The sequence below is a fragment of the Capra hircus genome, chromosome 11 (genome assembly GCF_001704415.2).
Source record: "Capra hircus breed San Clemente chromosome 11, ASM170441v1, whole genome shotgun sequence".
In the NCBI taxonomy this organism is placed as follows: Eukaryota; Metazoa; Chordata; class Mammalia; order Artiodactyla; family Bovidae; genus Capra; species Capra hircus.
In genome coordinates this window covers 1-144,179 of record NC_030818.1, presented here as the reverse complement: position 1 = coordinate 144,179, position 144,179 = coordinate 1, and the positions used below count along the sequence as shown (strand labels likewise).

General features: G+C 41.2%; 3 protein-coding genes across 5 annotated transcripts in view; 2 read left to right on the top strand and 1 right to left on the bottom strand.

Annotated features, from left to right (window-relative positions):
• FBLN7 (fibulin 7) overlaps positions 1–19,499 on the top strand; it is a 57,069-nt gene extending 37,570 nt beyond the window's left edge. For both annotated transcript variants that reach the window (XM_018054800.1, XM_018054801.1), the window contains exons 4-8: positions 9,657–9,782; positions 13,226–13,363; positions 14,608–14,745; positions 16,459–16,597; positions 18,460–19,499. In XM_018054800.1, coding sequence (XP_017910289.1) covers positions 9,657–9,782; positions 13,226–13,363; positions 14,608–14,745; positions 16,459–16,597; positions 18,460–18,832 — 914 coding nt within the window. In that variant the 3' untranslated portion in view covers positions 18,833–19,499. The remainder of the gene's footprint in view (positions 1–9,656; positions 9,783–13,225; positions 13,364–14,607; positions 14,746–16,458; positions 16,598–18,459) is intronic.
• On the bottom strand, positions 34,159–62,824 carry ZC3H8 (zinc finger CCCH-type containing 8). 2 transcript variants are annotated; one of them, XM_005686228.2, is made up of 9 exons: positions 62,654–62,824; positions 58,821–58,917; positions 45,733–45,964; positions 44,402–44,532; positions 42,264–42,386; positions 41,647–41,758; positions 40,368–40,477; positions 38,045–38,094; positions 34,159–34,758 (listed from the first exon to the last, which is right to left on the bottom strand). In XM_005686228.2, the coding sequence occupies exons 1-8, from the start codon at positions 62,728–62,730 to the stop codon at positions 38,065–38,067; spliced, it is 912 nt and encodes a 303-aa protein (XP_005686285.1). In that variant the 5' UTR covers positions 62,731–62,824; the 3' UTR covers positions 34,159–34,758; positions 38,045–38,064. The 2 variants fall into 2 exon arrangements, with proteins under 2 accessions (XP_005686285.1, XP_005686286.1); XM_005686229.3 differs by lacking the exon at positions 58,821–58,917 and having other exon boundaries at positions 45,733–45,959.
• Positions 77,420–140,844, top strand: ZC3H6 (zinc finger CCCH-type containing 6). The gene is given in 13 exon segments (XM_018054798.1): positions 77,420–77,855; positions 106,677–106,857; positions 113,151–113,273; positions 121,145–121,397; positions 125,300–125,433; positions 133,478–133,594; positions 134,195–134,306; positions 137,629–137,663; positions 137,665–137,744; positions 139,100–139,351; positions 139,662–139,963; positions 139,966–140,151; positions 140,432–140,844. Coding segments are annotated over 13 exon segments (2,196 nt in total). The 5' UTR covers positions 77,420–77,823; the 3' UTR covers positions 140,821–140,844.

Below are 144,179 nucleotides of genomic sequence, written 5' to 3'. Positions count from 1 at the left end.
CTATCTATCTATCTATCTATCTATCTATCTATCTATCTATCTATCTGTCTATGTAATAGTAGTTGTTGTTGTTTAGTCTCTAGAGTCAGGTCCGACTCTTTGCGACCCCATGGACTGTGTAGCCTGCCAGGCTCCTCTGTCCATGGGATTTCCCAGACGAGAATTCCGGAGTGGGCTGCCACTCCCTTCTCCAGGGGATCTTCCTGACCCAGGGATCGAATCTGCGCCTCCTGCACTGGCAGATAGCTCTTTATCACTGAGCCACCGAGAACACCGGTGTTTAGTAGTATGTGTCTGCTAATTCCAAACTCATTCACCACCCCCTCACCTCTCCTCTTTGGGAACCACGATTTTGTTTTCGACGTCTGAGTCAGTTTCTGTTTTGTAGGTGAGTTGACTTGTATTATTAATATTTAGTTAGATTCCACATCTAAGTGTTATCATGTAGTATTTGTCTTTGTATGACTGACTTCAGTTAGTACGATCATCTGTAGGTGCATCCATGTTGCTGCAAATGGTGTTATTTCATTCTTTTTCCTGTTGGTGGGGTTGTAAATGGTGGGGATGTTTTTTTAAAGACACCTGAGTGTAGGTCATTGATCAGAATACCATTTTTGTTACCTTAATGTGTCTGTGTGACATTGCAGTGGAGATCCATTCATTAAGCCCACAGGGACCATCACACCCAGCACCATGCCCTGGTTACCAGTCCCAGGGAGGCTTAAGTACTCTGCCCACTGCATCTTAATATTGGAGTCACCAAGGAAAATACAAGGCGGTCGGGCCCTGGATGAAGCGGCACTGTCCTCACGCTTCTGGCCAGTGCAAGATCAGTTCCAGCCAAGGGCGTCCATCCCCCAGGGTGGGCAGGTCTCTCAGCAGCAATTGCCCAGGGCAGCTTGCTCGTGTGCAGTGGAAGGATTCCCCACTTCACCAAGGAATCTGAAACACTGGAGCTTCAGGTGAGCCTGAGAGCCATCAGCATACAACCTCAGCAGAACTGAACAGCACTTGTGGAGCAGGAAGAAGGGAAATATACGGCCACATGAGATGGCAAACCCAGCACGGGCCCTAGGAATGCCTCATCTCCTGTTGAGGGCAGGTGCCAGGCCCAGTGCGGGGCCAGATATTTCCTTTCCCAATAGACCCAAGTGAACAGTTGGATGTAAAATCTGGAGTCAAGGGCAAAGGAGGGTCGCAGAGACACAGTTCGGAGTAATTATATTAGCGTGATGGCGGTGCTTAAATGGGCTCCCCAGTGGCTCAGTGGTTAAGAATCCACCGGCCAGTGCAGGAGATGTGGGTTGGATCCCTGGTCCAGGAAGATCCACTGGAGAAGGAAATGGCAACCCGCTCCTGTATTCTTGCCTGGGAAATCCCACTGACTGGTAGCCTGGTGGATTACAGTCCTGTGGGGCCACACAAGAGTCAGAAACGACCTAGCCATTGAGCGCTCCCGCGTGGTGCTTAAATCCAGGACAGTGATCAGAGCACCCGGAGGAGAGGGCGCAGAGAGAAAAGTAGTAGCTCAGAACCAGACAAAGGAGGGTGGAAGAGGCAGGCAGAGTCTGCAGAGGCAAACCACAGGGAGACTGCAGAAATCACGGTGTTGCACCAGATTTGGTATCTGGAAGGTTATCTTGAAGTCAGAATAGAGCAAAGCTTTGGTTCTCTTACTTTTGGATCATGAGGCTTTCCTCAGAGACCTTTAAACAACATCTGAAAGAGCTGCCTCTGATAGAGTAGCCCCTTGATATTTGGTTACTGTGAAACCAACTGGCTGGCTGATTTATCAAATGTTTGAATGATTGAATGAATGAATGGGGGATTATATTTTAAAACAATTTCCTTCTGACTTTTATCTGAGTCAGATGTATATTTATATATATACACACATATACGCAAATTTGGAAAACTCAGCAGTGGCCATAGGACTTGAAAAGGTCAGTTTTCATTCCAATCCCTAAGAAAGGCAAAGAATGCTCAAACTACTGCACAATTGAACTCATCTCACGTGCTCAAAATTCTCCAAGCCCGGCTTCAGCAATATGTGAACCGTGAACTTCCAGATGTTCAAGCTGGTTTTAGAAAAGGCAGAGGAACCAGAGATCAAATTGCCAACATCCATTGGATCATCAAAAAAGCAAGAGAGTTTCAGAAAAACATCTGTTTCTGCTTTATTGACTATGCCAAAGCCTTTGACTGTGTGGATCACAATAAACTGTGGAAAATTCTGAAAGGGATGGGAATACCAGACCACCTGACCTGCCTCTTTAGAAATCTGTATGCAGATCAGGAAGCAACAGTTAGAAGTGGACATGGAACAACAGACTGGTTCCAAATAGGAAAAGGAGTACGGCAAGGCTGTATACTGTCACCCTGCTTATTTAACTTCTATGCAGAGTACATCATGAGAAACACTGGGCTGGAGGAAGCACAAGCTGTAATCAAGATTCTTGGGAGAAATATCAATAACCTTAGAGATGCAGATTATACCACCCTTATGGCAGAAAGTGAAGAAGAACTAAAGAGCCTCTTGATGAAAGTGAAAGAGGAGAGTGAAAAAGTTGGCTTAAAGCTCAGTATTCAGAAAACTAAGATCATGGCATCCAGTCCCATCAGTTCATGGCAAATAAATGGGGAAACAGTGGAAACAGTGGCTGACTTTATTTTTGGGGGCTCCAAAATCACTGCAGATGGTGACTGCAGCCATGAAATTAAAAGACTCCTCGGAAGGAAAGTTTTGACCAACGTAGACAGCATATTAAAAAGCAGAGATATTACTTTGCCAACAAAGGTCCGTCTAGACAAGGCTATGGTTTTTCCAGCAGTCATGTATGGATGTAAGAGTTGGACTATAAAGAAAGCTGAGCACCGCAGAATTGATGCTTTTGAAGTGTGGTGTTTGAGAAGACTCTTGAGAGTCCCTTGGACTGCAAGGAGATCCAACCAGTCCATCCTAAAGGAGATCAGCCCTGGATGTTCTTTGGAAGGACTGATGCTGAAGCTGAAACTCCAATACTTTGGCCACCTGATGTGAAGAGCTGACTCATTTGAAAAGACCCTGATGCTGGGAAAGATTGAGGGCAGGAGGAGAAGGGGATGACAGAGGATGAGATGGTTGGATGGCATCACTGACTCAGTGGTCATGAATTTGAGTAAACTCCGGGAGTCGGCAATGGACAGGGAGGCCTGGTGTGCTGCAGTTCATGGGGTTGCAAAGAGTTGGACATGACTGACCAACTAAGCTGAACTGAACACACACACAATATTCCATTGTATGTATACATATACACACTTTTCACTTACTTTTGGTATTCCATTGTATATGTGTGTATACATATATTCATATATCATATATATATATGGGCTTCCCAGGTGGCGCTAGTGGTAAAGAACCCACTTGCCAATGCAGGAGATGCAGGAAACTCAGGTTCGATCCCTGGGTCAGGAAGATCCCCTGGAGGAGGGCATGGCAATCCATTCCAGTATTCTTCCCTGGAGAATGCCATGGACAGGAGCCTGGTGGGCAACAGTCCATAGGGTCACCAAGAGTCGGACACAATTTGGAGCGGCTTAGCACAGTACAGCATATAAATATACCGTATACCATATCTTCTTTATCCATTCATTAAGACAAGCAATCTTAATGCATTTTCCATTATGGAAAAATTCAAATACACAAAAGTAGAATGAATGGTTTAATGGTCATCATGTACTCGTAGTCCAGTAATGATCAACACAGAAAATCCTTTAATATCTTAAAATTTCTAGTCAGGATAAGCATTTCTGCACTTGTCCCTCGTATTTCTAACACTTTGAGCCAGGGTGCAGATAAGTTCTGCACGTTACGGTTGGTTGCTGTGTCTCCTACACCTTTTAATCCATAGTCGTCTTGAAGAAGACTGCTCCTCCTCTCTGTCTGCCGTTCCTTTGAAGTTTATCTGTTGAAGAAAACGGCTTGTTTCCCACAACCTTGGATTTTTAAAACTTATTTATCTATTTTTTAGTTGCATTGGGTCTTCGTGGGTGCACTCAGACTTTCTCTAGTTGCAGCGAGCAGGGGTTACCCTCTAGCTGCAGTTTGAAGGCTTCTCATTGCGGCGGCCTCTCTCGTTGCAGAGTGTGGGCTCTAGGTGCACAGGCTTAGCTGCCTTGTGGCATGTAGGGTCTTCCTGGACTAGGATCAGTCCCGTGCGCCCTGCATTGACAGGTGGATTCTTAACCACTGGACCACCAGGGAAGCCTCCCACAACCTTGATTTTGCTCACTGCATCCCTGTGGGGTTATTTAACAGGATCTGCATTTCTCTTTTTGGGGGTCCAATTTCACTGAAATAAAATGACGTATAGCACTGTGTAAGTTTAAGTTGTACAGCATAATAACTTGATTTTCATATACTGTGAAAAGATGACCACAGTAAGTTCAGTTAATGTCCATCATCTCATACAAATTAAAAAAAAATAGTTTTTTTTTTCCCCTTGGGATTTAGTCCCTTAACAACTTTCAAATATACTAGATAGCAGTGTCAACCATAATCTTCATATTGTACATTACATGCCTAGTACTTATGACTGGAAGTTTGTAAGTTTTTGGCCTCTGTATTTCTTATAAACTCCAGAGGCTTGATCGGATGCCGGTGAGATGTTTCTATCATTTGGGCAGGACGGCAGTACATACTTCTACCAGGAAGCCCCTGTGGTCCATCTCTCTTTTTGTGATGCTGAGCCTTGGTGAGCATCACCACCCTCCTCACCCTGACCTCTGTCCAGAAGACTTCTCAAGAGGAACTCACAGGGCAGTTCCTGAGTTCTTACACTTTCAAAACATACACAGCATTACCAACAATGACTGTTCAGTTGGACATAAAACACCTGTCTCACATTTTCTTTTCCTGAATATCTTAAATATAGTCTTCCACATCTCCTGTTTTAACTGTTATTGCTATCATAAGGCTGCCCAAAAATGTTTTTTCTTTTTCTTGAAAACCCAATAATTGTATTGGGATATGGATCGGTACTGGCATTTCTGGGTCAGTTGTCTCGGATGTGGGGTTTATCTTTGCAACAGGAAGTTTCAATGGCTGGAACAGTCTGGCCCCAAGGATCTCTCAAACTTCCTAAGACCTTTAAAGGTCCATTTTCTAATGGATGGAGAATCCAATTAAGTCAAACAAGGAAAGTTGGTGCAAATGAAAGAGATGGTCCGGATAAAAGTGAGAGAGGAGAGGACAGAGTGGAGCGGAGAAGGCATGGGCTGCCTTAAAAAACGACTAAACGGAGAGGCTGTCAGGAAGTTGCTGTTGTTCAGTTGCTAAATCATATCCAGCTCTTTGCACCTCCATGGACCGCAGCACACCAGGCTTCCTTGTCCTTTACTATCTCCCTGAGTTTGCTCAAACTCATGTCCATTGAGTCAGTGATGCCATCCAACCACCTCATCCTCTGTCTTCCCCTTCTTCTCCTGCCTTCAATGTTTTCCAGCATCAGAGTCTTTCCCAATAAGTTGGTTCTTCACAGCAGGTGGCCAAAATATTGGAGCTTCAGCTTCAGCATCAGTCCTTCCAATGAATAGTCAGAAAGTTAGAAAAGCTATATGGGAAAACTTATTTCCCCTAAATAGGAGCAACAGAAAAGGACTCTTGTCAAATCCTGTCCAAATTATTATAAGAAAACAAGGTAAACTCTCTACAGTCAATGAAGAAATCCCAGAAAGACATGCCCATACAAAAGATGAAAACCATGACCTAGTACTTCCAGATAAATGGAAAGAAATTTAAAAAATATAAAAACAATGAAAGGACAACATAAATAAAAATCAGAAAGCCTTAGAAATGAGGTGATTAAAGAAATGGAAAATTTGAAGCAAGATGACAAAACACAGGAAACAAAAAGAAAGAAGAAAAAATCAGATCATGCATGTGGAACATTTAGCTCAGTTCTGGGAAAATAGCAAGTGCTCAGTAAACAGATTAAAAGAGAATCATAATCCATGCTTTTGGCTTGCCAGCCTCTCCACAGCCTCGGTTAGTGTCCTCCTTTTATAAATTCAAGGGTAGTTGGTTTATAATATTGTTTTAGTTTCGGGCGTGCAGCAAAGTAATTTGGAATCTGAAAGTTTTCAGATTCTTTTCTGTTATAGGTTATAATAAGATATTGAGTAGAAATAGGACCCTATTTTATATACACTAACTCAACTGCAGCCCTCCAGGCTCCTCTGTCCATGGGATTCTCCGGGCAAGAATGCTGGAGTGGGTTGCCATTTCATTCTCCAGGGAATCTTCCTGACCCAGGGATTGAACCCAGGTCTCCTGCACTGCAGGCGGATTCTTTACCGTCTGAGCCCCCAGGGAAGCCCTATATACTAACTAGTATCTGTCAATCCCATGCTCCTAATTTATCCCTCTTTTCCCTTTTAGTAACCATAATTTTGTTTTCTATGTCTGTGAGCCTGTGTCTGTTTTGTAAATGAGTCGATCTGTATTATTTTGTTAGATTCCACATGTAAGTGACATCTTGTGGTGTTTTTCTCTGTCTGACTTCATTTAGCATGAATCTCTAGGTCCATCCACATTGCTGTAATTGGTGGTAGTTCATCCTTCTTTATAGTTGAATAATATTCCACTGCATACATGTACCACATCTGTCTCCTTTTGTCTGCTGATGGATGCTATAGCGCCACTATGAGCGCTGGGGTGTATGTATCTTTTTGATTTAGAGTTTCCATCTTTTCTGGATATATGCCCAGGAGTGGGTTGGTTGGATCATATGGTAGTTCTATTTTCAGTTTTTTGAAGAGTCTCCATACTGTTCTCCATAGTGGCTGTACCAGGTTACATTCCTACCAACAGTGTAGGAGGGTTCCCTTTTCTCCACATCCTCTCCAGCATTTGCTATTTGCAGACTTCTTGATGATAGCCATTCTGACCTGTGTGAGGTGGTATCTCATTGTAGTTTTAATTTGTGTTTCTCTAATAACTAGTGATGTCAAGCATCTTTTCACTTTCCTGTAGGCCATCTGTATCTTCCTCAGAGAAATGTCTATTTAGGTCGGTCCTCTTTACAGTTCTGAAGTCATCATGCACTCAACTAAATGCCACAGCTTGGACAGACTTGAATGTGATGACAGCTGTACTTCAGTCAGGACACAGAGAGTGTGCCAGAACTGGGCACTGGGCCATGGAATGCCTGACAGTGTATCAAGATAAGAAATGAGAGTCTGAATGGAGCTTGTCTAAGAAATGAAAATCCTGGGTGGCAAGATCCAGACAGGTGCTAGCACACAGGGTCATGGGGCATCTCTTCATTCCTCTATCACGTGAACAACTCCATCCCACCCTACCCTATCCTCACCCACACCAGCCAAGTACAGCCAGGCTCAGTGCCTCCCACCGCAGGCCCTGCGGGGGACTCACACTGGTGCTGGTCCCCACCCCGCTGCAGAGCCAGACTGAAAGATTCTCAGGTTCTCAGCCTAGTGACCGGCCGGCCCACTTTCAGACTGTGCTGGGGAGCAAGATGGCAGGAACAGGAATTCCATGCGCTGGTGCATTTGTGTTGTTTCAGACACATTCCTGAAAACTGGTCATCGGCAGAGAGAACATATCGGTGGGGTGGGGGGCGGAGTGGGCGGGGGGCAGGAAGCTGAGGCTCCCTCCCCAGGCCGAGTTTACTGAGAAATTGGAATGGCTCCTTCCCCAGGGAGAAGCAGCATTTCAGATGGTCTGGGTCCTTTCGCAATGAACGGAATCCATGTAATTGTCTGCATAACTTCCCAATTACAAGGAGGCTGAGGGAAGCCAGAGTCTCTGCCAACCCACCCACAGGAAGGCTGCTGTTCTCATCAAGAGCAAAGCACCTTCCTCTGCCTCCTGATAGACACAGCAGGAAAGGATGCTCTGAGGCCAACAAGGAAGTGCTTCCAGTTTCTTTCCCAAGATGCTGTGGTCAGGTCAGTGAACTGACAAATCACTCCTCCTGGTGGAAATGGCCTGTGCCCTGAAACTGGGCCTAAGGAACTCATAGCGAGTGGATGTGGCCTGAGGGCTTAAAATCATTGTCTCCTCATTAGAAAATTTAGAAATGTTCACTGTGGAAAAATGGAAGATTGTTAACAAAATGCTTTTGAACTGTGGTGCTGGAGAAGACTCTTGAGAGTCCCTTGGACAGCAAAGAGCTCAAACCAGTCAATCCTAAGGAAATCAATCCTGAATATTCATTGGAAGGACTGATGCAGAAGCTCCAATGCTTTGGCAACCTGGTGGGAAGAGCCGACTCATTGGAAAAGACCTTGATGCTGGGAAAGGAGGAGAAGAGGGTGACAGAGAATGAGATGGTTGGATGGCATCACTGACTCAAAGGACATGAGTCTGAGCAAACTTTGGGAGACAGTGAATGACAGGAAAGCCTGGCATTCTGCAGTCTATCGGGTTGCAAAGAGTTGGACATGACTTATCGACTGAACAACAACAAATAAAAAATTGTCAATAAACAAAGAAAAATTACCCATAATCTACCACACAGAGAAAAATCTATTAAAGCCTAGTACATATTTATTTTATTTTATGACTGCTCCATGTGGCTTGCAGGATCTTAGTTTCCTAATCAGGAATTGAACCTGGACCCTCAGCAGTGAAAGCACAGAATCTTAACCACTGGACTGCCAGGGAATTCACTCAACCTATTAAATAGTTGAACATGTTTAATGTGTCTCTCCGATAGCTCAGTTGGTAAAGAATCTGCCTGCAGTGCAGGAGACCCTGGTTCTCTTCCTGGGTTGGGAAGATCTGCTGGAGAAGGGATAGGCTACCCATTCCAATATTCTTGGGCTTCCCTTGTGGCTCAGCTGGTAAACAATCCACCTGCAATGCAGGAGACCTGGGTTTGATCCCTGGGTTGGGAAGATTCCCTGGAGAAGGGAAAAGTTACCCACTCCAGTGTTCTGGGCTGGAGAATGTGATGGCCTATATAGTCCCTGGGGTAGCAAAGAGTTGGACATGACTGAGCGAGTTTCACTTTCACTTTAATACATTTTTCACAGGACTATTTTGTCTATAAACAAGGAACGTTTTCCTTTTCAGGAAAAGGAAAAATTAAGGGTTAAGGTTAACTCCTCCCTATTCCCACAGGGTGGGAATTTGGAAAGAGTTATTTTTCTCCATCTCTGACCATTCTTATGGGCCATCTCTCCCTCTTATAACCCCTTGAATTGAGTTCCTGTTCAAAGAGGGTTCTACCTGGGCACTGGCTGATAGGGGCGGAGTTGAGAGGCAGTAAACTCTACTTACAGGCAGTGCGGGCCCAGGACAACATCGGTTCCTTCTGTCCAGCTGCAGTATCTACACTGCAAATTAGAAAATGGCGCCTCTGGGTAGAACTGGGCTGAAAGATGGGCAACTCTCGCAGGCAGAGCTCCAGGTGGGCACAGTGTGTGCCAGGGTCAGTGGCTTGTGGCATGCATGGTGGGCTACATCTCAGCCCCACTGGCTCCCTCCCAGCTCTTGCTGTTGCTGGAAGAGGCCGAGGCAAGGACAGAGTGGGATGGGGAGTGGTCACAAGCTGGAGTCATCCTGTCATGAAAAGAAAGTGACCCCACCTTTGTGTTTTGTTTTAGAATGAGAACTCATGCCTATATTTGAAATTTATTTGTTTTCCTAGATATCAGTGAATGCTCCAGTCAGCCTTGTCAGAATGGTGGCACGTGTGTGGAAGGTGTCAACCAGTACAGATGCATTTGTCCTCCCGGAAGGACTGGGAGCCGCTGTCAGCATCAGGCCCAGACTGGTATGTAGCAGCTATAGGGCTGGGGAGGACAGTCCGTTATCGAGAAGGGAGGGCCCTAGTCATGGGACACCAAAGGCAGACCAGTGGGATGTTCTCTCTGGTTCACATCATAGATCCCTCTGAGATGGTTATTTGGGATGGCGCTTAGTTCTCTTGTGGAACCAGAGTTTTGGTCCCTCCCAGGTGGCTCAGTTAAAGAATCTACTTGCCGATGCAGGAGAAGTGGGTTCAGTCCCAGATTGGGAAGAGCCCCTGGAGTAGGAAATGACAACCCACTCCAGTGCTCTCGCCTGGAGAATTCCATGGACAGAAGAGCCTGGTGGGCCACAGTCCACGGGGTTGCAGCGAGTCAGACATGACTGAGCACATGTGCACACACACTCGGAAGAAGATGCAAGTGCAAGGACTGAGCCCCACCCTAAAACCCTCCAGATTTGGAACTTGGCCTGAGAAGCTTCCTTGCTGCCACCTTCACGTGGTTGACTTTCCTCTGCATATCAGCAGAACAGCTTCTCCTGCAAATGTTCCATGCAAAATCCATAGTTACTGATAGAGTATTTTCAGGGCTGGGTAAACTAGACGTTCAACTGGTGATGAGGTTATGATCCACATTTGAGTCCCAGCATTTCTGCAGCCAGAGGTCTAGGTGCCACATGGTGGCTATTTTTGCAGTGAAAGTCACTCAGTCGTGACTGTTTTTGCAGGTGCCAAGAAAATCTGATGATAAGGAGTCTATGGGAGATGGGGGCGGGGAGTGCCATGCTATGCTACAAGCATCTTTTTGTTTTTGGCTTCCCCCATATGTAGCTTGTAGGATCTTACTTCCCTGACCGAGGATTGAACTGAACCCATGCCCTCAGCAGTGAAAGTTGAGTCCTAACCACTGGATCACCAGGGGATTCCCTGAGCCACCCTTTCTCATCTAAGAAAGTCAAACCCTAAAGATGTCCTGTTCCGTTGCCAGAAAAGCCTGGGGTGTCTGTGTGGTTGTCTTCTGAGTAGAACCTCAGTATAGGGGAAGGAATTGGTGGTTAGCCGAGAACAAGCTTTGTCAGTACTTGGTATCTTTCCACTGGAGCCAGCTCAAGGTCCAGTTTAAGTTTTGTCCCCAGGGATTTGCTGCTTAACGTGTCTTGACTCCATTCAGCTGAGTCACCCTTCTGGGTGCTTTCTCAGGGAGAGCCTGAGGCCCCTTGACAGTGCCTGTCCCTGGAGTTGCCCTGTGTGGAAACAGCCCCACTCCTCCTCCTACTTAGTACCAGGAAGGAAAAAGAAATAGCTACATTTCAACCCAACTGTGCTGATCCTGGACACTGGATCTAAGCCCCACCTGTCTGGGCGTTCACTATTGGAAACTGCAGGCTCCAGGCCACAGATCCTCAGGCTCCTGGATCCTCAGGTCCGGGGCACAGTTAATATAGAAATTATTCCTATGACAGGAATCTCTGCGAGGAAGTGGAAGGAGGGAATGAGCAGGCGCATCTGAAGCTAGTTTATGTCCTTACAGGATCCCCGTGAACAATGTGAACAACAGCCCAGCACACCTCTGGCTTTTTGCTCACCTGGCCCCCCAGCCTACAGCCTTCCTTCTCATCAGCTCTGCCCCTGTCTTTCTGGCTCCCAAGGGGAGCCTCTCTTTAATTACTTAAAAAAAGACAAAACAAAACACATTCACCGTTTTTGTTCACATTGTAAAGTATACATAACAAAATTTACCATTTTAAGTGTGTGGTTCAGTGGCATTAACTACGTTCACCATCACCACCATCCACCTCTAGAACTTTTTTCACCTTGCAAAACTGAAACTCTGTGCCCATGAAACAACTTCTTCCCATCTCCCCAGCAATCATTCTGTTCTCTGTCTGGATGAATTTGATGACTCCAGCGGGATGACTAAGTGTCCTCTTGTGCATCAGATAACATTTACCACCAATCCCTTTAACCATGGAGAGTCTGAAATCCTTTGAAAGCTTTCAAAAATTAACACTTTTTTTTTTCACTGATTAGAACACTGATTTATATTCTTGGTTGAAACAAACAAAAACTTTCGACACTTTGGGAAAATATTTTAAAAATACAAAAAAAGAACCCAGAAAAAAAGGTAGTGTTTTAAGCTATGTAGATTTTTTTTTGAATTTTTACTTTTTAGCCATGCCATGCAGCGTGGTTTCGAACCTGCACCCTCTGCATGGGATGTAAGAGTCTTAACCACTGGACTTCCAGGGAAGTCTCTCCATAGATTTTTTTTTAAAGTGTTTTAAAATTAATTTTTATTGGGGTATAGTTGATTTAGTTTCTGCTATACAGCAAAGTGAATCAGTTATACATATACATATATCCACTCTTTTTTAGATTCTTTTCTAAAATATATATATTATATGCATTGATATGTTTGCTCAATGGTGTCTGACTCTTTGCAACCCCATGGACTGTAGTCTGCCAGGCTCCTCCTTCCATGGGATTTTCCGGGCGAAAATACTGGAGTGGGTTGCCATTTCCTTCTCCAGGGGATCTTCCCAACCCAGGGATTGAACTTGGGTCTCCTGCACTGCAGGCAGACTCTTTACCGTCTGAGCCACCAGGGAAGCCCAGTATACACACACACACACACACACACACATTGTTGCTCTTACTGCTTAGTCACTCAGTTGTGTCCAACTCTTTTGCGACCCCATGGACTGTAGCCCACCAGGCTCCTCTGTCTATGGAATTCTCCAGGTGAGAATACTGGAGTGGGTTACCGTTTCCTTCTCCAGGGGATTTTTCTGACCCTGGGATTGAACCCACATCTCTTGCATTGGCAGGTGGATTCTTTACCACTGAGCCACCAGGGAAACATATATATATATACATATATACTACTATATATAGTAATGTAGGGTGTATAGTCAATCCCAATCTCCCAACTTATCCCTCCCCTCGTTACCCCTTGGTAAGCATAAGTTTGTTTTCTACAGCTGTGACTCTATTCCTGTTTTGTAAATAGGTTCATTTGTACCATTGGTTTTAGATACCACAAATAAGTGATATCATATGCTATCTGTCTTTGATTTCACTCAGAATGACAATCTCTAGGTCCATCCATGTGGCCGCAAGTGGCATTATTTCGATAAGCTCCGTAGTTTTAACCTCCAGTGCTCACTGCTAGGGCCCTGGTGCTTTACGCCTTTGAAAGTGAAACGCGGCTCTCACCTCACTGTGGTCCTCTGGGTGCGGTTGTGTCGCCTGCTTTTCGTGCATCGTTCTTTTCGGGCGCGTCCCCTTGTCTTCCGCCCGTTTGGGGTGGGCGCTGGCTCACCGGCCGAGTTTCGGTTAATTCCGTGTCTTTCCTCTCCCTACTCCAGAGTAAGCTCTGAGGAGGGGCCGCGCCCCGATCTCGGGGCTCCCCCAAGGTCAGGCCCAGGTGCGCCAGGCCCGGCCCTGAGGATGTCTTCTCCCCGCAGCCGCCCCCGAGGGCAGCGAGGCAGGGGACGCCGCCTTCAGCCGCGCGCCGCGATGCGCGCAGGTGGAGCGGACGCAGCACTGCAGCTGCGAAGCCGGATTCCACCTGAGCGGCGCCGCCGCCGACAGCGTCTGCCAGGGTAGGCGCGGGCTCCATCGCGGGGAGGGGACGCGGGGGTCGTGGGGAGAGGGGCTCCTACCTGCCGCCCTCCCGGGGGGTGCGCCCGCGCCCAGATGTAGGTGCGAGTGGGCGGGTGGCTTCCTGGGCGTGCTCTCAGAAAGCCCCGCATCTTGCTGCTTAGGTAAGTAGGTGTGGACCTGATGGTTGCTAGGACACAGCTAGCGCGGAGACCTGGGAGGCGGTTCTAAGAAAGCATTCAGGGGTCCCCGGTCTACCCCTAGTCATGCGCACTCGTGCAGAAGTCCCTCTCCCTCCCTGCTAGGATTGCGGGGCAGGTGGCAGGGCGGAGCTAGAATGACAGCCCCTCGCCATACCCCATCCCTGTCCCCAGAGCTGTGCAGGGGCTTGGGCTCATTCTTTGGGCCCCTCTCTGCTTAGTCTTACTGACTGGCCCACTTTTGCAAACCTCTTCCTGGATTATCAGACTTCCATCTGAAAATCACTCAAACCAGCGGTTTCAACCTAAGAGTTGCCTGCAGCTACTAAGTCGCTTCAGTCGTGTCCGACTCTGTGCGACCTCAGAGACGGCAGCCCACCAGGCTCCCCCGTCCCTGGGATTCTCCAGGCAAGAACACTGGAGTGGGTGGTCATTTCCTTCTCCAATGCATGAAAGTGAAAAGTGAAAGTGAAGTCGCTCAGTCGTGTCCGACTCTTAGCGACCCCATGGACTGCAGCCTTCCAGGCTTCTCCGTCCATGGGATTTGCCAGGCAAGAGTACTGGAGTCGGACGCCAAGAGTTGCCCAGTTGTTGCTAACGGCCTCATTTTACAGCCACAGAAGCTGTCTTACACCCGTTCCCAAAGATGAGAAGGATTAAGGCGCGGCGGGGAACCAGGGCGGAAGTCTGGGTCCGCCGCCCCACGCTTTGCTCCCTGGGGAGCAAGGTACTTGCCAGGTTGGACTTGGCAGCCTCGCAGGATCTGCCCAGGTAGTCATCAGCCTTAGAGGAGCGGCCCAGGGTCCCTGCCCATATCAGCTCCCTCACCTCATCCCTTCGGCCCTCCAGGTCCTTGGCTTGGGAGAACGGGGAGCACTCCTGCGTCTCTTCTGAGTCCTCTGCAGGGGATCAGCCTTGGCGGCCACTGCAGACCCCGCCTGCTAGCCACAGCTGCCACCGATGGTGACACAGCAGCCATCCTGGGTCATAGCTGGTGGCTGCCCACTGGTGGCTCCTGGAGTTATACTGGGTACTTCTGTCCCTAGATGTGAACGAATGCGAGCTCTATGGACAGGAGGGGCGCCCCCAGCTCTGCATGCACGCCTGTGTGAACACCCCTGGCTCCTACCGCTGTGTCTGCCCCAGTGGATACCGGACTCTGGCTGACGGGAAGAGCTGTGAGGGTGAGTGAGGCTGCGGCAGAGGAAGGTGGTCCCAGACTGTGGCTCGGAACTACTAGGGGAGGAGGGGAGGGCAGAGGGCTCTTTCTACGGACTGACATGGAATCCAAGTGAACAGGGAGCTGCCCAGTGACGTCCTAGTGGGGCCCCATGGCTGGGCTCAGAGGAGTGGGTAACCTGGGACTAGAGGAAAAGGCATCCAGATAGCCATCATCCTTCCATCATCCACCCATCCATCATCCGTCCATCTCTCGATCATCTATCCACCTTTCCTTCTATCCTACGAGTATTCATAAAGGCCCCTATAGGATTGTGTGGGGTTTGAAAAGAAGCCTGGCCTCCAGGCCAGGAGCTCATTGAATATGTGAAGAACAGAGGACATATAAAGGGCATGATATTAGCCACAGAGGGCAGACTCTAGGTCTCGCTGACTGAGGGGGAGGCAAGTCGAGAGAAGTGTTGTGACCAGTGACACTCATTCGTGCCCTCCAGCGCCTCTGAAACCTGTCACGTCCGGAGGGGGAGGATGGGGTCCTGGGGAGGGGAGCTCCTCAGGGCTGCCATCAGACCTGGATTTCTAATAGTTAAGAGTGACAGGGCTTCCAGTTATCAGAATCAGCGTTGGACACTTTGAAAAGTTCACTGCGTGTACAGCACCTTTTGCAGTGTCTGCTGGTGCCATTCATGTGGGCCTATCAGTGATGGATGGGTGGCAGGAGATCTTCTTCCTCATTGGGTGCCCACTATTCTTTTTTTTTTTTTCCATCCATGGATTTTATTTTTAATTTTTATCGGAGTTTAGTTGCTTTACAATGTTGTGTTAATTTCTACTATACAGCAAAGTGATTTAGTTATACATATATGTATAAAAGCTGACTTAAAACTCAACATCCAAAAGACTAGGATCACAGCCTCCTGTCCCATCACTTCATGGCAAATAGAAGGAGAAAAAGGGGAAACAATGGCAGCTTTATTTTCTAGGGCTCCAAAATCACTGAGGATGGTGACCACAGCCAAGAAATTAACAGATGCTTGCTTCTTGGAAGAAAAGCTATGACAAACCTAGACACTATATTAAAAGGCAGAGACATCACTTTGTAGACAAAGGTTCGGATAGTCAAAGCTGTGGTTTTTCCAGTTGTCTTGTACAGATGTGAGAGTAGGACCATAAAGAAGGCTGAGTGCCAAAGAATTGATGCTTTTCAACTGTGGTGCTGGAGAAGACACTTGAGAGTCCCTTTGACTGCAAGGAGATCAAATCAGTCAATCCTAAAGGAAACCAATATTCATTGGAAGGACTAATGCTGAAGCTGAAGCTCCAATACTTTGACCACCTGATGTGAAGAACTGACTTGTTGGAAAAGACCCTGAAGCTGGGAAAGACTGAGGGCAGAAGAAGGGGGCGACAGAGGATGAGATGGTTGGATGGCATCACCAACTCAATGGACATGACTTTGGGCAAACTCAGGGAGATAGTGAAGAACAGGGAAGCCTGGGGTGCTGCAGTCCTTTGGGTCACAAAGAGAGATGGCTTGGTGATTGAAGAGCAGCTCTTTTTTAGATTCTTTTCCCATATGGATCATGACCGAGTATTGAGTAGAGCTCCCTGTGCTGCGCACAGTAGGCTCTTACTAGTTGTCTGCTGTATATAGAGTGTTGTGCATATATTCATCCCAAGCTCCATTTACCCGCACTCTGCCTCACCTGGTGTTTCAGATGTCGATGAATGTGTGAGCACACAGCCTGTGTGCCCCCGGGGGACCGTGTGCATCAACACCGGAGGAGGCTTCCAGTGCGTCAGCCCAGAGTGCCCCGAGGGCAGCAGCAACGTGAGCTACGTGAAGACATCTCCATTGTGAGTATGACTAGGGCCACCCTCAGCTGAGTGCGTTCACCCTTCACCCAGGCCTCCCCAGGGGTGGGCTGCATTCTCCCTAGATGTTCTCGGGAGAAGGCACAAGTATGTCTGATGAAAGGCACGGCGCTGTGTCTGGCTTCTCGGAGCTTCCCTCTCTCTCCTTTCAGGGTTTGCATTGAGTATGCTGCTGCCCTGGGTAGTAGGAATGATGTTCCTGAGCGCTCCCCTGAGGACAGGGAGGCCACTGGGGGGAAGAGGGCAGTGGTGAGGCTGCCAGGAGGTATGTATGGGACACAGATTCAGAAGAGGATCACTCCCTGTGTTCACAGGGCATCTGTACACTTTGCGTAATATCACTCTTCTTTGCTGCTGGTACTAGTTTTGATTTCCAGGAACCTCAGCCCCTCACAGACTGTTTTTTCTTCGAAAGATGAAGACAGGCTTTTAAGGAGAATAACTGCAACTATCACAAACAACGCGTATTTTCTCTGAGAGAGATCACAAGAGCCTCAGCATTGTCTTTAGAATGCACTGACCCAGCGAAGCAGCTCCTTGGACAGCTGTGGGGGCTACAGCAGGTTAGAAGCAGCCAGAAAGTTGGTGGCAGTTATTCGCCGAGAGTGAAGACACCAGGGTCTTTCTGCAGTGTCACGTCGTGAAGGGACGGAGGGGCCTGTATGTCGGGCCTTGGCAGACATCCCTGATGAACAGCCAGAAGTGCCGCTTGACCTCCTTAACGGGGATGATCTGAGTCACCAGAATCGCTAAACTGCATCTATCTCTTGTGTTGGATGGCGCTAGGGGTAAAGAACCCGCCTGCCAGTGCAGGAGACGTAAGAGACATGGGTTCGATCCCTGGGTCAGGAAAATCCCCTGGAGGAGGGCATGGCAACCCGCTCCAGTATTCTTGCCTGGAGAAGTCCATGGACAGAGGAGCCTAGCAGGCTATAGTCCCTGGGGTTGCAAAGAGTCAGACACAACTGAATCAACTTAGCACTCACGCTTGTGTTGAATGAGATGAAGAAAAAAAAAAACTATCAAAGCACTTTCACAGGACCTTGACTCCACATGCCTACGGAAGGCAGAGTGTCCTGCTCAAGAATGAACACTGGGGGTTCCCAGTGCTTTCCCCGCTGTGGCCCTGGTTGGGGAGCTAAGATCCCTTAAGCCGTGACACACTGACAAAAAGAAAGAAAGAACACTGGTTGGTTGGCAAGCTCACCACATGTGGAGAACCACACTCTAGGATGTCACCAGCTAACTGCTGGGGTCTCAGCACTCTAGAAGGGGCACCTGGTTCGAATGCTAGCACCATCATCATTGAATCTTTCCCGGCTTTATTTTTCTACACAAACAGTGAAAGAAAAAGGGCTTCCCTGGTGGTTCAGAGGGTAAAGAATCCTCCTGCAATGCAGGAGATCTGGGTTCGATCCCTGGGTTGGGAAGATCTCCTGGAGAAGGGAACGGCAACTCACTCCACTTCTGGCCTAGAGAATTCCATGGACAGAGGAGCCTGGCGGGCTACAGTCCAGAGGGTTGCAGAGAGTCGGAAACAGTAGTAATAGCATGCTATAGTAGTAATAGCATAGTATGTAAATGGTAGTAATAGCCTGTATAAGCATACACGCACACCCAGACATACATGCACAGATGGGTCAAGGAAGCACCTTTTCCTGCCCTGACCCCAGCCACGCTCCCTGGCCTGTGGTTTTGGAGTGCCTGTGTCAAAGAACACATGGCTGGAGGAGTCACTCCAGTGCCTCTTTAGGAAGGCAGGTGGGACAGACCGGCCTGGTCAGAGCAGCCCCCACTGACTTTCCCCAAGGCTGAGTGTTCCCCACGTTTTGCCTCTCTTCCAGCCAGTGTGAGCGGAACCCCTGCCCCATGGACAGCAGGCCCTGCCGCCACATGCCCAAGACAATCTCCTTCCACTACCTGTCTCTGCCCTCCAACCTGAAGACGCCCATCACACTCTTCCGCATGGCCACAGCCTCAGCCCCTGGTCGGCCGGGGCCCAACAGCCTGCGCTTCGGGATCGTGGGTGGGAACAGCCGCGGCCACTTCGTGATGCAGCGCTCCGACCGCCAGACTGGGGAGCTGATTCTGGTCCAGACCTTGGAGGGGCCTCAGACGCTGGAGGTGGACGTCGACATGTCCGAATACCTGGACCGCTCTTTCCAGGCCAGCCACGTGTCCAAGGTCACCATCTTTGTGTCCCCTTATGACTTCTGAGGGGGTCCTGAGGTCGCGGGGTGCAGCAGCCTGGGCTCGTTTCTCTTCCGCAGAGACGTAGCTGCGGGCGTGGGCCGCAGCAGACACCTCTCCCCGCCTGCCTGTCCCCGTGGCTCCCAGGACAGCACCGCACGCCATCCCACGATGCTGAAGTGCAAACCCACAGCCCAACCTATTGCTGTCATACGTTCTTCTGCTTTATGGTCTCCCGTTAGATGATGCACTTTCTCAAATCTTTGTTTTTGTTTTAACAGGGTAACAGGCAGCTTGTCAAAATGCTGCATGAGTGGCATTACGAGTTTGAAACAGCTGGGGAGGGAGGAGCTTATGGCCTGTGTCTGAGATGGTGGCCCAGCGTCTGTATCGCTAGAGTCAGGCCTCCAGGCACACTGAGGGTGAATCACGCCCCTGTGCTTGTGGCGTGGGGGGCGGGTTCCTGCCACGACTCGGCCCGTCCTTCTGTCTGCACTTCCCTTTGTGCCACGCGGCTGGCCTTCTCACCAGAGTGTCATGGCAGGGCTGGACCCCCACACAGATTCTTCCAGACCAAGGAGCCAGAGTTTTATGTGCAGATTCTGCCTGAATGAATTCCCTTTTGAGAAACCATGTCTCGAAACATAACCTGGTATTATAACTGAAAAAATAAAGTCTGTTGCTCATCCCTGTCCATCTGGCCTCTTCCTGACCGTGAGCTAGCCCAGTTCTTCCCAGGAGGGGATACCCAGCTCTCTCCTGTCTAGGCTGGAATAAACTGGGATAAACAAATGAGAAAGGGAACACAGAGATGATGTAGGATTGCTCTGTCAATAGGAATTTGGCTTGGCTATGTGGGAGCCTGGTAAGGCAACATCTGCCCATGGAGAGTTTAAGAAAACGCTCGAGTCACCGTTGGGTCCCGGTTTCCCCGGTTGCTCAGCTGGGAAAAAATCTGCCAGCCAGTGGAGGAGACAAAAGTGACACGGGTTTCATCCCTGGGTTGGGAAGGTCCCCTGGAAAAGGGAATGGCACCCCCCACCCCGGCCCTGCAGCCAGTATTCTTGCCTGGAGAATCTCCTGGACAGAGGAGACTGGTGGTCTACAGTCCATGGGGTCACAGAGTTCGACACAACTGGGCACATGTGCATTGCAAACCACTGATTCCAGGGCCTTCTACTCCTGATGGAGGAGCCCAGTGGGGACACCCTCCAGTGACTGAGTTTCGAACACTCTCTCTGGTGCTGTGAGTTGGTGGGGGTGTGGGTGTTCAAAAGACAACTTAGATGCTAGCTGAGTCATCGGGAAATCACGTTCATCCAGGTGAGATTTCATCCCAGATGTCCTACTGAACAGTTCTTTGTGTTGCCCTTGGCGTGAGGTGGCGCCCGAGGGAGTGTGTTGCCAGTTTAGTGATCAAGCCCTCCACCAAGATGGTGCCTAGGATGCCTCTCTTTGTATTATGTCAGAGTGAAACACGGTCAAGAGTTCCTTCTGACTCTTCTGGGATCAGCTGTGATTTCTCTAGCAACAGAACTTAGGCCTGCAGATCTGCTTCCCTGTGTTGTTACAGGTCACTATTAAAACTGTCATCCAGGTGGGAGGGGGCTTAGGGGAGAATGAATACATGTATACGTATGGCTGAGTCCCTTCGCTGATCACCTGAAACTATCACAACATTGTTAATTGGCTATAAAAGTTCAGAAGAAAAAAAGCCCTATCATTCCAGGAAAAATACAAGAGTACTCTGGTGGTCCAGCGGTTGAGGCTCCACACTTCCAATGCAGGGAGTACGGGTTCAGTCTCTGGTTGGGGGACTAAGATTCCATGTGTCACGTGGCCAAAAACTAAAAAGATTAAAAAAAAGAAGAAGAAAGAAAACTATCATCCATGGCTTTGTGTCTCCAAATAGTGCCTGATGGGTCAGAAGCCTGCCTGTCACCTGATCCCTAGGAGAATGCCAGGTGGGAGGGACCAAGGCGTGGCCATGCTCCTGAAAGTGCAATGTGACAGGAGTGTGGACCTTCCTCCTTGCTGGGGGGAGGACGAGTGGCGCCAAAGGACAAGCTTCTTACCTCCCAGCAGGTAAGGAGTGATTTGGGGGACTACAGAGCAGATGCCCTCCCTAATTTGTGTAGGATGATGACATAGGCCAAATCAAAACCCCAAATTTCCATCATCACAATCCACCATCATCAAGCCTGTTTCCCATTTATGCAATGCCATGCTGAGCCCCAGCGCCTACCTATTAATGCCTGCCTGAGCCCACTGTCTTGTGGATTATGCCTGGACCTTCCTCCCTGGGTGACATCCTGTTCTTCGCCTCTCTCAACTTTCCCCTATGGAAACCAATTTCTCCATTGCCCATTCATTGCTCCAGTCTGTTCTAGGTCAGAATAGCTAGGAGGCTTCCGTAGTGGCTCAGATGGCAAAGAATCTGCCTGCAATGTAGGAGACCTGGGTTCGATCCCTGGGTGGGGATGGTCCCCCCAGAGAAGGAAATGGCAATCCACTCCAGTATTCTTGCCTGGGAAATTCTATGGACAGAGGAGTGTGGTGGGCTACAGTCCATGGGGTCACAAAGAGTTGGACATGACTGAGTGACTAACCTAACAACAGGTATTAATTTGCAGCCCTTTTCACATAATATAGTTTCATATTATTTGGCAGAGGGCTTCTAAAACTTTTTATTAGACACCGTTGCAAACATAGACAAAAGTACAGATAATAAAATGAATTCCATGTCCAAATCAGCAGGTTCAACAATAGTCTCACAGACAGTCTTGTCTCATCTCTGCTCTCACCCCATGCCATGACAATTCTGAAGCAGATCCTGGACTTCACATTTCATCAGTAAATATTTCAGCATATATATCTAAATGTTCTTATGTATAACCATAGAACTTAAAAAAGAAAAAAAACAAACCATGACCTGGATAACAATCCAATCTAAAACATCAGCAATAATTCCATAACACCTTTAAATATTTAGTCATTGTTCATGTTTCTGAGTGGCTCATTGGTTTTTTTGTTTGTTTGTTTGAATTAGGTCCATTCTCTATAATTTGCTGGTTCACTTCTTAAATCTCTAATCCATAGCAGTGGTTCTCAAACTTGAGCATATACTGGAATAACCTGGAGGCTTGTTAAAAGACAGAGAGAGCCCTGGGGCTTCCCTGGTGGCTGAATGGCAAAGAATCCACCTGCCACTGTAGAAGACACAGGATTGATCCCTGGTCCAGGAAGACGCCACATGCCTCAGACCTACTAAGTCCATGAGTCACAACTACTGAGCCTGTGCTCTAGAGCCCAGGAACCACAGCTCCTGAGACTGGGGGCTGCAACTACTGAGGCCCGCTCACCCGGAGCCCGTGCTACACACAAGGGGCCACTTGGGGCGAGAAGCCTGCACACTGCAACGAAGAGCAGCTCCCACTCTTGGCGGCTAGAGAAAAGCCAGTGGAGCAGTGGAGACAGAGCACCGCCAAAAATCAACAAAACGGCTAAAAACCCATTTTATCAAATAAAACAAACCCCGAGTACTGGGTCATTTGTCCTGAGTACTCCTCGCGGTCCAGGTTTTCTCGAGTGCACCTCTGTAGCTTCTTTTAACATGGCCCTCTGTCCTCTCTTCCCTGGCGGCTCAGTGGTAAAGAATCTGCCTGCAATGAAGGGGACCCGGGTTCAATCTCTGAGTTGGGAAGGTCCCCTGGAGAAGGGAATGGCTACTGACTCCAGTATTCTTGCCTGGAGAATTCCATGGACAGACCAGCCTGGTTGGGGTACAGTTCATGGAGTTACAAAAGGTTAGACATGCCTGAGTGACTTACACGTTCACTTTTCTGTCCTATTTTTTATATGTCAGTAGTTATAGCTAGAAGTTAAATTAGAGTGCAGTTAGGTTAATTCTCACAGGACTGCTCTATTGATGACAGGTATTTCCAGTGGGAGCCATATTATCTCTGGTTGCCTCTCTTTTCTGATGTCAGCAGCTCCTGAAGATTGTTGTATAGACCCACTACTTCCTTAGGAGCTGCGAATAATATTCTGGTGCTGTTGTTCATTAGTGGCATACCTTCTAAGGAGAAACTTCCTTTCTTTGGTTATTTGGCTCCCCTGAGGCTTGGTTTGTACAGGAAATATTGGATAGAATTTTCTTAATGTTTTTTTCCCCTATTCTTTTTCTTCTTTTTTTATTTGGCTGCACCTCGAGGCATGCAGAACTTCCCCAACCAGGAATCGAACCTGCGTTCCCTGCAGTGGAAGCAGAGTCTTAAACACTGGCCCATTGGGGAGCCCAAGACGATGAATTTTGGGTTTTCCCCCCCTTGTCAGTTTCTAAAGAGGTTCCTTGGCATCTTTCTGAGCTTTCCAGTGAGTGTTGCTTTCTTATTGGATACATTATGAACTTGTGGCTTAGATATATTTGACATTTGCTTCAATCTATAGATGTTATTATCTTTACTGTCACTCAAATTGTCCCATTTGGCTTTTGGGGACTACTTCAAGTTGACTAATTCTTTTTGACATGACTCTACTGGTCTAATCCACTCCAGGATTCTTGCCTGGAGAATCCCATGGACAGAGGAGCCTAGTGGGCTACACTCTGTGGGATCACAGAGAGTCGGACACAACTGAGGGACCAACACACACACTGGTCTTTGGTAATTTTGTCGTTATCTTGCAAGACAAGATGTTTCAAACTTGTCTCATTTATTTTATGCTCCAGCCTGAAGTCATTCATTTTCCCCGCCCAGGGATCCATCCGTGTTCTTTCAGTGGGGCATGGTCATTAGATCAAAATCTGAGTGTAAGGAGAGCTCATTGGTAGTGGTTTAGTCATTGTTTCTTGGTTTTAGTGAGTAGAGCTGGGAAATAGGTACTATCCATTTTTTTTTTTAAAGAAGAAACTCTGCATTATTTATACTAATGAACTCAATTCAACTCAAGACTACAGAGTTTTTAATGTAACGTTGCTGATCTTACATCTACTCTTCTGTCATTCGGAAGGCCTCCTTCTCAAAAATGACCAAAATAATTATGTTGTTGTTCAGTCACTCAGTCCTGTCCGACTCTTTGCAACCCACGGACTGCAGCCCTCCAGGCATCCCAGTCCCTCACCATCTCGCGGAGTTTGCCCAAGTTTATGTCCATTGCATTGGTGGTGCCATCCAGCCATCTCATCCTCTGACACACTCTTCTCCTTCTACCCTGTCTTCCCCAGCATCAGGGACTTTTTAAACCCTCAGGATAACATGCCAAAATTATCACGAAAAAATTACTGAAAAAGTTAAGGTTTTTCTTTTGCAGTTTTTTTTTTTTTGTCCTTAGGGTTTATGATATTGAGGATGTACAATCAAATAATTTGGAATAGTTCCTTGCTCTGTGGTTATGGCCCAAGCGTGAATCAGGGTTAGGATTATTCACTTTGTTTTGCTTCCATTTTTAGATTTTTTTTTCATTTTAATTTTTAAAAGTTGTGTAAACTATTTACATGGTTATAAAGTCAAATCCACAAAATGAGCAGTGATCAAAGATGTCTCTATCCTAACATTGTCCCCTTCACCCTCTTTCCCCCTTCTATCATAATCAAGTTTTTTCCATTTTACCCTTTCATTTAAAAACATATAAACACATGATAAATGATAGCATACTAATTCATTTAACACTTGCCCTGATCTTCATTTCCCCCCCCTTAATGATATACTGAATATGAATCCACAGAACCAGATAGAATGTTCTTCTAGAAAATGCTGCTTTATGAAGACATATTATTATTTATTCCACCAGTCACCCTTGACTGACATTTGGCTTCTATCTAGCCCGTTGCTATTAAAATACTGCAGCAATACCTGCTTGTCTTTGTGCATTTTTGCCTTTGTATCTCTAGGGCTGGTTTCCCTGGTGGTGCAGTGGTAAAGAATCCACCTGCCAACGCAGGAGACGGGGGTTCGATCCCTGGGTCGGGAAGACCCTCTGGAGAAGGAAACGGCAACCCACTCCGATAGTCTTGCCTGGGAAATCCCATGAACAGAGGAGCCTGGCGGGCCGCAGCCCCTGGGGTCGCAGAGAACCGGACGCGACTGAGCGAGCTCACACCGGGCACAGGCAGGCGCCTGTTCTCCCACCTCTGTGCCCTTCTGCCCCCTTGTGGCTGGGTCGCAGTATTACAGAGTGCTTTCCCCTCCAAGCTGGCATCTCCACTCAGGTGGAGGCCCCCGTAACAGCGCAGGTGAACTGCTGGCACATAATGTGCGCGGCATGAGCAAAGCCACAGAGAGTTTATTTTAAATTTTGTTTATTTATTTTTGGTCGCAGTGGGTCTTCGTTGCTGTATGCGTTTTCTGGAGTTGCGGCGAGTGGTGGCTTCACCTGCTGCAGCTCACAGGCTCTAGGCATGCGAGCTCAGTAGTTGCTCCGCTGCATGTGGGATCTTCCCAGACCCGGAACCAAACCCGTGGCCCCTGAATTGGCAGGCAGTGGACCACTGTACCACCAGGGAAGTCCCACAGAGATTTTAGAGTTGTTACTCCAGCATACCTATCCTGACAATGCAAAGCGAGAGAAAAATGAGGAATCCCTCCATCACTGACAACGAGATCGTGCTATGGGTTGAAGGATGGCATGCACTGAACTCCTTATACCTGCTTTACACCAAACAGAAAAACCACATGCACAAGTGATATCTTACATTGCAAAACTGGGCTACAACGGTAGGTCTCAAAGTTTGGGGTAGGTTCCCTGGCAACATGGAGGAAACTGCAATGAGAAGTCTGCACATCGTAACAGATAGTAGCCCCCTGATTGCTGCAATTAGAGAAAGCCTGCATGTGGCAGTGAAGACCCACCACAGTCAAAAATAAAATAAATTTTAAAATCTTAAAAAAAAGAGAAAGCCCTCAGGTGTCTGGAGTCCAATGTACTGAGATGAAATTCCATTTTTTAAAAAAAGTGATAAAAACAATCACCTCCTTCATGAAATTCCTGCTAAACTGAGAGAAGACCATTTTGCAGTGAATGCAGAGTCATGCTGGGGACATTCAGGAGGCTAATTTTCAAACACTGTGGTCTGTTTTCTGTTTACAAAAGAGAAGTTGGTTGATTTTATAACTAGCAGTGACATAATTCTACTTATTTCAGCAGTCAGAGCTGAAACAAGCAGCCCAATCAGCATATTTCATAAATATTTCATAAATTCATTGACTCCAGGGATATGGAAGGAATTTGGACTCTTAATCCCAACCCTGGATTATTAGGCTAGAAGACTGGACACGGAATCAAAACCATTCTCCCCTCAGGGTCTGCAGAACCAAAAACTTCCTCTCCGAACCCTCATCCCCCCCTTCTCATCCAGCCCCTACCTGGCTGCCCCACCCCCACCATCTCTCCAGCAAGATTCCTACAGAAGGACCTCTCTGGTGACTCAGTGGTAACGAATCTGCCTGCCAATGCAGGAGACATGGGTTCAGTCCTTGATCTGGGGAGATCTGACGTCGCAGAGCAACAGCCTGCAGGTCACAATTACTGAGCTTGGGCTCTAGAGACCAGGAGCTGCAACTGCTGCCGCCCACATGCCCTAGAGCTCATGCTCAACAAGAGAAGCCCGCGCACCACAGCTAGTGAAAAGCCTGTGCAGCAGTGAAGACCCGGCACAGCTGTAAGCAGATAAATAAAGTTATTATTAAAAAAAAAAAGATTCCTACAGCAGGAGGCAAAGAAGCCCTTCCCCTTCCAGTGCAGCCTCGGAAACCCCTCCTCTGTGGTCTACAGTGAACGAAACTGCTGTCACTCACGTCAGGGGGCTTCGTGGAGCAAGTGAAGGACCAGATAAAGTTGGGTTCTGCCCTAAAAACGACTGCAAGGCCTGCATTTCCTTTTCCTCTGGTACACACAGAAGGGGAACACAATTCATAATCTTGATCAAAAGTGAGAGGAACTTCCCTAGTGGTCCAGTGGTTAAGACTCTGCAACTCCATGCTTCCAGTGTCGGGGAGAAAGGTTTGAGCCCTAGTTGGAGAACTAAGATCCCCCATAACGTGGGGCATGGCCAATATATACACGTATGTGTGAATCAAAAGACAAATGGACAGGAATTCTGCAGAGGGTTCCTGGAAAAGTCAGGGCCTTCCTCGAATCTGAGAAACAACCTTGCCAAGTCCATGGGCATCGCTGCACACACACCTACTGGCTACTTGACAGGCAGACAGGTCACTTCCTAGGATTGCTCCACCTCTCATTGGGCCAGTTTCTCCTTGGTAAAAGGGAAAAACTGCTCGGCTGTCAGCCAGCCTTGTGGGGAAACTGAGAATGGAAACAGATGCCAAAGCTTCTGTGGCTTTTCCAAACAGGCTGCTCCGGGACTTATACCACCCAGAAACTGCACCCATTCAGATGTGAGCGTCACAAATTGCCTAAGCATAAACTTCCAATACCTGCTCACTCCCAGAGACCAGACCACCAGCTTGTCCAGCAACTCTGTACTTAACAAAATCTGCCCCACCCCAGGACTGACTCAAAAACTCTTGTTGGGCTTCCCTGATGATCCAGTGGTTAAGAATCCACCTGCAAATGTGGGGGACACAGCTTCGATCCCTGGTGTGGGAGCATCCCACATGCCTTGGGGCAGCTAAGTCAATATGTGCCAATTTCAGAATATCAGGAAGGGCACTCCTGACACCAGAGAAAATTTGGGTGAGGCCTCAGAAGAGAGGGTCCTTCGTGCAGCTCAATCTTGTTACAGCCACGGTACCTTGTGAGATTTTTTTTAAAAAATTTATTCGTTTTTGGCTGTGCTGGGTCTCCACTGCTGCGTGTTTTTCTCTAGCTGCAGAGAGCGGGGGCTACGCCCTAGTTGTGGCATGCAGATTTTTCGTAGTGGTGGCTTCTCTCGTTGCAGAGGACAGGCTCTAGGGTACTTGGGCTTCAGTAGTCGGGGCTCCCAGGCTCTAGAGCACAGGCTCAGTAGCGGCGGCACACGGGCTTAGTTGTCCCAGGGCATGTGGGATCTTCCCGGATCAGGGATTGAACCCAAGTCTCCTGCATTGGCAAGCAGAGTCCTTACCACTGAGCCACCAGGGAAGCCCTCTTGCTGAGATCTGCCAGAACCAAGGCCATGGGGAGCAGCCACCTCGCCATCTGTCCCAGGATGCTCCCTTCCCCATCCTGCCCTCTAGTCTCCCACCTGGAGGGGCCTGTATATCCCGTCCAAAAGTCAGTCACTTTTTTTTTTTTTTGGTGCAGATTTAGCTGGAGGGCGCATCCCCAAGAATTCAGCCCAGCAGAGGTGATGGCAGTCTTGCAGGAGGCTGGGCAGCTTTCTGTTTCCTGAGGGGCAGCTCACATCACCTCTGCAGCTTGGGGAGAACATAGAACCCTTCACGGCCACACAAGGACAGCCATTCAGCACCCGAGACAATCAGGAATTCACTGGGACCAGGTTTTCCTTCTTTTCACACCGAAGTGACCGTTTTATATGTCTTTGGCTAAAAAAGGAGTGTTTCTGTTGAATCTGGATTCACCAAACTGAGCTCTGCGACATGAGGAAGTTGAAATTGGCTTACGGTCCTCGGGTACACAGAAAGGCTGGTGTGTCAGCAGATATGGGCTGAATCACGAATTTGTTCAGGAAGTCCAATATTAAGTCCAGTTTATATTATTATGTAACAAGCTTACCTGCCAAGCAACACATCCACGCAAATAAATTTAAAATATTTTTGTGCAGGATACAGCTGGGATTCAAAACTTGTATTTACTTAAGACTTGTATGAATGGTAAACAAGGCCACTTCTGTGGAACCCCTGAAAGAGGCAGTTTAAATATCTGGAGCAGGAGTGAAGGCCTTACCCACTCAGAAATGAGGAACATCAGGCTGGAAAGATGAGTTCCTGGACCGCCAGGCAGGGGGATTCTGAAATAAAAGACTAGAAGATGGGACACCTGCAGTCTTCATACCAGGCAAAGATAAGCATTTCTAAAGTACAGACATGGTAGAAAAACATGTCAAACAATACTTCAGAAGGGATGTTGTCATCCCTCCTGAAAGGACAGACAAAGGGTCTCTGAAATCTACTGCTTCATAAAAAGTATGAGAGGACAATGACCAAGACAGTGAAAATTAAATTTTTTTTTCAGAATTCTGGAAATTAAAGGCTTACAATTCAAAGAGAATTTTACTCAAGAAAACCAGCTGAAAGGACTTCCCTGGAAGTCCAGTGGTTGAGACTCTGCACTTCCAATGCAGGGGATATAGGTTCAATCACTGGTTGGGGAACTAAGATCCCACATGCCATGTGGCACAGCCAGAAAAAAAAAGAAAAAGAAAAAATAGCTGAATCTGGGTAAAATGTCTTGTGGCAATGACTTCCCTAATCTCACTCTTCTCTCCCCAGCAGCCTTGAAGATCGAGACCTCCCAAAGTAACACCTGAACTCTGGTCTGCAGTCCCAAGACCAGGCAGAGGCAGTGCACGCATGCTGCCGTGTTCAGCTCCTGGACCCATGGACTGCAGCCTGCCAGGCTCCTCTGTCCATGGGACTCTCCAGGCAAGAATACTGGAGTGGGCTGTCATGCCCTCCTCCAGGGGATCTTCCTGACCCAGGGATTGAATCACGCCTCTTGTCTCCTGTATTAACAGGCGGGTTCTTTTACCACTAGGGCCACCTGGGAATGCCCTAGTCTTTTTTAAGGATTCATCTGGTTAGTTACAGCCCACCTGTAATCATCTTCCTTTTGATGAACTCAGAACCAACTGATCAGAGATCTTAATGGAGACGGTTATGCAGGCTGTTTACACTGGGGTCAAAAATTTGGGCAGCCACCTTAGAATACTGCCTCCCCCATTTTCAAACTGAAATGTCGGTAACTTAATAAAAGCCACCATTTTTAATGTACCAGTAAGAAAAAATAATGCTCAATGAAAATGTGATATTCCCATCAGCTGTAAGTTCAGCTCAGTTCAGTCACTCAGTTGTGTCTGACTCTTTGCGACCCCATGAATCGCAGCACACCAGGCCTCCCTGTCCATCACCAACTCCCGGAGTTCACTCAAACTCACGTCCATCGAGTCGGTGATGCCATCCAGCCATCTCATCCTCTGTCATCCCCTTTTCCTCCTGCCCTCAATCCCTCCCAGCATCAGTCTTTTCCAATGAGTCAACTCTTCGCATGAGGTGGCCAAAGTACTGGAGTTTCAGCTGTAAAGTGTATCCCAATTTCAGAGATGCTGACTGTGAAAGAAAGCATGCTTGTTTCTTACTGTTTCTCACTGTGGCGCCTATAGGAGCTGACATGGTGAACAGAGTCTGGGTGAGGGCAGTGGTGGGTGAGGACTCGTGGCCTCTGGATCAACAAATAGTTTATTTTGGGTTCACGTGGATTAGCTTGTCTTTGACTGCAGGTAACATAAAGCCTACATCAAAATGGTCTAAACAGTAAAGAGAATATATGATTTCACATGGCATAACATGAAATCTGAATGTTGGCCATCTCCTCTTTTAAGAGTCGTGAGTTCCATGGCTCAGTTGTTCTCAAGGACCCAGGTTCTTCCCAAGTCTCTTCTCTGTCATCTTCCACTGACTAGCCAGCTCCCCTTGAGGTCTTAAGACAGCTGCATCCGTTCTGGGTGTCTGTTTAGACATGGCAACATCTAGTTCCTTAACAAGTATCTCAAGAAATGTTAGCTTTTCCGGGAGTGCAGCAGAGGACCTGAATTTGTATTTCAAGCTTAAGCCAACTAATGGCAAGAATGACTTTTCCATTACTTATTGAGACCAGTAGTATTCAACCTTGGTGTGCTCTTGAGTCACCTGAAAGCTACTGAAAAAACCCCAGGTTCACACATCCCAGGCTTCCCTCCAAAACTCCAAAATAAAAATTTCTGCCTGCGTGGGCCCCACGCATCAGTATTTTTTTTAACCCCTGAATGGTTATGTTTAATAAAACTACTCAGTGAACTGAGCTAACTGTGCTGGATGTCAGGAATCCTATTAAGACTGGGGGCAGGTAATCCAACACTTTTGCACCTGAAATTACTGAAGTTCTACAATTGGGTCAAGTTAACATACTGGAAGACTACATTGTCTTTCAGTTACTAAGTCACGTCCAACTCTTGTGACCCCATGGACTGCAGCACATCAGGTTTCCCTGTCCTTTACTATCTACCTGAGTTTGTTGAAACTCATGTCCATGGAGTCTGTGATGCCATCCAAACATCTCATCCTCTGTCGTCCCCTTCTCTTCCTGCCTTCAATCCTTCTCAGCATCAGGGTCTTTTCCAATGAGTCGGCTCTTCTCATCAGGTGGTCAGAGTATTGAAGCTTCAGCTTCAGTATCGGTCCTTCCAATGAATATTCATGGTTGATTTCCATTAGGATTGACTGATTTGATCTCCTTGCAGTCCCAGGGACTCTTAAGAGTCTTGGCCAGCACCACAGTTCAAAAGCATCAATTCTTCGGCGCTCAGCCTTCTTTACGGTCCAATTCTCATATCCGTACATGATTACAGGAAAAACCACAGCTTGGACTATATGGACCTTGGTCAGCAAAGGGATGTCACTGCATTTTCTCACGCTGTCTAGGTTTGTCATAGCTTTTCTTCCAAGGAGCACATGTCTTTTGATTCCATGGCTGGAAGGCTACATACTTGACTTATATTGTCTCACCAACTGACAAACACTGAGTTTTCCTGTCATGTGCCTTTTAGTAACTGACTGCAAAAAAGTTCTACGAAACGTCACAGGGAATCTTAGAAATGAGAAATCTGTTCACGTCCCACTCAGTGATTTCCATAATGAAGACCTATGTAAGAACTGTTTTTATGAAACTATTATTAGAACAGTTAGGTTTTATATCTTTTCTCCTTCCTGAAAATAAGAGGTAAACAGATAATCACTTCATCATTTTGGTCTGGGCTCTAAAAGAAGATCAGTGATAGGGTTGTCCTGGTGGTCTAGTGAGTAAGATTTCATGCCCCTACTGCAGGGGGCACCGGTTCGATTCCTGGTCAGGGAACTAAAATTCTGCATGCTGTGCAACATGGCCAAAAAAAAAAACCAACCAGAGATACATTTAATACAGTCGCAACCATGCAGACCAAACGATGTGTAAATCCATGTACAGTTTTCCCCATTACAACTTTTTTATTATTTCCCCTGGTTCAGATTTTTTTTTTTAAACTATGGTTTTATTATAAGCATTCCTAGTGGCTCAGATGGTAAAGAATCTGCCTGCAACACAGGAGACCTGGGTTCAATACCTGAGTCATGAAGATCTATGGCTACGGTTTTATAGTACATGTACTTGCTTGCAAGTGCCTCAAAGGTCAGTGAGATTCATCAATAATTTACAGGAGGAAACCAAGGGGAGCAGCAGAGGCTGCAGGCACTTCAGTCTGGTGATGCCCAGGCTTCAGAGTGCTTAAAACCGGGCAGATAAACAGACCCTGATTCAAGGCCCCGAGTAGAGGCCTGACTGAGGCAGTACCTTGGAAAGCCTGCTCTGAGGAAAAGAGAGTGAATTGCAGAGAAGCAAGTGGAAACTGGAGGCTGGAGAGCAGCTGAAAGCGGCTCTAACAGCCCTCACGCAAGCAGCCACGGCCTGAGGCTGCTTCAGGTGCAGAGGGCACCGCTGAGAACATGCCTCTCCTTCAGGTTGACTTAATACCACAAGTTAAGAGACTCCCCTGACACAGAGATGCTTGCCTCTTCAAAATAATAATAATAGCTGTAGCTATTCAAATTTCCGTGACTCTCAGTCCCTTCAACCTCTGCTTGGGCTTCTAACTTCAGAGGTGAGGTGGGTACTGCCTCTTCGAAAACATACTTTTTTCTTATACATAAACTTTGTATGTGTATTTAAACTAGACGTTACATGAGGAAAAAATTGTTAAAAACTGTCATAGAAGATTAAATACAAGTATTTCCAAGGCTCATGAAAAGAGAGAAAGTATAAGCTAAATATTTTTATTTCTTTTCTAAGCAATGGATCCCCTTATCCACCTCAAAAGGTTTTGAGGCTTAAATTATAAAAAGTCAAACAGTACTGAATAAAATAGCCCAGCGCTTGCACATGCTAAGTATGCGCTCATGTTAGCTTACTGCACAATAGCCAATGTTAGCTTACATACAGGTTGGCCATAAAATGTACCTTCTACCACCGCCCAAGACAAGATCTTGAATTCCTTTCAACTGTGTGTGATCTTTAAAGAAGATATAAAATATCAGTTCTACAGGGAACATAACCACTCCCTTGAACAATGTCATTAAATAATAGAAGGTTCTTACACTGAACCTTGTTAGAGCATCGACTCAGCGTCTCTCCCACGTGGCTTCGTATGGACGATTCTGGTGCATTCTCTCCCCCCCGCATCACCGCCATGGAGCAAATCTGGCAGACAGCAACGGTGCTGAGCGATGATTGCTCTCAGCTCAGACTCCTCACGCTAAGGGCCCAGGACCCATCCTTGTTTCTTCCTTTCCCAGGTCTTGTCTGATACACCTCTGTTGGAGTATATTCAATTTCCTTTCTGGCTTTTATGGGATTAGGTTACAACCAGAATAATTCTGACTCATATTTTCAAACAGGGCTTTGCTAACAAGTGTCACTAATGCTGGCCTCTACTGTACACAGCACGCTTGTGATCCTATTATATATAATGATGATCGTTTCAGTTTCATTGTATTTTTCGAATAATCATCAGTACTACTGAACAAAAGTACATGCTTAGAAGCTTATTATTTGTGCTTGGAAAACTCTGTATTTGAATATTATATTAAGATATCACCATACTCCCATTGGAAAAGACTTTGATGCTGGGAGGGATTGGGGGCAGGAGGAGAAGGGGACGACAGAGGATGAGATGGCTGGATGGCATCACTGACTCGATGGTCGTGAGTCTGAGTGAACTCCGGGAGATGGTGATGGGCAGGGAGGCCTGGCGTGCTGCGATTCATGGGGTCGCAGAGAGTCGGACACGACTGAGTGACTAAATTGAACACTCCTAAACTTTACATTCTACTGCAGTTTATGAACCAATGAGAAAGAAAACCATTCTTCTATCTTATCGACAAAAGATTTAGGAACTCCAGGCTTAAGAATGGTATAGCAGAAGCCCCGGCCGTCGCTCCACAGCGCACTCCCCGCGCCCTCCGCTCTCAACCGGCCGGCCGCCCAGGGGGGTGTCGGCGGCACCCTGCGGCCCGCCAAGCTCCGTCCTGCCCGGCCCGCGCGCGGGGCAGGCTTCCGTGGGGACACGCCGTGAGCCCTTGGGCCAGGGCAGCAGAGCGCGAGAGGCTGTGAGGCGGCCAGGGAACGAAACGTCATCACTGGAATTTCTATTAAAAAAGAAAAGAACGGTATAGCAAGAGACACTGTTCCATTTTATTTATAATAGTAGGAAACTGGAAACAACTTTTTTGTCCAACAACAGGAAATGGGTTTTAAAAAATATCATCAAACCATAATTTAAAACAAAACTATGAGCAACCATTAACAACATGTTGTGAATGTAGTTAATGACATGAAAAGAGCTAACTGTGTATTTACTGTCTACTATTCAGACGTCTTCTATGAGAAACCTGATGGTTTTCTCTTCAAACTCCTATACCTCTTCACCCATCCTTACTCAGTCTAACCTTGCTTCCTATTTTATTGAGAACATGCAATCACTCAGAAGAGACCTCTGCAACCTACTACCATAACATCTGTGCACCAGCTGGCATCTCTGCCATATACACTCCTCCTGTTTCAATGGCTGGAACCATCTTGGTGGAGACCAACCCTTCACATTAGACACCACATGCTGTCTGTCCCTCCGCACTGTCCACGGAAGTTGCACTTCACTATAATGACACAAGGGGGCGCTCTACACCAGGAATCTTGTAAACCACTCCAAATCAAGTCTTGAATTAGTCTTGAACAGGGATAAACAGACACAAGCACTCTTCATCCATACAAAGCTACAGAAGAAAAAACAAAAACACATTAGCTGGGGATTTCCCTGGTGGTCCAGTGGTTAAGACCCTAGGCTTCCAATGCAGGAGGCACGGGTTTGATCCCCGGTTGGGGAACTAAGATCCCATATGCCATGCAGTGTGGCCAAAAAGACCAAGACAAAAAAAAAGTTATCAGTTGGTAAAAATTATCAACTTAGCCACACACCCCACCTCTAAAGCTATTAAAAAAAAAAAAGAATGAACTCCGTGGACTGTAGCCCACCAGACTTCCCTGTAAATGGAAGTTTCCAGGCAAGAATACTGGAGCAGGTTGCCATTTCCTACTCCAGGGCATCCTCCCAACCAGCGATCAAGCCCACATCTTGTGTCTCCTGCACTGACAGCAGATTCTCTATCAAACTATATCAAAATCCAGTAAAGCTCCAGTAATTAAAGCAGTAGAGTATTAGAGAAACAGACAAAAGGAGCAGACAGAGATCCCAGAAACAGACCTTCATTTGAAGAAACTCAATATACAACACAGGGGCTATTACAAATCAGTGGGGGAAAGAAGTATTTTCAGTTGAATGGTACTGGGAACTGGTTTTCCATATGGGAAAAAAAAAAAGAAAATAAAGTCTTCATCACACCTTGTTAAAAAAAAATCAATTAGCCTTAATTCTTCCATTTTCCCTACACCTATAGCCACTCTCTTTTTCCTGAAATCAGTCCAATATACAAATACTGGCAAAAGAGATTAACAGCATTTCACTAAAGCTGAAGCTCAAAAGCTAGTAAGCATCGGAAAGATGTACAACTTTATGAAAATAAAGCTATGTGACACCATTTCTACATCCAGTAAATTGGTCAAAAATTTTAAATCCTGACAATTAAAGCATTGCTGAAGGTCAGTTCAGTTCAGTCGCTCAGTCATGTCTGACTGTTGGAGACCCCATGAACCGCAGCACGCCAGGCCTCCCTGTCCATCACCAACTCCCGGTGTCCACCCAAACTCATGTCCACTGAGTTGGTGATGCCATCCAACCATCTCATCCTCTGTCGTCCCTTCTCCTCCTGCTCTCAATCTTTCCCAGCATCAGGGTCTTTTCAAATTAGTCAGATCTATGCATCAGGTGGCCAAAGTATTGGAGTTTCAGCTTCAGTCCTTCCAATGAACACCCAGGACTGATCTCCTTTAGGATGGACTGGTTGGATCTCCTTGCAGTCCAAGGGACTCTCAAGAGTCTTCTCCAACACCACAGTTCAAAAGCATCAATTTTTCGGCACTCAGCTTTCTTTACAGTCCAACTCTCAAATCCATACATGACTACTGGAAAAACCATAGCCTTGACTAGATGGACCTTTGTTGGCAAAATAATGTCTCTGCTTTTCAATATGCTGTCTAGGTTGGTCATAACTTTCCTTCCAAGGAGTCAGCGTCTTTTAATTTCACGGTTGCAATCACCATCTGTGGTGATTTTGGAGCCCCAAAAGACAGAGTCTGCCACTGTTTCCCCATCTATTTCCCATGAAGTGATGGGACCAGATGCCATGATCTCAAGTTTTCTGAATGCTGAGCTTTAAGCCAACTTTTTCACTCTCCTCTTTCACTTTCATCAAGAGGCTCTTTAGTTCTTCACTTTCTGCCATAAGGGTGGTGTCATCTGCATATCTGAGGTTAGTGATATTTCTCCTGGCAGTCTTGATTCCAGCTTGTGCTTCTTCCAGCCCAGTGTTTCTCATGATGTACTCTGCATGTAAGTTAAATAAGCACAGTGACAATATACAGCCTTGATGTACTCCTTTTCCTATTTGGAACCAGTCTGTTGTTCCATGTCAAGTTCTAACTGTTGCTTCCTGACCTGCATACAGGTTTCTCAAGAGGCAGGTCAGGTGGTCTAGTATTCCCATCTCTTTCAGAATTTTACAGTTTATTGTGATCCACACAGTCAAAGGCTTTGGCATAGTCAATAAAGCAGAAATAGATGTTTTTCTGGAACTCTCTTGCTTTTTCCACGATCCAGCAGATGTTGGCAATTTGATCTCTGGTTCTTCTGCTTTTCTAAAACCAGCTTGAACATCTGGAAAGTCACGGTTCACGTATTGCTGAAGCCTGGCTTGGAGAATTTTGAGCATTACTTTACTAACGTGTGAGATGAGTGCAATTGTGTGGTAGTTTGAACATTCTTTTGCATTGCCCTTCTTTGGGATTGGAATGAAAACTGACCTTTTCCAGTCCTGTGGCCACTGCTGAGTTTTCCAAATTTGCTGGCATATTGAGTGCAGCACTTTCACAGCATCATCTTTTAGGATTTGAAATAGCTCAACTGGAATTCCATAACCTCCACTAGCTTTGTTCATAGTGATGCTTCCTAAGGCTCACTTAATTTCGCACTCCAGGATGTCTGGCTCTAGGTGAGTGATCACACCATCGTGATTATCTGGGTCGTGAAGATTTTTTTTATACAGTTCTTCTGTGTATTCTTGCCAGCTCTTCTGAATATCTTTTGCTTCTGTCAGGTCCATACCATTTCTGAAGGTGGAGTAATGGAATTTCTTTTACATAGTTGGTGGGAATAAAAACTGTAAGAACTACTTTAGAAAAGACTGGCATTATCCTAAGTTTATTATTTTTTTAATTGGAAAAAAATTGCTTTACAATGTTGTATTGGTTTCTGCTGTACCACAATATAAATCAGGCATAAGTATACAGATTATCTTAAGTTTTAAGATGATACAACAATTCTATTTCCTGATTCATACTCAGGACAACTCACACACATTTCCATCAGAAGACAGGTAAAACACTTTTTTATAATAAGAGTGTGTATTTTAAAAATTGAAAATAACCTCAATGTCCATCAACAGTAGAATGTCTAAATAAATTGTAATATATTCATAGAAAAAAATGTTATACAAGAGTACAAATGAATGACAGCTGCATGCATATACATGAATGAATCTTAGAAGCATAATGATGAGTAAAAATAGCAAGTCACTAATAAATATCAAATATGATACTGTTTAAAATAATATCCAAACCCAAGCATAATATTCAGTTAACCTTACCCGTTTGGTAAATCTACAAAGAATAAAACAAGAGAATAAAAATACAAAAAGACAGTGACAAATCCAGAGTGGGAAGTAGATCCACAGAGACCCACATATATATCTATTTATATCTATCAAATATTGTATAATTTTTTTAAGTGAGCAAGAAAAAGACTTCTATTTGAGAAAATATATGTTCCCATGCCAATTTCTAGGGACATTTCAGAGGGGGAAAAAAAATGTTAAATTTTAATTTTACCTTTTTCATCTATTTTATTTTCATGATGACTTCCTTTCAGGATCCAAAATCTAATATAGAGGGAAAAAAAATTCACAATCATTTTCATGTACTATCTAATTCAGGTACATCATCATACTCTTATAATTTTCCTTTTTTTTTTCTTCTTGTAATTTCCTAAAGATTCCTACACCATTAATCCTAGTAATCACCTAATAATATTTATTAAAAGGGGAACTAGAAAATGAATTCTATATGCATCATTTTTTCCATATATGCTTCATGGTAATAAACAACCAAATATTTGCTATAATTTCTAATTCCAGGATAACTCTTCCTATTTCAAAACTAAATACATAAGGACCTTTGACTTTTCAGAAATAAGGACCTTTGACTTTCCAATATTCGCATATGCTCAAGGGAGCTTTTGTTGCAAGATTGAACAGTCTGGTTTCAAAAGAATCTTTTCGGAGAGTGTTTTGCCTACGTTCTCCTCTAGGAGTTTTATAGTTTCAGGTCTTACATTTAGATCTTTAATCCATTTTGAGTTTATTTTTGTGTGTGGTGTTAGAAAGTAATCTAGTTTCATTCTTTTACAAGTGGTTGACCAGTTTTCCCAGCACCACTTGTTAAAGAGACTGCACATCCCAGAATACTGGAAACAAAAGCAAAAATAAACAAATGGGATCTAATTAAAATTAAAAGCTTCTGCACAACAAAGGAAACTATAAGCAAGGTGAAAAGACAGCCTTCTGAATGGGAGAAAATTATAGCAAATGAAACAACTGACAAACAACTAATCTCAAAAATATACAAGCAACTTATGTAGCTCAATTCCAGAAAAATAAACGACCCAATCAAAAAATGGGCCAAAGAACTAAATAGACATTTCTCCAAAGAAGACATATGGATGGCTAACAAACACATGAAAAGATGCTCAACATCACTCATTATCAGAGAAATGCAAATCAAGACCACAATGAGGTATCATTTCACACTAGTCAGAATGGCTGAGATCCAGAAGTCTGCAAGCAATAAATGCTGGAGAGGGTGTGGAGAAAAGGGAGCCCTCTTACACTGTAGGTGGGAATGCAAACTAGTACAGCCACTATGGAGAACAGTGTGGAGACTCCTTAAAAAATTGCAGACAGAACTGCCTTATGACCCAGCAATCCCACTGCTGGGCATACACACTGAGGAAACCAGAATTGAGACCCCAATGTTCATTGCAGCACTGTTTATAATAGCCAGGACATGGAAACAACCTAGACGTCCATCAGCAGATGAATGGATAAGAAAGCTGTGGTACATATACACAATGGAGTATTACTCAGCCATTAAAAAGAATACATTTGAATCAGTTCTCATGAGGTAGATGAAACTGAGCCGATCATACATAGTGAAGTAAGCCAGAAAGAAAAACACCAATACAGTATACTAACACATATATATGGAATTTAGAAAGATGGTAAGGATAACCCTGTATGCGAGACAGCAAAAAAGACACAGATGTATAGAACGGACTTTTGGACTCTGAGGGAGAGGGAGAGGGTGGGATGATTTGGGAGAATAGCACTGAAATATGTATACTATCATGTAAGAAATGAATCGCCCGTCTATGTTCGATACAGGATACGGGATGCTGGGGGCTGGTGCACGGGGATGATCCAGAGAGATGATATGAGGTGGGAGGTGGGAGGGGGGGTTCAGGACTGGGAACTCATGTACACCCGTGGCGGATTCATGTCAATGTATGGCAAAACCAATACAGTATTGTAAAGTAAAATAAAGTAAAAAAAAAAAAAAAAAAAAAAAGAATCTTTTCTTTTCACTCACATTTCAATTTAATTTTGAAGAAATCAGGTCCAACTTACACATGGAAATGAAAGGACATAAACAACTATTATTTTTCAACTATCTTTTCTTACAATCTGAAAGAGCTTTTGAAGAAAACTTTGAAATAATCATTTGCGTATGCTTTGACGTAACTCTAAAATATTTATCAACCAATGATCCTTAACTTTCCTTCTAAGAGTGTATCACGAGTACTATTTCTATCTGCTTTGTTTTCCATTGGCTGACATAGCTACTGAAGTCGCTAAATACACTGAAGTTTTTAAGAACATTTCAATTTATACCAGCAACAAGTATAAATTTTCCTTTAAGCTACAAGGGAAAACATACAAATGAATAATAATTTTCTATACTGAAGTAAGTTGTCGTAATATAACCCAGATGCTAACCCATGAAGCATTCTCCTTAAATAAGTGTCTTTTTAAATTCCCACCCTTAGGTTCAAACGTATTCTTTAAAAAAGAAAAACAAAAATTAAAATTGTACTTACTTTAGCCAACAGTTCTTGTGTTTCATCAGTCAATGGAGCATGTGAAAACTTGCAATATTCTCCCTGATAACATTTTGCTCCTGTATGGTAAAACTTGCAAGGATATTCATGTAACTCAAGTGTTAAGGAAGAAAAAAATTTTAATCCTGCTAAAATAACTTATTATTAATCTAATAACTTTATTTTTCCTTAATGAAGTTCTTTTCTACTAGTGGAAACATTAAATTCTCTATGTAAAATATGAGACGACAGGACTTCCCTGGTGGTCCACTGGCTGAGACTCAGCACTCCCGATGCAGGGGTCCAGGGTTCGATCCCTGGTCAGGGAACTAAAGCCCACATGCTAAAGATCCCACGTGCTGCAACTAAGATCCAGGACAGCCAAATAAATTAATGAATTAAAAATAAAAAGATCCATTCTTAACAAAATAAAGCACGAGACAATAAATTATTAACTGGGTTATAAGAAAATTAACTTTAGGATGATTATACACATGAAGTTTATTGGCTATCACAGGACAAATTTCTCCCTCATAATCATTCTTAAACCACAGGTATGTTTCACTGATAAGACAAAAGAGATGTGCATTTTAAATACTTTGAGAAATTTGACTATTTTTAAAGCATTCTTTTGGGGTGAGGGAATTAAAGTCAGTAATAATAATGTGTCTTGCAAATCTGGATCCTTGTTAGACTTGTTTAAAATGGGATCCATATACACAACTCCGATATTATTTTCCAGGAAAAATTTCTCAAGTTAGGGTTTGAGATTCCTTATATTGAATGATTTAAAGGAAAACAACTTTTGTGGTGACCAAATGTGCAGCTGTCCTAAACTGTTATGTTCCATGTTTTCATAGCATGTCTAGACCATTTATACTCAAGAGTTAGGGTTACTCTTCAATTAAGGGACAATTAATCTCTATACAGCACAGAGAATAACAGAAAAGAAGTACTCCCAAACTACGCAATTCCTGCCTCTTTTATGAAGTAGATTTCATGAATACAGATTCAATTCAGGGATGTCACAGCAGAAATTCTGAGAAAGTTTTCCTGGGACCTAAAATGTAAGGTCTCATGACCCTGTTACACTACCCAGTTAGCGAGGATGTACATTTGAGAGAATTTCTAATCTGTGAACAATTTAATCACTTCAATACCGAGTTGAGCTTAGATAATATAATTTTGCCACGGTTAAAATATTTGTTTCATTCAAAATTTTACATTCATGTAAACATTTATGAAAAGTAAATTTACTGTATCTTGTGATAAAGGATATTATGCAAATAAAGGCAGTTTTCCCCTCTGGTACAATATCCTTGTACATAAAACTTACACATTTCCTTTTTCTTCTCTATCTCTGCATCATGATCAAATTTACATTGGTCTCCCTGGGCCGAAGGAAGAAACAAGGGAAAGCTATTATTTCTCACAGTTAAGCCATTACAATTCCTACTTAATTCTGGATAAGCAAATGATTCCAGAAGAAAACAAAGTCTTAGTTAGAAGCAGTATAGTCTGCTTTTTAAAGAGCTATTATAACTGCATCGTATTACATATTTTGGCTTGCAATCTGTCAAGTCCTTAACATTTTTAACACAAAGCATTTAAAAAAAATTATCTGTTTTCAGAGACATAAAACAAGGTACAAAAATTTCATGGTCTAAAGTATTAAAATCATACAGACTCTCTTCTCTTATCACTGTGGAATTACATTACTACTTTTTAACTACAAAAGAATATTTCAGTAAAATTCTCTACTTGAAACCTTTCCAGAAAGAAAACAGTTCTAAAATTATACAGGTATGCTTTCGGAGTGTCTAACAGAAACAGAAGCTGGTTTTAGAGCATTTTTGCTATACCTTACATCTTAATGTATTTTTGCTTATACTATACCTTAATACACTTCCTTTCAAGAAAGTATTTACAAATTTGCTTTCCCTGGCGTTGCACCGTATGTTGGTTGATGAACCCCTGACTCATTCTCACAGGCTGCTGCTGCTCTTTAGATTTCCCATTCTATGAAGACAAAAACAAAAAACTCAACGTGAAAAATGAGATTAAACATTTGATTCCATTGTACAAAATTATCTTAAACCACCTTTTAAAACATTAAAAAGTAAGTCTTCTGAATTGCCCTTCAGGTAAGACTTGGATTTTTGTGTATCATTTGAAACAAATGAATGATCGTCAGTTTTGATATCATTCCACCACTGAACATTAGTGTTTGTGCAATCTGAATTCTTATTGTATCTTGACTGCATGCTAACTGTGTCCGGCTCTTTGCGACCCGATGGACTGAAGCCCGTGAGGCTCCTCTGTCCATGAAATTCTTCAGGCAAGAATCCTGGAGTGGGCTGCCATTTCTTCCTCCAGGGGACCTTCCCAACCCCAGGGATCGAACCCGCGTTTCCTGCAGCTCCTGAATTGGTAGGTGGATTCTTTACCTACCAATTCTTTCTTACCGCACCATCTGAGATTACACTGTACTTGCCCTCACTTAAAAAATTTAAAAATTTTTAAAAAGTTAAGTTCCACTCATTGTGATAAACAGTGAAGTCTAAGAACAAGGCTCTTTAGAACATTGGGGACAAACCTCAAAATCAAAAGGAAACCAACCACAAGTAGCGTAATCTTTCATTTCAATGACAGGCTCATTAGGTGTGAGCTGAGTATACTGATGAGCTCAAATTAGTAAACATAATTAGAAACAGACCCTCCAAGATGGTGATAAAGGTAAGAAAACAAAACGGGACTTTCACATAAAAATGAAAGGGGAATTTTATTACAGGTGTTTAGAAACATAAATCACTTTCAGCGTGTTAACTTGTGGTACAACTTACAGCATCTACATATGGTATTCCCACATACAGTCTTAGGAATTCCACAGGTACAAAGAAGGGAGCTGACTGCACACTTATGTGAGCTGCTCTGTAATAATGTCAAAATTCCACTCAGCACTCTCAAAATCATGTGCCTAACAAGTATGCCAGTTTTAACTCTCGGTTTTATTTGATCATGTGATTGAATTCTAACAAACATGTTTACAATTTGTTTCTCATGTAGAAGAGCTGTCAGTTATGGTGGAATAATCACTGTGTCAATCTAAACCAAAGGAAAGGGAACACTGCCTGAGTGCAGCCCTGCCTGGCCCTGGGTGACTACAGACCTAAACCCTATGGCTTCACAGTCGCCTTTTGTAAAACAAATTTTATATAAATACATTTCAGTCCATAATATATGGTGTTTCTAATATTTTACCAAGCCCTAACTCTTGTCTCCTGAACCAAGCTTAACAAATGGCTGCCATCCAGCTTAGAAGCCCTCAGAAAAGTAGAGTCCAGAAGAGTCACTTACTGCTCCACTGTGATTACATCTGCAGACCAAGGAAGAACAACTTCTAGAAAGCAAAATCAAAATACCAGAGGGAATGGGGGGGGGGTCTGGTATCTGGAAGGGGGTGTCTCAAAAATATTCACTTTTAATTTCCAGAGGGAGTCAAAAACCAATAGACCAATGGCCGTTAGAATGCCGTCACAGCTATCTAGGGACTTTCCTGGCAGTCCAGTGGTCTGGGCTTCCCAGGTGGCGTGGTGGTGAAGAATCCACCTGTCAGTGTAGGAGACACAGAGATGTGAGTTCAATCCCTGGGTCGGGAAGATCCCCTGGAGGAGGAAATGGCACCCACTCCAGTGTTTCTGCCTGGGAAATCCCATGGACAGAGGAGCCTGGCAGGCTACAGTCCACGGGGCTGCAAAGAGCTGGGCGTGACTTAGCATGCACGCACCTGTGGCTGTCTTCTCTTTTCCTTGCTTCCCACATCTGTTTTTTCACAGTCATCGACAGCACAGCACTCAGACATCAGGGGGCTTGTGCGTATGTATTCAGGGGCAGCAGGTACGACACTAAGGTTTGAGTGTGAGGAAGGGAGCCTAACAGGGAGAAGGAAGCATGTGGGGAGCCTGCTGGGGGTAAAGGAGGCCCCCCCTGAGGTGTAAGATGCAGTGCCTTCCAACACACGTGGATCCTCATACCTGGTCCTGTGAGCCACTGCTCCTCAGGGAAGCATTTCCTTTGTCTCCAGGGCCAGGACACTTTCGCTTCATTTTCTTCTTTTTACCATTCTTGTGAACAGCTTTAAGGTTTTTATTTTTTTGCTTAACAGCTAAAAACAACAACAACAACAAAAATTTAACTTAAAGACAATATAAAACAACAACAGCAGTTTACTCTTACGACGGATATTCTATAATAATGCAGGAAAAGTTCTCCACTATTCAAAAAGTAAAAAGTGGGATGATGTGGACCTGTCCTTCCAACAGCTCTGGGATTAATATACTCTGGATCCCAAATTCATTCCTTGTGAAAATATATAAGGCACTGCCAGGAAAAAAGCAAGATAATTAATGAAATCATTCTTGTGAGCCACCAGCCCAGATTCTTTCAAAGTGCAATGGATCTCATCAGGAATTGCTATAGCGCTGCAATAGTAAAAGCTTCAAAGGACCTCATATATGGCTGTCAGATTATTCACTGAAAACATTTTATATAGATTAAGTTGATCTATAGATCCATTTAAAATAGAAAAACATTTCAACAGGGAAAAAAATGAGAGGATTGAGAATTTTACTTACAATTGTCCCTTATTGTCATATCTATGGCTTAATTTTATTTTAGTAATCTCAAAGAATATATTCCTGGGAGACTTCTCTGGTGGTCCAATGGTTAAGAGTCTGCCTTGCAATGTGGGGAACATGGGTTTGACCCTTGGTCATGGACCTAAGTTCCCACATGCCATGAAGCAACTAACACTTGATGCAGCCAAACATAAATATTTATAAAAAGGAACATATTCCCAAGTTTAGTCTCATACACTATTATCCCAATCTATTCTTCTTCAAAGGAAAGCAACCAGAAAAGGTATTTCCTGTTCTTCACATACGCTGAAGCCAGGGATTTAGCATTCTCCCTTGCAAAGTTGTCATGTCCTTTAAAAAATTTTATTTAATATGGCCTTACTAGGTCTGAGTTGTGTACACGGGATTTTTAGGTGCCACATATAGGATCTAGTTCCCTGACCAGGGATCAAACCTGGGCACCCTGTATTGGGAGTTCAGAGTCTTAGCTACTGAACCACCAGGGGAGTCCCAAAGTGGTCATCCTTTGAAAACTCTGCTGCACCCTCCTCTCCTCTTGCAAACTGAGCATCTGTACACCAAGTGACCAGCTCACATCTGATGTCAAGATCCAAGAAAATCTGGTCTTAACATGAGATAAAATGCAGACCCCACCCCCACCTCCATCCATGGACAGTGGTGACGACTCCTCCAGGTAACTTTAAATGATCAAGCAGTTTGACTCTTACCTTTCGTGGTCCCCTTTGCTGTCTCTTTCTTCACAGATCCTTCAGGACACAGTAGGGACTCAGTAACACTTGCCATCTCTTTAGCTTGTATGTACTGCTGAAGCTCCTTAGCGAAATTATCTTCCGGCTCCTGATTGCAGACGTCATCGTCACTATATGCATCATAGTCCTTACTTCTTGATTTCCTATGTTGCAAATTCTTCAGAGATGTAGAGCTTCCAGAGTGCCTAAACTAAGTAAAAATTAAATTTTCAAATTTAAAAACCTAGCATGATTTGAAACAATCTGGTCATGAAGGAGAAATAAAGACTGGCTGTGAACTGATCATTGTTGAAGTTGACTGATGAGAACACAAGGATTTCATATGCTAGTCTTTCCACTTCGATGTATATGAAATCTTCCGGAATTAAAAAAAAAAAACACACACATGCATCCATACTTAAAAGATGCTTTGAGGGAAGACTCATTCAGTTCACTGTGTGTACTTTACTAGATTGAAAGACGAAAGCCCCACAACTTAATTATTTGCTATAAAAGAACTACAGTAATATAGTCCACATTTTATTTCTCCCTTTGCATCAACCATCTTTTTAGGTTTAATTCAGTAACCTGTCATCGAGAGTTGGAAACCCACCTCACCAGCTACCAGAGTCTGCTTCCTCCCTTAGCCCGGAGCATGGCTGGCAGGGGATGCAGCAGCAATGGCGACAGGAAACTGCCAAGCCGCCCAAGCAGCAGACGCCTTCCAGCATTTGGCGCAGAAACACTCCCAAGTACGGTTTACGGGTGTCTGTACTTTGAGATACCAGGGCTAATCGAGAGTTATTATTACAACCGGTATGGACAATACATTTCAATTAAACAGTTTATCTGTAAAAGGCCCAGTTGTCTAGTTCAGTCGCTCAGTCGTGTCTGACTCTTTGCAACACCAAGGACTGCAGCACGCCAGGCTTTCCTGTCCATCACCAACTCCCGGAGCTTGCTTAAACTCATGTCCATCAGATCGGTGATGTCATCCAAGCATCTCATCCTCTGTGGTCCCCTTCTCCTTCTGTCTTTAATCCTGCTCAGCATCACCATGTTTTTCAATGAGTCAGCTCTGCATCAAGTGGCCAAAGTACTGGACTTTCACCTTCAGGATCAGTCTTTTCAATGAATATTCAGGACTGATTTCCTTTAGGATGGACTGCTTGGATCTCCTTGCAGTCCAAGGGACTCTCAAGAGTCTTCTCCAACACCACAGTTTAAAAGCATCAATTCTTCAGTGTTCAGCTTTCTTTATGGTCTAACACTCACATCCATACATGACCACTGGAAAGACCACAGCTTTGACTAGACGGAACTTTGTTGGCAAAGTAACGACTCTGCTTTTTAATATGCTGTCTACGTTTGTCGTAACTTCTTAAAAGAGCAAGTGTCTTTTAGTTTCATGGCTGCAGTCACCATCTGCACTGATTTTAGAGCTCAAGAAAATAAAGTCTCTCACTGTTTCCATTGTTTCCCATTTATTTGCCATGAAGTGATGAGACTGGATGCCACATCTTTGTTTTGGGAATGCTGAGTTTTAAGCCAGTTTTTTCACTTTCACCAGGAGGCTCTTTAGTTCCTCTTCTCTTTCTGCCGTAAGGGTGGTGTCATCTGCATATCTGAGGTTATTGGTATTTCTCCCAGCAAATTTGATTCCAGCTTGTGTTTCACCAGCCCAGCATTTCACATGATGTACTCTGCATACAAGTTAAATAAGCAGGGTGACAATATACATCCTTGATGTACTCCTTTCCTGATTTGGAACCAGTGCACTGTTCCATGTTCGGTTCTGTTGGTTCTTGACCTGCACACAGATTTCTCAGGAGGCAGGTCAGGTGGTCTGGTATTCCCATCTCTTTACAGTTTATTGTGATCCACACAGTCAAAGGCTGTGGCATAGTAAATAAAGGAGAAATAGATGTTTTTCTGAAATTCTCCTGCATTTTCTATGCTCCAGTGGACGTTGGCAATTTGATCTCTGGTTCCTGTGCCTTTTCTCAAGCCAGCTCGAACATTTGGAAATTCACAGTTCACATATGGTTGAAGCCTGGCTTGGAGAATTTTGAGCATTACTTTGCTAGAGTGTGAGATGAGTACAATTGCTTGGTAGTTTGAATATTCTTTGGCATTGCCTTCCTTTGGGATTGGAATGAAAATTTACCTTTTCCAGTCCTGTGGCCACTGCTGAGTTTTCCAAATTTGCTGGCATACTGAGGGCAGCACTTTCACAGCATCATCTTTTTGGATTTGAAACAGTTCAACTGGAATGCCATCACCTCCACTAGCTTTGTTCATAGTGATGCTTCCTCAGGCCCACTTGACTTCACATTCCAAGATGTCTGGCTCTAGGTGAGTGATCACACCATCGTGATTATCTGGGTTTTGTACAGTTCTTCTGTGTATTCTTGCCACCTCTTCTTATTACCTTCTGCTTCTGTTAGGTCCATACCATTTCTGACCTTTATCGAGCCCATCTTTACATGAAATGTTCCCTCGACATCTCTAATTTTCTTGACGAGATCTCTAGTCTTTCCCATTCTATTGGCTTCCTCTATTTCTTTGCACTGATCACCGAGGAAGGCCTCCCTACCTCTCCTTGCTGCTCTTCGGAACTCTGCATTCAGATGGGTGTCTCTCTCCTTTTCTCCTTTGCCTTTTACTTTTCTTTTTTCTCAGCTATTTGTAAGGCCTCAGGCAACCATTTTGCTTTTTTTTGCATTTCTTCTACTTGGAGATGGTCTTGATCACAGCCTCCTATACTTGTCACCAATCTCCGTCCATAGTTCATCAGGCATTCTGTCTATCAGATCTAGTCCCTTAAATCTATTCCTCACTTCCACTGTGTAATCATAAGGGATTTGATTTAGGTCATACATGAATGGTCTAGTGGTTTTCCTTACTTTCTTCAATTAAAGTCTGAATTTGGCAATAAGGAGTTCATGATCTGAGCCACAGTCAGTTCCCAGTCTTGTTTTTGCTGACTGTACAGAGCTTCTCCATCTTTGGCTGCAAAGAATATAATCAATCTATAGTCAAAACACTCTCCGACATAAATCACAGCAGGATCCTCTACGATCCACCTCCCAGAATTCTGGAAATAAAAGCAAAAATAAATAAATGGGATCTAATTAAAATTAAAAGCTTCTGCACAACAAAGGAAACTATAAGCAAGGTGAAAAGACAGCCTTCTGAATGGGAGAAAATTACAGCAAATGAAGCAACTGACAAACAACTAATCTCAAAAATATACAAGCAACTCCTGCAGCTCAATTCCAGAAAAATAAATGACCCAATCAAAAAATGGGCCAAAGAACTAAATAGACATTTCTCCAAAGAAGACATACGGATGGCTAACAAACACATGAAAAGATGCTCAACATCACTCATTATTAGAGAAATGCAAATCAAAACCACAATGAGGTACCACTTCACACCAGTCAGAATGGCTGCGATCCAAAAATCTGCAAGCAATAAATGCTGGAGAGGGTGTGGAGAAAAGGGAACCCTCCTACACTGTTGGTGGGAATGCAAACTAGTACAGCCACTATGGAGAACAGTGTGGAGATTCCTTAAAAAATTGAAAATAGAACTACCTTATGACCCAGCAATCCCACTGCTGGGCATACACACTGAGGAAACCAGAATTGAAAGAGACACATGTACCCCAATGTTCATTGCAGCACTGTTTATAATAGCCAGGACATGGAAACAACCTAGATGTCCATCAGCAGATGAATGGATAAGCAAGCTGTGGTACATATACACAATGGAGTATTACTCAGCCATTAAAAAGAATACATTTGAATCAGTTCTGATGAGATGGATGAAACTGAAGCCGATTATACAGAGTGAAGTAAGCCGGAAAGAAAAACACCAATACAGTATACTAACACATATATATGGAATTTAGAAAGATGGCAATGACGACCCTGTATGCAAGACAGCAAAAAAGACACAGATGTGTATAACGGACTTTTGGACTCACAGGGAGAGGGAGAGGGTGGGATGATTTGGGAGAATGGCATTGAAACATGTATACTATCATGTAAGAATCAAATCGCCAGTCTATGTCTGACGCAGGATACAGCATGCTTGGGGCTGGTGCATGGGGATGACCCAGAGAGATGTTATGGGGAGGGAGGTGGGAGGGGGGTTCATGTTTGGGAACGCATGTACACTCGTGGTGGATTCATGTCAATGTATGGCAAAACCAATACAGTATTATAAAGTAAAATAAAGTAAAAAAAAAACAGAAACAAGAATAGAATCAATCTGATTTCAGCACTGACCATCTGGTGATGTCCATGTGTAGAGTTGTCTCCTGTGTTGTTGGAAGCGGGTATTTGCTATGACCAGTGCATTGTCTTGGCAAGTCTCTGTTAGCCTTTGCCCTGCTTTATTTTGTACTCCAAGGCCAAACTTGCCTGTTACTCCAGGTATCTCTTGACTTCTTACTTTTGCATTCCGGTCCTCTATGATGAAAGGACATCTTTTTGGGTGTTAGTTCTAGAAGGTCTTGTAGGTCTTCATAGAGCTATTCAACTTCAGCTTTTTGGCATTAGAGGTTGGGGCATAGACTTGGATTACTGTGATACTGAATGGTTTGCCTTGGAAACTAACAGATATCATTCTGTCGTTTTTGAGATTGCAAGTTTATCACAATGAACTGTGGAAAATTCTGAAAGACATGGGAATACCACATCACCTGACCTGCCTCTTGACAAATCTGTATGCAGGTCAGGCAGCAACAGTTAGAACTAGACATGAAACAACAGACTGGTTCTAAATAGGGAAAGGAATACATCAAGGCTGTATATTGTCACCCTGCTTATTTAACTTATATGCAGAATACATCATAAGAGACGCTGGGCTGGAGGAAGCACAAGCTGGAATCAAGATTGCCGGGAGAAATATCAATAACCTCAGATATGCAGATGACACCACCCTTACGGCAGAAAGTGAAGAAGAACTAAAGAGCCTCTTGATGAAAGTGAAAGAGGAGAGTGAAAACGTTGGCTTAAAGCTCAACATTCAGAAAACGAAGATCACGGCATCCAGTCCCATCATTTCACGGCAAAGAGATGGGCAAATAGTGGCTGACTATTTTGGGGGGCTCCAAAATCACTGCAGATGGTGCCTGCAGCCATGAAATTAAAAGACACTCCTTGAAAGAAAAGTTACGATAAACCTAGACAGCATATTAAAAAGCAGAGACATTACTCTGCCAACAAAGGTCCATCTAGTCAAAGCTTGGTTTTTCCAGTGGTCATGTATGGATGTGAGAGTTGGACTATAAAGAAAGCTGAGCACTCAAGAATTGACACTTTTGAACTGTGGTGCTGCAGAAGACTCTTTAGAGACTGCAAGGAGATCCAACCAGTCCATCCTAAGGAAATCAATCCTGAATATTCACTGGAAGGACTGAGGTTGAAGCTGAAACTCCAATACTTTGGCCACCTTATGGGAAGAGCTGACTCATTTGAACAGACCCTGATACTGGGAAAGATTGAAGGCGGGAGAAGGGGATGACAGAAGATGAGATGGTTGGATGGCATCACTGACTCAACGGGCATGAGTTTGAGTAAAGTCTGGGAGCTGGTGATGGACAGGGCAGCCTGGCATGCCGCAGCCCATGGGATCACACAGAGTTGGACGTGACTGAGCCACCATACTCAACTGCATTTTGGACTCTTCTGTCAACTATAAGGGCTACTCCATTTCTTCTAAGGGATTCTTGCCCACAGTACTAGTTATAATGGTCATCTGAAATAAATTTGCCAATTCCTAAAATTTTGATATTCACTCTTGCCATTTCCTGTGTGACCACTTCCTATTTACTTTGATTCATGGACCTAACATTCCAGGTTCCTATGCAGTATTGTTCTTTAAAGCATCAGACTTTACTTCCGTCACCAGTCACATCCACAACTGGGTGTTGTTTTTGCTTTGGGTCTGTCACCTCATTCTTTCTAGAGGTATTTCTCCACTGATCTCCAGTAGCATATTGGGCACCTACCAACCTGGGGAGTTCCTCTTTTGGTGTCTTTTTTGCCTTTTCATACTGTTCATGGGGTTCTCAAGGCAAGAATACTTAAGTGGCTTGCCAGTCCCTTCTCCAGTGGACCATGTTTTGTCAGAACTCTCCACCATGACCTATCTGTCTTGGGTGGCCCCACACGGCATGGCTCATAGTTTCACTGAGTTAGACAAGGCTGTGGTCCATGTGATCAGTTTGGTTAGTTTTCTGTGACTGTGGTTTTCATTTCTGTCTGCCCTCTGATGGAGAAGGACAAGAGGCTTGTGGGAGCTTCCTGATGGGAGAGACTGACTGTGGGGGAATCTGGGTCTTGTTCTGATGGGCGGGGCCATGCTCAGTACATCTTTAATCCAAATTTCTGCTGATGGGTGGGGCTGTGAGGATAACTACATTTACCTTGGTTTCAGCCTTTCACATTATTTAGCAGGCATAGGGAGAACCAAAAAAATCATTCAAGTGCAACAGTGCACATAAGTTTAGCACAACCATGGGATTCTATTCAGTGCATCTGAATCAAAACATCACAAGGATCCAGATGAATGATATCACATGCCCCCCACCACACCCCCACCCCACAAGACCCACAGGCCTGCAATCCTGAAGCCGACCCTTTTCACTACAAGCAGTAACAAAAGTGACTTACTTGTATTAAATGAAGAGATGAGACGACTTGGTAACGTTATAAAGCCAGGACGATCATCAGCTATACTGCTTTATTAGACATTAGAGAGAGTGAAAGTGTTGTCGCTCAGTCGTGTTTGACTCTTTGCCACCCCCTGGACTGTAGCCCAATGTACTCCTCTGCCCGTGGGATCCTCCAGGCAAGAACACTGGAGTGGGTTGCCAAGCCCTCCTCCACGGGGTCTTCTTGACCCATGGACTGAACCAACGTTTCTTATATATCTCTGGCATTCACAGGAAGCTTCTTTACCATCTGAGCCCCCAGGGAAGCCCATACATTATTATTTTTTTTTTTTTAAATTTTTTTATTTTTTTTTAAATTTTAAAATCTTTAATTCTTACATGCGTTCCCAAACATGAACCCCCCTCCCACCTCCCTCCCCACAACATCATTAGAGAAGCATTTCTAACTGACATTCTTTCCAGAGGGCACTGAGAAATACAATATATTAACACAATGATTGCTTAAATATGTCCTCATGCAGCTGCTATAAACTCATTGCTCTGATGTCTGTTGTTCTCTATATAACTTCGAAACTATAAGAACACAATATTACAACTTATCCCCCTTTCATAAGAAAGTCTGAAGTATTTGTCTCCTCTTTTAAGTGAAAGATTTTCTTGCACTTGATTCAGAATGGTTTATAGAACTAGTATGGTCTCCTGAAATTCCACAGAAATAAAAGTACAGAAATGTAGAAATTAATAGTCTCAAAAGAGTGTGTGCATAGGAAGTGGGGGAAATGAAGTACAGTTTGTCAGGAAGGAATTAAGAAGGGCTCAACAAATTCCTGGCAAATTTTTGACAAACATAAAGCAAGCTATAATTTGGAGCTTAGGTTGCAGTGTGAGAAATAGGGCTATAAAGGAGAATGAATTAAAATGCTACATAAAAAAGAAAAAAACAAAGTTATTGTAACAAATTATCTCTGACCACCCCCTCTCAATCCAGAATATAACCAAACAAAAATTTACCCCATGCCAAAAAGAGGGTTATTCTCTAAAGAAATTTATTAAAACGTCTGATAAAGGCCAAGTCTTCTTGTACGAGTCCTAAGACCCCAGAATGAAATCCTTCCCATTCTGACATGTGGGAATGACTTCCATCAGAAAAACACTCCATCCTGTATTCTATATCAGGAGTTCATAACCTGCTGTCCGGAGATGCATGCCCCTCTCCTGCCTGCCCCTGGCCAAGGCTCTATGGACAGAATGATAGAATTCAATGGACTTGGATGAGAATAAAAATCACACGTTAATTTTCATCAACCTCTAAAGTGACATTTAGCATTTTCTTCTGTTTTGAATGCTGGCTGCAACCACAGTAGTATCAGCAGTAGCTGCAACTGTCACTGACAGAAATCACAGGGACTTTTCATGTTACACTTACTGCAGACCTCAAAGTATGTTATGTTTTATGGTCATCACTTTGCCAACATAATATTTAGACCTACAACACAGTAATGAGACCTACAGCTGGATCTAATTATTTAGTGCATCAACAAAGAACATACTACTCTTACCTCATTTCTTACTATTTTGATAACTGTGTTTCAATAAAATCAACTTCCATTACAACCCAACATATTTCATTTTATTCACTTAAAAACATTATTCTGAGAAGGGGCCCAAGAGCTTTGCCAGACTGCCAAAGGGGATACATGGCACATAAGGAGTAGTTCTTAAACTACTATGCTGCTGGATGGAGAAGGCGATGGCACCCCACTCCAGTACTCTTGCCTGGAAAACCCCATGGACGGAGGAGCCTGGAAGGCTGCAGTCCATGGGGTCGTGAAGAGTCGGACATGACTGAGTGATTTCACTTTCCCTTTTCACTTGCAGGCATTGGAGAAGGAAATGGCAACCCACTCCAGTGTTCTTGACTGGAGAATCCCAGAGATGGGGGAGCCTGGTGGGCTGCCGTCTATGGGGTCGCACAGCGTTGGACACGACTGAAGCGACTTAGCAGCAGCAGCAGCATGCTGCTGGAAACCTACAGATGCACAGAGCCCACTCAGGTATCAAGCGCCCAATCAGGCTTCCCATTGAGAAGAAATGCCTATGGAGACCCACCAGCAGATCAGCAAAGGACTTTCATCAACTCCCCAGGCCTTTCTTAATTCAAAGGACATAAAGAAAAACAAAAGCAGGGCTTCCCTGGTCGCTCAGTGGTAAAGACAATGCAGGAGACACAGGGTGAGGCCCTGATCCGAGAAGATCCTACATGCTGAAGAGCAAGCAGGCCCACAGCCACAACTGCTGAGCCTGTGCTCTAGAACCCATGCCCTGCAACAGAAGCCACTGCAACGAGAACAAAACAAAACAGATCTAGAGAATAAAACAAAAAAGCAGGACAAAGAGAAAACCTGACCCAGAAGAAGAAATACAATTCAAGGGAAAGAAAAGAACACAAAAATTTTAAACAAATACACAAAGTTATCAACATGGTATATATATTCTTAATGCTAGAAAGTTATAACAAGACAGCAGAACAAGAAAGAACTCTTGAATCATTAAATTATGACTCATGAAATGTAGATAAACAGAAAGAGGAAGTTTTTTAGAATATAAAGATAAAAGACAAAGAATAAAAATAAAACACATTCCTTGTGCATGAAGGGTATGAATAGTTTCACCAAATACTTAAGGACAATGAATGAGAAGATTCATAGTCTCTAACAATACCGGGAATAAAGAGAAGACTGTAAAAGCTCCCAGAACAGGATGCTTACGAAGCGACTAGAACCAGACTGGCAAGACTCACACTGGTGACATGGTAGCAGAAGAGAACAGGGCAAATACCCTCAAGCCTAAGTCTATTTCAGCCAAAATACCTATCAGCGATGAGGATAAAGTCAGTATTTTCAGAAACGTTTACAGGAACTCAAAAGCTTTATCCCATGCATTCCTATATAATAGAACATGCCAGCTAAATGAAAATAAGTTAGAAATAGTGCTTAAAAAAAAAAAATGTAATTCACAAAAGCCTCATCAGACACCCAGCATTAAATCTAACAAAAGGTATGTAAGATATCTATAAAGAAAATTATAAAACACTGCTAAGACAATTAAAAGAGGACCTAAAGACTGGACAATCCAATATTCCAAAGAAGTCAATTCTCTCCCAAATGACCTACAGTTTCAATGTATTCCCAAGTGAGAGTCCCACAAGGGTTTTCTGTGAAACTTGACAAACTATTTCTAAAATTTATATGGAAATATGAAGGGCTAAGAATAGCCAAGACAGTTAAAGAAGAAAAACGTGAGATGACTTACTTGTTTGATATTCAAACTCCTTATCATTAAGCTGTACTAATTAATACAATGAGGTCTTAAGGGGAGGGGTAGACACATAAACCAGTGGATGAGAACAGAGACTCTAGAAATGGATCCATCAGAACACAAACACTTTCCAAACACCTGATTTTTGACAACAGTGACACTGAAGATTCATGGGAAAAGAACTGCCTTTTCCCCCAATGAATGGTGTTGAAACAACTGGGTAGGATAATGGAAAAAAAAGTAATCCAAAATTTGTCCCCTCTATCTCATAGTAAACACAAAAATCAACTGTGGGTGATTATAAACTTAAATGGAAAGGAAAAACAACAAAACTTTTAGATGACACTGTATGGAAATATTTTTATTATCTCAGGATATGTAAATAAAACACATAAAGCATTAACTATGAAAAAGCTACAAAATGAGCTGATACCTGCAACACATAAATCCACACGGGGGGAAAAAAATCCCCTATATCCGGAATAAAGAAAAAAGAAAAAAAGGTAAAAAGACTTAAACTGGCACACAAAAAAGGAAATCTAAATTGGACAAATATGAAAGATGCTCCATCTTAATAGTAATCAATAAAATGCAAACTAAATGACAATGAAGGTATCTCACCAGATGGCAAAATTTAAGAAAGTGTGGAGATATCTCTGTAGAAATACAGACTCTCATTACACTGCCTTTGGGAATAAAAATCAGCAGAACGACTCTGGAATACGGCTTGGCATCATGGTAAAGGGAAGGATGCTTATCCTCTAAGACCCAGCGGTTCTACTCCAAAGGAACTGCAGAGGAGACGTGCAGCAGGACACCACTGAGACGTAGCAGCACTGATCACAACCTCCAAAGCTGGAAGTGAGGCCAAATGCCTACCAATGCCAGCACCTAGTATACTCAATAAGGGAATGCTATGTGGTTAAGAAAATGAACAAATAAGGACACATCACTTGTGTGCACTATGCATATTCTGTAAGTATACATTATGCATACCATGAGTCTTAAAAATACAATGTTAAGAAAAAGGAGACAAAAGGACAACAACGACACTATTCTACCAAGTGCAAAAATAGCCACGAGAAAACGACACTCTTAAGGAGGACAGCTTTAGTAGGAAAACTGCGAACAAGCAAGTGATTCGTGCCCAAGTTGGGACAGCAGTCGTCTCTGGAAGGAAAAAAAGGAACAGGACCGAGAGAAAAGGAGAGCTGCACCGTGTTTACTTGAGTTCATGTTTTAATCAGCTGTGATACACTTATGTTTTATACACTTGTAAGGAAAGAGCCTGGCCTGAAGTAAGCCTACTTACAAGTAATCTAGGTGTCTACATTCTCACAGTGTTGTTTCTGAGAAACTCCTTAAGATAACCATAGAAGGTTGTATCTGCCTGTATCCTGTATGGGGTTATATATGTACTGGGGAACTTTAAGTGGGCACAAAGGACTGGGGCTCATGTGATTAATATTTAAAGTTGTTTAAAGCAGTGTTATTTACTTATTTCGGCTGTGCTGGGTCTTCATTGCTGCGTGCAGGCTTTCTCTAGTTGCAGCGGAGGGGGGGTCTCTGCAGCGCATGCGCTTCTCACGCTAGTGGCTTCTCTCGTCAGAGCACGGGCGCTAGATGCACGGGCTTCAGCAGCTGCGGCTTGTGGGCTCTAGGGCGCGGGTGCAGCAGCAGCGGTGCACAGGTCAGTGTTTGTCGTGCTGTGCTGTGCTGTGTCTTTGTTGCTATGCGGGCCTTTCTCTAGTTTCAGGCTTCACAGCGCAGTGGCTCCTGTTGCGGAGCAGGGGCTCCAGCAGCTGTGGCCCACCGGCTCAGTAGCTGCAGCGCCCAGCTCTATAGCACAGGCTCAACAGTTGTGGAGCACAACTTTAGTTGCTCTGCAGCACATGGAATCTTCCTTGAGGAGGGATCGAACCTGTGCCCCTGCCTTGGTGGGTGGATTCTTATCCACTGCACCACCAAGGAAGTTAAAAAAAAAATTTTTTTTTTTAAGTATTAAAAACGCCTGGGAAATTCACGCTATCATTTCTCAGTTTTAACCAGGGCTCTCGTCTACAGCAGCCATATATGCCCCAAAGGGCAAAAGAAGTTGTGTCCCTGGGTAGCTGAGAGGCCTTCTGAGACGAAGATGCTGTACTTTCCGCCCTGAATCCTTTTATAAAGCTGAGTATAACAGTATTATATTAAAGGCCATGTGTGTCTTGCAGATCTCACTGCCAATCTGAACTCATTCTTTTGTAGTGTGTTAAAGTTCACAATAACAAAGGTTCCAAAAGAGAAAAAGCAAGACAGAAGCAGATGTTGGCTTTGCTGTGGGTTGGCTGTGTCCTCCCCAAATTGAAGTCCTAACCACCCCCCATACCTTAGAACATGACCACATTTGGAAATAGGGTCATAATATGTACAATTAGTTAAGATGAAGTCATTAGGATAGGCTTTAATCCAATATGTCTAGTGTCCTTATAAAAGAGGGGAATTTAGACACAGACCTATTCACACAGGGAGAATGCCTTTTGGAGCATGAAGGTAAAAATGAAGATGATGCTTCTGGAAGCCAAGCCACGGGGGACCAAAGGCCAGCAGCAAGCCAACCAGGAGCTAGGGGAGAGGCATGGAGCCGACCCTTCCTCACGGCCTTATGAAGGAACCAACCCTCCTAACAGCTTGCTCTTGGACTGCCAGCCTCAAGAACCACAAGACAATAAACTTCGGTTGTTTAAGTCACCACTCAGTATGTGGTACTTTGTTACGGCAGTCCTAGCAAACTAATACAATCTTTAAGCTGTAAGTCACTAAGGCTAGCTAAGGTAGCAAATCAAAACTCTAATTTGAAAAGAAAGAAGTTTTTGAATTGTTTACAACCACTTCAGAGATAATCAGTTCATGTTAAATGACAACAAAGTTCTTAATTAATTTTTTAAAAAGCATAAACAGGTTTCCTTTGATATAAGTAACCTGGTCTCAAATGCTGACTAAAATGAGACAAACAGAATCTCTATTTAATTTCTCACACCCTTTCCTATCTGTTTTTTTCAAGACACCAACTTAATCTTACTTTTTTGGGAATTTGCTCACATTCCAGTTTTACTTTCCATTTTATTTTCTCTTCTTGTGTTTCTTCAACTTCTGTATCATCTATTTCACCACCGATTCTGTAGCAAAAATATCAAATAACACAAAAGGGTTTTCAACCTGAAAGGGGTTCATACCACAGCATTAATATCCACTGCTCTGGTTTACCTTCAACTTGCCCTCAAAGAAATTCCAAAATCATATTCTACTCCAAATATTTCAGAGAAATGTACAAAATTATGATAAACAGCAAATGTCAACATATGTTTATGAGTAAACTGCAAAGCTGAAACTTAAAATTACATAACCTTAATAGTCAACTATTAGCAGCTATATGAATCATCTATTCATTCAACAAATACTGAGAATCCACCATATACCAGGCTCTGGGTCTTAAATCCTGGGATATAACAATGAAAAAGACCTTGTTCCCACTTTCTGAGAACTTTCTATCTACTTGGGAGAAAGAAAGAAATTTCGGTATGGGGTGATAAGAACTGGTGTATATATGAGGAACATATTAAACCTAAGATATGGGGACCAAAGGTTTTCTGAACCTAAAAGATATGTAAGAATTGAAAACAAAGAGCAATATCAGGGAGAAAAATATTTCAGGTAGAATTCAGGGTGCCTTCTGAGGTCAGAAGGGAGCCAAACTTACATTCAAGTGGGAAGATCAAAAAGGAATGTTGTTGGGACTTCCCCAGCGGTCTGGTGGTTAAGACTCTGTTTCCAATGCAGTTTGATCCCTAGCTGGGGAACTATGATCCCATATGCCGCATGGCGCAGCTAAGCATATATTTTTTAAAAAAAGAAAGAAAAGTTGTTCTCAGGGTCACTAGAACTGAGAATTTGAACAAGCAGAGACCGTCTCAGATGACTACTAGAGGATATTCCAACAAAACTAAAAACGAACCTAAGAAAGACGAAAATGGGAACTATAAGAAACAAAGAGGCCAATAAAATATACAGCTAACCTTAATTAATGGTAGATGCTGTAGACACAGGGTGGAGAAGGAAATGGCAACCCACTCCAGTATTCTTGCCTGGAGAACTCCATGGACAGAGAAGACTAGTGGTTGCAAGGAATCAGACACGACTGAGCGACTCACACACACATAGACACAGGGGGCTGAAGACAAGGAGTGACTACGTGACAAAAGCTTAAGATCTGAGTCACACGCCAGACAAGGGCAAGGACTAGACAACTTCAGAAGGACAGGCTGCGAGTGGAAACTGCTGCCAGCACAGGACTGTGAATAGTGACTCCGCACTTCTTTCAGTTACAGGAGAAACTGGGACGTTAGTTTCATCCAATCCAACAGCTACTACACTCATCTGTCCTGCGTCAGAGCTTCCGTCACATCTATCAGAAGAGGGACCAAGGCCATTGTTATGAGAGCCAATAAACCAAATACTGTGGACTAGCACTGGTCTAGTTTCCAGTCATGAACTGTCTTATATAGGAAGCAAGCTCTCCTTAGACAGAGCAATAATGACGACAGCAACAGTAACAGTAGTATCTGACATCCTTTACGTCTACTCTGTGCCAGGCGCTGTTCCATGCACATTAGACACACCACAACAGCCCTCCACATACATGCTATTGTTAAAAAGCCCATTTTATAGATGAGAAAACTGAATACAGAATGTTTACAAAACATGTCAGAAATCTAGCAGAGCGGAACTGAGATTTGAGTTCGGGCAGGCAGAGCCAACTTCCCATTCAAAGTACCTACTAGGGCCTTCCTGGCAGTCCAGTGGTTAAGACTTCACACTGCCTCTGGGGGCGGGGCGGGGGGGTAGGGGGCAAGGGTTCCATCCCTGGTATGGCCGAGGAATTAAGATCTCGAATGTCACTTGGCCAAAAGAAAAAAAAAAGGCAATTAAAATATTTACTAGCAGTAGGAGTGTTATTCACTCAGTCAGGCCCGGCTCTTTGCGACCCCATAGTCTGTAGCTCGCCAGGCTCCTCTGTCTATGGGGTTCTCCAAGCAAAAATACCGGAGTGGGTAGCCATTCCAGCCATTCCCTTCTCCAGGGGATCTTCCCGACCCAAGGACTGAACACAGGTCTCCTGCACTGCAGGCAGATTTTTTACCATGTGAGCCACCAAGGAAGCTCCATATATCTACTAGACAAAATCTTATATCCAAAACTGAACTCTTGATCCAATCACCCTACAATCTTAAACAGCAACTCTAGCCTAATGATACAAACCAAAAACCTTGAAGTCGATCTTAACTCCTCTCTCATATTCCCCATCCAGTCTTCAAAATACATCCTTACCTGATCACTTTTTAAAAAAAATCTAGCCATGTGCTCTTTATTGAGCTTCGTCTCAACTGCTCAGTAGTCAAGAATTCATCTGACAATGCAGGAGACACCAGGTTCAATCCCTGGGTTAAGGAAGATCCTGGAAGAGGAAATGGCAACCCACTCCAGTATTCTTGCCTGGAAAATTCCATGCACAGTGGAGCCTGGCGGGCTACAGTCCACGGGGTTTCAAAGAGTTGGACACAACTGAGCGACTGAACACGCACTTTAAAAACATTTTATTTATTTTTAATTATTTTTGGCTTTGCTGGGTCTTCCTTGCTACACAGCATATACTTTCTCTAGTTTTGGAGCTCTGGGATCTCACTGCAGTGACTTCTCTTGCTGCAGGACACAAAGGCTTCAGTAATTGTGGTGCACAGATAGTTGCTTTGGGGCATGTGGGATCTTCCCTGACCAGGGATTGAACCAGTTTCCCAGACATTACAAGGCAGACTCCTAACCACTGGATCACCAGAGAAGCCCCAGACTTGACCACTTCTTGCTACTAACCCTAACTACTAGCGGCCACTACAGTCTACTCTCAACCACCAGATGGTCCTGCTAATGTGTAAGTCTCAGCTAAAAACCCTCCAATACTTACCTCTCACCTCACTCAAGGTAAAAGCCAAAGTCCTTATTATGGTAACTGCAAGTCCCTACACAATCTGCCCCTTCCCTTCCGGCCCCCATTCCAATACCTGTCAGGCTCTTCTCTTCCAGTCCCACCATTCTTCCTCTCCACTGCAACTGTCTTTCTGGCCACTACGCTCCCATCACAGCAAGTCTACTCCAGCTCAAGACCTTCACATGGAATATTCTTCCCACTAGATAATCAACCTCTCTCGCCTCCTTCGAGCCCCTACTCAAATATTCCTCATCAATGTTATTAGTAAACGTTCCTTAACTACCTTCTTTAAAAGATCTTCCCTACATCCCATCCTCCCTTACCCACTACCCAGCTTTCACTCTCTCCACGGCAATCTCAGTACCTCTTTAAACATAAGGGAAATAATACACCGCAATGTAGTTCGCTGCTTTATTACGGTCTTTAGGCATTTTCAATGTAAATCGGGAGACTAAAGGCAGATTACTGGCTGTTTATCCTTCACGATTCATCTTTTCTACCGACGAGCACCCAGCACGTGTAGTGAGAACAACAAACGATCTCTGTCCTCCAGGAGCTGACGGTCTGGAAGACAAATGCTACAGGGGCGGCAGGCGGGCTCCCTCCCAGCCAGAGCGACCTGGGCGCGGGGAAAAGGGAGCATACTGAACCTCCCCCGCCCCCACCCCGCTCGCCGCCCGAACCCCGCCGCTCCCCGGGCCTCTGGCCGCGGCCGTCTACGAACCGGGACCCAACCCCGGCTTCTACCTCCTGCCCCCGAACGACCTCTGGACGCCGGACCTCACGGCGCCACCCCCGCGGACTCCCTGAGCACCTAAGGCGGAACCCGGCTGCAGTCCCTGCGTTCAAAGCATGAAAAGACTAGCGGTCACCTTTGGTCAGAATCCGTGGCGGACTTCTTGCCAAGAGCCGGGTTTGGGGGTTTGGAGAAAAGGTTCTCAAAATCCATCTTTCTCTTCGGCGCCGGCGCCGCGGAGCTACCAAGAAACAAGCCCCGTGCAAGGAGTTCCCACGCGACGCTGCTCGCCGCCCGTAGGTCACACTGCGCACGCGCCGCTCAATCCTTGCGCTGCGCAAATCGGCACTCTCCCCGCCCCGCCGCTCTGCGCAGGCGCTGTGCTAATTCTATTCAGTAACATGTACCAACACTTTTGAATACGTTATCTCGAATCGTTACTAGAATTTTAAAAACTCAGTCCTGAGACTCTACTTTGGTGTAAACTGTTCGACCGAAGTCACAGTGTTTCTAAGGAATGATACCAATTATGCGTGCGCGCTCTTCAGTTCAGTCGCTCAGTTGTGTCCAACTCTTTGCGACTCCGTGGACTGCAGCGCTAGGCCTCCCTGTCCATCACCAACTCCCGGAGTTTACTCAAACTCATGTCCATTGAGTCGGTGAAGCCATCCAACCGTCTCATCCTCCGTAGTCCCCTTCTCCTCCCGCCTTCAGTCTTTCCCAGCCTCAGGGTCTTTTCAAACCAGTCAGTTCTTCCCGTCAGGTGGCCAAAGTATTGGAGTTTCAGCTTCAGCGTCAGTCCTTCCAATGAATATTCAGGATTGAGTTTCTTTAGGATGGACTGGTTGGATCTCCTTGCAGTCCGAGGGACTCTCAAGAGCCTTCTCCAACACCACAGTTCAAAACCATCAATTCTTTGGCACTCAGCTTTCTTCATAGTTAAACTCTCCCATCTGTACATGACCACTGGAAAAACCATAGCTTTGACTAGACAGACCTTTGTTGGCAAAGTAATGTCTCTGCTTTTTAATATGCTGTCTAGGTTGGTCATAACTTTTCTCCCAAGGAGCAAACGACTTTTAATTTCATGGCTGCAGTCACCATCTGCAGTGATTTTGGAACACTCACAAAATAAAGTATGTCACTATTTCCATTGTTTCCCCATCTGTTTACCATGAAGTGATGGGACCAGATGCCATGATCTTACTTTTCTGAATGTTGAGTTTTAAGCCAACTTTTTCACTCTCTTCTTCCACTTTCATCAAAGCTCTTCTTTAGTTCTTTGCTTTCTGCCAGCAGTGTGGTGTCATCTGCATATCTGAAGTTATTGATATTTCTCCTGGCAAGCTTGATTGCAGCTTGTGCTCCCTCCAGCCCAGCGTTTCTCATGATGTACTCTGCATATAAGATAAATAAGCAGGCCTTGATGTACAGCCTTGATGTACTCCTTTCCCAGTTAGGAACCAGTTGTTCCATGTCCAGTTCTAACTGTTGCTTCTTGACCCGCATACAGACTTCTCAGGGGGCAGGTCAGGTGGTCTGGTATTCCCAGCTGAAGCTGCGGCTGTGTGGCGCTGGAGGGACTTTAAGGAGTTACCCTGTGTTTAAGAGCAAAGGAGAAGCCCCAGCAAGATGGTAGGAGAGGCAAAATCGCTTGCGCGCTGCTAGCTGATGTTTATTTGAGCGCTCACTTTGTACCAAGCATCAGTTCACATTTTCACTCACTTCATCCTCAAAACAGCCCTCTAAAGTATATACTATCACCTTCCACACTTGAGTAAACAGAGCTGTGGACAGATTTTGTGACTGGTTGACTCTACAGCGGACTTCCTTGGTGGCTCAGACAGTAAAGAATCCCCCTGCAATGTAGGCCACCTGGGTTTGATCCTTGGCTCAGGAAGATCCTCTGGAGAAGGGAATGACAACCCATTCCAGTATTCTTGCCTGGAGAATCCCATGAACAGAGGAGCCTGGTGGATTACAGTCCATAGGGTCACAAAGAGTCAGTCAGACACGACTCAGCGACTAAGCATGCACTCAAGCACGTCCCATGCAATATTTAGGAACTACATATACTAAATACTTATTTATATTTTATCCTGGTGCCTCTTTTCTTGCTGCAGCAGACAGGGGTTGGGGCCCTGAGCTTTTCATTTGTAACTGCATATCTGTGGGGCTACCTTTGTTTTGAAGAATTTTTTGTTAATCATCATTGAGAAGGAAGCAGTTTCTGAATCTCTGATTTGAAAGGTGGGTCCTCTGTAGCCAGCCCAAGTCCATCAAAGGCTATAATGAATGGTTTCCTCTCTGTTCTGCTGGTCACTGATTCTCAACACGTGGAGAGTTGGCTTTTAAAATTAAAAAAATGAAAGAATGCCCCTTTATTTAATTTTCTTTCATCAGAGGTTGTAGCTTTCCTCATACAGATTCATGTACGTATTTTGTTAGATTTATACCTAAGGGGTTTTGTTTTTGGTCTTCATGTAACTTTTTTAATTTCAAATTTCAATTATTCATGACTAGTACGTATGGTGACTTAGCAGCAGCAGCAGTATGTATGAAAGCAATTGACTTTTGTATACTAACCTTGTATGCTGCAACTTTGCTTTAATTGCTTGTTAGTTCCAGGATTTTTGGTCAATTATTTGGAATCAGCAGTTGTCAAGGGTAGGGCTGCGGGTGGGGTAGGGAAGGAAGAATGACTAGGTAGAGCACAGCAAATTTTTAGGGTAGTGAAACTATTTTGTACACAGTGATGAGGGACACACGCTGTTGTATATTTGTCCCATAGAATACCACACAGAGTGAATCCAGTGTAAACTGTGGATGTTAATGTATTGGTATTGGTTCATCAGTTGTAACGAATGTATCACACTCACCTAAGATGTAAAGAATGGGGTAAACCGTGTTGGGGGGGGCAAGGGAAATTGTACTTCCCAGTTTTTGTGTACACCTAAAACTGCTCTAAAACAAAGTCTATTTTAAAAAGACTGTTGATAGTGGACTTTTGTGGCCTGAAGATGCCCAGGGTTAGTTGGAGGGAGAAAAGGGGTGGATATTAAGTGCTAAGCGGATACAGAAGAGAAAAAAGCACATTGGTTGCGAAGACTCCTGAAAAGGGGTATTATTTGAGGTTTGTCTTGAGGTAACTTCCATTGGAAGAGATGAAGTTAGAGGCAAATGAGCATCATATGCAGACAAATGTATCAGGTCAGGAAAATAAAGCACACATTTGAAAAACAGGGAATTGGGAATTTTTAAAATTGTGCTTAATATGATGCTAGTATAAGGTTAATCATGAAAAATAAATCTCAAAAGGTAGATTGGCCACCCTATGATAGCCTCACTTGCTTCTTCTTTTAGGGAAGGACTGTTTGACTCCTGGCCCAAATTAGGGGCTACTTCACAGACAAGCCAAGGGAAGTTCTCTGAAGCCAGACATTTTCCCCATGGAAGTTGTACCTTCCCCTGTTGTTCATACTGTTGGCAGTCACCTTCTTTTACACATGAAGCATTACTAAGGCGAAAATTAAATTAAGGTAGTGACCTTTCATTGAAGGAAAGGGCTGTTATTACAAAACTCAAAGTATTACCATGCATACTTTTTGACATAAAATGTCCATCGTATAGCAAAAGATAATCAGGCTGCAAAAGGAAATTAAAATGATAGATAAGGGACTTCTCTGGCAGTCCAGTGGTTAAGACTCCGAGCTTCCAGTGCAGGGGATGTGGGTTCGATCCCTGGTAGGGGAACTAAGATCCCATATGCCTCAGGGCATGGCCAAAAAGAAATTAGCAAAATCAGGAAGCAGGGAAAACTGACCTGAAAAGGCATCAGATACTAGGTTTTTCATATAAAGACTGTAAAAGTCTACATGTGTTTGTGATAGGTGGACTTCCTCCAGTGGCCCCCGTTCTCCACCTTTCCCTATATCTGCATCCTTTACCGTATGACTTTGACACTCCTCCCACCACAGATGGACTGTATTTCATTTTTTGTTTAATCCTCCTTAATCTGAGTCGGACTTAAAACTAACTAATAGTGTGCAGGGAAAATAGCATGCCACATTATGAAAAACATGATGGAGGTCCCTTAAAAACTAAAACTAGAGTTACCCTATGATCTAGAAATCCCACTCCTGGGAAGATACTTGGAAAAGATGAAAGCTCTAATTTGAAAAGATACACACACCCCAATGTTCATAGTGGCACTACTTACAATAGCCAAGACATGGAAGCAACCTAGATGCCCAATGACAGATGGATGGATAAAGAAGATGGGGTAAATATGCAACGGAATACTACTCAGTCATTAAAAAGAATGAAGAAATGTCATTTGCAGCAACATAGATGGGCCTAAAAGTATCACTAAATGAAGTGTTAGACAGAGAAAGACAAATACCATGTGGTTTTACTTATGTGTGGAATCTAGAAAAACAAGAGAAATGAACAAACATAAACAGAAATAGACTCATAGATAGAAAGAACAAAGAGGTGGTTGCCAGAGGGGAAGGAAGTGAAGTAAGGGAAGGAGATTAAGAGGTACAAACTTTCAGTGCAAAAATAGATAAGTCACAGGTTTATAATGTACCGTATAGGGAATTTTGCCCTGGGTAATAAATCCTTTGTTGTGAGGAACAGTCTAGGGCATAATAAGATGTTTAGCAACATCCCTGGCCTCTCCCCACTAGATGCCAGTAGCACTCCTCCCACAGTTGTGAAACCAAAAATGTGTCCAGGCATCGCCAATGTCCTCTGGAAGGCATATCATCCCCATATTGAGAACCACTGGTCTAGAGTGATTAATTCCCAAAGCAGGAACGCTTGGAACATGACAATAGTTTAATTAAACTTGCACAGCCATTTGGCCACTTAGAACTTCTTAGGCTAGTGAATCGACAGATAAAGAAAGAGCTTATTATACTGGCTGGGGTGATTAATTGTAATATCAAGTCATCCTGCTTGTACAATGAGGTTAAAGAAACTCAGGAGAATTCTTGAAGGTATTCTAATTAATTCTATGTCCTATTCTTACAGTCAGTAGAAAACAAAAACCCATAAGCAGTACTATTAATGGCCCAAACCCTTTAGGGATGAAGATCTGAGTTATTCACCAATAAGGAGCCAAGAACAGCTCAGGGCAAAGGGAATGTAACAAAAAGTAAAGGGAGGAGGTAGTTATTAAACAACACAACCGTGTGACCAGTAGCAAACATGATTGTAACAGTTATGAATATTTCATCCTCGACTTGATATAAATGTGTATAGTGTTAGTCGCTCAGTTGTGTGGGACTCTTTGTGACCCCATGGACTGTAGCTCACCAGGCTCCTCTGTCCATGGGATTCTCCAGGCAACAATACTGGAGTGGTTGCCAGTTCCTTCTCTAGGGATAAATGTGTATGTGTACACACAAATGTGTGCGAAATATAATTATGTATACATAAAAAAATATATGAAATCTTTCCCCTCCCATTTCCCTTCTAACACATAATGTATTAATAGTAGTTAACTTTATTTCTCTTTACTCAAGTTATTTCATATGAAAGGAGGAGTGTGACTGAGCTTAAAGAAAAATTAGAAGAATAAACATAACCCGAAGATGGAAAAGAGAATTTTTATCTTTTTTAGGGAAGAGGGTTAACATGTTTTTGGCTGAACACGGTGTAGTAGGACCATAATAGGCCAAAGTATGATTTTGCTATTGCCTTTTCTTTTTTCGGCCATCCTGGGTCTTTGCTGTGGCACCTGGGCATCTCTCTAGTTGTGATGTGAGGGCTCAGTGGTTGTGGCAGGCAGGCTTAGTTGCCTCATGGCATGGGGGAATCTTAGTTTCCCATCTATCCATTCATGTTCAGTTGCTCAGTTGTGTCAGACTTTATTCAACCCATGGACTGTAGCCCATCAGGCTCCTCTGTCCATGTTTTGGGCTGCCAACGAGTGAGCGGGTTGCCATTCCCTACCCCTAGTTCCCCGACCAAGGATCAAACCTGTGTTCGTTGAACTGGACGGCAGTGGATTCTTAATCACTGGACCACCAGGGAAGTCCCCGCTATTGTCTTTAATCTGGATAGAAGTTAAGTACCAGTGAAAGAGGTGCATATGTGTGCCTAGTTGAAAAGTGTGTATTGGTGATTCCGTAGTGTGTCGTCTTGGCTGGGCTGCTCTATGTTGTGCAGGATTCCTATTCTTGCATATTTCCAGTTGGAGTGGGCTATAAGAGAGATTTTGCACAAAATTCGGAAGGTGGAAGTGAAATAGCAGTCATATTGTTTCTATGTTCAGAAAGTCAGTGAAGGCGTGCAGCTGTTGGTACAATACATGCACATTATCTTTTATCTACTAGTTTACCTTCTTGCTATGGGGCAACAACCAGACCTTTAGCTGACCCGCCTTCCCACAGATCTTCCTTCAGCTTCTCCATCTTCTGGGCAAGGTATGTTTAACTTCAAGCTAAACGGCATAAGATTTTTCTTCAGAGCACCCACATCACAAAAGTTGGGTGTGGTGAGAGATGAAGATAGTCTCTGGTTTGTCTCCTAGGGATTCTAGCTCATTTCTCCTCTCCCTCTTTACATCCAACTCCCCTTCCTGAGTCCTTGCCTTGAAGATCCTAAATTCTAGATTCAGACAAAAGCTTTACACAGATTATTTTTAACAGTTCCTACAATTGCTTAAGGCCAATTGCCTGTAAATCTGTCTCTTAGTGATTCTGCTTCTCTGAGAGAAACTTGATCAATAAGATGGCCTTTTGTAGAAAACTAGGCAGGACTATAGGGGAAAGCAGGTGAACCGGAAGACAAGTCAGAAGAAATTATCCAGAGATACTCCCCCTTTAAGAAAGGAATCTACAAAAGCGACTATTAGAAATAACAATAATAAATCAAGATGTCTAAACATAATTAACTTTAACCACAAGGTGAGAAAGAGAAAAAGGTGGATGAAATATTTCAAGAAAAAAGGCTGAGATTTTTAAGAACTGATGAAACACATCAATCTACACATCAAGAAGTGTGTATACATCACTCAACAAATACCAAGCAAGATCACTAAATGAAATTCACACCTAGGCACATCTCAATAAAACTGCAGAAAAGCAGAGAAAAGTTTTAAAGTAGCCACAGAAAAAGAAGTAAATGTGTCCAAAACTTAGATGGCTTGATGTAATGTTACTCAAAAATTAACTAGGAAAACAAAACAACTTTAAACATCTATGTACCTAATAAAATATCATTATAATATATGAAGGAGAAGAACTGACAACCCCAACATCATAGTGAGGGATTTTAACATCCTTTACTTGATTGACTTATTAAGTGGACAGAGAAAAATTGGCAAGGATATAGCTAATAAACATTTTGAAGTTAATAGGATAGACCTAATGGACAGGTATTAAAAGTTCTGCATCCAACAATGAGAGAATTTTATTTTCTTAAGCACACAAGGAGTATTTGTAAAAATTAATCATGTGCATAAAGCATCAACAAATTTTAAAGATAGATATTATACAGACCATGGCCTAGGTCACACGACAGTTGAGCAAGAAGTGAATCGCAGACTGAATTCAGACTGAATCGCAGAGCAAGAAGCTAACCAGAGCCTGTGTTTAGTCTTGGACCGCTACCAACAGCTATCTCATTATCAAAGAAACTTAAAATCTGTGTTTAGTTAAGCCGTATAGTTGAGTTTTCATTACATGCAATCAAGTCCAATTTCAACTGAGTAGGTATCCTTGACCCCACTTAGCATTTTGATAAGTGCAGGCTTCACAAGTACAAATTACTAGACTCTAAGCTCCATGAGAATAGATATCCCAGGTAGTATATCTGTAACTTTGCTCAGAAGATAGCATGATATGCCAAGCATAACGATCTATAAATATTTCCTGAATAAACAAATGAGTGAATCAATGCTCCCAAGATTAAGATGCTGGGGGTGGGGATAGATAGAGTTCAGTACATACTTTCAATACTGGAAAAATAAACATCAAGTTTCTACTGCAGATGAATGTAAGTGATATCTTAAAATAAAGACTATTTTTGTTTTTGTTTTTTTGCATCAGAAAATGCTTTCACAACTGCTGAGAGCTGCCACTGAGTTCATTATCTTTGCAGAATAATAATAAAGAATTTGGAGGAAGGTATTTAATAAACAGGCTTTCCTGGTGGCTCAGTAGTGAAGAATCTGCCTGCCAGTGCATAATACGAGGGTTCCATCCCTGGGTCACAAATATCCCCTGCAGAAGGAAATGGCAACCCTTTCCAGTATTCTTGCCTGGGAAATCCATGGACAGAGGAGCCTGGTGGGCTACAGGCCATGGGGGTCACATGACTCAGTGACTAAACAACAAAAATAGTTAAGAAGCAGGTGTAAAGAAGATCTGATATTCTGAAATGACTTTTTTTTTTTTTTTTTTTTGGCCGCCCTGTGGGGCTTGGTGACCTCAGTGCCCTGACCAGGGGTTGAACCTTTGTTCTTTGCAGTGAAAGCACAGAGTCCTAGTCGCTGGGCCACCAGGGAACTCCTCTAATATGACTCAGTGACTTCTGTATTCTACCTTTGAGACATACACCTGAAGTGTACTATGGACTGATCCCAACCTTTACCATCTGAGGCTGTCAGAGAGCATGAACTAGAGATGATGGAGCCTGCCATATGTGTCAGTATCTTCGTCTCATTTGGAAGCAACATTTTGAAAGCACTTTCGCAAAACCAGGGCTGATATCCAGGTGCTTGGGGGGGGTTTGGGAAAATTTCCAAAGAATGTGAATAAAACAGGTATTTGTTTGTAACCTTAAAGTGTACTGTATAGGGAATCTCCCCACCCCCAAATTAACTCCAACCTGACGCCCCCATCTTGCAAGATATGTAAAAATCACAGTTGTAATGGGGTCCCCCCACCATTACTTTGAGCCCCACAAGCAGTTAGGAACTTTACAAGCTCACAGGAAGATTGAGGAAAAGGCCCCCTAATCCTCCACTTAGAATGATCACCTTGGAGATCGTTTTTGTCCAAGGTTGACCAGTCTCTCTCAGTCACGTCATTTTTGTTATGGAATCTAAGTCACGTCTGAATCTTTCGCAACCCCATGTACTGTAGCCTGCTGGGTTCCTCTATCCATGGGATTCTCAAGGCAAGAATACTGGAGTGGGTTGCCATTTCCTCCTCCAGGGACTCTTCCAAACATAGGGATCAAACCCAGGTCTCTTGTATTGGCAGGCAGATTCTTTACCACTGAGCACCTGGGAAGCCCAGGTCACATTAGACTACTGAAATTTTTGTCATAATTGGGAATATGGTTTACAGAGCTTGTTCTTACTGCCCTGGGGCAAAACAAAGACAAAGAAGTGAATTTTTCTTAAAGTTAAACATATTCTTGTTGTTAAAATGTCCTTTCTTTTACAAAATACCCATAATAAGGTTTGTTAAAGTCTTTATTTGGCAAAATACTGACCCCTTTACATCAATTACCATTTTTGCCGGGGTCCAGCCCCGGTGGATCCAGGGTGATTCGAAGGTGGGGACGGAATCAGCGTCCTAGGAAAAATCTTAATTACAGATACAGAGAGAGATTAGAAATGGATAGTGTAGTAGGAAAATTAGTGGAGAAAAAGAGGCTGAATAACTGGGTTTACGTGGAATAGCATCCATGCTCCAGATGGGAATTCAGCCAGAAAAACGGGGAGCAAGAAAGAAATGACATGGGGGAATCAGTCTTTCCAGGAACTGATCCGATTTCTTTATTTTTCAGGTTTGTTTCTATACCTTTTTGTTATACATAGGGATGAATACAGAGTCATGCGGGGGTCAGCAGACCTGACCCTTGTCACAACCAGGTGCTTCATATAAAATTATACAAAGGTCTTATGGGTTTGACATCATCTTCTGGCCATGAGACCTGCTGACATTTTATGGCCCTTTCTGATACCGGTCAGTTAACCAGAAAACTTATTTTTCCAGGGGTGATTTTATCTTAAATCAGGCGCCACCCTCCAAATAAAGTTGCATTCCTATAGGGTGAGGGTGTAGTGAGTTACAACTAGGAAAGGAATTTACTTAGCCTAAGGTTTAACATGATTAATCTTAAAGGTTAATACTTATTTTTCCTATATGCTAGTTATATTCATTATAAGGGCAAGGAATATGGGGATTTAGCAGCAAATATTGGCTCAACAAATGTAAATCCTTGACCAATGTTCCCCTTAAGGTCTATTTAGTCTTAAGATAGTGATAAAGTTACATTTTTACATAGCAAGGACACAGTGATTTATAACAAAGTACAGTGATCTATAACAAAAGAGAAAATTCATTAACTCAAAAAGTCTAATATTGCCAACATCAAAAACTACTATATTTCATTTTCTATATTCCAAATACATTGATTAATATATTCCCAGGTGCCTAAGGATATGGAGGCCTGGCAGCAATCACTAACTCAACAATGAGAAAAGCCCTATGCTAATACTCCAAACTCTCTGTGCTGTTTATGGTTGAGAGGTTGTCACACAAGCTAATCTGTCAGCAGAGAGGTTTGACCTGAGACACCCTTGTCACATCCAGGGCAGGGAATTAGCAGTAATTATTGGCAGGACAAATGAAAAAACCCTTCACCAATATAATTTCTAATCAACCCACTATACTATACTAATAATTTTCTAACTTCTCAAAAGAGTCTGTATTTAGAAAGTTTTAAAGCATCTCGTACCTCTCAAGGTTGGGAGGCTGTAAACAATCACATGTGGCCTGATGAACCTGATCAGGGAGGCTAGAGTACCTCCAGAGGAATTTCTAAGTTGAAACACTCTTGTCACGCCCAGGAATTTTTATTAACTGGAGCTGCAAGTTAACTCCTTCTCCGAGAGAAATGGTTATGCGGGAGAGCCCCCCGTAAAGTCAGAGGTGTAGGTGAGAGCATGAAACAGACTCTGGTTTTGGGGTTGGATGCTCGGGAACAGGGGGTTTCCTGAGGCTTGATCATGCCTTTACGTATGCCAAGCCTCCTTCCTCATGACCTTTGCCATGGGCAGAGTTCCTCACGCTGGCCCCTGGCACATTTTCATGTGTGTGTGTGTGCGTGTGCATTGGTGATGAGCATTACTGTAAAAAAATAAACAGAGCCAGATACTAGTTAAAGCAGTGAAAACATATTTTATTCGGTAACTACTGACCAGAGAGGAAAGAACTGAGCTCCATTTTGACTTGTGTAGAAGTGACTGGGCATGTTAAAGGAAGAATGTAGGATGAAGAAACATATATTGTATAATTCAATGTAGATCGAATGTTTAGAAAAAGCAAATCTATAGGCAGAAAGTAGAGTAGTGTTTGCCTGGGGTCAGGGGTGGCAAGGCAGGACATAGGCACTTGGGTTGATGGAATGTTCTAAAACTGAATGCTCGAAATGGCTGCACAACTTGGTAAATTTACTGAAAATCACTTAATTGTACACTTAAGAATGGGTGGATTTTATAGCATATACTTTACCCATAAAGCTTTAAAAAAAAAAAATAAGTGCAGCGGCAGGGGCAAGGCAAACATGTAAAATTACAAAGGGTTCAGCTCAGTTCAGTCGCTCAGTCGTGTCTGACTTTTTACGACCCCATGGACTGCAGCATGCCAGGCCTCCCTGCCATCACCAACTCCCAGAATCCACCCAAACCCATGTCCATTGAATTGATGATGCCATCTGACCATCTCATCCTCTATCGTCCCCTTCTCCTCCTGCCCTCAATCTTTCCGAGCATCAGGGTCTTTTCAAATAAGTCAGCTCTTCACATCAGGTGGCCAAAGTATTGGAGTTTCAGCTTCAGCATCAGTCCTTCCAATGAACACCCAGGACCTATGTCCTTTAGGATGGACTGGTTGGACCTCCTTGCAGTCCAAGGGACTCTCAAGAGTCTTCTCCAACACCATAGTTCAAAAGCATCAATTCTTCAGCGCTCAGCTTTCTTCACAGTCCAGCTCTAACATCCATACATGACCACTGGAAAAACCATAGCCTTGACTAGACAGACCTTTGTTGACAAAGTAATGCCTCTGCTTTTTAATTTGCTGTCTAGGTTGGTCATAACTTTCCTTCCAAGGAGTAAGCATCTTTTAATTTCATGGCTGCAGTCACCATCTGCAGTGATTGGGTTGGGCAATTCTTTTGATTAATTCTTTTAATTTTCAATTCTTTTAATCCAGCTGTATCTGCCTGTTGGCCATGATGGAAGTTAGACCCCTCTTCCTACAGAGGCTTGGCAGCAGAAGCTTATTTTCCTGATAATACATTTCAAATGAATGGCTTTAGGTCCCTGAGAAAGACACTCTTGTCCTGTGGGAGAATTAAAGAACAGGGGTCAGAAAGAAGCTCCCACTCACTGCAACTAGAGAAAAGCCTGCGCAGCAACGAAGAACCAGCACAGCCATAAATAATTAAAAAAAAAAAAAAGAAAGAAAAGAAAGAAAGCTGGGTCTGGTTTAGCCTTCACCTTAAATATTTTATCTGACATCTCTGAGCACGTCTAGATTCCAAACACATAGCTTAAAGGAGCATGCCTGCTGCCCTAACACCCACATGGTCACTCCCTTTAGCTACAGTAAGATCTAAGGTGGTAAAGAAGCTGCCTGCAGTGCAGGAGACCCGGGTCCCATCCCTGGGTCATGAAGAGCCCCCTCCAGTCTTCTTCCTGGAGGACCCCACGGACAGCGCAGCCTGGCGGGCTGCAGCTCCTGGGGCCACACAGACTGGGACACGACTGAGCGACTAAGCAGAGCGCTGCACAAGATCTCAGTAACAACGCTACAATAGAGGCAAAGCAGAGATTCTGAGGGATTCCCAGCCTGGCCAGTGGTAAAGAATTTGCCTGCCAATGCAGGAGATCCAAGAGACAAGGGGTTAATCCCTGGAAAAGATGAAGATCTTCTGGAGAAAGCATGGCAACCCACTCCAGTATTCTTGCCTGGAGGATTCCATGGACAGAGGAGCCTGGTGGGCTACAGTCCATGGGGTCACAATAGAGTCAGACACGACTGAGGGACTGAACACTCAAATTATAATGTAACTCCAAAATGCTAATTATTGTTACTCCAGACAAAACGTATCTGCTTTTGAAAGATTCCTAGAAATGTATCACATCCAAAGGTGGGCAGTGCCTGCAGAAAAATCCACCAGTGTACAACTCCTGTCCATGGCTTCACTTAACTTAGAAAAAAAGAAATGTGATTTTTCAATATGTACATACACATTTCAAATTTTAAAATCTAATTGCAATTGCTTCTAAATGCACTGTTGTAGCCACGTGTTCCAGGAAACAAACTCACTCAGGACAATGCAGATAGTGGAGTGCAGTTTATTACATCAGCGGGCCCAAAAGGCAGAGTCTCCTCTTAGCCAAGGACCCCTCAACCATTTTTTGTGAAAACGTTATATACCCAAGTGTACATGCCCATACCCACCTCCCCAAATTCCCTGAAACTAGTCTGAACAAAGTAAGAGAAAGATACAATCAAAGTTAACCTGTGATTCATATGCCTTAAGCCTAGGTAGTTAACAGTGGATAATTATCAATAGGCCTGTGGTCATACCCCAATAAGCATAATAGAATTTATGACTCTATTTGGTTACACAGATAATTAGGGTATTCTTTTAGGCAATGGAGAGTCTAGGTATGTATGTCATTTCCATACATATTGGGCATATAGGTCAAAGTCCACAGTCCGGCCCAAGATGGAGTCCTGCTTTCAAGATGGAGCCTGTTCTGTCTGTTTCCTCCAACAGCACCACAAAGCACATTTAACCCAAAGGAAGTCAGATATCTGAGAGGACCAATCAATCCATCATGTTAGTAAAAAAACAAGGACACCCTTTCAAAACCAAGTAGCACACTAACTAGGCCAAAATGTGGTCATTTAAAAATTCCTTTTCTAAAGACGGGGTCTCCCCTGATAGCTTAGTTGGTAAAGAATCTGCCTACAATTCAGAAGACCCCAGTTGGATTTATGGGTCGCGAAGATTCCCTGGAGAAGGGAAAGGCTGCGCACTCCAGTATTCTGGTCTAGAGAATTTCATGAACTGTCCGTTCAGAATAGCTGTTTTATTTATAAACTATTTGTGTTTTGCATATAAAATGGTAATGGTTTTGACTCTTTTAGAAAGTGTTCTGTCATTATTAACTAATAACCGGAGAGGTAAATTTAGGATTAAGTATCAGAAAAAGCTACATGCCAAACTATTTTTCTCAAAAAATGATGATTTTATGTTTTTTTAAATTCCGTCTTTCCTTTTGAGTCTGCATATTAAACGTTGTTGTGTTTGTGTTGTGGTCAGTCGCGCAGTCGTGTCAGACTCTTTTCCCGCCAGCCTCCTCTGCCCATGGGGTTCTCTAGGCAAGAACACTGGAGTGGCTGCCATGCCCTTCTCTAGGGGATCTTCCCGACCCAGGAATCGTTGTTGCTGTACGTGAAGAGATATTCATTACAACCTTGAAGGAGAAAGTACATTTTCCCATTACTTAAGCAAGGAAGGTTTTTGTTTTTCTTTTTCTAGTGACGACTCGGCAGCCGCGTGCGGATAATGGCTTTATGGGGCCCGCTCGGTAGGGCACGTCTGTAACTCCCCATCTTCTGGCGGCGAAGTCTCGCAGAGAAAACCGCGAATCGCCGCGGACCGGCCCGGGAGGCGCGGAAGGACAGCGGATCCCGGGGACGCCTCCCCTATGCTGACTACTCCAGGCGCCGCCCGGCCCCGCCATAAGAGACTGCCTCCTCCGCCACTTCGCAGGGGAAGCGGGAGAGTTCGCTCTCGAAGGTGATTGACGGACGGCGTCCTCCAATGGCCGGCGCGCTCGGCCCCGGCGGGCTGGGCAAGGGCCGCGGCACGCGGAGGAATCTCTCCTGCCCTTTAGTCCCGGGCTAGGTGTTGCGGCAGGCGCCATTTTATCGAGCCGCCTGTCTCGGGTGCCGCCATGTTGGTGAGGAGAAATCACCGTTACGGCCACTGTCCAAATCCCCGCGTCGCTGCGCGCCGCCCGCCCGCTCCCAAGCCTCAGCCACCGGCGGCGAATAGAGACTAAAGCGGCAGCGCCGGCAGCGCGGGGCCGTGGCCCAGTGTTTGCAGTTAGAGCCCCACCTCTCTGGCGTGGTTGTTAATAGACTGGAAAGTCTGTGTCTGTGTCGCTCACTAGTAACCGTGAGTTTTTACCACTTCGTCACCTCCCGGCGGCGGCCGGGAACAGGTACCCGCAGGCGGCGCAGGGATTCTCCCCGCGCCCCGCCGCCGCCGGCCTCGCAGACCTGCCCTCCAGCCCCGCCCCGTTCTTGACCAAACATGACAGACTCTGAACATGCAGGGCATGACAGGTCGGGAACCCTTCTTGTCTGTCTTTCTGTCGGCGGAGAGGAGGGGTCTGGGGAGGCGGGAGCGGGCCGGGGCCGCGCGCCTCCTGCATGACTTAGACGTCTCTGTGTGGCTCCATCCGTTCCCGTGACGTGCGCCCGGACGGAAAGCCCGGGCCCGCGGCCGCGGGGAGGCCGGCCCGGCCGCGCCCGCCTTCCCGCGCGGGGGCCTTCCCGGCCGGCCCCGCCCCCCGGTCGCACGTGCGAGCCCCCCGCCCTCGGGCGGGCTCGGCGGCGGCGCCGGGCGGCTGCTGCGCGCGGCTCCGGGCTGCGGTCCAGCCCGCGCTCGGAGGAGGCGGCACCCGGTGCGGGGTCCGGCCTCCCTGCGCAACGAGGACCCGCCAAGAATTGTCAGTAACTGGTGATTTCTTTTGACTTCGACCCTAGCTCCTGAAAATAAACATGTGTGTTTTTTTTGGGGGGGTCTCTTTTTAGGAAAAATTTTAAGCAATCGCAAAAGCCGTGTATCTGTTACAGGCTTACCTCTCCCAATTGGAAATGGCAAGTTTCAGATGTTGAATCCAAAATAGTTAAGATTTTGCAAGCTTGCTCAATGTAGCACAGTTTTCTCCTACTGTGCGAACTCCATGGATCGTCCAGTCTAGCCCGATTTTCTAAATACTATGTATCATTTAAACATTTATCTGAGATTTTGTTTTTTTTTTTTTTAGTTTTTACTATGACTTAAGAGGCCCATTCTTGGTTCCAAGGAACGGTTTCGGGGTGTTTACATATTTTAAATAGTGCACTTAACTTTTGGTTAGGTTTTTAATTTCTGTTGCTGTCCAACTTAATAAAAAAGAAAGGGTGTGCTTTCATTCATTAAAACTGCTGGAACAAAATCCATTGCATCTGATTCTTGTTTAGAATATTTAAAAGATCCAGAACCTGGCAAATTACCCCTTTGCGAATGAATTAAAAGCATACATTGTACTCTAGGTTGTATACAGATTGCTGAAATTTTATCTGTGGAGTAATGTGACCTGCTTTTGGTAAAGTATATCAAACACTTTTAAGTCTAAAAGCAGAAATCACAAACATTCCTGAAATTTGAAATATCAAAACATCTGACAACCTTGAGAGAAATAAAAATGTTATTTTAACAGTTTTGTTACTGTAATAACCAATGTAGGTCACCAGAAAGCAAGTAAACATGTAATTTTTAGAAAGTCAGAATACTCTTAGCAAAATTATGGGCAGGTAAGCTTGCACTTGACACAATTTTCGTAATTATTTTCCATTATCCTGTTACTAAAATGAGAAAATTCTTGGAAGGGGTTAATTAATACTTTGAGAAGTTTCGCACTCTGAGGATCTGTGGACAAACCAATGATGGGAGTTTTGCTAACGCAGCCTAAAATTCATTCTTTTGTGTGGAAGAAGGAACTCTGTTAGTTCACAGAGCAACTTCAGTATGTAGAATTATGTGTTGTACATAAGGAAGAAGCCATGTTGCCAAATTTACAGATCTTGATTTAATTTGCTAGAAAGGACCAAATAATTTGTTTTAAAATACGAATAAAAAAAATGACTGAATCAGAAGTTAAAAATCAAATTTTAAACAGTTCTTTGTAAGATATATATAACCAGATTAGTAGTAGGAACTAAAGATTAAGCAGTAATGTCTTTTTTTAAAAAAAATTGTTTTATATGAGGATTAAGAAAATTATTTTCTGGTGATTTCTGAAGCAGTAAGATGAGCTCAGTTTTAATTTATCCATTTGTTAAATGACAGTATTTTTCTGAGGCAAGAATATAGATTTTTCTTTTTCTCACCTGTTTTGGTCAACCTGTGTGAAAAATAACTATCTAAAAACAAAGTGAACTAGGAGTTGGGAGAAATGGTTTTAACTCCCAACTTTGCTATCTTTAGCTTTATGAACTTGAGCAAGCTTAGTTTCTTAATATGCAGAGGGGTTAGAGGTTCTCAGCCTTCTCTGGGGAGCTTTTTAAAAAGTATTGAAGTCATTTTCATTGGTCTGAGCTTGAAGATTTCTTAAAGCTCCTCAGGTAGGTCTGAAAGTGAAAAGTGAAGTCACTCAGTCGTGTCCAGGTCTTTGCGACCCCATGGACTGTAGCCTACCAGGCTCCTCCGTCCATGGAATTTTCCAGGCAAGAGTGCTGGAATGGGTTACCATTTCCTTCTCCAGAGGATCTTCCCCACCCAGGGATGGAACCCCGGTCTCCCACGTTGCAGGCAGACTCTTTACCATCTGAGCCACCGGGGAAGCCCTTAGGTAGGTCTGCTGCTGCTGCGAAGTTGCTTCAGTCGTGTCCGACTCTGTGCGACCCCATAGACGGCAGCCCACCAGGCTCCCCCATCCCTGGGATTCTCCAGGCAAGAACACTGGAGTGGGTTGCCATTTCCTTCTCCAGTGCAAGAAAGTGAAAAGTGAAAGTGAAGTCGCTCAGTAGGTCTAGTATGTACCAAGTTGAAAACCAGTCTAGGAGATCAATATTAAGCTTAGCTACCCATCAGAATCACTTTGAGGAATAAAGATTTTTGTCCTGCCCGGAGCAACTGAATCAGATTCTCTAGGGAAGGATTGTGGTAATCTGTAGTTTTTATAAGCTCCCTTGCTAGTACTTAAGAAATTTGTGGAAAAAAATGGACCAATCTATGGAATTCCCAAATATTCTCTGTTTCCATGTTATAGTTACTTTATACTGTAGTAAAAATTTCCGTGAATTAGGTGGAAAAGATATATGACTTCTGGAATTTGGAGCTTGGCATTTGTCTCAAGGATGTTCTTTTTCTGATATTTTGAAAATTAAGGTATATTGTGTGAGTGCAGGAAAAAAGTTAAATCTGTGATTTTTATTTTCAGTTGCTATAATTATGCAAATTAAAATATTACTATGATAGTTTACATGAGATTCTACATGTAAGTGGAAATTCGCAGAATGCACAATTATTTTCTTTTAAAAAATTGTTTTATATGGTGAACATTTTGCATAAAATTTGTTTGCCCAATGAGTTAACTTATTAAAGAATACCCATTTGTACTTTCCTTTAAATAGTTTCATTCTTGGAGTGAAAACATTGTATTTTTATAAAGTGTTATGAATATAAAAATACCTATAAATAAACTTGTGGCTCTGTAGACTGTTAGTAGAGGACTTCCACTTAGAATTAAATCATAGAGGTGGGGAAGGAGTTGGGCAAGACAAAGGGAGATAAAGTTCTTGTCTCTCTTTGCATTCAGGTCTTCCCTTTCATCCAGTTCTTTTAAGCACAACTCCAGGTGCCTATCTTTATATTTCAGCTGAATGTTGACCTAATAAAAACAACTCAGAAATAGCTCTTAAAGGCTTGATACTGTGAGTCCCTGCTGGACACATCTGTAGTAGAGAAGGAAAGATAAACACCCAAGGAACTGTTACATAATTTTTGGAAATATGCTAAAGGTAAAAAGTTTTACAGGCCCTACACTGAGAAAAAAAAGATAATTTTAACATGAATTGTATGAAAACTTGTGAGTCTCAGAGTCTTTAGTTGATAGGAGGTACGAGTAATACTTTCCTTTGTGCTCCTGCTGGGTTGTGTCTGTCTCTGCAACCCCATGAACTGTAGGCTGCCAGGCTCCTCTGTCCATGGGTTCTCCAGGCAAGAAGACTGGAGTGGGTTGCCGTTTCCTACTCCAGGGGATCTTCCTGACTCAGGGATCCAACTTGTGTCTCCTGCATTGCAGGCAGATTTCTTCACTGCTGAGCCACCATGGATTCCCAGTACCTTTCTTTGGAAGGAGGGTATTCTTTGCCCATTAGGAACAACCTTCCCACCTTCCCATTCTCTCCCTGCTTTCCTTCCTTCCTCATGTAAACCCAGAATAGCAAAACTCCAGCTAGTCAGAACTGTACTAGTTTATATTACCTGTTCCTATCCCTCCCTCACATAGTGATTGAAACCTGACACCAGAGAGTGTGAAGGGATGAGGATGGAGATGGTTACACTTTTCTTTTGTAACTGGGTTTTCCTTTGATTCTCACATTAATCCCATGAGGTAATACAGTACTGCAGTGCTCAGTGATTTGTCTGAGGTACCACAGATAGAGCCCTGGTGAGAATTCAGGACTACAAACTCCTACCAACAGTGTTAAACTCTTCATTAAGTTAAGCATGGGGAATTAATCCAATAAATTCTAGCCTTTAGTTCTTGAATTGTTTGGGATTGTAATGTGCTATATTTAAGACAACCCTGTATTCTGAATAAAACCTTGGTTCTGATCCTAGTTTTTCCTCTAGCTTGGTTGATGCTCTTTTCTTTTTCCATGATTATTTTTTCTTTGTGAAATAAGGTGGTTGAACTGAATTACTTCCAAACGCTCTTCTACTTTAAGAAGTCAGTAATTTTAATTAAAAAAAATTGCAGATGCCTTTTCTTACATTGGAATTCACTTTGATGCCCTATACATCATCTGGTTTGCAAATATGTTTACTGGAGTAAGTGTCTCCCCTCACTAGGCAATTAATTTATATATTCCTCCAGTTTTATTGAGTGTGATTGACATACAACACTATAAGGTTAAGCAGTACAGCATAATGATTTGATTGTATATACATGATGAAATTATTATGGTGGTAAATTCAGTGACTATCCATCATATAAGTACAAAATTAAAGAAATAGAAAACAATATTCTTTTCCTTCTGATGAGAACTGTTAGAGTTTACTCTTAACTTTCATATATAACATACAGCAGTGTTAATTACATTTGTCTTATTGTACATTACATCCCTGTGCATGTTCATGGATGCTCAGTCATTCAGTCCTATCTGACTCTATGACCCCGTGGACTGTGGCCTGTCAGGCCCCTCTGGGGTTTCCCAGGCAGAAATACTGTAGTGAGTTGCCATTTCCTACATAACAGCCTTAGTACTTATTTATCTTATACCTGCCTTCATCCAATTCCTCCTCCCTCTTCTGTGTATTTTTAATTGTGGTAAAAATACAATATAAAACTTACCGTCTTAACCATTTTTAAGTGTACTGTTCAGTAGTGTTAAGTATATTCACATTGTGGTGCAGTGAATCTCCAGAACTCTTCATCTTGCAAAACTGAAACACTATTATTATTTTGGATTCCTGAATCTACTAATTTACTATCAAAACTGTCAAAGTGAGTTTTTCTTTAGCAAAGGTAAAGCACTCAAGGTATACATCATGTTCAGGTTTGATGTTGGAAAGCACTTTGACTTTGATGAAGACGTTTTTCTTCTAGCCCCTCATGAATTGTTTAATTCACTTTTAAATTTTGTTCATTAAATTTTCATTGAAAAGACTTCTATGCCAAATATAGTGTTAAGCATTGGTGGGAAAAAAATCTGAATATAATATCACTGATCCTGCTCTCTAGGATCTTATGATCTAGTAGGAGAAACAGATTGATAAATATGTAGTTATTTTTAACACCAGAATGGAGGTAGAGACTGCGTGCGGTGGTGGCATAAATGGGGCTTCAGGGAGGTATGAAATAGCTGGGTCTGGAGGATGAGTAAAAGTTTGGCTAAGTGGAGGCAGAAATATAAGAGAAGCTTGAGGAAATGAAATGGCAAGATAGGGTTGGGGGTGATAAAAGTGTTAGTATGTGAAATGTGTACAACATACTTTGGGGAATGAGGAAAAGGATGCAACTAATTAGGAGTCAGATCAAGGATGTAAAGATGTCATCAAAGCTTTGTAAGCAGGAAAATGATCAGATGATAAACGATACCTGGGAGATAGAAGAAAGTATGGAAGGGGAGAGCAGTAGAAGAAGTTAGGTAGCTTTCACTCATTAAATACTAGGTACCCTGTATTTAATATGTATTATTCTGGACAGCAGCAGTAAAGAAAAAATTCTTTACCTAGTGGAGCTTACATTTTCTTTGGGGACAGAGAAAGACACAACATTAAAAACAAATGTGTTAGATAAGCAGAAAGGGAGGTGGTGCATCCTTTGCATTTAGGAAGGATATTTCTGTTTTAAATAGAGTATTTAGGGGAGCACTTAATGAAAAAGAAGCGTTTGAGCAAAGCCCTCAAATGAAAGCAATCCAAGTGTAGTACATCTGGGGGAGGAACACCCAGATAAAGAGGACAGAAATTGGAGCCAGAAATGAGCTTCATGTAATTAAGGAAAAATCAAGGGAGCAGTGTGGCTAGAGAAATTTTGAACAAGGGTTGTGCATGCGTGCTGAATTGGTCGTGTCCAGCTCTTTGCAACCCTTTGGACTGTAGCCCACCAGGCTCCTCTGTCCATGGGATTCTCTAGGCAAGAATATTGGAGTGAGTTGCCATGCCCTCCTCCAGGGGATCTTCCTGACCCAAGGATCGAACCTGGGTCCCCTGCCTTACAGGCAGATTCTTTACCACTGAGCCACCAGGGACGCCCTTGAGCATGGGCAATAAGAGACAAAGCCAGATGCGCCAAAAGGGCAGTTGTGTGGGGCCTTGTAAGCCATTGTAAGAAACTTAGACATCCCTCTAAATAGTTTGGGGACCTCTAGAGGATTTGAGGAGCCTGGTGGGCTGCAGTCCATGGGGTTGCGAAGAGTCGGACATGACTGAGAGACTTCACTTTCACTTTTCATCTTCATACGTTGGAGAAGGAAATGGCAACCTACTCCAGTGTTCTTGCCTGGAGAATCCCACGGACGGGGGAGCCTGGTGGGCTGCCGTCTATGGGGTCACACAGAGTCGGACACGACTGAAGCGACTTAGCAGCAGCAGCAGCAGAGGATTTGAGCAGAGAGGGGTAGGGTAATAGTGTGGTAAAAAAGTGGTTGGAAAAAAAAAAAAAGAAGGTGCTGCAGTGACGCCAGGGAGGTGAAAATGGTTGGATTTTGATACGGTTTGGAGGTAGAACCAACAGGATATGCTGATGGATGGATGTGTAGCAGGAAAGAAGATAGAAGGCAAAGCTACTGTAAAAATGTGGAAATTCAGGAATTGGGCAATGAAGATCTGATCAAAATAATTGGCAATGAGAAAGCAGACAAAAGGCAACATTCATGAGATTATTTCTTAGAATTGACGGAACTGGAAATAAATTCCATTAGGCTTGACTCTTGTTCTCCACCCTGCATAGTCCTGTCACTCATACTCGGCACACAAGGTGTGCTTTCCTCATTTGGGAAGCTGCCTGGCCACTTAAGAGGTTTGAGTTTGCAACCTCTTGTTATGCAGTGAAATGTTCACCAGAAAAGACTGGCAATCTAACTACCACAAAACTTAAGAGGTGGGTGCCTTTGAATTTGCCAGGTCAGTCCTTCAGTCTGGGGCTGCCAGAGTATTCTTTTGTGCATAGGTGGCCCTGGAGGTGTATGACACTGTGGCCCAGCTTTAGGTTTTCAGATTCAGAAATTGATCAGTCTCAGAGCAGATTAGACATGGGGATGTTAATTCATGCTCAAAAGTATTAACAGTGGCTAGCATTTATTTGGTGCTTACTGTGTGACAGATTCTGTTCTGTGTGCTTTTCATGAATTTAATCTTCACAACAACCTTGGGGAGTAGTGTTTTCTCTTTTTAGAAATGAGGAAACAGATAACAAGAGATTGGTAAATATCCAAAATAAGCAGAGTAAATCACTGGGAGCTCAAATAATCTGATTCCAGAGCCTGCACTTTTTGTGGTTGAGTAGACATCTTCATCACAAGAAAATATGTATATATATATAAAAGAACACCAGTTAGCTATTAGATAAAAGGAGTCCCAAGTTAATCATTAAAATTATAAAACTACTTAAAAATAACAATCTGTTTATGAAATTGTTACAAAAATAAAAAGCGAGATTTAGGACTGATGATACTCAATATTATACATATATTGCTGTTCATAATGAACATTCATTTGGACCGTATAGACAGAAGAGATACTAATGTCTTCATTTTATGATTTAGGAAACAGATTTAGAGGATGCAGAACTTGGCCATGGTGACTGAGCAGCTGCATGAGAGGCACAGCCTGTGTCTCACAGCTTTCAGTTCACGGCTCTGTGTTGCCTCCATTTTCTTGTAAAGATAGGAAATCTGATATCAGATGCTGGGTTGGGTTTGGGACAACTAAAAGGGTTTTTGTTTTGAAGTATTACTTGATCATGGATAATTTTCATCTGGGTTCATTATAAATTCATCTTACATGACTAAGGGTTTTTCTGTGTTTTAAAAATGAAATAAAGAATACTGTTTTTCCACATTATTTTTAAAGAGATTATGAAATGTGTTAAATGAACTAACTTAAACCTACACATTTTCAACTATAGAAAACATAAGTTTCAAACTGTTACGGGAATTCATTGAAGATTCAGGAATTAATTGAAGATTTGTAAGAGGTCAGAAGAACCAATACCTCTGCGTGGATACTGGCAGCTGACAGTAAAATGTCAGATTGCTGGTGCTTGTGTCTGGGGTTAAGTTCTTCATAACCTCTGTGGCCTGTAAAGGAGGTTGTGTGTTGATTTCTGTACTCTGGGAGTACTTGGGAGTCTGTTTTAAAATTGTTTTGTGCAAGCAAATGAAAAAGAAGTAAACTAATGCATGTAAGTTAGAAACACCTACATATTTGACAGTATAAATGCACATACACACATTTTTCGTGTTCTGTTGCTAAATGTCCAAGTGTGAAAACCAGTATTTGACTAAAGCTAGGGCTGAAGCCGTAGATTAAACTTTTGGAATATGTGGATAAATCTGAAATACTGTCCCTCAAATTATTATAATTTGTTATTAGAAATTTTGGTGATCTCTCTTAAAATAGGACATGAGAGTACAATAACAATCATTTTCAGCACTGCCTGTTGTTAGGTTGCTCCTGTGACTGGTATTGTAATGCACACGATAGTGAATAGAGGATCATTTTCAACTGAGATTTAGTGGAATACAATAGAGTTGAGGGAACTTTTTTTTTTCTCTAACATTTTCTTTTATATATATATATATATATATATATATATTTAACCATCTGAGGCAAACATGATTGATTATGCTGAATATAACGAGTTTTTTCTCCTCATGAAATTCAGTTCAGTTCAGTTGCTCAGTCATGTCTGACTCTTTGTGACCCCACAAATCATAGCATGCCGGGCCTCTGTGTCCATCACCAGCTCCCGGAGTTCATTCAAATTCATGTCCATCGAGTCGGTGATGCCATCGAGCCATCTCATCCTCTGTCATCCCCTTCTCCTCCCGCCTTCAATTTTTCCCAGCATCAGGGTCTTTTCAAATGAGTCACTTCTTCACATCAGGTGGCCAAAATATTGGAGTTTCAGATTCAGCATCAGTCCTTCCAAAGAATATTCAGGACTGATTTCCTTTAGGATGGACTGGTTGGATCTCCTTGCAGTCCAAGGGACTCTTGAGTCTTCTCCAACATCACAGTTTAAAAACATCAATTCTTTGGCATTCAGCTTTCTTTTTCCAACTCTCGCATCCATACATGACTACTGGAAAAACCATAGCTTTGACTAGATGGACCTTTGTTGGCAAAGTAATGCCTTTGCTTTTTAATAAGCTGTCTAGGTTGGTCATAACTTTTCTTCCAAGGAGCAAGCGTCTTTTAATTTCATGGCTGCAGTCACCATCTGCAGTGATTTTGGAGCCCCAAAAGGTAAAGTCTGTCACTATTACCGTTGTTTTCCCATCTGTTTGCCACAAAGTGATGGGACCAGATGCCATGATCTTAGTTTTCTGAATATTGAGTTTTAAGCCAGCTTTTTTTTTTTTTTTACTCTCCTCTTTCACTTTCATCAAGAGGCTCTTGTAGTTCTTCTTTGCTTTCTGCCATCAGGGTGGTGTCATCTGCATATTTGAGGTTATTGATATTTCTCCCAGCCATCTTGATTCCAGCTTGTGCTTCATCCAGCCCAATGTTTCTCATGATGTACTCTGCATATAAGTTAAATAAGCAGGGTGACAATATACAGCCTTGATGTACTCCTTTCCCAATTTGGAACCAGTCTGTTCCATGTCCAGTTCTAACTGTTGCTTCTTGACCTGCATGCAGATTTCTCAGAAGGTGGGTCACGTGGTCTGGTATTCCCATCTCTTTAAGTATTTTCCACAGTTTGTTGTGATCCACACAGTCAAAGGCTTTGGTATAGTCAATAAAGCAGAACTAGATGCTTTTCTGGAACTCTAGCTTTTTTGATGATCTAACGGATGTTGGCAGTTTGATCTCTGGTTTCTTTGCCTTTTCTAAATCCAGCTTGAGCATTTGGAGGTTCACGGTTCACGTACTGTTGAAGCCTGGCTTGGAGAATTTTGAGCATTACTTTGCTAGCGTATGAGATGAGAGCAATTGTGCGGTAGTTTGAGCCTTCTTTGGCATTGCCTTTCTTTGGGATTGGAATGAAAACTGACCTTTTTCAGTCCGGTGGCCACTGCTGAGTTTTCCAAATTTGCTGGCATATTGAGTGCAGCAGTTTCACAGCATCATCTTTTGGATTTGAAAAAGCTCAGCTGGAATTCCATCACCTCCACTCGCTTTGTTCGTTGTGATGCTTCCTAAGGCCCACTTGACTTCACACTCCAGGATGTCTGGCTCTAGGTGAGTGATCACAGCATCGTGATTATCTGGGTCATGAAGATCTTTTTTTGTATAATTCTTGTGTGTATTCTTGCCACCTCTTCTTAATATCTTCTTCTGTTAGGTCTGTACAATTTGTGTCCTTTATTGTGCCCATCTTTCCATGAAAATTTTCCTTGGTATTTGATTTTCTTGGAGAGATCTCTAGTCTTTCCCATTCTAGTGTTTTCTATTTCTTTGCATTGATCACTGAGGAAGGCTTTCCTCATTGAGCACTGGAAAAGGTCTATACAGTCAGCAAAAACAAGACTGGGAGTGGACTGTGCCTCAGATTATGAACTCCTTATTGCCAAATTCAGACTTAAATTGAAGAAAGTAGGGAAAACCACTAGACCGTTCAGGTATGACCTAAATCAAATCCCTTATGACTATGCAGTAGAAGTGACAAATAGATTCAAGGGATTAGATCTGATAGACAGAGTGCCTGAAGAACTATGGATTGAGGTTCGTGACACTGTACAGGAGGCAGGGATCAAGACCATGCCCAAGAAAAAGAAATGCAAAAAGGCAAAATGGTTGTCTGAGGAGGCCTTACAAACAGCTATGAAAAGAAGAGAAGCTAAAAGCAAAGGAGAAAAAGAAAGATATACCCATCTGAATGCAGAGTCCCAAAGAATAGCAAGGAGAGATAAGAAACAATACTTCAGGCAAAGCCTAATTTTGGATCTAAGTAAAGTCTGATCCCACCACACTCACCAAATCCCAGAGCCTTGGTACCTCATACTGTAGTTAATCTGGTTATCAATCAATTTGGGATATTGGACAATTACATACAAGTTACCCTTTTTGGATATTGTTGGGTCATAGGCAGTTTTACCTAGCTTGTCTTACAGATTCATCCAAAAAGATTTCTTCATTTTTTTTGTTTTGACATGATGCTGAGAAAATTGTTTTCTGGCTTTCAGATTCTAAGGGTATTTTATTTGCTGAGATTTGTTTCTGTTGAATCTCTAGCTTCTCCGATCTACATCAGAAAAAGGATAAACTGAAAGGGAATGAAAATAAGTGAATTTTAGCTTAGTGAAGTAGCCAAGATAGGAAATGAAATATAAAAAGAAATTTTAGGGAGAGGCCTAGTGGTTAGGATTCCCGGCTTTCTAGGTCAGGAACCCAGGCCCGTGGCCTGGGTTCAATCCCTGGTTGGGGAGCTGAGTTACTGGAAGTTGTGAGACAGGGCTAAACAAAAAAAAGGGGAATTTAAAAAGTGCAGTCTCAAAAAGAAATACGGCAAGCTAATTCAGTTTTAATGATGTAATAGTCTCTGCTCATGGCATAAAGGATGTTTGAGGAATGGTGTGTTTTTCTCTCAGGATGTTAGATGTACAAGTTTAAGAATGGGTTAAAAATTTTAATTTCATAAGTTAATACACTGCAGTACCTCTTCTAGCGGCCATTGGATGTGAGCAGGGAATTAAGGATTAACAAAGATTTTATAGGAAACCAAATTTGTGAATTTTTTTGACGGAAACTTTTTTTTTTTATGAAACCCTTAAAAAATACATGGCATGCCTTCCTATCTTACTCGATAGACTGTTACTGATTTAACCTTTTTTTGACTGCTTAGCATGAACACGTATTGTTCATTATCTCTTTGAATACTAGGTATTCTACTCCATCTTGTATCTTGTTGAATTCAGGAGACTTTGGAAATAGGGAAGCTTTCACACAGACTGTTGTTGCTACCTGTTGCTTAATGATAGGATAAATATTATAGAAATACCCTCAGGAACAGACTTCAAACTTGGTCTATCTTAGATTCCTTTTCCCTTTTACTTGTTTTGGATAGTGTTTCATTGTTATTCTCTGAAGGAAAATAAAAGAAATTTCCCTTTAGAATCCAGGGATTTATAACCCTTCCCAATTTGTGTGGAAGTACCTGTAGTCTTGTTGTAGCCACGTGTTCCGGGAGACAAACTCACTCAGAAGGACAATGCAGATGTGGAGTGCAGTCTGTTAGGCCAGCACGCTCAAGGCAGAGTCTCCTCTTAGCCAAGGACCCCGACCAGTTTTTGTGAAAACCTTATATACCCTAAGTGTACATACCCAAACCCACCTCCCCAAATTCCCTGAAATTAGTCTGAACAAAGGAGGAGAAAGATACAATCAAAGTCAACCCATGATTCATATGCCTTAAACCTGGGTAGTTAACAGTGGACAATTATCAATAGGTTTGTGGTCTTTCCCCAATAAACATAATAGAATGTATGATTCTATTTGGTCACACAGATAATTAGGGTATTCTTTTAGGTAATGGAGAGCCTTGGGGCTCTTTCTTGCAGGGGCCTAGTTTTCCAGTTGATTTGTCGTTTCCATAGATACTGGGCATATAGTGCAAAGTCCGCAGATCGGCCCAAGATGGAGTCCTGCTTTCAACATAGAACTTATTCTGTTTCCTCCTTCAGTCTAGCATACCCATTTTATTCACATGCCTGTATTTCAAGTAGATCACAGAAGAAATGGAACTTTTTTGAGGGCTCTCTAGTAGGTACAATGCTAAGTCATTCAGTTCAGTTCAGTTGCTCAGTCGTGTCTGACTGTTTGCAACCCCATGAATTGCAGCATGCCAGGCCTCCCTGTCCATCACCAACTCCCGGAGTCTACTGAAACTCATGTCCATCGAGTTGGTGATGCCATCCAGCCATCTCATCCTCTGTCATCCCCTTCTCCTCCTGCCCCCAATGGCTCCCAACATCAGGGTCTTTTCCAATGAGTCAACTCTTCGCATGAGGTGGCCAAAGTATTGGAGTTTCAGCTTCAGCATCAGTCCTTCCAATGAACACCCAGGACTGATCTCCTTTAGGATGGACTGGTTGGACCTCCTGGCAGTCCAAGAGACTCTCAGGAGTCTTCTCCAAAACCATAGTTTAAAAGCATCAATTCTTTGGCCCTCAGCTTTCTTCACAGTCCAGCTCTCACATCCATACATAGCCACTGGAAAAACCATAGCCTTGACTAGACGGACCTTTGTTGGCAAAGTAATGTCTCTGCTTTTGAATATGCTATCTAGGTTGGTCATAACTTTCCTTCCAAGGAGTAAGCGTCTTTTAATTTCATAGCTGCAATCACCATCTGCAGTGATTTTGGAGCCCCCCAAAATAAAGTCTGACACTGTTTCCATTGTTTCCCCATCTATTTCCCATGAAGTGATGGGACCAGATCCCATGATTTTCGTTTTCTGAATGTTGAGCTTTAAGCCAACTTTTTCACTCTCCTCTTTCACTTTCATCAAGAGGCTTTTTAGTTCTTCTTCACTCTTTTGCCATAAGGGTTGTGTGATCTGCGTATCTGAGTTTATTGATATTTCTCCCAGCAATCTTCATTCCAGCTTGTGCTTCTTCCAGCCCAGTGTTTCTCATGATGTCCTCTGCATATAAGTTAAATAAGCAGGGTGACAATATGCAGGCTTGACGTACTCCTTTTCCCATTTGGAACCAGTCTGTTGTTCCATGTCCAGTTGCAACTGTTGCTTCGTGACCTGCAGGCAGGTCAGGTGGTCTGGTATTCCAGTCTCTTTCAGAATTTTCCACAGTTTATTGTGATCCGCACAGTCAAAGGCTTTGGCATAGTCAGTAAAGCAGAAATAAATGTTTTTCTGGAACTCTCTTGCTTTTCTGATGATCCAACGGATGTTGGCAATTTGATCACTGGTTCTTCTGCCTTTTCTAAAACCAGCTTCACGGTTCACGTACTGCTAAAGTTTGGTTTGGAGAATTTTGAGCATTACTTTACTAGGGTGTGAGATGAGTGCAATTATGCGGTAGTTTGAGCATTGTTTGAGATTGCCTTTCTTTGGGGTTGGAATGAAAACTGACCTTTTCCAGTCCTGTGGCCACTGCTGAGTTTTCCAAATTTGCTGGCATATTGAGTGCAGCACTTCCACAGCATCATCTTTCAGGATTTGAAATAGCTCAGCTGGAATTCCATCACCTCCACTAGCTAACTTTTTCTCACTTAATCCTTAACTCTGGTGGTAAATTGATTGATCTCTTTTCATAGATGATGTTCAGTCACTCAGTGGTGTCTGATTCTTTGTGACCCCATGGATTGCAGCATGGTGGGCTTCCTTGTCCTTCACTATCTCTTGAAGTTTGCTCAAACTCAGGTAACAGTAAAAGAGCAAATTTATTGAAAAGCCTTTTTTAAAGAGGTAAAAAGACTTGATCAAATCATGAGCACTGAAAAATGGTCTCCCTATTTCATTTCAGGGTCCTTTGAGTCAATGATGAGGAAATGAACATTAGGGGTTGAGATAATTTGTTCAAATTCAAATGCCTAGTGTATAACTGAGAAGCAGAACTTGAACCCACATCCTTCTGGCTCTAGAGCTTTTCTTCTACACTACTATGATTTGTTTGTTTGTTTGTTTGTTTAAGTATTTGGTTGTAAAATGCCACAAATTTAAAACATTAAATTGTCCTTTTAAGAAGTCTGTTGTTGGTTATTCTTATTTAACACTCCTAATTTAATTTCCAGGTTCAGGTGATCTCACTTTGCCAGAGTACTGGGTCCTTGTTAAATAAGAAAGGTTTTTTTTTTTGATTTTGGTTTGGATCAAAGCCAACTATCTTAAGTATTTCATGTTCATTTCTGGATGTTGGTGCTGGGCCCCTTCTTCTTTTAACTGAATGTGGAACCTTGGTAATAACATAGCAATTTTCATTTTTTCCAGCATTCCTCTCTTTTCTTCCCCTCTTCTGAGTTTGATGTAGAGGATTTCACTTAGTAGGCTGTTACCTGAACTGCACCGCTTTTTTAACAACTTGCTGAGGACCCTGAAGTGAAATAGGGAGACCATTTTTCAGTGCTCATGATTTGATCAAGTCTTTTTACCTCTTTAAAAAAGGCTTTTCAATAAATTTTCTCTTTTACTGTTACCTTTAGAGCACTTAAAAACATAGTATTCAATGAAAAGAAAACCCTATAGCATCTCATAACTCCAAGCTCTGTTCTGTCACTCCAACTGGTATAGCATGGTGGCTCTGTTTCCTGACAACCGTTCAAATAACGCCTATGGAATTGAAGTAACTCATGTTTATTGGTTTTTAAGTTAATTTTTATTGGAATATAGCACATTTACTTTTACATCTCAGAAATGCAACTTCTCAATAGTTTCTCTGTATCATATCTTAAAACACCACCTAAATCAAGAAGTTTCTTTTTCCTAAAATTTAGTACGAAAAATTTCAAACCTACAAATATGTTGAAAGAATTTTACAGTAAACACCTTCATATGCTATGCACCATTTGTAGCTATTAGAGCAACAAAGTTAAGAAAGATATTAACTGAGATATTATCTGGGAATCAGATAGCTTAGACTGGATTTTAGCTGTGTCATCTGTTAGGCTGGCCAAAAAGCTCCTTTGGTTTTTAAGTAAAATAAAAGACACATTTTTCATTTTCACCAATAACTTTATTGTACAGCGTATTCACCGTTTTGTTCCACTGTGCTGTGCAGTTCTTAGTCACTCAGTCATGTCCAACTCTTTGCAACCCTGTGGACCATAGCCCACCAGGTTCTTCTGTCCATGGAATTTTCCAGGTAGTACTGAAGTGGGTTGTCACTTGCACCTCCAGAGAATCTTCCCAACCCAGGGATCAAACCTACGTCTCTTGCATCTAGTGGGTTGGCAGGCATATTCTTTACCACTGTGCCACTTGGGAGTCCTTGTCATTTTCCTGGCGACTTCATAATTCCATCTTCCCAAAAGTTTTTAATTTCTTGAGCAAAGAACTGTTCCAAGTGCCTTTTATAGTCAGGGTATTGAAATTTTTTCCATTAAGAGAATTTTGTAAAGACAAAAATAAATGGAAATTCGAAGGTGCAATATCTGGTAAATGTGGCTGATGAATCAGAACTTCCCAGCCAAGCTGTAACAGTTTTTGCCTGGTCATCAAAGAAACGTGGTCTTGCGGTGTCCTGATGGAAGATTATGCATTTTCTGTTGACTAATTCTGGATACTTCATGCCGAATGCTGCTTTCAGTTAGTCAAATTGGAAGCAGTACTTTTTGGAATGAATCATTTCGTTTTCTGGAAGGAGCTCATAATAGAGGGCTCCCAGTCCTACCATATATACACCATCATCATCTTTAAATGAAGGCTTGCCTTTGATGTGATGGGTAGTAGTTTATTTTGCTTGCCCCATGATCTCTTCTGTTCCATATTGTTGTACAGTATCCACTTGTCATTGCCCATCACAATTTGTTTTAAAAATGGAATGTTTTCATTATGTTTAAGTAGAGAATCACAAATAGAAGTATAGTCAAAAAGGTGTTTTTTGCTTAACTTATGTGAAACTCAAATATCAAAGTGATTAGCATAACTTAGCAGATACAAATGATTTTCAACACTTGATTTGGATATTTTCAGTATGTAAATTTATCTTCTGCGTGGTATAACGTTGATTGTTCTCAGTTAATATCTTGATTTGATCACCATCAGCTTCAACTGGTCTACTTGACCATGAAACATTGTCCAGCAAGAAATCTCTAGCATGAAACTTAGTAAACCACTTTTGGACATGTTCGCTCAGTCATAGCACCTTCTCCATCCACCGCACAAATCTTTTTTTGTGTGTTTCACTTGCATTTTTACTTTTCTTAAAATAATAAAGCATGGTATGCCAAAAATGCTGCTTTTTTCCTTCCATATTAAAATGGCTACACAAAAATTCACCGGTGTTGATATTTTTTTTTTATGCCTGCTGAAATGTCATCTGTCACAATGCAGTCTAAGGGAATTGTTTCTAATGAAGTTAATGACAACTCAGCATTACTAGAGCCATCATACCAAAAAAACCAAGCAAAACTTTTGGCCAACTTAATACTAACAGAGTTAGTTAAGTTCTTTGTCTCCCTTCTTCACCAGTTATATGGGGATAATAATAGTTATATTTGAACCTTGGACAAACCTGATTTGAACTGTGTGGGTACATTTTTACTTTTTTTTTTCAATAATAAAGACTACGTACTATGCAAACCTAGGTTGGTTGAATCTGCAGTTATGAACCTTGAGGTTTCGAGGAACCTCTGATATACAGGGCCAACTCTAAATTATGTGCAGAGGGTCACATCACACATTGTTAAGGGTCAACTTTATTTCATAGTTAACATGAAGGTGAAGTGAACTGATCCAGCATGCCTGGCAGCCTAGTAAATGCTCAATAATTGTTAACTATCATATTATATATGATGATATAAAATTTTTATTTTTTCCTACAAATTTGGATTGAGATGTTACTTTACTTCAGAACTAATACTAGTTTGTTATGAACACAGATGTAACTGAAGATAGGCAAATAGTGAAATAATTAGATGCTAGAAAGTGTAGACTAAAAATTGCTGAGAGATATTTTTATTTGTTAGAGTCATGTATCCATAATACTCTGATAGCCCCAAGCTTTTTAAAGGTTCTGGTTCCAAGCAATATTTTGGCCTTTATGGGGAAACAGAGTTAACTTATTACAGCTAAAATGGAATCATTTACATTTTCTGTTTGTTCATATCTAGATTTGAATGATTGCAGGACTAAGACAAACTGGTACTGTAGTAATGCTTCTTTAAAAGGTAGCCTTTTAAAGAAGGCTTTATTTGTATTTTCTGTTGTTTTTGTTCTCTTTTGATTTCTGTCCTCATATTTATTATTTTCACTCTTCTTATTTTCAGTTTTCCCCTTTTTTAGTTCTTTAGTTGAATGTAGAGTCCATTTGTTTATATATATATATTTAATTTATTATTATTATTTTACTTTACAATATTGTATTGGTTTTGCCACACATCAACATGAATCCGCCATGGGTGTACACGTGTTCCCAATCCCAAACCCCCCTCCCACCTCTGGGTCATCCATCCCTCCGGGTCATCCATTTGTTTTTAATCTTTATTATTTCCCAAAAATGTATTTAAATAAAAGCATAAGTCTCCCTCTGCTCCTGGTATTGCTGCTAAGTCGCTTCAGTCGTGTCCGACTCTGTGCGACTCCATAGACAGCAGCCCACCAGGCTCCGCAGCCCCTGGGATCCTCCAGGCAAGAATGCTGGAGTGGGTTGCCATTGTCTTCTCCGAAGTCTCCCTCTAAGGACTCCTTTTCTTTGTTCAGGTTTTTTAATTTAATGACTTGGTAGTATGCTCTGTAAAATGGCAGTATGCACAGTATAAATTTATACTGGGAAGTTCACTGGTAAGTTACATTGCTTGAATTTAGATGTTTCTTTATTATGTTACTGATATATTAGTTACTGCATTGGATAATTATGTCTTCTTTGAATACTTTAAGGCTTAACTGATTGGGATTATGTACTGCTGTGATAGAGAAGATTAGCATATTATTTATTTATATCCTTTACTATATTTAAGGGAAATCTTGATCCTGTTCAAAGGAATGGGCTCAGCAATAATGAGGTGACATTTTAAAGGTATAATTCATGGGAATGTTTGTAATATTCACAGAGGATTGCCCAAAGGATAATCTGTTCATTTCTCTATATGAGTAGTTTTCAGCAATTTTTTTTTTTTTTGCCTCAAGACTGTTGGAGGAAAAACATTCCCATTAGTAACAGTATACTCGAGTGGAGTGCGTCTAGTGTCAGAATTCTCATATACGTTCCATTCTTCTTTTGGACTCATGCTGGATTGTCACAGTGGCATCCTGCTTTTCCTGCCCCTGTTTTGTCTCTCTTCTAGACCTGTTTTTCACTCTGAAATGTATATTTCAGAATAGAAATCTAGTTGTGAAGTTGCTCAGTAGTGTCCGACTCTGCGACCCCATGGGCTGTAGGCTTCTCTGTCCATGGGATTTTTCCCGGCAAGTGTACTGGAGTGGGTTGCCATTTCCTTCTCCAGAAATCTAGTTACATCACCTCCTTTCCTAGAAATACTTGCGAGTGAGTTTTCATTTCTCTAGGATAAACTCCAAACGTGGTCGCAGCGCTGCATGACCTCGTGCTACCCCATCGCTCCAGTGTGATGAGCCAGCTTCTGCCCTTCCTCTGACCCAGGGACACTGGCCTTGTCTCCTTTCCTATCTCAGTTCTACGGGGAAATGTTGTTTATCCTGTTTTCTTTGTCTGCCAGAGACCCTTCCTTACCCCTTACCTCCTAGGCTGACTATTCCTCTCAATTCATTCATGGCTCCCTCAGGGAAAGCCTTCCAGACTTCCCTGAGAGATGATTTCCTCCTAGTGTGTCTACTGGTAGCACCTTTATCTCCTTCATGTTAATGTTAATATATGGTTATTATATTTATTTGTATGAGTCTTTGATTGATGTCTGGACTCCTCCATCACTAGATCGAAAACTTCATGAGAGAAGAAAACCGTATCTTTTTTGTTTACCACTGTATCCCCAATTAGCAGTGAATAAATATGTTGAATGAATGAATGGTGCTTTTTTTTTTTTTTGCTAGGAGGACAAAAGATTCTTATATAGTTTTTGAGAATTGTTGCTCTAGATGTTGTGGTTGTCATCCCTGGCTTAAATCAGAACGTCAGATGCTTGTGTGCTTGAACACTTGGACACTATTACTTTATTTCCTCATATAATTGCTTTTCCTCAGTTGAACTTTGGCAGTATGACCTTGGTTCAAATTGGGGTATACTGTAAATGATAAACTGTTGTATTGGTTGTATGGACACTATTGAGGATACTGTTTATTACATCAAGTACTGCCTATTGTATCCAATGATATTGTCTTTATAAGGGCTCAGAGGAGAATTTCTCTTTTTTCCCCAAGTGTTTAAAATTCTTTATTTTTTAAAATTTATGTTTTAATTAGAACTTTATTGAAAAAGAGAAATTAATCTGTTAATCTGCTTGCTGGGTAGGAAACAAGTTCAGTGTGTCTCTCCATGCTGAAAGTGGAAGGGATAAAGAGGGATATAAAATGTTTATTACATGTTGGGAGGAATTCTGGGTATTAAGTTCTAATTGGTTAATTTGGGAAATGGAAGTTCTTTTGATTTTTTTTCTGCTTATGTCACAAAAGCACAGGCATTACTTTATGAAGATGTCTTAGCAGGGTTATGAAAGTGTCTGTTAGGCTCAGGGGCATACAGTTTAGCTCTTCTGTATATACATGCTGGGAGCTTGGCCGAGTTTTTAACAAAAATCTCCCCTTACTCCTACTCAGATAAAGAGCAAGTTACATGTTTACTGCTGTGTAGGTTACGGTCTTTGTGGGAACTCTGCCTTGGTTTAACTGAATTCCTTTGTTTCCTTCTGTTATAAAAATTGATTTTTGTACCATCTGATGAAATAACAGCTGTGCAGTGGCACATCTGTCTCTGGAGACAAGGCGCTGAAGGAAAAGTAAGAGTAGCCATGAGTGCCATAAGGAGAAACTGGAAGGCACTTTAGAATGACAGCCAGAGACGCCTTTCCAGACCAGTGGGTCAGATGATAAAACTCCCCTCTGAGTCCACTTTTGACAGCCAAGTTGTCTTTTAGTTTGGGTATGGATTGATCAACTTTCCCTCTGGAATTATTCCATGAGAAGCAGGAAGTGCTAGCTATATATTATATATTTTTCTTGGCTTGCCAGGAAGAAACCCAGGGCCATGCAGTTATCTACAACCACTTGAATCAGTGACTTTAGTTTGTTGTTCTTTTAGGACTTTACAATATTATCTTCTCAGTCAATGTTAATAACACACTTTTTATTAATTTTTCTAATTATATGACCCCCTTAGTTGAAGACAGAGCCCTAGTGATTCTAAGTTTAAGGGAGTAACTTTTTATTTTTCCTCTAGGGTGGTTAGTACCCCTTCAGATCAATGCCCATTTGTCTCAGAGAAGAATGGTCTCCTGAAGGAGATGGGAAGAAAATATCAAATTATTTCCTTGCTCTCTCTCTCTCTCTCTCTCTCTCTCTCTCTCTCTCTCTCTATATATATATATATATATATATATATATATATATATATATATATATTTACCTATATATGCAAGTTAGGTTATTATTATTATTTTTTTGGCCCCTCTGGCATGCAAGATCTTAGTTCCCCAACCAGGGATCTATCTGGTGCTCCATGCAGGAAGTGCAGTGTAACCACCGGACCACCAGGGAAGTCCTGCAAGTGAGGTTTTGATGAAGTAAATGTGATAAAGTGTGTTGTTGATACAGGAAATAAAGATTAGAAGGACCACATATAGTTTTAAAAACAAAAGAGCGGTTACTTATAACAAAAGTAGGAAAGGAATTCTCAGTTATCTCTGGAGTACAGATAACATATATAGAATTAAAATTTGCAAAGGTTATCATATGACTATGAATGATATTAGGCTAATTAAAATATGTAATTTTGCCCATGTTTGTATGAAGTCCCATTCCTGAAGGAATTTGTATTTTGGTTGAGACTGACTAAGTGCTAAGACTGACTTGGAGAAAAAAACAAACCAAGTGAAAATTGTCATGGCTGTAGATAGTCTTTTAAAGGAATAAGCTAGTTTCTGTAAGCCAAATACATTCTAGAGGTTGTAAGAATGTATTGGGTAAAGGATAAACATAGAAGTGATTTGAAGGCTTGTAGATATCCAGATTTTACCACTGGTAATTTGTAAGGAGAAACCTTTTTCTGGAACACATAAGATAAACCATCTAGTTTTTTTAATGTTTAAAACATTTTTTAAATGTTCAAGGTCCAGCTTGGGACCTTAACCGTTTATAAACAAACAAACAAATCACAAAAACTCAGGTCAGGGAGCTCTTCCATGACACCAGTATAGCCAACCAGTATTTTCTCTAAGGGAAAATACCTAGTTTTGGAGGTTAAGGTAGGGATTTAGGCTAAAGCTTAATCATTAGAGGATCATACGTAAGCTATACAGGTTGAAGGAAACAGAGTAAGCACAGGCAAATCCCAGACTCAAGCAAGCTTTTCGTGACACTTGCTACAGCTTCAGCAAGTAAGATTCAGGCAGCTTATTTATACGCAGACAACACATGCCCGATCAGCACGGCATCAGCTCCTCACCTCCCTTGTCTGACAGGGTAACACTGAGACCAAAGGGGACAGAGACGCGTGGGCACGGTGGGTGACAGCACTGTGTCACTGAGGAGCAGTTTCTGTAGTGCACCTTTGCAATTTCTTAGTCTACAGCTATATGGTAGGAGGTGGGCAAGGTGGAAAGTCTAAGCCCTCACTGAAACCAGGGAAGGTGGGTGAGAAATTGCCTTACAGCAGCCTCCCTCCAAATAAGGAAGCAGGTGAGAAATAGCCTTGCAGCAGCACTTTCCTTTTCATAATTGGGAGGATCACCGGGCGTCTGCTCAGGCTTACATCAGCCTGTGATTAAGCCTTGCCTGTGTGGCCTGTGTGGAGACATGTATGGTGGTCAGGGGGGTGCTGGTGCAGAGCAGTTTCCCAGCATTATCATCCATGCCGAGGGAGGAAGTGACAGAATGAATCAGAACAAAGCAGGAAAAGTGCTACAGGTGATCGTTTTCAAGCATCTAGAATTGTGTTCTCTTGGTTCTAGGATAAGCAGTCTACTTCTGTCAGGTTGTCTACCCTGAAAAATGTCTTTTTTGTTGTGAACAGTTTATCCCAAGAAACTGTGTTCATGAGTAATATCTTTGTAATATCATCCCTCCAGAGTACTTGTATACTCTTTTATTGAGGCTTTTGTGTTTCTTCCAGAAGACTCAGTTTCTAATCTGTAGCTTGTAGCAGGATCCTTTGTGTCTGTCTGCTTAGTCGCAGGAGCCTTTCAGTTCAGTTCAGTTCAGTTCAGTTGCTCAGGCGTGTCTGACTCTTCGTGACCTCGTGGACTGTAGCACACCAGGCCTCCCTGTCCATCACCAGCTCCCGGAGCTTATTCAAACTCATGTCCATTGAGTCAGTGATGCCATCCAGCCATCTCATCCTCTGTCGTCCCCTTCTTCTCCTGCCCCCAATCCCTCCCAGCATCAGGGTCTTTTCCAATGAGTCAACTCTTTGCATGGGTGGCCAAAGTATTGGAGTTTAAGCTTTAGCATCATTCCTTCCAAAGAAACCCCAGGGCTGATCTCCTTCAGAATGGCCTGGCTGGATCTCCTTGCAGTCCAAGGGACTCTCAAGAGTCTTCTCCAACACCACAGTTCAAAAGCATCAATTCTTCGGCGCTCAGCTTTCTTCACAGTCCAACTCTCACATCCATACGTGACCACTGGAAAAACCGTAGCCTTAACTAGACAGACCTTTGTTGGCAAAGTAATGTCTCTGCTTTTGAATATGCTATCTAGGTTGGTCATAACTGTCGTTTCAAGGAGTAAGCGTCTTTTAATTTCATGGCTGCAATCACCATCTACAGTGCTTTTGGAGCCCCAAAAAATAAAGTCTGACACTGTTTCCACTGTTTGCCCATCTATTTCCCATGAAGTGATGGGACCAGATGCCATGATCTTCATTTTCTGAATGTTGAGCTTTAAGCCAACTTTTTCACTCTCCTCTTTCACTTTCATCAAGAGGCTTTTTAGTTCCTCTTCACTTTCTGCCATAAGGGTGGTGTCATCTGCATATCTGAGGTTACTGATATTTCTCCTGGCAATCTTGATTCCAGCTTGTGCTTCATCCAGTCCAGCATTTCTCTTGATGTACTCTGCATATAAGTTAAATATGACAAGGTGACAATATATAACCTTGACATACTCCTTTCCCAATTTGGAACCAGTCTGTTCCATGTCCAGTTTTAACTGTTGCTTCCTGACCTGCCTACAGGTTTCTCAGGAGGCGGGTCAGGTGGTCTGGCATTCCCATCTCTTTAAGAATTTTCCACAGTTTGTTGTGATCCACACAGTCAAAGGCTTTGGCATAGTCAATAAAGCAGAAGTAGATGTTTTTCTGGAACTCTAGCTTTTTCGATGATTCAACGGATGTTGGCAATTTGATCTCTGGTTCCTTTGCCTTTTCTACATCCAGCTTGAACATCTGGAAGTTCATGGTTCATGTACTGTTGAAGCCTGGCTTGGAGAATTTTGAGCATTTCTTTGCTAACGTATAAAATGAGTGTAATTGTGCAGTAGTCTGAACATTTTTGGCATTGCCCTTCTTTGGGATTGGAATGAAAACTGACCTTTCCAGTCCTGTGGCCACTGCTGAGTTTTCCAAATTTGCTGGCATATTGAGTGCAGCACTTCCACAGCAGCATCTTTTAGGATTTGAAATAGCTCCACTGGAATTCCATCACCTCCACTAGCTTTGTTCATAGTGATGCTTCCTAAGGCCCACTTAATTTCGCACTCCAGGATGTCTGGCTCTAGGTGAGTGATCACACCATCATGGTTATCTGGGTCATGAAGATCTTTTTTGTGTAGTTCTTCTGTGTATTCTTGTCACCTCTTCTTAATATCTTATGTTTCTGTTAGGTCCATACCATTTCTCACCTTTATTGTGCTCATCTTTGCATGAAATGTTCCCTTGGTATCTCTAATTTTCTTGAAGAGATCTCTAGTCTTTCCCATTCTATTATTTTCCTCTATTTCTTGGCATTGGTCACTGAGGAAGGCCTCCCTATCTCTCCTTGCTATTCTTTGGAATTCTGCATTCAGATGGGTGTATCTCTCCTTTTCTCCTTTGCCTTTAGCTTCTCTTCTTTTCTCAGGTATTTGTAAGACCTCCTCAGACAGCCATTTTGCTTTTTTGCATTTCTTTTTCTTGGGGATGGTCTTGATCACTGCCTCCTGTACAATGTCACGAATCTCCATCCATAGTTCTTCAGGCACTCTGTCTATCAGATCTAATTCCTTGAAACTATTTTTCACTTCCACTGTATAATCATAAGGGATTTGATTTAGGTCATACCTGAACGGTCTAGTGGTTTCCCCTACTTTCTTCCCTGCTTTCTTCAATATTTTCAGTATCTCTAGTCAGAATTCTTAATATGAATTCTAAATATGAAGATATAAAAGGTTTTACACTAAGGAGCTTAAGCCAGTTGAGACTGCTGGTAAAAGAAAGGATGCACACCTCTAGGTTTTATTATTTGCATTTAGAATTTTACATACAGACAGTAAAACACACAGTTCTTAATTGAATTTTTCAGACTTGATGAATTTTTACACGTGTGTATGAAGTAATCATTGTAACCATCTATAGAGAATATTTTAATGTACTATAGTCTTTTTTTGTTAGTTATAAACCTCCAAGAGGTAATTGCTATTCTAACTTAGGTCACCATCGATTAGTTTTGCCTATTCTTGAAGTGCATATAGATGAAATCACACAATAGTCTCTTATGTCTAGCTTCTTTTGCTTATGTCTGCAGATTCATCATATTGTGTTTAGTGGTACAATATTTAATTTTTTCTTTGCTTTATGGATTCCATTATATAAATAAAGCACTATTTACCCATTCACTTGTTGATGGAGATTTGGGTTTACAATTTTCTACCATTATGACTAAAGCTGTTAAAAACTTTCTTATAGTTGTCCTTTGGTGAATATATGCACTCATTTTTCTTAGGCTGTAAGATATTATAGTATTATAAAAGCTGAAAACTTTTAAAATTAAAATAGCCAGTATCCTGAACCTGTCTCACATGAAATTTTCACATCAACCTAAATTAGACATATACCTCTGATTTTATGATAGAAATTGGGGAAGAATAACACTGACTTCACAATCATCTTAGGGTGATATTGTGTGCCTGTTCTAAAATGGCAAGGGTTATGGATATTTTCCATTCAGTCATTCAGTAAACAGCAAGGCACTGTGGCAGAGCCTAGAGATACAGCTATGAAAGACACAGTCGCATACTCTGCTTTCACCAAACAATAAGCGAGTCATTCATATATAATATCTACAGAGTGCAGCTATAAACAACTGAGAATTGTTAGGGGAGTACTTAAGATGGAGGACTTCCCGGTGTCTCAGCGGTAAAGAATCTGCATGCAAGCAGGAGCCACAGAGAGGTGAATTCGATTCCTAGGTTAGGAAGATCCCCTGGAGAAGGAAATGGCAATCTCCAGGATTCTTGCCTGGAGAATTCCGTGGACAGAGGAGCCTGGCAGGCTACGGTCCCTGGGGTTGCAAAGAGTCAGACATGACTGAGCGAGTTACACACACGCATCTTCCATGTAGATCAGTTGATTAATTTGCATTTTAAAATGTTATTGAACATTTGGGCTTCTATAACTATAAAAATGTCATAATATAAAAATTTGTAGATTTTTGCTTTTGCTGTGAATATTTTTTACAGATTCAAGTTAAGGTATTTATTCTGCTTTTGTGGTTCAGGTTTTATTACTTATCTACTATTAAAATTTATTTTCTTATTAAAGTTTACTCTTACGATGAGAACTAATATACATAGCTGTCTGTGGGCCAAAAAAATTCCTTCCAGTAGTTAGAATGTTTGCTTCCTAAAGTATTTTAATTTCTCCCTTCTGTCCTTCCTTCTTTTCTTTTTTATGGTAGCTTAGTAGATGGTATTTGGTTGGTGCAAATGTAATTGCAGTTTCGGATCGTGAATTTTAAATCATTATAAGTAGACTCAATACATCGTTATTAAAAAGGGAACCATTACAGTCAACACGTTTTTGCCAGTGAGAAATGAGTTTGTTTATTCTTTTAGAAATCCATGCTTTAGCATTTGATGAACTCTGAGAAAGCATTTTCTGCATCCTGCTGTTTGGGGGTGTTTTCCCTACAAAAAGTTGTTTAGGTGCTTCAAGAAGTGGTAGTCAGTTGGTGAGAGGTGAGTTGAATATGGCAGATGAGGCAGAACTTCATAGCCCAGTTCATTTAACTTCAGAAGTGCTGGTTGTGTGACATGAGTCAGGTTGGGCACTGTCACTGAGAAGAACTGGGCCCATTCTGTTGACCAAGGCTGTCTGCAGGTGTGGCAGTTTTCAGTGCATCTCATTGATTTGCTGAGCATACTTCTCAGATATAATGGTTTCGCCCTAATTCTTAGTGGACCACAAAACAGTGACCATCACATTTTTTTGGATGCAAGTTTGGCTTTGGGAAATGCTTTGGAGTTTCTTCTCAATCCAGCCATGAAACTGGTTGCCGATTGTAATATAAAATACACTTAAATGGTTTGTTGTTGCATACAATAAGAGAAGATGATACTTCAAAACGGTAACTTTTTTTTATTTGAGTCACCCACTTATTAAGCTTTTTCACTTTTCCAACTTACTTCAAATGCCAAATGACCATACAATGGTCTATGTTGAGTTCTTCGGCAACTTCTTGATTAGTTGTAAGAGAATCAGTCTCGATGATTGCTCTCAGTTGTTCATTGTCAACTTCCAATGGCCATGCTGTTCATCTTTGAGGGTCTCGTCTTTGCAAAACTTTTTGAACCACCACTTCATGTACGTTCATTAGTAGTTCATGGTCCAAGTGCATTGTTGATGTTGTGAGTTTTCTCTACTGCTTTATGACCCATTTTGAACTAAAATAAGAAAATCACTCACATTTGCTTTTTGTCTAACATCATTTCCATAGTCTGAAATAAATATAAAATAAGCAGCAATAAGTCATTACCAAAGAAACATAAAGTGAGAAATGCACATTAAAATTATGTATAACATAGCCACATTTACTTAAGAATGTATTCCAATATCAAATGGCAAATTTCAACAATGCAAAACCGCAACTGCTTTTGCAGCAACCTAATAATTATTGCAGTGTTACTTTTGGACAGTATTACATTATGCATTCATTCATTTGTTTGGTGAGAGTCAATGCTTTTAATCTAAATCAAAGTTTGGCAAACTATAGCTGCTGAAATTGTTGCTTACATTCTTGAAGGGTGTTTTTAAAAAAGGAGGATTTGCAACGGAAACTATATGTGGCCTGGAAATTTAAAATATTTACTGTCTAACCCTTTATAGCCCACTCCAGTACTCTTGCCAGGAAAATACCATAAACGGAGAAGCCTGGTGGGCTGCAGTCCATGGGGTTGTGAAGAGTTGGACACGACTAAGTGACTTCACTTTCACTTTTCACTTTCATGCATTGGAAAAGGAAATGGCAACCCACTCCAGTGTTGTTGCCTGGAGAATCCCAGGGATGGGGGAGCCTGGTGGGTTGCTGTCTATGGGGTCACACAGAGTCGGACACGACTGAAGTGACTTAGCAGTAGCAACCCTTTATAGAAAATTGGCCAATCCCTAATCTTACTGAGTATAACTTAAAATCTTGACTCATTTTTCTTTTCTTTTGGAAATGTTTCTATAATATTCCCTTTAGAGTTGACATTTGAAAACTGACATTTTCATTGCCTTTTACAGAGAAGATGGTGAATTAGAAGATGGTGAAATAGATGATGCAGGATTTGAAGAAACACAGGAACAGGAAGCAAAAGAGGATGAAAAGCAGAAAAATCAGAAAGCCTACCGAAAATCAAGGAAAAAACACAAGAAAGAAAAAGAGAAGAAAAAGTCCAAAAGGAGAAAACGTGAGAAGCATAAGGTTAGTTAGAATCTATTTTTTGTTTCTTTGGTAAATTTTTATGAAATGTAAACATTACACTGAAAATTAGAGAGTATAAATCATTGCCTATTTTCTTATAAAATATATGGATTAGATCTTTTGATTTATGTGCTTAATAGACTTTAAAGATTATACGAGATATCTTAAAGATTTAAAAATGATCAAGGTAAATTTTAATACAAATTAGAATAAACCTTTTAAATTGATAGAAGATTGTGTGCAAGCATACTGAAAGCTTAAGGAAAGAAAATTTCATTCTCCACAGACGTAGATTGTCAGCACTGGCCTTGTTTGCTCATTTATTTATTTATTCATCCATAAGTATTACTACATGCTTGCTGTGGAAATCTCTGTGCTGTATGCTGGGGGTTACAGTAGTGAATGAAACAGTCTCTGCTCCTACAGAGATTACACTGAAACGAGAAGGAGAGAGGCATGAAACAACTGAAAGCCAAATGCTATCAAGAGAATAGTTGAGTGCTAGATACAGAATGATGTGGATTAGGGTTGAGCAGAGAGAACTTATATTGACAGAGAACTAAAGCTGGCAGTAGTAGTGGGGTAATTTTTTTTAACTCCCCGAATTTCCCCCATAAAAACAGAGCAGTTAGGATGGCAAAACCAAAAATGCATTGGCAACATCTACCGAAAAATGAAGTAACAAGTTACCTCCACAAACCTCAAAAATACAAAAGGATAAGGCTAAACCACAGACTCAGGACTAAAGTAGGATCAGCAGCTGTGTGAAATGAAGCAGAGAAAAGGTAAAGAAATTTCCAGAAAATAGATACCAACAGGTATTCATCTCAAATGAGAGTCCCCAGTGAATGTGGAGAGCCTGTTGGCCAAACTGAGAAACCTCAGTGGAGACCGAGAGGGGACTGTACTAGTTTCCAGTTCCTGTGTGAGTATAAGGTGACCAGCTAAAACTGGATGGTGCTGGAATGGTCTGGGTCTGATGAACTCGTAATGCTGGTCAACTAAATTTCTTCTAGAACAGAGTCCCACCCTGAAGAGACAGCTGCTGGGAGTAGAATCTAGATGGAGAAGACAAGAGTAATAGGGCTAAGGAAAGAAAAATGGGTTAGAGAGCAGGGGTGGCTTATCTCAGAACATATGCAGCCATATTTTTTCATGCTTCGTGTTAACAACATGAGAGTGAAGCTGGGGCAGTTTTCCTGGTCCATTCTTCCTGTGATAATGAGCAACAAGATTAGACCATGATCACATTTCCATATAAGTTACTGTTATTAAAAAAAAAAAGGAAAATGGAGAGAATAACATTCTTCCAGAAAAGAAAGACTGCCCACAAAGCACAAAAAACTTAATATTTCAAAATGATTTTTAAAAATTACGAAAATAATACAAACTATGATCAGACAGCATCAGTAGAATTTGCAGGGGGATCCTTTGATCATTTAGGCAAAAAGACCAAGTCACTTATTAAGAAAGGGAAATCAGATTAAAAAAATTTTTTTTTTGATGTCACTATTTTGTTCCAGAAGATCATGGAGTAACATATTTGAATAAAATGTGAGCCAAGCGTTTTATATCTAGGTACATACCAAATTTCAAATATAATGTCCTCAGAAAAACTGTTTAGGAAACAGTGTCATAAGCCTTCTCATAAAATCTGCTAGAGAACAAGTTCAGATATCCAAAATGACTGAGTGATAAAGCAAGAGTGATCTATATACACTGCATATTTGTCTATAAAACTGAAAATAAACAATGAACATAAGCAGGGCAGAATATTATGTATTGAAACATTATGGCTATAGAGGTATCAGGAAAAGCAGAAGAATATATGGTAAGCAAGATAACTTTATTGGTAGCTTTATAGTTATTAACTGAGAATTTTAAAATATACCTCAAATTATTATCCTGAGAATGAAAGAGAGAAAAGAAAAGAAGAGGTTACTACCTAATTTCAACATTAGTTCTTCTAGGAAACAAATAATATGCAAAGAAGGGGCAGGGATTCAGGTTATTGGAAAAAGGCAGTCTGAAAGAAGTAATTGAAACAAAAATACCAATACCTAATACCAAATACCTTCCTAATACCAAAAGATACATTCCCCAGCAATGCAAAATCTAATTCTAAGCTATGTAAAAGAGAAAGATTTTTAAAAATGGATAAAGAAATACCAGGCAAATGCAAAGAAAGAGAAGGCAGAAGTCATAGTGTTGATATATGAAAAAGTCAAGGACCTTCCCTGGCAGTCCAGTGGTTAAGACTCCATGCTTCCAATACAGGGAGCATGGGTTCCATCCCTGGTCTGAAAACTAAGATCCTGCCTGCCGTAGGGGTATGGCAGAAGAGTCAAATTTAGGTCAAAAAGGTATTGAACAAAGTGCCATGTCGAGGTGGGTAGGGGAGAGGATTCAAGAGGGAGGAGACATATGTATACTTACGGTTGATTCACATTGTATGGCAGAAGAGAACACAATGTTGTAAAGCAGTTATTCTCCAACTAAAAACAAATTTTTTTGAAAAGGCATTGAAAGAAGCAAAGAAGGGCATTTTATAATGTTAAGGATTATAATTCACAATGAAGCTATGTTGTTAATATTTTATATTCCCTTAAATATCAATTTTAATAAAGTAGGAACTATAGGAACTATGAGAAGAAATAGGAATAGTAATAAAAGGAGATACGCTGGCAACCTCTTTTATCCCAAAGACCTCAATCAAATGGATAAAGAGTTGATAAGGATATTAAAGAAATATTATAAATATATAGTAAGCTCTGAATCCTGAGAATATATCTTCCTCTCAAGTATACTTGGAATACTCACAAAAACAGACCATGTCATAGGCAACAAACTCCAGTTAATTCAGTAGAGTAGAAATAATATAAAGAGCAATCTCAAACCACAATGCAATAAAATAAGACATTAATAACAAAGTCAGAAACCAGAAATGTCTTTGAACACAGATTAAAACTGCAGAATTTCAGGAATACAATGATAAAACTTTGACATATGGAGGATAACTAAAAAATTATCAGAAGAAAAAGTATTATGGTATTAAAATCTAGAAAACAGAAAAGAGAAACAAAAAGGAAGAACTTAAAGTTACAAGCATAATTTAACAAATTAAAATATAAAGTCAGTTTTATAAAAAATCAGCAAGATATATAAGTTATTGGCCAAACTAGTCAAGAAAAAGGAGATGCAAAAACAAAGTTAGACATTTTAGAACTTTTAAAACCATCATGCCCTGGTTCCTTTTTAACAGTTCTTCCTTTAAGTTATCTATCTTCCCTCATAGAGAGGTACTTTCAACATTTTGCTTGAAAATCTTAACTAGTTCATTAGGCTTATTTCCTACTTTCCGTTTTACTGAATGTAACAGTGTTGCCAGGTTTCTGCACTATAGAACGGAGATCTCCCTGTTGCCACTCCTTTATTTACTTTTGACTGTGCTGGGTTTGTGGCTGCATGGGCTCTCTGTAGTTCCCGCAAGTGGCGGCTGGGGCTGCAGTGCACGGGCTTCTCATTGCAGTGCCTTCTCTTGCAGAGCACAGACTCCAGAGTGCATGGTCTCAATAGGCATGGCCCCCGGGCTCTAGAACACAGGCTTAGTACTTGTAGCACTCCGGTTTCATTGCCCTATAGCATACGGAATCTTCCCAGACCAGGGATCAAACCACTGTGCCACCAGGGAAACCCCTTCACTTTTAATAAGATCTCTCTCTCTCTTTCCTTTAAGTTACCCCAAAGTTCAAAATTTTACTAATGATTTTCATTAAGGATGATCTAGGCTTTCACTATGCTCCTTTAAGGTCATTCCAGTATCTATTCCCTCCCTGATTCCAAAACCAGTCCTGCCTTTTAGTGTTTGTACTGGCAGCACCGCATTTCCAGAATCTGTATTAGCTAACTATTGCTGCACAGACTGCTACTCCAAACTTAGAAGCTTAAAACAAAGAAAGTTTGCCTCTCTGTTTCTGTGGGTCAGAAATGTGGGTATGGCTTAACTGTGATTCTGGCTCAGCACTTCTTGTGAGGTTGCAGTCATTTCCTCTTCCAAGTTCAGTCATGAGGCTCTTGGCAGCCTCAGCTCCTCACCATGTGAGCCTCTTTACATGTCACAGCAGCGTCCTCATGGTTTGGCTCACTTCCTCCGAAGCAAGCGAGCCAACAGTGAGAGAGCAAGCGAGAGCACCCACGATGACAGCTACAGTCTTCTTAACCTAAGCACTTTGGACAAGATGTATTTACTAGAAACAAGCTTCTAAGTTTAGGCCTCACTCAGGGGAGAAGAATTAATCTTTACCTCTTGAGGACAGGAGTAATAATTTGTGGACTTTACCTTTAAAACTACCATCCAAGAATAGATAGGAAAACCCCCAAAGGAGGTGACCCTAACATATTAAAGCACATTAATGCTTCTGTCATTAAAGCAGTGTGATACTGGTACATGGAAAAATAGACAGTGGAACAGAAAACTATTTTCTTTATTTGTGGTAGATTTTTGAAGGACAGGTAGGAATTAGTCGGTTGACCAAAGAGACACAAAGAATACAGAAGCAAAAAGGCATGAAAAGGCTGCCATGTTCACGGAAGTCACTGAAGTCTCTAATTTCTTTCTGGCACTGAATATTTGAAGGGTGCACTAAGTGGCCATCCTGTTAATTAGCTCTTGACTATCCGTCTTTTGCCCTCTTTACTCACCACGATGTGGTGTCATGCTGTTAAAGAGTCCCACAGAAAACAATCATTTAGACTTGAACTTTAGTACTTAGCAACCAAGTGGATTGAAAGAAATAATCTACCAGTGTATTATAAGTAAAATAACAAAATTAAAGGAACACTTTCAAATGCTAAACAGATACTAAACAATACCCCAAAAAAGAAACACAAAAATTCTGAAATAAAAAGTGTACTATCCTTTTCACTTAAAAATGTAATAATTTTAATTACTCTCTTCTATTTCTAGCTATTTTTAATGTAGTCCAGTTGTTAATTTCAGGTTAATAATTACTCTTAGTTATTACTATATATGAACCACATAGTATATTTTTTAAATAATAGCCTACCTAATGGCTTCTTAAATCTGTATTCTAGACTCATTTTGGGGGGATAGCCTGAAGACTCTTCTTCTTTCAGCAGAATCTTCTCTTCTCTGATGGCTCTTCCTGAAGCAAGGCCCTTGTTTGAACTTCTTCTTAGGCAAGTCTTCTTAGTGTTCTTCAAATGAGAAGTGTTCTCTCAGAACCAGAGCTGGCTTCTGCTAATAACACAGCAAATTTGGCTTTTAAATTGATAATATTTATTTCAAATCCTAACCAAAAAGATTAGATACTTAAGCTTGAAGTGTTTCATAGCGGAATTATAAAAAGATCTTCATATCACCTATCAAATCAACAGAAACAGAGCAGCACCACAAAACTAAACCCATAACATTTAAGAACAATGTAGAGGAAAACAGTCATCTTAAGTGAGCATGTAAGAATGGAATAGAGGAAAACAGATCCTTCTGTCAAAGTATCAAGAGCTCAGTTTAGTTTGGCACATTTTTACTGAGTTTGTTCTAGACCTTCATGCTGGAAATGTAAGGACGATAAAATACAGAGCCAGTGTCTTTGTTGATAAGAACTTTAAAAAATATTTTTAAAGAGGATGCTCAAACTGGGAAGGTAATTATTTTGACCAGATGGAGGAGATTTGGTGATCTGAATGAGTGAAATTGCATTCATACTTGAAAAAACTTATTCATGATATTTGTCAATCAGTATCAATTACTTATGGTTTGCATTTCATCTTTGTTCAATTTTGTGGATTGTATTTGTTTTATATTTATAATTTGGAATGTTTTGGTATCTTTTAGATTTAGGGTACTTATACAGTAGATCAAGAACTCTAAAGCCGTTTTAGGTAAAAACAAATAATAATTCATACTCAATTCATGTTCTAGGACCTTTTTGGTGATGAGGAACCAATTTTATTTTCTTTAAGATTAACTTAAATTTAAATACCTTGAGAGCATATTTTCTGTTTGAAGTCCTTGGGCCAAAGGGATGATGGAGAAAATGCTGCCATAAAATCTCTGAGAAAAGAGGAATATGTACTTTCCTTCAGAAAATTTTAGAGGAGCTGGGGTGGAGGTGACCTTTGGAGCAAGAATTTTTCAGTTAATACTTCAGAACCTACTAGGATGATATAATCTATTGGTTGGCCCCTCTGGTTGAAACAAGCTTATTCAGTTACTAGTTAAATTTTCTTCCTTTTGTAAACGTAACAGTTTTGGTTTTTCCTTCTTTTAGCATAATTCTCCATCCAGTGATGATAGCTCAGACTATAGCCTTGATTCAGAGGTCGAACATACAGAAACTTCCCACAGAAAAAGATCTGGTTTCTACAGAGATTATGACATTCCATTTTCTCAGGTATTTCTTTATTTTTATTGTCATAAAATATACATAGCAAAAATTTACAGTTTTAACTATTTTTCTTTCTCTAAAAATTGAAGTGGAATTGACCTACAACACTATGTTAGTTCCAGGTACACAATGTATTATAATAATAGCATTCATTATTTCTGTACATTACAAAATGATACCATCACAAGTCTAGTTACCAGACTTTCACTTATTTCACTTAAAACATGGTGCCCTCTAGGTCCATTCATGTTGTTGCACATGGCAAGGTTTCATTCTTTTTTATGGCCAAGTGATATTCCGTTGTATATGTGCTACATATCTTTATCCATTCATCTCTGCTGTCACCTGCAGAGACACTACATCACTGTGTTTTCCCTATGCTGTACGTTTCATCCCTGTGATTCACTTATTTTACAGCTGGAAGGCTCTACCTCTTAATCTCCCTGACCTATTTCTTTTACCCACATTCCCCTCTGGCAACCACCTGTTCATTCTCTGTGAATCTGTTTCTCTTCTGCTGTTGGCTCATTTGTTTGGTTTTTATATTCCACATATAAGAGAAATAACATGGCATTTATCTTTCTTTGTCTGAGTCATTTCACCTAGCATGATGCCCTGTAGGTCCATCCATGTTGTTGCACATGGCAAGGTTTCATTCTTTTTTATGGTCGAGTAATATTCCATTGTATATGTGCTACATGTCTTTATCCAGTCATCCATTAATGAACACTTAGGTCGTTTTCATATCTTGGCCACTGTAAATAATGCAGCAGGGAACATAGGGGTGCATATATCTTTTCAAATTAATGTTTTTATTTTCCCTGGGAAAATATCCAGAAGTGGAATGCTGGATCATATGATAGTTCTATTTTTTAATATTTTGAGAAACCTTCGTACTGTTTTCTGTAGTGGCTGCACCAATTTACATTCGCACCAACAGTGTACAAGTGTTCCCTTTCCTCCACATTTTCACCAATACGTGTTATTTCTTATCTTTTTGATGATGGCCATTCTGCCAGGTGTGAGGTAATACATCCTTGTGGTTTTGATTTTCACTTCCCTGATGATTAGTGATAGTGATATTGAGCATCTTTTCATGTGCCTATTGACCACTCATATATCTTCTTTGGAAAAACTCACTATTTTCACCATTTTAAAGTAACAATTTCTCAGTGACATTAAGTGTATTTACCGTGTTTTGCAACGATCACTTCTATCCATTTCCAGAACGTTTTCATCATCCTAAAGAGAAGCAGTATCTGCCAAACAGTAATACCTCATTTCTCCCTTCCCCACTCCTGGTAACCACTATTCTTTCCATCTCTGTGAATTTGTCTGCTCTGGGCACTTCACACACTGTCCTTTTGTGTCTGACTTTTTTTACTTAGCATAATTTTTTCATCTTTGTTGAAAAAATTTTTTCCATCTATGTTATATAGTATGTATCAGAATTTCCTTCCGTTTTAAAGCTGGATAATATTCTATTGTAGGTATATACTAGATTTTGTTTATTTATTCCTTTATTAATAGTTATTTGGATTGCTTCCACCTTTTGCCTATTGTTAATGCTTCTATGAATGTGAGTGTATAGACATCTCTTCAAGACTTTGCTGTCATTTCTTTGGGGGTGTAGACCTAGGGGTGAAATTGCTTGATTATATGTTATTTCTGCATTTAACTTTCTGAGGAATTACCAACTGTTGCCCACAAAGGCTGCACCGGTTTACATTTCTGCCAACAATGCTTGCGACTTTTCTAATTGCTCCACATCCTTGTCAAACTTGCTATTTTCTGTTTTTTGTTTGTTTTGTTTTGGATAAGAGCCTTCTTATGCGTATGTGTGCAGTTGCTAAGTTGTGTCTGACTCTTTACAACCCCATGAACTATAGTCCACCAGGCTCCTCTGTCTGTGGGATTTTTCTGGCTGGAATACTGGAGCAGGTTGCCATTTCCTCCTCCAGGGGACCTTCTCGACCCAGAGACTGAATCCACATCTCCTTCATTGCAGGTGGATTCTTTACCACCGAGCTGCCTGGAAAGCCCAAGAGCCTTCCTAATGGGTGTGAAATGATATCTTTTGAATTACTGCCTTTTAAAAAGAAGAATTAAGCTTTCAATTTCATTCTTTGCTTTCTGATATTTAAAAAAATATTCTATAAAACATGCTACAAATTTCAAATCTTTGAACATAAAGAATACATCATGTATTTGTTTGCTAGGGCTGCCATAACAACATACCACAGACTGGTGGCTTAAACAGCAGAAATTTACTTTTCTCACAGTCCAGAGGCTAGATCTGAGTCCAAGATTGAGGTGCTGGCAGGATTGGTTTTCTCTGAGGGCAGCAAAGGAAGGATCTGTTTGGCTTTTCTCCTTGGCTTGTAGACTTGTAGGCTTGTAGACCTACTTGCTGCTTTGTCCTTGTACGATCATCCCTCTGTGCATGTGAACCCTTGGTTCCTCTGTGTGTTCAAATTTCCTCTTAGACAGAGAGCAGTCAAATTGGATCAGGACTCACCCTAACATCTTCATTGTGGCTTAATCACCACTTTAAAGTCCCTTTCTCCAAACATTCTCACATGTTGAGGTATTGAGGGTTAGGGCTTCAATATATGACTTTTGTGCCATCTACCTTTTCAAGTGCAAACGTTATTTGCTGTATTTTAAACAGAAAAAGAAAGTAAAACATGATATACTTTACATCTTCCTTAAGTATATTGGATTGTATGAGCAGGCTTCAATATAAATAATTACTTTGTGCTGGAAAAATCCTGGTGCTCTCAGGAGTACTGAGGAGTATTCAGGTCAGTGTGTGTATACCTTAAAAACCCCAGACTTTCTGAGTTTTTGCAGCTGGGGATTACTAAGGTTTCCACTCTTTCCAGACTCTGGACTTCTCCTTTTGTTCCCAAAGGTTAGAAGGATAGTCAAAAGTATTGTTGAACCTGTCAGATGTTTTTTCATGATGGGCTAATGCTTTCAGAGCAAAAACAGCTCCAAGTACTGCTCATTACTGGGGATTTTCAGCTACTCCATGAATAATGGTCCAGAAATCCTTCACTAATTTATTACCTCTCTGATGTCTACAGTAGTTTGAAAAAAAAAATTTTGTCTACCTTTTCTGCATTTTTTTTAGGAGAACGGCTGATCTGAATTAAATTACCTAATCTGGCATTAGAAAAGAAAGTTCAGGGTCATTTCCTTCACATAAGCTTTAGGGTTGACTCACTGAGATTAGAAAGTATATCCTAAAAAGCTCATTTAATGAGATTATAAGTAGGTACTATATGAAACTTTTACTCTAAAAGGCAATAATAGAATATAGTATTAGCATCTAACTATGAAATTGAAGTACTTAATATGTTTTCCTTTTTCCTCATCCTTGTTCAGGGTCTCCTGTACTATTATTTCATGTTCATAATGATAGACTGTATTACGGAAACCAAATCTGCCCCCACAGACATTCTAGCAGGTATATAGCCTAATAATCAATAAGCAAAGTGATTGGAGAAAATCTTTTGGTAGAATTTATCGTCTTTTTTGTTTCTTTTATCTTTAGGAGGGCTTTTAAAAATACTTGGTAGATCCTTGCTGGTGAGTACATTTTGGTCATTCCAGATGATGAGCTTGTGAAGCATGAGGAGCTCTTCTTCTAGAGAACTGGGGCTGCTCTGTACCCCCTCAGTCCATTTAGCACTTCCAGGAGAGCTTGGGTGGTGCCCTGATGTAAACACTAAGCACTGCAGCAGGCGCATTAGAGTCTGTCACTGCAGAAGGAGCCCTGAGATGGGAGATTTGCATCATTAGAGGGATAGGATTATTTGCAGTTGGGAAATCAAGGGAGGGATGAATTGAAAGTTTAGAGGTAATTCTGCTTGAAAAAGTAGGAGTTATGAACATTATTTTTGTAAAGGCTGTGAAAAATCAAGAGAACTGGATTAATATTAATGCTTAAAAGTTTTTGTGGAAAGCATCTAATTTCTAGAGGAAAATTCATAGTTGCCCATTAACAGTAATCTTTAGTAATTAAGCATTGAAATATATCATTGAAAAATTAATACAGTCACATTTTTAATAAAAGGAAATGTAAGTACCATTCAGTGAATGAATCTTCAGCTTAATCAAAACAATTATTTTTTGTTTTAATAGTGGCTTTTAAAAAATGTAAGAAACTGCCTTTTGGCTATAATCCTAAATCCACTTCTGAATTTCTGAAGTGCTAGACTGAGAACAGTTGATAAACTTTAAAAACGTTGCTTTAAGAATGTTGGAAGTCATGGGAGGCCGGGAAGCCAGCCCCTGGCACCACGTGTACTAGGGGCCTGCCGGAAGGTGAAGGCCCTTTCAGCGCTGACTTGGTGGGAGTGTGCGGTGCGGGGCCAGCTGGGGCTTCATTGCCATGGAGTGGGAGGGGGATCAGCTGTCTGCGCGGCGCACCCTTGAGACCGAGGGGCTGCGTTTCCTTCACGTCAGAGAAATTAAGGAAACAATTCCGTTCACCATTGCAATGAAAAGAATAAAATACTTAGGAATATATCTACCTAAAGAAACAAAAGCCCTATATATACAAAAGTATAAAACACTGGTGAAAGAAATCAAAGAGGATGCTAATAGATGGAGAAATATATTGTGTTCATGGATCGGAAGAATCAATATAGTGAAAATGAGTTCTACTACCTAAAGCAATCTATAGATTCAATGCAATCCCTATCAAGCTACCAACTGTATTTTTTCACAGAGCTAGAACAAATAATTTCACAATTTGTATGTATGGAGATACAAAAAACCTCGAATAGCCAAAGCAATCTTGAGAAAGAAGAATGGAACTGGAGGAATCAACCTGCCTGACCTCAGGCTCTACTACAAGGCCACAGTAAAGACAGTATGGTACTGGCACAAAGACAGAAATATAGATCAATGGAACAAAATAGAAAGCCCAGAGATAAATCCACGCACCTATGGACACCTTATCGTTGACAAAGGAGGCAAGAGTATACAATGGAGAAAGTGAAGTGAAGTCGCTCAGTCGTGTCTGACTCTTTGTGACCCCATGGACTCCATGGAAGCCCTATCAGGCTTCTCTGTCCATGGGATTTTCCAGGCAAGAGTACCGGAGTGGGTTGCCATTTCCTTATCCAAAGGATCTTCCCGACCCAGGGATCGAACCCAGGTCTCCCGCACTGCAGGCAGCTGCTTTACCCTTTGAGCCACCAGGGAAGCCCAATGGAGAAAGGACAATCTCTTTAACAAGTGGTGCTGGGAAAACTGGTCAACCACTTGTAAAAGAATGAAACTAGAACACTTTCTAACACCATACACAAAAATAAACACAAAATGGATTAAAGATCTAAACGTAAGACAGAAACTATAAAACTCCTAGAGGAGAACATAGGCAAAACACTCTCTGACATAAATCACAGCAGGATCCTCTATGACCCACCTCCCAGAATATTGGAAATAAAAGCAAAAATAAACAAATGGGACCTAATTAAAATTAAAAGCTTCTGCACAACAAAGGAAACTATAAGCAAGGTGAAAAGACAGCCTTCTGAATGGGAGAAAATTATGGCAAATGAAGCAACTGACAATCTCAAAAATATACAAGCAACTCCTGCAGCTCAATTCCAGAAAAATAAATGACCCAGTCAAAAAATGGGCCAAAGAACTAAACAGACATTTCTCCAAAGAAGACATACAGATGGCTAACAAACACATGAAAAGATGCTCAACATCACTCATTATCAGAGAAATGCAAATCAAAACCACAATGAGGTACCATTTCACGCCACTCAGAATGGCTGAGATCCAAAAGTCTACAAGCAGTAAATGCTGGAGAGGGTGTGGAGAAAAGGGAACCCTCTTACACTGTTGGTGGGAATGCAAACTAGTACAGCCACTATGGAGAACAGTGTGGAGATTCCTTAAAAAATTGCAAATAGAACTGCCTTATGACCCAGCAATCCCACTGCTGAGCATACACACCGAGGAAACCAGAACTGAAAGAGACACGCATACCCCAATGTTCATTGCAGCACTGTTTATAATAGCCAAGGACATGGAAGCAACCTAGATGTCCATCAACAGAGCAATGGATAAAAAAGCTGTGGTACATATGCACAATGGAGTATTACTCAGCCATTAAAAAGAATACATTTGAATCCATTCTAATGAGGTGGATGAAACTGGAGCCAATTATACAGAGTGAAGTAAGCCGGAAAGAAAAACACCAATACAGTATACTAAGGCATATATATGGAATTTAGAAAGATGGTAACGATAACCCTGTATGCAAGACAGCAAAAGAGACACAGATATATAGAACAGTCTTATGGACTCTGTGGGAGAGGGTGAGGGTGGGATGATTTGGGAGAATGGCATTGAAACATGTATGATATCACATATGAAATGAATCGCCAGTCCAGGTTCGATGCATGATACAGGATGCTCGGGGCTGGTGCACTGGGATGACCCAGAGGGATGGGATGGAGAGGGAGGTGGGAGGGGGGTTCAGGATGGGGAACATGTGTACACCTGTGGCAGATTCATGTTGATGTATGGCAAAACCAATACAGTATTGTAAAGTAATTAGCCTCCAATTAAAATAAATAAATAAAAAATAAATTTATATTAAAAAAAGAAGAGTGCTGGAAGTCTAATATAGTGTCTTCAAAATTCAAAATCGATGTTAATTGATTTTCTTGATTGCTTCAGTTATATAATTTTTCTCTATTTTATAATTGCTGCTGCTGCTGCTAAGTTGCTTCAGTCATGTCTGACTCTGTGCGACCCCATAGACGGCAGCCCACTAGGCTCCCCCATCCCTGGGATTCTCCAGGCAAGAATACTGGAGTGGGTTGCCATTTCCTTCTCCAGTGCATGAAAGTGAAAAGTGAAAGTGAAGTCGCTCAGTCGTGCCCGACTCTTATAGAAAGGACTTAATATTTCTCTGTATTTTATAAAAAACAGTCTCATGTTGGTATTCTGCCAGGGTAGTATTTTATATCACATTTAAAATGTACTAAACTGAAAATGAGTCATCGTCTTACTTTTTGTAGATCCTCAAGTTGTAATTATGTGCAATTCTTTTTCTTGCTTTCTAATAAAAAATTGACAAGATATGATAGAAGTAATGAAAATATTTCAGTGAATAGAGAAGTACTTGAATACTATCACTAAATAAACTTCTAGGACTACAATGTATTTTTTATTTTTACATGCTTTAGTAAAAAGCAATAAAATTCATAATGGATAAATGCAATAAATAGTTTCAATGAGCAATTTATTCATTAGATGTTTTTCATTATTAGGGGCATCTCTATTTTTTCCTATTAAATCTCATATGCAACATTTTCTTTTTACAAATTTGACCTTACATATTTTTTATTAAATATAATATGCTTAAACATATCATTTGGGAATTTTTCAATCTTAAGGAGACTGTATATTTTCTACCCTTTCTCCAAGCTATTTTACTATTTTTTTTTTCTATTTTCACAAAGACCTCTTTGGGTTTTTGGAGAAGGAATTCGTGTACGTTGATAAGGATTTTAAAGTATTCTTGTGGATACAAATATTGAGGTATGGAGCATGAGAAATGTAAGACATGGGCATGGGAAACAAAGTGAACAAGACACACTCACCAGCAAGGTTTTATGAACATTACAGTGTTTAATAACATCAGAGCAGCATTTAGCTTTTTAAACTTAGTTTAAAATAGTTCCATAGATAAATTCTAACCACAAGACAGAACAACTCTTTTCCCCTTCTTCTCCCAGCTTTCTAGGGGTGGAGGGGTGGGGGGAAGATGTCCTATGTTACTATCAACTCCTCTATATGTAACTGAAAAATCCTGACAATGATTATTCATTTTCACTTAGCATGGACATATATCAGGAAACTACATGGCATCAAAGAAGAGTCAACATAACAGAAAATTTAAAAGTAAAGAATATGATGAGTACAGTACCTACAGTGATGACAACTTTGGTAGCTACAGTCAGGAAACAGAGGAAGATTTTGCCAGTCAGCTGAAACAATACAGGCAAGCTAAAGAAACCTCGAATACTTCTTTAGGATCATCTTTTTCTAAAGAACCAGGGAAAAAACAAAGATTGAAAGGAATTCAGCAAGGTAAGTTTGAAATTGTCTGGTTTTGACTATGAAAACTTTATTAAGATAAACAGGTAGCTATGAAGTAAAAACTTAAATTTCTTAGCCCTTTGTTATCGTCAGTTTATTCCTGTGATTCCTAAATTTGTTTTTCTTTATTTTGTAGACCTTGAGTACAGAAATCTATAGATATTTCAATCTGCATGATATCTTAAAATTTGCATTTAATAGATTTCCTAATATTTTTAAAGTATATAAAATGTAGAAAAACTTTCCTGTTACAAGTTTTCCCCTCTCTTCTATATGGTATCAGTATACTGAAAAAAAAAATTACCTATCCTTTTCAACTGTTACCTTGTGTTACTTTATATTTTAGACCCTATAAAGACAGAATCCTGGAAAGCTATTCTTTTATTAGAGTTTAAAATGTAGTGATCATCTTTGATGTTTAAATATACTCAAGACTATATACTTTTTAAAAAATATATGTATTTTATTGAAGTATAGTTAACTTAAAATGTTGCAGGTACACAGCAAGATAATTCAGTTATACAGTTACACAAATACTAGTTTTGAAATTATTTTTCATCATAGGTTATTACAAGATACTGATTATAGTTCCCTATGCTATACAGTAAACCTAAATAAATGCTAGAAATCTAGCATTCTATTCATACTAAGCCAAACAAGTGAAATCAAAATGTCATATTTTTTTGTTACGTAAAAATTCATAATTTTTCTAAAATATATGTATTATACATGTTTATACATATGTATACAAAAGCTTTTCTACTATACTTGATAAAGGCTTGAGAAAGAACATCAAAAAATAAAAATAAAAGAGAGATCAAGAAATTGGAAAACATAAACTAAATGAAATGAGGCACTGAATATGAAATAGAAAAAGTGAAACAAACTAGATAAAAATAAAAGATCATCATATAGTCCAGTTTAGTCAGTTCAGTCACTCAGTTGTGTCCGACTCTTTGTGACCCCAAAGAGGAGGACTGCAGCATGCCAGGCCTCCCTGTCCATCACCAACTCCCAGAGCCTACTCAAACTCATGTCTATTGCATGGGTGATGCCATCCAACCATCTCATCTTCTGTCGTCCCCTTTTCCTCCCTCCTTCAATCTTTCCGAGCATCGGGGTCTTTTCCAATGAGTTGGTTCTTCGCATCAGGTGGCCAAAATATTGGAGTTTCAGCTTCACCATCAGTCCTTCCAATGAGTATTCAGGACTGACTTCCTTCAGGATTGACTGGTTGGATCTCCTTGCAGTCCAAGGGACTCTCAAGAGTCTTCTCCAATACCACAGTTCAAAAGCATCATTTTTAAACATGACTGCTCATTGGAAACTTATCTGGAGCTCTGGAGAAAAAATCAATAACTGATCATTTTTATTTTTCAGAAAGTTTCAAGATAACTCTGATGTGCCTCTGGAGTTTAAAAAGTGATTACAGGCTTTTTTGTTAGATCCTAGTTTGGGTGATATGGAGTTCTATTATTTTTCTGTTGACCAGTCATGATACAGTGGTATTAAGTGAGTAATAGTTACATAATCACAAGAGTAAAAGATGTTATCAGTTTTCACAATCAATAGCTGTACAAAAAATAAAAGAATTACAATTGCAAGCCATAATGGAAACAGTGGGTACATAATGGATTAACTTAACAATATAAAATAACTACAATTTGGGAGGGGGAGTCAAGCAGAGTGATGTGGTAAACGGAAGTGCATACATGCACATGTTTTCATCCACCCAACCAAGGACTATACACATTTTTCTGAATCAGAAATAACAACAAAACCTAAAGAAATTTCTGGAATGGTAACCTATTCATCTGTTATATTGAGGTACATCATCCTTGGGAAAACCAGGACAAGTCTCCATAGAAATTATGGATCACATAAGGGTCAAATTAGCCTTAAAAATTGTCTAGTTAGCATGTCTGCTTCAAGAAAACTGGAGCAAGATGAGGCTGAGGTGAAGTGATGAAACCCAAACCCTACGTAACTATCTTTTCTTTTTTTAATTTTAAAATGTAAATTTAAAAATTTATTTATTTATTTTTATTTATTGTATTTTATTTTTTAAATATAAATTTATTTATTTTAATTGGAGGCTAATTATTTTACAGTATTGTATTGGATTTGCCATACATCAACATGAATCCGTCATGGGTGCACATGTGTTCACCATCCTGAACCCCCCTCCCACCTCCCTCCCCATCCCATCCCTCTGGGTCATCCCAGTGCACCAGCCCTGAGCATCCTGTATCATGCATCAAACCTGGACTGGCAATTCGTTTCACATCTTTTACTTAGCACTGAAAAAAAGAGTCCATTATGAGTAAATTTGGTTATTTTTATGGCTTTATTTTTTCTTGATTTCCTAGCAAAATTCCTTTGAAAAATGTGAACCGAGGCTTTGTTGAACTAAAGAGGAGGAATTTGTCTATACATGTGCTATTGTAACTGGCACGTTTGTTCCTGGAGTCAGACATAGTGGTGTCAGGGATCATTTCACTTGGGGAATAAAGGGAATGTGAAGTTCTTGTTCATCCCTTCCTACCTGGGGTTTTTCCTTTCAGACTCCTTCTTTTTGTTCTGTTAATGAATTGAGTATTGCATTTTATTCTGAATTTCATTTTTTCCCCAGAATTATGAAAGTAATATATAGTCAAATGCAGAAAACTTTTTCTATGTGTAAAAAATGATAACGCAGCAAAGATCAAAGATAAAAACAATTTGCATCTCTACACCCAGGGACAATTACTATTAATATTTTTGGCAAACATTCTCTAGAATTTTTGAGAATTATTTTTAACAAAAAACTATACACTGTTAAAACTCCTTTTTTTTCCCCTTTAACTGTGAATTGTATTTCTGTCATTCTTACGTTAATGAGTAGATTCTAATGCCTACATTCTAATAGATACACCATAATTTATCTATTAAATTGCTAAATTTGTTTGCTAGTAATTATTTGAGATTTAAGTTGTACCCATTTTTTGAAAATTCTGTGATTAACCCTGCATATTTATACATATCTCATCTTGGTAAACATTTTTTTCCTGATAATAAATGCTGAAATGTAGAATTAAGTCAAAAGGCATAGGCACATTTGAAAATTTTTGACCCATATACCAAGCTGATATCCAAAAAGGTGTTAAAATAGCAGTTTATAACACTTCTGCCAGTGTGTGAAAATGCCAGTTTCTCCAAATCCCTACCACCGTTATTTCTTTGAGGTGAAAATTGGTGTGTTAATTTCTTTTAATGAAGTGAAACATTTTTGTCATGCATTTATTGGCTGTTTTGTAGATTTAAGATCATTGTAAAACTTAGTAGTTCAATATGACTTCGGTAAAATGGGAAATCACTTTGTATTGTAACTTACTACCCTAATATATAATTTTTATAATTTAAGTATCTGTTTAGATACTTTTAAACATCAAGTTTTTCAAAAGTAAAAGACAGGTATAAATTTTGTTTGGCAATTATGTGATATCCAGAATTATCAATAGAAACAATTTGCTACAAATTAATCACTAATAATACCTCATTGTCTTCCTTAGAGAGGAATGCAATGTTTAATTCTCTTAAAAAACAGAAAACCTCCTTAATTGTATATTCTAAGGAGAATTGAGAAGGATAAAACTAGATTTGACTTCTCCAGCCACTGTGTATCCTTGTTCTTTGCCTTCCTTATGTTGCTAACATCACTTGAGAAACAAAACAATAAGAAGCAGTACCTTAAAGTAAAATGTAAAGATGGAATTAGTTTTTTCATTGAATCTAGAGGGAAAAAAGAATGCACTGTACATTGTAGACTATTTAAAATATGCTATTCTCTGTAAACTAGTAGGTTGGTGTGCTGTTTTATTTATAACATCTAGAGTACATTTTAACTTTTGTAGGTACTGAGCAGAGGGTTAAAAGTTTTAATGTTGCTCGTGGACGAGGTTTGCTGAAAAAAATCAAACGCAAAGACCGTGGCGGAAGGGTCAACAAAGGGCCAAATGTGTTTTCAGGAACTGATGACTATCATGAGGTAATGAGAATTTATATATATTGAGGATTCTACCTTTTAACTTACTTGGCTGCAAATGAAGCATTGTGATTTTAATACTATTTTCCTAGTAAATGAAAAATTTCCAGTTCAGGTCAAATGAATATAGATGAATTCCAAAAACAAGTTTTGTTTTACTTAGTTATGATACTAGTATACAGATGCACGTTTAGGTGACATTGAAATGAAATTGCTAAGTTCGAAAGCACTTCAAAATAAAATTGATATGTCTGAAAGCAAAAATTTTTGTTCTGTAGGTTCTCTGTTGTACTTTTCCTTCCTAGGGGTCATCTTCCCTTGATGCAAATGGCAGAAAAATGCTTGGTAGCTCAATACGTGGCAGGACCAAGAAGGGAGACAGTGGTAAATTTACTTACTTATTAGAATTGAAATCCTTGAAAGAGAAGAAAGGAGGTATTAATGTTTGGAAGGGTCAATTTATGAACCCTGTGTATAGTAGAGACTGAATAAATGTATGTTGAATTGAACTGAACTCTGAACAAATACATTTCAACCTTGTAGTGACTTTCTAGATTAGAGTAATCCAGTTTCTGTATTCTGCCATTGTTCCAGTAAGATTTGATTGAATTATGCAGAGCAAGGGGTTATCAATAGCTGTAACCCTGACTGATAGAAAAGGGATACTAACATTATAATTGGAAAATGCTCAGTTTTCTAATCTCTGGGTTTAAAGATAATGGGCAAATATTTTTTTAATATACTACTTAGTATACTGTTTAGGGAGTTGCTAGCAAGTATGACCTTAAAAAAAAGTTTAGGACCAAATAAATTTGTGAAACCCAGCACATACTACTCTACTCCTGGTGATTCTCAGTCAACATGAATGTTTAAAGGCTCTGAGCAGGTTAGGCAGAAAGAAGTCTGACTTTGTTCAACCCATCATTTCTAAAATTTACTTCACCATGAACTCTTTTTTTTCCCCACACACCTACAAACATTCATTCTTAACTTACTGTTCTGTGGAATAACAGCTTTGCAAATAAGCTTAAAATTTCTGGGAAACTATAACCTGCCTCTCCATCTTTCTAGGCAGCTGTGGTTGTCTAGGATGTGCTGCTTTCACTAGACCAAATTAATGTGAATACTTTCTGAGTCAACCTCCTCCTATATTCAGTACTTATACCCTATACATGAAAAAATATTAGCTTCCAGGAAAATATAGTTTTGAGGGAATTACTGCCTATCTCTGAGCTTCAGTTAGAGTACAGTATTAAAATTAACTCTAATGGCCCCTTCAAGCACTAATATTTTAGATGTTTCCAGATCTAGCTTGCAACTAAAAAATTTCTTAATCTTGTGATAGAAAATAAGAATAAATCCTTTCTTATGCATTTATCAGATTTAGGACATTTTTCCTTTCCTGAAGAATCTCCTGTCAAGCAGGAGACATGGGTACTGTTCCTGGGTCGGGAAGACCCCTGGAGAAGGAAATGGCAACCCATTCCAGTATTCTTGCCTGGGATATCCCATGGACAGGGGAGCCTAGCTGACTATAGTCCATGGGTCACAAAGAGTCAAACACAACTGAGCGACTAAAGGGGTTCCCAGTTGCTGCTACTGGTAAAGAGCCCAGCTGCCAGTGCAGGTAGATGTAAGAGGCATGGGTTTGACCCCTGGGTTGGGAAGATCCCCTGAAGGAGGAAGTAGCAACCCTCTCCAGTATACTTGCCTGGAGAACCCCATGGACAGAGGAGCCTGATGGGCTGCTACATAGTACAACTTGGTGCATTCTTCAGTGGGTTTTATTGGGGGGGGGGGTCATTACCTAATATTTTTACTTTTTGATTTCAGAGTTATATTCCTCAAGTTGGCTCTTTGACTTCTCATGGTGCACTCTTTGGCTGCCTATTTTATTACAGCCACAATCCTTGTGGAGAAGGCATATGTGAACTGGTCATTTATAACTACTTGTTCTAAGTGAGCCTAGAAATAGAAAACGTTTATTAAAAAAATTTTCAGTTCAGTTGTTCACTCATGTCTGACTCTTTGCAACCCCACTGCAGCACGCCAGGATTCCCTGTCCATCATCAACTCCCGGAGTTTACTCAAACTCATGTCCATCAGTTGGTGATGCCATCCAACCATCTCCTCCTCTGTCATCCCCTTTTCCTCCTACCTTCAATCTTTCCCAGCATCAGGGTCTTTTCAAATGAGTCAGTTCTTCACATCAGGTGGCCAAAATATTGGGAGTTTAAGCTTCAGCATCAGTCCTTCCAGTGATTATTCAGGACTACTTTCCTTGAGGATTGACTGGTTGGATCTCCTTGCTGTTCATGGGACTCTCAAGAGTCTTCTCTAACACCACAGTTCAAAAGCATCGATTCTTCGGCACTCAGCTTTCTTCATGGTCCAGATCTCACATCCATACATAACTACTGGAAAAACCATAGCTTTGGCTAGACAGACCTTTGTCGGCAAAGCAAGGTCTCTGCTTTTTAATATGCTATCTAGGTTGGTCATCGGAGAAGGCAGTGGCACCTCACTCCAGTACTTTTGGGCCTGGCAAATCCCATGGACGGAAGAGCCTTGTAGGCTGCAGTCCATGGGGTTGCTAAGAGTCAGACACAACTGAGCGACTTGACTTTCACTTTTCACTTTCATGCATTGGAGAAGGTAATGGCAACACACTCCAGTGTTCTTGCCTGGAGAATGGCAGGGACGGGGGAGCCTGGTGGGCTGCCGTCTATGGGGTCACACAGAGTCGGACACGACTGAAGTGACTTAGCAGCAGCAGCAGCAGCAGGTTGGTCATAGCTTTCCTCAAGGAGCAAGCGTCCTTTAATTTCATGGCTGCAGTCACCATCTGCAGTGATTTTTGGGCACCCCCCAAAAATAAAGTCTGTCACTATTTCCATTGTTTCCCCATCTGTTTGCCATGAAGTGATGTGACCGGATGCCGTGATCTTCGTTTTTTGAATGTTGAGTTTTAAGCCAGCTTTTTCACTCTCCTCTTTCACTTTCATCAAGAGACTCTAGTTCCTTTTCTCTTTCTGCCATAAGGGTGGTGTCATCTGCATATCTGAGGTTATTGATATTCCTCCTGACAACCTTGATTCCAGCTTGTGCTTCATCCAGCCCAGTGTTTCTCATGATGTACTCTGCATAGAAGTTAAATAAGCAGGGTGACAATATATAGCCTTGACATACTCCTTTCCCAGTTTGGAACCAGTCTGTTGTTCCATGTCTGGTTCTAACTGTTGCTTCTTGATCTGTATACAGATTTCTTAGGAGGCAGGTAAGTTGGTCTGGTATTCCCATCTCTTTAAGAATTTTCCACAGTTTGTTGTGATCCACACAGTCAAAGGTTTTGGCATAGTTAGTAAAACAGAGGTAGATGTTTTCCTGGAACTCTCTAGCTTTTTTGATGATCCAACATATGTTGACAATTTGATCTCTGGTTCCTTTGCCTTTTCTAAATGCAGGTTAAACACGTGGAAGTTCATGGTTCACATACTGTTGAAGCATGGCTTGTAGAATTTTGAGCATTACTTTGCTAGCATATGAGATGAGTGTAATTGTGTGGTAGTTTGAACATTTTTGGCATTGCCCTTCTTTGGGATTGGAATGAAAACTGACCTTTCCAGTCCTGTGGCCACTGCTGAGTTTTCCAAATTTGCTGGCATATTGAGTGCAGCACTTCCACAGCAGCATCTTTCAGGATTTGAAATAGCTCAACTGGGATTCCATCACCTCCACTAGCTTTGTTCATAGTGATGCTTCCTAAGGCCCACTTAATTTCGCACTCCAGGATGTCTGGCTCTAGGTGAGTGATCACACCATCATGGTTATCTGGGTCATGAAGATCTTTTTTGTGTAGTTCTTCTGTGTATTCTTGCCACCTCTTCTTGATATCTTATGTTTCTGTTAGGTCCATACTGTTTCTCACTTTTATCGAGCCCATCTTTGCATGAAATGTTCCCTTGGTATCTCTAATTTTCTTGAAGAGATCTCTAGTCTTTCCCATTCCATTATTTTCCTCTATTTCTTTGCATTGATCACCGAGGAAGGCCTCCTTACCTCTCCTTGCTATTCTTTGGAACTCTACATTCAGATGGGTGTATCTCTCCTTTTCTCCTTTGCCTTTAGCTTCTCTTCTTTTCTCAGGTATTTGTAAGGCCTCCTCAGACAGCCATTTTGCCATTTTGCATTTCTTTTTCTTGGGGATGGTCTTGATCCCTCCTCCTGTACAGTGTCACGAACCTCCATCCATAGTTCTTCAGGAACTCTTATCAGATCTAATTCCTTGAATCTATTTTTCACTTCCACTGTATAATCATAAGGGATTTGATTTAGGTCATATCTGAATGGTCTAGTGGTTTTCCTTACTTTCTTCAATTGAAGTCTGAATTTGACAGTAAGGAGTTTATGATCTGAGCCACAGTCAGCTCCCGGTCTTGTTTTTGCTGACTGTGTAGAGCTTCTCCATCTTTGGCTGCAAAGAGTATAATCAGTCTGATTTCAGTATTGACCATCTGGTGATGTCCATGTGTAGAGTCTTCTCTTGTTTGTTGGAAGAGGGTGTTTGCTATGACCAGTGCGTTGTCTTGGCAAAACTCTGTTTGCCTTTGCCCTGCCTCATTCTGTACTCTAAGGCCAAACTTGCCTGTTACTCCAGGTGTACCTTGACTTCCTGCTTTTGCATTCCAGTCCCCTATGATGAAAAGGACAGCTTTTTTTTTTTTTTTTTCGTGTGAGTTCTAAAAGGTCTTGTAGGTCTTCATAGAACCATTCAACTTCAGCTTCTTCAGCATTAGTGGTTGGGGCATAGACTTGGATTACTGTGATATTGAATGGTTTACCTTGGAAATGAACAGAGATCATTCTGTTGTTTTTGAGATTTCATCCAAGTAGTGCATTTCAGACTCTTTCGTTGACTACAAGGGCTACTCCATTTCTTCTAAGGCATCTTTGGCCACAGTTGTAGTTATAATGATCATCTCAATTAAATTAACCCATTCCAGTTCATTTTATTTCACTGATTCCTAAAATGTCAATATTCACTCTTGCCATCTCCTGTTTAACCACTTGCAGTTTGCCTTGATTCATGGACCTAACATTCCAGGTTCCTATGCAGTATTGTTCTTGACAGAATCAGACTTTATTTCCATCACCAGTCACATCCACAGATGGCCATTGTTTTGCTTTGGCTCTGTTGCCTCATTTTTTCTGAAGTTATTTCTCCACTCTTCTCCAGGAGCATATTGGGCACCTACTGACCTGGTGAGTTCATTTTTCAGTGTCATATCTTTTTGTCTTTTCATACTGTTCATGGGATTCTCAAGCAAGAATTCTGAAATAGTTTGCTATTCCCTCCTCCAGTAGACCACGTTTTGACAGAACTCTCCACCATGACCCATCCATCTTGGGAGGCCCTACACGGCATGGCTTATAGTTTCATTGAGTTGGACAAGGCTGTGGTCCATGTGATCAGTTTGATTAGTTTTCCGTGATAGTGATTTTCATTCTGTCTGCCCCCTGATGGATAAGGATAAGAGGCTTATGGCAGCTTCCTATAGAAATAGAAAATGTTTGTAAATAAAATTTATGTAGGTTTAAAACATTTATTTCTGCTTTATTGACTATGCCAAAGCCTTTGACTGGGTGGATCACAATAAACTGGAAAATTCTGAAAGAGATGGGAATACCAGACTACCTGAACTGCCTCTTGAGAAACCTATATGCAGGTCAGGAAGCAACAGTTAGAACTGGATATGGAGTAATGGACTGGTTCCAAATAGGAGAAAGAGTACGTCAAGGCTGTATATTGTCACCCTGCCTACTTAATGTATATGCAGAGTACATCCTGAGAAATGCTGGGCTAGAAGAAGCACAAGCTGGAGTCAAGATTGCTGGGAGAAATATCACTAACCTCAGATATGAAGATGACACCACCCTTATGGCAGAAAGCAAAGAAGAAGTAAAGAGCCTCTTAATAAAAGTGAAAGAGGAGAATGAAAAAGTTGGCCTAAAGCTCAACATTCAGAAACCTAAGATCATTACATCTGGTCCCTTCACTTCATGGCAAATAGGTGGGGAAACAGTTGAAACAGTGGCTGACTTTATGTTTTGGGCTCCAAAATCACTGCAGATGGTGATTGTAGCCATAAAATTAAAAGACATTTACTCCTTGGAAAGAAAGTTATGACCAACCTAGACAGCATATTAAAAAGCAGAGACATTACTTGTCAACAAAGGTCCGTCTAGGCAAGGCTATGGTTTTTCCAGTAGTCATGTGTGGATGTGAGAGTTGGACTATAAAGAAGCTGAGTGCTGAAGAATCAGTGCTTTAGAACTGTGGTGCTGGAGAAGACTCTTGAGAGTCCTTGGACTGCAAGGTTGTCCAACCAGTCCATTCTGAAGGAGATCAGCCCTGGGTGTTCATTGGCCACCTGATGCTGAGAGCTGACTCATTGGAAAAGACCCTGATGCTGGGAAAGACTGAAGGCAGGAGGAGAAGGGGACGACAGAGGATGAGATGGTTGGATGCCATCGCCGACTCGATAGACATGGGTTTGGGTGGACTCCAGGAGTTGGTGATGGACAGGGAGGCCTGGCGTGCTGCAGTTCACGGGGTCACAAAGAGTTTGACACGACTGAACGACTGAACTGAAGACATTTAAAATGATCCTATCAGAGTAGAGTATAATGAGTTTCTTTGAGTTTTCATGGGATACACACACGTGTGTGTGTATGTGTGTATATATATATGTATATATGTGTGTACCTATAAATACTTTTTTAAAAGAAACTCAAAGATTATGTTTTCCTGGTATTCTGATACTTTTTTTTTTTCCTCCAGAAATCAGGTGGATTATTGAATGAATGAATTCTATCATTCATCAGTTGTGAGCACTGAGGATCAGATTTAACTTTACCTCTCTATTGCCTCAGGTGTTTGCTATGAGAGATTTCAGTAGATTGTGCTTTGTTCTCCATTGTCTAGCACATTGAGGGAAAAGAGAAAACTGATATCAATTCAGAAATGTAAATAGTTATGAACCTCCTACAGTGTGAAAGGCACTGTGCCTGCTAGGAGCTTGAAAAGCAGTGCTCTTTCATAGAGCTCATACTTTGTTGTTACTCAGCCTTCTTATACTTGCAGCAAAAGTTGAATAGGGGCCTGAGAAAAACTAAGGAAAGCAAGTAGGGCTGTGAGATTTCCTATCATATACTAGGTTTTCTTAATTTTTAAGTTTAAAAGTTAAAGGTAATATATCCTCAATTTTTTTCCCTAAAGAAAATACAAAATAACCACACATGCAAACAATCTATAACATTTTAGAAATTCATCTAGAGATACACAACTCTTAAAGGTAGGGGTATATTCTTTTAGTTGTTTTTTTCTTTGTCTTTATTATTATAAACTCAGATCACTTTTTCACTTGGTAAGGTATTGTGAACATTCGGTGTCCCCAGATTGTCTTTCCATCTGATGATTTTTTAAATGACTTTATAATATTCTATATGTACCATAGTGTGTTTTTTTGTGTTCTAGTTTTAGATACATAGAGTATTTCGTGGTTTTGTTTGTTTTACTTGTAAATAATTCTGCAATGGTCATTTTTGTGGATAAATCTTCATGTGCCTTCCTGGTAATTCCTTCAGAATTTTGTGCTGAAAAGTACAAATTTTGTGTCAAACAATATCAATATTTTAAGTTTTCTACCAACTGTACGTGAAAGTGCATATTTTTATTGTGTCTTCGCCAAAACTGAGTGTTATTATTAAGTTTAAAATTTTCACAATTTTATTTTGAAAAACGTAGTTAGATGTCTTCATTGAATTAGAGATAGGGTTCTTTGCAACTACCAGTATCGTAAGCAGTTTTCTAAAAGCATGCTTGTGTGCATCGCCTCTCTTCAGATAAATAAATAGCATCATAATGTTCAGTCTTAACCACTTTTAATAATCAATATGTACTGCTTTCTAGATCCATTTTAGTATGAATTTTAATGTCTTTTTTAATACTTCATATGTTTTATTTAAGTAAATTTTTTTCTTGCAGTATAGTAAACCAGGGAAAAAATGGAAGATTATGACTCAGGAATTTATTAATCAACATACAGTGGAACATAAAGGAAAACAAATCTGTAAATACTTTCTGGAAGGGAGATGTATTAAGGTAAATTTATAGGGGTATCATAAATCGTTTTAACTTCTGAAATAATCTCTAAAATTTAAGGTCATTTTAGGGGGTGGTGAGTGTTTTCTCATATAGTTGGAATAAAATTAGTTCTTCAGAGTGGATCTTGCATTGAATACTGTATATCAGAACTCATATAATTATATTCTGGGACAATAATATAGCTTGTTGAAATCAGTTTTTATTTTACTGACACATGATGCTATGTGGCACGTGCTCTTCAAATTGTCTTACTAATATTAAATGTTTTCATGTTTACAATGATGCAGTAAAGTTCAGTTACTGTTATTATTTTCATTTTAATCATGGTCAAACCAACAGGTTAAATGAGTCCCCAGAGTAGCTCAGCCAGAAATGGTGAGTGCTGGAGCCAAGCAGTGTCTTCTGAGGTCATGTTCACTGTTCTGCCTCTCCGCCCAAAGCCACCTCCACTATCCTGGGCAAGAATTCTAAGGGATTGTTTCAATTACTGTGAGCTCATTATTTAAAGATTGGAGATATGACCATGGTTCTACCATGAAACACCACAGAGAAAATTCAACTCAATGGTTACTTTTTTTTCTCTTTTTTTGTGAACAGGGAGATCAATGTAAATTTGATCATGATGCAGAGTTGGAGAAGAGGAAAGAGATCTGCAAATTTTATTTACAAGGATATTGTACCAAAGGAGAGAACTGCATTTATATGCATAATATCCTTTATTAAAAATGTTAACCAAAATATTGCAGTTTTCAAGTGTCATTGAGGCTTTAAAAATCTTAAGTACAATCTAGAAAGCCTAGTTTGGTTTTAAGTTTAAAATAACACATTATGTAAACCAGATCTCTTCAGCCTTTGCACTTCAGAAGGTCAACTGAGTTTTTCTCTTTAGGGAAATGAAATAGCTTCCTTTTGGAAAAAAAAATCTGCAATAAACGTATTTTAAATAATATTTATAAGTATTTCAAGAGGCTGTGTTTTCTGAAGGAGTTGGCAACATATTTATTTTGTGACTTAATTACTATTTACTTGGGTTCATAAGTAATAAATTATCATTGTTGGGAATTATAAAGTTAAGTACTGTCAAATCTTACCACCAAATGAGAAGCACTACCCTGTATATTCTTCCCTACTTCTGATACATTTAAATTGTATTCCTGCCTCTACCCATGTGGCATTTCACTGTATATGGTCCATATATATATATGATTTGTGTTGATGTGTGAAAAACAACTTGTAAAGCAATTATCCTTTAGTTAAAAATAATTTAAATATATATATAAAACATTTCCTTTGGTAAAGACCTTATTATTTTCCAAATGGTTAGTTCATCGTCTCCTCTTCACAGATTTAAGAGGTCACCTGCCCATATTCTAAGTTTTCAGCGAGCATAGTTTTGTTTCTGTAATATATCATTATACCTTGTGCTATCTGACCATTCTGCTCTGTAGTAGTATGTTTGATACTTACTAAGGGCAAATACTCCTTTTGTATCAAAATGTTATAATAAATTTGTCTTATTCAAACAAAATTTTTTAAAGATTTAATGTATTTCTTTAGAAACCAGACACCTTATTGAACAGTTTCTGAAATCTTCTCATCTGTTCTTATGTTTTCTCCATAGTCATGCCATCTGTGGCATGACAATTTTAATAGTATTGGCTGCACTTCCAGAAAAATGTTAAATAATAGGGATTGTGAAGCATAAAACATGTTTCAAGGGTAATGCCCTTTTGCTTTGGCTTGTGGCTACAATTTTAAGATTGATTTTTAAAAAAATCAAGTTAAGTATATAAATTCTTCAGCTTCCTAGGTGTCTCAGTAGTAAAGAATATGCCTGGAGATTTGTGTTCAATCCCTGGGTCAGGAAGATCTCCTGGGGAAGGAAATGGCAACCCACTCCAGTGTTCTTGCCTGGGAATTCCATGGACGGAGGAGCCTAGCAGGCTACAGTCCATGGGGTTGCAAAGAGTCGAGCATGACTCAGACTAAACAACAACATCTAATATATATCCTTATTTTACTAAGATTTTAATATAAAAAAACTTGAATTTTATCAGTTGTCCTTTGTATCTGCTAAGATAATCACATTATTTTTCTTTCTTGACCTTATCAGTGTGATGATTTCAGTAATAAATTTCCAAAAACTACTCAGAAATTCTCCGAACATATACCAGCTGAAATGGTATATTTTTCACTATACTTCTAGACTTACTATTTCCTTTAGATCTTTGTCTCCAAAATTTTAAGATTAGTTTGTGGTTTTGATTGTTGGGATATTTAACTTTAACATGACAATATCAGACTCCTTTATTTTCTTCATAGATATAAACATTTGCTCAAAATTTATTTGCTCTGTATTTTGTTTTATTGTGTAAAGTAACAGAGTTTACATAATTAAATTATACTATAGCCATTATAAATAGCTATAGCCATTTTTACTTTAAAAAATTGTTTTCTTGAGAGTATATATATATATATATATATATATATATGTATGTATGTATAACTGAATCACTTTGCTGTATACCTGAAACTTACATGACATTGTAAATTGACTATACTTCAATTTTTAAAAAATGGTTATTGAAGAAACCTCAGTGTCCACTGCAGCACTACTTACAATAGCTAGGGCATGAAGGCAACCTAGATGTCCATTGACAGATGAATGGATAAAGAAGTTGTGGTACATATGCACAGTGGAATATTACTCAGCCATAAAAAGGAACTCATTTGAGTCAGTTCTAATGAGGTGGATGAATACAGAGTAAAGTAATTCAGAAAGAGAGAAACAAATATATATGGAATCTAGAAAGATGGTACTGATGAACCTGTTTACAAGGCAATGGAGACACAGACATAGAGAACAGACTTGTAAACACAGCAGGGGAAGGAGAGGGAGGGACAAATTGAAAGAGTAACACAGAAATACATGCACTATGATATGTAAAATAGAGAGCCAGTGGGAATTTGCTGTGTGACACAGGGAGATCCAACCTGGTGCTCTGTGACAATCAAGGGTGGGATGGGGAGGGAGGTGGGAGAGAGGTTGGAGAGGGAGCGGACATAATGTATACCTGTGGCTGATTCATGTTCATGTATGGCAGAAACTAACCCAATTCTGTAAACCAGTTATCCTCCAATTAAAAAAAATAAAATTGATGTAACTAACAAAAAAGAATCCACCAGCCAAGGCAGGGGACACAGTTTCAATCTCTGTTCCAGGAAGATTCCACATGCTGTGGGGCAACTAAGCCAGTATGCCACAACTACTGCGCCCCATGCTTTGCTACCACTTAAGCCTGCACACCCTAGAGCCTGTGCTCAGCAACAGGAGAAGCCAGTGCAGTGGGAAGACTGTGCCCACAGCTAGAGAGCAGCCCCCAGTCACAGCTAGAGAGAGCCTGCACACGACAGTAAAGGCCCAGTGCAGCCAAACATGAGTGAAAGTAAATAAGTGAAATTTTAGAAGTATTAGTGGAATTAGCTAATTATCCAAGCTCTATTTATATGTAACATTTTCCTAGCATGGTACTTTCAAACAAACTATTGAAACCTTAACATGACTTTCTTGATCAGTGGTGAAAACAGCTCGAGTTTGCACTAAATTTTAGACATAATTTATTTACAATGGTAATTTGGGAGGTGATTTGTAAACCTTGACTGAGAGCTCTTATTACGGAAGTCTATGTTAATTACCCACATTACTAACTCTGCTATTATAGAAGACATAAATTTCACTGACAGAAAAAATAATAGTTTGTATAGTCAAGTTTTTTAAAACAAAAAAATTAAGCTCTTAAAAATTGTTTTCTAGTTCTGATAGAGTAGAAGAGACTTAAAATTTTTGAATGTTCTGCAACAGCATATTTAAAATATTTAATCTTAAAATTAAAAATGAAATAATCTGTGACTGTTGAAAATTTAGTACAGTATATGGTAATAAAGTTATATTGATTTCACAGTTGTATTTTTTGTTTTAAAAACATGAGAGTTTGATTTTACTTGGTCTGTTCCTTAATGTTTTTATTTACATGAATTTCCATGTAAGTTCTATCATAGTGGAGCAAAAATGTTACCAAGGAGACAACTGTAAATTTTCACATGATGATCTGACTAAAGAAACAAAGAAACTTTTGGGACAAAGTAAGTAATATTTTTGCACCTTGATTACAGATTCATTAGACTTTAATCATGTTTTATAAGCCATATTTTAATGCCTGGAGAATCCCATGGACCAGAGGAGTCTGTACAATCCATGGGGTCGCAAAGAGTCAGACATGACTGAGCAACTTCACTTTCTTGCTGAGAAAGCAAGGACTTATTTTATGTTTTTATTCCGTTAATGTAGTGTGTTAGAAAAAGCAGGAATATTGGACTAAGAATTAAGAATATTTTGTTCTTATAAGATTCAGTTGTGATGTACATGAAACACTTTGTACCACTCCTAGTAAATAGTAAAAGCTCAGTTAGTGGCTGGAGAAGGCAATGGCACCCCACTCCAGTACTCTTGCCTGAAAAATCCCATGGATGGAGGAGCCTGGTGCGCTGCAGTCCATGGGGTGGTTAAGAGTCAGACACGACTGGAGAGACTTTCACTTTCACTTTTCACTTTCATGCATTGGAGAAGGAAATGGCAGCCCACTCCAGTGTTCTTGCCTGGAGAATCCCAGGGACGGGGGAGCCTGGTAGGGCTGCCCGTCTGTGGGGTCACACCAGAGTCGGCCACGACTGAAGCGGCTTGCAGCAGCAGCAGCAGTTAGTGGCACCTATTATAGTTCTTTTACTTATTAATGATAGCAAATAATATAATTGCCTTAACCTTAAAAAAAAACACCAGAATCTTTTGTTCTTATCATTGTTCTGCCATTAGAAAACAGTCCATCACAAATTTTTTCAACCAGTCCATCATAAATTTATTTTTCTGTTGAGCTCTTGTTCAAATGTCATTTACTTTCCAATTTTATTTAGGCTATAATTGGTATACAACACTGTATAAATTTAAGGTGTACAACATAATGATTCAACTTACATACATCATGAAATTATTGCAAGCTTAGCAAACATCCATTATCTCAAAATAAATACGAAATTAAAGAAACAGAAAAGATTTTTTCCATGAACACCCTTAACATTTCATATATAACGGTACAGTGCTGTTAATTATATTCACCATGTTGTGCCTCACATCACTAGCACTTACTTACCTTATAACTTGAAGTTTGTATCTTTTTAGTACCTTCATCCAGTTCCTACTTGTACTACCCTCTGCCTTTGGTAACCACAAAATGTGATCTCTAAAAAAGCTAATTTACTTGAGAAATATCCTTTACCTCTTTGAACCTCATATTCTTTATAAAAAATTAGTTCACTATCTCTGATCTATTTCAACTTTAATATTACATTTTTCTGTTAACTAAACTAGTTTATTCAAGTCTTCACAGTTTTAAATGTGAGGAAGAAAGCTTGTTTTGAAATAGTAAATCTTTGGCCAATTATCTTTAGGTGTTTGAATACTGAAGAAGCTGCAAATGAAGATGAAAGAGAATTAGAAGAACTTAGAAAGCATGGCATAACTCCTCTTCCCAAACCACCTCCAGGAGTTGGACTTCTGCCAACCCCACTAGAGCATTTTCCCTTTTCTGATCCTGAAGATGGTTTTCAGACAGATCTCTCTGATGATTTCAAGAAGATTCCATCTCTTTTTGAAATAGTTGTAAAACCTACTGTGGATTTAGCACATAAAATTGGAAAGAAGTAAGTTAAATTTTTCATTCCTTCCAGTGAATATTCAGGGTTGATCGCCTTTAGGATTGATTGGTTTGATCTCCTTGCTGTTCAAGGGACTCTCAAGAGTCTTCTCCAACACCACAGTTCGAAAGCATCAGTTCTTCAACACTCAGCTTGCTTTATGGTCCAACTCTCATATCCATACATGACCACTGGAAAAACCATAGCCTTGACTAGACGGATCTTTGTCAGCAAAGGTCCAATATCTATTTAGAGATGTAATGTTCTTATTTGTCTCTTTTCTTTGAACTAAGAAATATTATTCTTTTGTCCACAGGCCACCAGCATTTTATAACAGTGCCTCACCACCAGGACCACAATTTCAGGAAAGCAGCCCACATCCTCAACATGTCTATAGTTCGGGGTCAAGTCCAGGTCCTGGCCCTAACATGTCTCAGGGACACAACAGTCCTGTGATCCACCCAGGCTCCCCTGGACACTGTCCTGGCCTACCAGTGCCACAGAGCCCACCTTTGCTGCCTGGCCCCCCAGGAATTGTGGGCCCTCACGGTCAAGCTGGAGTACTTGTCAACCCAGATACGCCTTTGACACCACCAAATATGAGTGGTTCTTACCACTGCTCGGCTTTCCAGAACATGTAATGAAAGTACCTAGAGAGAATCACTGCTCTCCAGGCTCATCGCACCCACCTGGTGAAAGGCAGCTCAGTACCAGCTATGATTCCTTACAAAATCCCGCTGAGTTTTATGATCATTACTATTCACAGCATGCTGTCCATAATTTTCAGCCACCCAGTCACTCTGGTGGTAAGTTTACCTTTCTAAATAACTCATTTCTAACTTAAAATATCTGGAGTCCTATGTTTCTTTAGTAACATGAAAGGCATGTGTGTTTTAAATAAGGAAAATATGATGAAATTGAAATATTAAAATGTGTTTTCAATTTAACAGTGCTTACTGTTACATAATAATCTGATAATCAAATGTGATATTATTGTAACTCAGTTTCTTACAAGGCACAGCGGTCCTTGTCTCCTGGAGTTTTGTGCTCAATCAGTGTCTTGTGTCTTTTTGTGTTGTGTTGTAGACGGGGTGTGGCATGGTGACTTTGCCCAGCACCAGGCTCCAGTTGTTCCAGACTCACCTAACCGTGGGAGTGGGTCCGACAGCAGCAGTAATGTGGCAGGCCAGGGCCCCCTGCCTGCACTGGGTCTCCTCCCTGCTGTCCAGAGAGCTCTTTTTGTCAGACTTACTCAGAAATACCAAGAAGATGAAGAACCAAGCAGCACCCAGCCTCAGAGGACACCAAGCAAGGAAGAAGGTGTGTCAGGTGTCATGATAGCGTCATATCTGTTTGGATCTACCTATTCTATTTCCAGCTACCTTACAGCTACTATCTTCTTGGGTTTGATTGTCATTTCCAGTGCCATTGATGCATTAGTAATTAATTGCAGTGGGTTTGATTTGAAGCAATAAATCAGACTGGAGTGTGAGGCCTTGGAAGCACACTTGTTGTTAAGCTTTGTTTTTGAAGAGAAATAGAACAGAAACAAGATAGCCTTGAGTTTAAGAATTTTAACTTGTAACTCAAGTTCAAAATTATTTGGTTATTAGATTTTTATGGGCAGAGGCTGTTTCCTTCAGGTTCTGCTATACTATTAAAGGATATTATTTTTAATATAAAAGATTATATTTTAAGTTTCCCTTAGTATTTTTGATACTGATAAGTCTACAGCAATTAGTTAATTCAGTTAAGGGAAGAAAACTGGAAATCAACCAGTTTATTATGAGTTAAAAAATTGATATGTTTGGCCAACCTTAAACATGAAATTAAGGGCTTCCCTCGTTCCAGTGGTTAAGAATCCATCCTTCCGCTGCAGGAGTCAGGGAAGTTCACATGCTGTGAGGCATGGCGAAAAGCGAAACATGAAATTATGAATAACTATGTAAAACTGGATAATGCTAGTAGCCACAAGTTATATCAACATTTGTTACATTTGCAAAGATAGTATTAACCTTCATTTATTTAACATGACAGGGAAGTGAGGAATTTCTAATAAGTTAATTTCCTATATAATTTATATTTACTCCTTTAGGTGCTAATTTTAAGAAATAATCATTTTAATGGTATTCTTTCTTTAAAGTGTAAACAAAGTCTTATATTTTCATAAAGAAAAATAAAACTTTTCTAAGTGATATAAAATTTTGTATATAATACTGTAAAATTGGTAATGTTTTATAAGGCTTGTTTTCTTGGAATCAGAAAACATCTTAAACAGATTTTTGTGTGTTTGTGTTCATTCTTACAAATTTTATTGCCTTTGTGAATTTATTTGTCCTTTGAAAAAAAGCTGATAGAAACCTTTTATTCATTTTCTAATACCTGCTTTCCACTGACCTCTCTGCTGTTCTACTTTGTTTCTGCTCCATATTCATTCTTATTCCAAAAAAGATTTTAAGACTGCTTATAAAATATGTTTATATGAAACTGAAAATTAAATAGCATCTTACCTATTTGGATCGGATTTGGATTAAGTACCAAATTCTATGAGGAGTGAAACTCCTACACAGAAATGTTTAAAATACTACAACAGTTGAAAGTGAACCACAGGTCTAGCTCTAGACTTCCTGGAGGTCAGAGAAAAAAAGAGAGATCCAGTGTCTAGAAGTAGTTTTTTCAGACACTGAGGTATGAATTAAAGTTTTTGCCATTGTGATATAGTGTATACTATTTAAAGCCACATCCTCCCCTAAATATGAGTGCTTGTTCTGTAGCATTCTTCTGTTCAAACTAACTGTGTAATGCTAAATTTGCTGTGACAGAAATGCATGGTGAGCAGTGAGATAAAAGTGAGAATATATGTGCTAGTCTATTGACTAAAGATATTCTGTGATATACATAAGTGTGTGTGTACATATATACATGTACATGGCTAATTCAGAGATAATCTATATATGTTTTAATGGAGAAGAAGGAAACCCACCCTCCTGAGGTGTCAGTTTTTATTTCCTTCTCTACTAGAGAGAAGACCTCTGACGGTTAAGCTTCTTAACATTATGGCTCATGCTAAAGTTACATAGGCTTTAAGAGTAAGGCCCAAAGTTCTTATGAAGTTAAAGTACGTAAATTTTAGGGTGTTAGTTTCATTTGTTGCTTTTAATTTAGAGTTTGAGTAATATATTCACAAGGTCAAACATTTAAAAATTTATGAGAGAAAAAGCCTGGGCCCATATATGCTCAGTTCCCTTTGCTTTCCTAACATTCAATGTTAGTGTTTTTGTTTTCGTTCCAGTTTTTTTTTTTTAATAGCTCTTCCTTGTTATCTGATAAATCCAGAGGTATGAAATTTAAGGGGATTGCTTGAATTAAAGAAGGCTTACCTGGTGGCTCAGATGGTAAAGCGTCTGCCTGCAATGCGGGACACGTGGGTTTGATCCTGGGTTGGGAAGATCCCCTGGAGAGTTCAGTTCACAGTCGCTCAGTCCTGTCCGACTCTTTGCGACCCGTGAATTGCAGCACACCGGGCCTCCCTGTCATCATCAACTCCCAGAGTTCACTCAGACTCACGTCCATCGAGTCAGTGATGCTATCCAGCCATCTTATCCTCTGTCACCCCCTTCTCCTCCTGCCCCCAATCCCTCCAGCATCAGAGTCTTTTCCAATGAGTCAACTCTTCTCATGAGGTAGCCAAAGTACTGGAGTTTCAGCTTCAGCATCATTCCCTCCAAAGAAATCCCAGGGCTGATCTCCTTCAGAATGGACTGGTTGGATCTCCTTGCAGTCAAGGGACTCTCAAGAGTCTTCTCCAGCCACAGTTCAAAAGTATCAATTGTCTGGTGCTCAGCTTTCTTCACAGTTCAACTCTCACATCCATACATGACCACTGGAAAAACCATAGCCTTGACTAGATGGACCTTTGTTGGCAAAGTAATGTCTCTGCTTTTGAATATGCTATCTAGGTTGGTCATAACTTTTCTTCCAAGGAGTAACCGTCTTTTAATTTCATGCTGCAGTCACCATCTGCAGTGATTTTGGAGCCCCCAAAAATAAAGTCTGACACTGTTTCCACTCTTTCCCCATCTATTTCCCATGAAGTGATGGGACCAGATGCCATGATCTTCGTTTTCTGAATGTTGAGCTTTAAGCCAACTTTTTCACTCTCCTTTTTCACTTTCATCAAGAGGCTTTTTAGTTCCTCTTCCCTTTCTGCCATAAGGGTGGTGTCATCTGCATATCTGAGGTTATTGATATTTCTCCCAGCAATCTTGATTCCAGCTTATGCTTCTTCCAGCCCAGCGTTTCCTATGATGTACTCNACCGCATTATATGTTAAATGAGCAGGGTAGACAATATACAGCCCTTGGCCGTAGTCACACTTTTCCTATTTGGAACCATCTGTTGTTCCATGTCCAGTTCTAACAGTTGCTCCGGACTGCGTAAGGGTGGTCGACAAGAGGCAGGTAGGTGGTCTGGTATTCCCCATTCTTTGAAATTTCATACAGTTCTTGTGATCCAACATAGTCCACTAGGCTTTGCATAGTCAATAAAGGCAGAGAAAGTAGATGTTTTCTGGAACTCTAATTGCGTTTTTTTCCGATGATTCCATCAGCGGTTGTTTGGCAATTTGATCTCTGGTTGTCTGCCTTTCAGAAACCACGCAAACCTGAACATCTCAATGGAATTTCAACTGGTTCACGTATTGCTGAAGCCTGGCTCTGGAGAGATTGACATTATCTTTACTAGCGTGTGAGATGAGTGTGTAATTGTGTGGTAGTTTTGAGGGCCTCTTGGCATTGCCCTTTCTTTGGAATGGAATGAAAACTGACCTCTTCCC

What these genes read in the sequence shown, in the direction of transcription:
- ZC3H8 (XM_005686228.2), bottom strand. Translation starts at nt 62,730, where the DNA reads ATGGATTTTGAGAACCTTTTCTCCAAACCCCCAAACCCGGCTCTTGGC. An exon ending in GTGAGCAAATTCCCAAAAAA is followed by an intron (nt 45,965 to 58,820) that starts GTAAGATTAAGT and finishes ATTTTTACTTAG; the next exon opens with TTTAGGCACTCTGGAAGCTC. An exon ending in AAACTGCCTTTATTTGCATA is followed by an intron (nt 40,478 to 41,646) that starts ATATCCTTTATC and finishes CACTTGAGTTAC; the next exon opens with ATGAATATCCTTGCAAGTTT.